This window comes from Phocoena sinus, chromosome 19 (genome assembly GCF_008692025.1).
Source record: "Phocoena sinus isolate mPhoSin1 chromosome 19, mPhoSin1.pri, whole genome shotgun sequence".
Taxonomy (NCBI): Eukaryota; Metazoa; Chordata; class Mammalia; order Artiodactyla; family Phocoenidae; genus Phocoena; species Phocoena sinus.
In genome coordinates, this window is record NC_045781.1 from 46616901 (window position 1) to 46737302 (window position 120402).

The 120402-nt window shown below is 43.4% G+C and overlaps 1 protein-coding gene and 1 non-coding gene across 9 annotated transcripts; one reads left to right on the plus strand and one right to left on the minus strand.

Annotated features, from left to right (window-relative positions):
• Positions 1–6817: 6817 nt before the first annotated feature.
• WDR59 (WD repeat domain 59) lies at positions 6818–115318 on the minus strand. Of its 8 annotated transcripts, XR_004346778.1 has the most exons (27): positions 115138–115287; positions 106002–106051; positions 101506–101641; positions 97364–97449; positions 96183–96263; positions 93968–94005; positions 90116–90204; positions 86049–86165; positions 81511–81588; positions 79200–79356; positions 74158–74237; positions 72998–73130; positions 72743–72867; positions 68774–68938; positions 66158–66253; positions 65846–66002; positions 65273–65342; positions 61157–61310; positions 51920–52053; positions 50608–50689; positions 47425–47537; positions 45726–45876; positions 45559–45631; positions 43893–44019; positions 43591–43733; positions 33203–33346; positions 32898–33032 (listed from the first exon to the last, which is right to left on the minus strand). XR_004346778.1 is itself a non-coding variant. In XM_032611871.1 (26 exons), exons 1-26 carry the CDS (start codon positions 115189–115191, stop codon positions 7630–7632), a joined length of 2718 nt encoding a protein of 905 aa, XP_032467762.1. In that variant the 5' UTR covers positions 115192–115287; the 3' UTR covers positions 6818–7629. The 8 variants fall into 8 exon arrangements, 5 of the variants coding, with proteins under 5 accessions (XP_032467762.1, XP_032467763.1, XP_032467760.1 ...); XM_032611871.1 differs by lacking the exons at positions 32898–33032; positions 33203–33346 and adding an exon at positions 6818–7658; XM_032611872.1 differs by having other exon boundaries at positions 32263–33346; positions 115138–115318.
• Positions 48224–48296, plus strand: TRNAR-CCU. Its single transcript has one exon. It is a non-coding gene; the product is annotated as a tRNA-Arg (tRNA).
• Positions 115319–120402: the final 5084 nt, after the last annotated feature.

Sequence of the window (120402 nt, forward strand, 5' to 3'; positions counted from 1 at the left end):
CTCCGCAATGGGAGAGGCCGCAACAGTGAGAGGCCCGCGTACCGCAAAAAATAAATAAATAAAGGTTCTGAGACACCTTGCCATAAAGAAACCTGCTTAATCCTGTTAGCACTTGCTTTAGCACACCTAAGCCAGTCAGGTTCAGAATAAGTAGGTTGGGGGTGGGAAAGGGATATCGGGAAGAATCACTGATGGAGAATATTCTAAGACTAAGTCTATTCTGAGGCTGGCTTTGGGGTATGGATTCAGTTTGGTTGGAGATTAGAGAGAGGATTTGTTCTGTGTAACTGTGGGGAAGTTCCCAGACCAGTAGTCACCCAAGTCCAAGCTTGGACACAAATGACAAGGCTAGAACCAGCTCAAACCCCAGGGTCTGGGTGTGGAAGCATCATCCCTCTTGCCCTTCTTGCTAGACTGCTGACCCCTAGTCACAGCTCCTCTGTTGCTCGCTCTAAACAAGGACCACGTGGGATGACCACCTCTCTCCTGCTTTCACTGCCAACTGGGAAGAGTATTGTTTGACTACAGAAAACATTTGGCTTTTTTCCTAACTGAAGATGTTCCAAAGTCAAACTCCGTCTAGGAGAGCAGTTTGCCATAGTCCATCTTCTTTTTTCTTTCTCTAAGAGGGTGTGAGGAAAATTATTCTCTATTAACAACGTGGGTTGGCAGGTCCACAGTGATGGGGAAAACATGATATCAACATGAACTTGGCAGAGCTGGAAGATCAGAGTGTGAGAAAAGGAGCAGGGCAGGGGCAAGATGGAACCAGTCTCCTCTTTGACTTTCCCTATCCCTGCCTCAGGGTGACGCTGAAAAGTCCTGGAGCCAGTGCCCGATCCGTGAGGGTCTTCATAATCCTCATTCTAGGGGGCTTGGTGCCTGCTCCTTTCCTGCCACTTCCATCTGATTGGAGGAAGTGTGCTGCTTGGAGAGTGTTGGGTCCAAATGGATGAGTGGTGACCCCAAGGCCCTACTTTTGGGGAGCTCAAGGCTTTCCAGAGCATCTGAGGGAGGCAGCTGGCTTTCCCACCCAACCTCTAAAGCTACCTTGAAACTTCTAACCATTGAACCTCCAAACTGCAAATAAGAAGCCAAGGCACACTCGGTACTTCCCTGGCGATCCAGTGGTTGGGACTCTGTGTTCCCAATGCAGGGAGCGTGGGTTCAATCCCCGATCAGGGAACTAAGATCCCACATGCAGCGAGGCCAAAAAAAAAAAATTAATTAATTAAAAAAAAAAAAAGCCAAGGCGCACTGAAAAGAGGAGTTTGAAATGCCCAATTATTTGATTATACAATGCCACTTAAGATGATAATATCACATATGAAACCTGCTTGAACAAGCCAGTTTAAACTTAACCAATAGTTGAATTGTTTCCAGACATGAAAAAGCCACAGAAGCCAGCAGTTTAGATGTAGGTCTAGAAAGAAATAAAATAAAAACAAACTTGATCAGAATACCAGCCTGTGGCGACTGGTGTACTAGCACAATGAATTTGAGTCATCCTGAGTTTTATAAATATTATGTGATTAATTGCTTAGGGAAGTCCTTGCAAAAGCCTGAGACCAAGAAGCTGGGAGCATGGGAGGAAATTTGTGGTGTGTTCGTGGAAGGCTGTGTGCTTCCAAGGGGACTCATGGTGTGGACACAGGTGTATCCAAGACGTGTGCATGTGAGCGGAAGCTGGGTGCCCGTGAGGAGCCCTGTGGTACAGAGGCAAACGGCTGTGTCTGAGAAGGCCTGTGTGGAGGAAAAGGGCTGTGTGTGGGGAGAGGAGCTGTGATGTGGATGTACACACTTGAGAGAGCTTACTGTGTGGACATGAAAGGCTTTGCGTTCTTGAGGGGACTTGTGGTATGGACGTGTGTACCTGCCCAAGGGGATCAGTAGTAGGGACACAGAATGCTGTGTGTTCCTGAGGAAACCTGTGGTGTGTTTCCAGAAGGCTGTATAGACACGAGGAGATGTGTGGTGTGGATATGGATGTGTACCCAGAGAGCTGGTAGTGTGGACACAGAAGGCTTGTGTACCCAGGGGAACAGCGGTGTAGACATTGGTGGTGAAAGGACCGGAGGGCTCTTGTGTTGTGGACAGAGATGGTTGTGTGTGCCAGATGTGGCTTGGGTCTGGACACAGAAAACAGTGTGTGTTCTGAGAGGACTTAGCATGTGGACAGGGAGGTCTGTGTGTCTCTGAGGGAATTCTGTGGAGGGGGGGAGTGGAAGGCTGTGTAGATGTGATGCAACTTGTGGGGTGGACACAGGAAACGGTGTGTCCCTGAGGGGACTTGTGGTGTGGATAGAGGACACAGAAGGCTGCGTAAACCCAAGGGCACAGAGACTCAGTAGTTAAAAAAAAAAGCCTGTGTGAACTCGAAGGGATGTCTGCTGCGGACCCGAGTCTGTGTGGGTGTCAGAGGAAACTCGTGATGTGGACAAAGAAAGCTGTGTGTCCCCGAGAGGATGCATGCTGTGCATATGAGGGTGTGTGCGCTCAAGACAACATGTGGAGTGGAAGCAGAAAGGGTTTGTTCCAGGGACCTCCCTGGTGGTCCAGTGGTTAAGACTCCGTGCTTCCACTGCAGGGGGCATGGGTTTGACCCCTGGTTGGGGAACTAAGATCCCACATGCTGTGTGGTACAGCAAAAGAAATACAAAGAAAGCTGTCTGTTTCCAAGATGACATGTGGTGGTGTGGAGGTAGACGTGTCGACATGTGCCCCCGTGTGATGTGGGCACAAAAGGCGGTGTGCCCCTGAGGAGACTTTCTGTGTGGATAGAAGGCTGTGAGCACCTAGGGGACTTGTGGTGTGTGTCCCTGAGGAAAATCGTGGTATAGACGAAAAAAGACTGTGCGTACCTGAGGGGACTTGTGATGCGGACATAGGTGGCTCTTTGTACGCCGGGGAACACACAAGGTGGTTGTACCCAGTTGAAATTGTGGTGTAGATACAGGAGGCTCTGAGTACCTGAAGAGACCTGTGGTGTGGTCACAGAAAACTGTCTGTAACCAGGAGACTTTCGGTTTGGGCAAAGAAGGCTGTGTGTAACCCAGGGGATGTGTGATGGAGACACAGAAGACTTGTGTACCTGAGTAGAATTGTGTGAACACAGCTAGCTGTGTGTACCTGAAGCAACTTCTGTGTTGGACATGAAGGCTCTGTGTTTGGAAGGCAAATGCTAGCAGGGAGGTAGAGATTCTAGTACCTGAGGTGACCCATGAGGTCAACGTAGAAGGCTCTGGATACCTGAGACCGTGGTCTCCATGCTGTGGACACAGTAAACTGTGTTAGCCCAGGGGACTTACATGGACATGGAAGGCCATGTGTGCCCAAAGGGACACATGGTGAGGAAGCCGAAGCCGTGAGGGGGCTTGTGGTGTCAACATAGAAGGCTGTGTATGGCCAAGGGGACTTGTGGTGTGGATACAGGTCTAATCAAAAAAATACAGATAGGGCTTCCCTGGTGGCACAGTGGTTAAGAATCCACCTGCCAATGCAGGGCACATGGGTACGAGCCCTGGTCCGGGAAGATCTCACCTGCCACAGAGCAACAAAGCCTGTGTGCCACAACTACTGAGCTTGCGCTCTAGAGACTGCGAGCCACAACTACTGAGCCCACGTCCCACAACTACTGAAGCCCACGCACATAGAGCCCGTGCTCTGCAACAAGAGAAGCCACCGCCATGAGAAGCCCATGCACCGCAACGAAGGGTAGCCTTCCCTCGCTGCAACTAAAGAAAGCCTGTGTGCAACAACGAAAACCCAGTGCAGCCAAAAATAAAATAAATAAAATAAATTTATTTAAAAAAAAAGACAAGGATGCCTGCTTTAAAAAAAATACAGATAATAACAAATGTTGGTGAGAAGGTGGAGAAGTTGGAATTGCTGGTGGGAAAGTAAAATTGTGTATTTGCTTTGGAAAACAGTCTGACAGTCCAGTCCTCCCAACGTTAAACACAGAGTCACCATATGACTCCATATGAAACTTAGGAGAAACAAAAACATATGTCCACGGAAAAACTTCCACATAAATGTTCACAGCAGCATCATTCATAATAAACAAAAAGCAGAAACCCAAATGTCCATCAACTGATGAATGGATGAACAAAATGTGGTATATCCATAAAATGGAATATTATTCAGCCATAAAAAGAAATGAGATTCAGATACATCTCACAACATGGATAAACCTTGAAAACGTCATGTTAAATGAAAGAAGCCAATCACAAAAGACTACATGACATGTATATGAAATGTCAATAATTGGCTAATCTCTAAAGACAGAAAATAAACTGGTGGTTACCAGAAGCCAGGGGAAGAGGGGGAGGTTGAAGTCTATTCGTTTCCCGGGGCTGCCATAATTATTGCCACCTAGCAGCTTAAAACAACAGAAATGTATTCTCTCTCAGTTCAGGAGGCCAGAAGTCCAAAACCAAGGTGTTGGCAGGGTTGGTTCCCTCTGGAGGGTCTGAGGGAGAATCCCTTCCGTGTCTCTCTCCTGGCTTCTGGTGCTGGCTGGTGATCCACTGATGCCCCTGGCTTGGGCTTTGTAACTCCAGCCTCTGCCTGCATCTTCACACTGCCTTCTCTCTGTGTCTCTGTATGTTCTCCTTTTTCTGTCTCTTATAAAGACACTCATCATTGGTTTAAAAAACCCTAATCCAGAATGATCTCATCTCATGATCCTTACTTTAATTACATCTGCAAAGACACTTGTTCCAAAAAACGTCCCATTTTGAGATTCCAAATGGAATCTCATACCTTTGGGGGCCACAATTCAACCCACTCAGGGGGTGCTGGCAATGGGGTACAGGGTTCCATTTTGGGGATGATACAAACGTTCTAAAATTGATTGTGGTGATGGTTGCATGACTTTATGAATATACTGTAAGGCATTAAACTGTGTACTTTAAAAATTATTTTATTTTATTTTAATTTATTTATTTTTGGCTGCACTGGGTCTTCCTTGCTGCATGCGGGCTTTCTCTAGTTGTGTCGAGTGGGGGCTACTCTTTGTTGCCATGCGCGGGCTTCTCTTGTTGCGGAGCATGGGCTCTAGGCACGCGGGCTTCAGTAGTTGTGGCTCGTGGGCTCTAGAGCGCAGGCTTAGTAGTCGTGGCAGACGGGCTTAGTTGCTCCGCGGCATGTGGGATCTTCCCGGACCAGGGATCGAACCTGTGTCCCCTGCATTGGCAGGCAGATTCTTAAATCACTGCACCACCAGGGAATTCCCTCAAGCACTCTTCTGAACACTAAGCATTTTGCTTATACTAGGAAAATCTGAAGGTAATATCTTTTTCTTCCACGTTATTGACTACGTACCTCATTCATTGCGGGACAAACCCTGGGGTTTTTGTTTATTAATTTTTGATGGGCTTTTTGTTTATTGGCTGGTTGGCTAGATGGTTGGTTGGTTTGCTAGAAGACAGCATAGTGTCTGTTGAAGCACTGGGTTTGGGGGGTTTGTTTTTTCCATTTTATTGAGATATAATTGACATACAGCTCTACGGGAGTTTAAGAGGTGTCTGAGGATCTCAATTCTATGTGGAATGTAAAACAAAACAAAACAAAAATCACAGAAAATAGATAGTAGATCATATTTGTGCTTACCAGTGGTGAAGCACTGGTTTTTGAGTCTGAAGCCCTGAATCTACTGGAGGTCCTAACATTGATCCTGGTGACTTTAGCCAGCTTCTTATGCTAGTGAACACTGGTTTCTTTTGTCTTTTTTTTTTTTTTGCGGTACATGGGCCTCTCACTGTTGTGGCCTCTCCCGTTGCAGAGCACAGGCTCCGGACGCACAGGCTCAGTGGCCATGGCTCATGGGCCCAGTCGCTCTGCGGCACGCGGGATCCTCCCAGACTGGGGCACGAACCCGTGTCCCCTGCATCGGCAGGCGGACTCTCAACCACTGCGCCACCAGGGAAGCACCTTCTTTTGCCTTTTTAAAAAAATTCTCACACAGATGAGAGCCATTCATCCTGACTGCATAGTCTTGCAACTGCAAGATGAAATTTCCCCTTCGTCTGGTAAGGTATCTCCACCTTAGAGGTGATGACAGTCCAGAACAGGAATGGCCAGGCGAGTAATAGCAGGTGCTCCAAAGACTAGCCTGATTCTTGTGCAGCCGCAGGAGACACCATAGGCAGGACTGAGGCTTGCCATGGTTTTTCCCAAAGTGTGACTGTGACAGAACTGTTGGTGTCCCGTCCAGATGCCCTCACTGGGGCATGCACCTGTCCTCCAGCTCCAGGGTGTTGGCTGCTAACTGCTCACCCCTACACCCTCCTCCTGCCCTTGGCTGGCCACCACGGCTTTGTCTGGAGATGCCTGGAAGGTTCTGCACCATCCTTGGAGGGAAGCCTGTGGCCAGTGACTAATCTATGTGGGAGTACAACAGCCCTGCTCCCTTGCCTCTGGCTGTGTGTGGAAGGACAACCTCAGTGATACATGTCACATCCGAGAGCTCCCCTGGGATCAGGCTGAAGCTACACTTAATCCAAAGAGCAAATTGGCTGGTTAGCAATGTCATTTCAAAGTCCCCTAGAACTCAAAGATTATCACAGTAGCAGCTGAGGATGACTTCCCAAACCCAACTGAATATTAAATCAGTAGTAAATTTGTAAACAAACAGAAAAAAACAGTATGCTTTACTTGGCACTATATTTTAGAAATCATTATTTAGATGTCCTTGAAAGGCAAACAACTTTTCCAGCAATGTTTGTCTACTGCTCACTTCATGATATAAATACTAAGCGTATGGGGCCAGATACTGAGATTAAGGTTCAGATATCAGAATATCCCTTACCTTGATTCGACCCTTTGCTGGAAAGCCAGGACACGTGTCGCTGTCAGGTTTTCATAGGGTAGAGGTGTACGGTGCTGTCTTCCATGCTCTTAAAATGCCGAAGGGAGCAAAGCCCACAGCGAGACCACACCCTTGAACGTCTTGCTGATTTCTGGAGAGTGAGTACCAGGGCAGATGCCACCTCCTCCTTGAAGGCCTCCCTAATGCTGTGGGCACGGCTCTCTTCCCTGTGTACTCCAGTGGTACTTGACACATTCCTCTCTGCATGGCCCAGTTCAGGGTAGATATTCAATAAATTGGTTAAGTGTAAACCTAATAAAGTTTTACGGGAAATTATGTGGAAGCCACCAATGGAAACTGAAATTGCCTAGTAGGCACATTAAAAAGATAAGAAGAACCAGGTGAAATTAATTTCAATAATATATTTTATGTAACTCAATATACCCAAAATATTATCAAGACAATATGCCATCACTATAGAAAACTTTAATGAGGTTTTTTGTTTTTTTTTCTTTTGTCCATGGTGCGAGGCACGCGAGATCTTAATTCTCCCACCAGGGAGAAATGTGTTTGAAAAGCAGTTGTTGAAGAGACTCACAGTGGAATTTATAGGAAGCTTCAGAGGAGGCTGAAGACCTGCACCTCAGATTTAAGCAGAGGGATTTTCTTTTCTAACTGTATTTTAAAGAATTTTTTAAAGAATTTTTAAATTAAAAAGTTTTAATTTTCTTAAAAAATTTTTGGAATGACAATTTTTTAAAAAACTTTTCTAAAAATTTAATTTTTAAGAATGACAGTTGTCCCATGTCTTGTCTTTGTCAGAGCTTCCACATTACAGCAAGCACATCTGGCAAGTTAAAAGGAGAAGAATTTAAGCAGAAAACTATTCCTCCCTACCTCACTTTCTTATAACATACTTATATTCTTATAGCATATTCATATTATATTCTTATAGCCTATTTCCCCCTTTTAGTCCACCCTTCTATAAGACATGTTGACAGCTTAAGAGATTTCATTCATTCACTCAACAAACAGTTACTAAAGCATTACCCTCATCCTTTGGTTATACAAAGCTGACCGTGTTAGTAATGATTCTTGGTTGCAAGCAGCAGAAACCAACGCTACACACACAAAAAGAATATTTGGAAGAAATAGATGGGAGGGAGGAGAACTAACTGGGTTTGGGAAATGGACAGGAAATAAGGCAGCAGTGGAGGGTCAGCAAGCAGAAAGACAGACACCATTTTTTAGCAGAAACCATTTGGTCAGGATGCTACCACCATCACCGTGAACAAGGCCTAACCGTATCATCCTCTTTGTGTTGCTAGTTCAAGATTCTGTGTCCCAGGTGGGAGAAGTGATCGGCCAAGCCAGGTCCTATGTCCATACCCTAAGGGCCTGCGACAGGGAAAGAGTGCTTCTTATCCTTTGATGCTGTCACAGGGGAGGTAAACTCTACAAAGCCAGTGGTGGTGGCGGGGAGAGCTCAAAAATAGGAATGGCTGTGGTCGCCAAAATCAACTACACACTTGAGTAAGTAAGGCACTGACTTTCTGCTTAAGAAGCTCTCAGTCTTGGGCTTCCCTGGTGGCGCAGTGGTTAAGAATCCGCCTGCTAAAAAAAAAAAAAAAAAAAAAAAAAAAAAATGAATCCACCTGCCAATGCAGGTACACGGGTTCGAGCCCTGGTCTGGGAAGATCCCACATGCCGCGGAGCAACTAAACCTGTGTGCCACAACTACTGAGCTGTGCTCTAGAGCCCGCGAGCCACAACTACTGAACCCGTGTGCCACAACTACTGAAGCCCGCATGCCTAGATCCCGTGCTTCACAACAGGAGAAGCCACAGCAATGAGAAGCCCGCGCACCACAATGAAGAGCAGCCCCTGCTCGCCGCAACTAGAGAAAGCCCGTGTGCAGCAACGAAGACCCAACGCAGCCAAAAATAAATAAATTAATAAATTAAAAAAAAAAAGAAGCTCTCAGTCTTGAAGGAGAGACACATAACAGATAGATGAAACCCAACACAGAATAATAAACACAATACCAGGGACATGATCAAGAAAAAGTACAGTGCCAGGCTCTGAGCACAAACTCTGCAGGCAGATGGATAAATCTTGGCTCTGCTAGGTGGAAGCTGCGTGACCTTGAAAAGGTGTTTAACCTCTGGTTGCCTCCTCACTTGCAAAGAAAAGTTAACATTAGTAATCTCTTCAGAGGACTGCTATTAAATAAAGTATGCAAAGCAATTAGCATAGTGCCTGGTACACAGTAACACTTCAATAAATGTTAGCAATGATTATTACTAGAAAGGGCCATAGGAGCTCTACCAGAATTGGCAAAAAGCCCATCGTTCACTCACACAAAACTCCAACTTATGGGCTCTATCTACTCACATCTTCCCAGAAAATAGATTCATTTTCATTTTGTCTTTGGAAGCAGATAAGTGACTCTGCCTAAAACAGGAACATAAATTACAAACATATCTTCCAATCTTTTCCCCAGTCCCTCATTTCATATACAGAAAAATGGGCTGGGTTGGGTGGAGACAGGGAATAATAGTTGCATCAGATTCTCAGAAGGTTTAGCAACTTCAGAAACAATGTTGGGGCCTCCACACTAGAAGAAAGCTGTGCAGAAGGAGATTTTTAATAATCATTGTGTTGGCAGAGGAATTGGAATTGCATATACATACCTGAATATGGATGTCCGAGGAGGCTGGCTGAAGTTTCAAAAACATTACCACCCTTCCCTGACCCTCCATCCATCATCCTGCCATTATCTAATACTCTGGGGTTGTTTAAGAGAAGAGTGTTTCTCTTGATGGTTCCACAGACTTATCTTTGATCTCTGTCAAGTCAGAGAGTTTTTTCCATTCTTGGTTTCATCCTCCAAAGCAGTGCTGTCCACTAGAGCTTTCTGTAAGGATGGAAATGTTCTGTATCTGTCCAATATGTGGCCACTAGTTAGTGATCAGTTGAACTATGGTTAGTGTGAATGAGACACTGAATTTTAAATTTTAATTAATTTAAATGGAAATAGTCACATGTGGCTAATAGTTACCATGCAGGATGGTTAATTCCATGTGCCAACTTGACTTGGCTAAGGGATGCCCAGAGAGCTGGTAAAATATTATTTCTGGGTGTGTCTTGTAAGAGTGCTTCTATAAGAGATTAGCATTTGAAACAACACATCGCTCAATCAAAAGATTAATCAGGGTAATCAAAAGATCACCCTGGGCTTCCCTGGTGGCGCAGTGGTTGAGAATCTGCCTGCTAATGCAGGGGACACGGGTTCGAGCCCTGGTCTGGGAGGATCCCACATGCCACAGAGCAACTAGGCCTGTGAGCCACAACTACTGAGCCTGCGCTCCGCAACGAGAGGCCACGATAGTGAGAGGCCCGTGCACCACGATGAAGAGTGGCCCCTGCTTGCCACAACCAGAGAAAGCCCTTGCACAGAAAAGAAGACCCAACACAGTAAAAATTAATTAATAAACTCCTACCCCCAACATCTTCTTTTAAAAAAAAAAAAAAGATCACCCTTACCAGTATGATTAGCAAATAGAACAAAAAGGCAGAGAAAGGGTGAATCACAGCATTGCCTTTAGGGCAAGACCCTGCCATCATCCACACATAACTACTCTCCTTTAGAAAAACAGCTCCTGGCTGCTGCTGGGCCTTACTAGAGACTGAACACTTGATGGGGGCCACCAAGTTACCACGTGACCTGAGCTGCCCATCATGAACTGGGTGTTATCTGACCCACCAAACCATAATGTTGGGTGTGCATCATCAAATGGAACTGGTATATACACGATCTGGCCCAAGCAGGCCCTGAAAGCACAAGTAAGTTACACGATGAAGTGGCCCAATGCCTGTGGTCCCACCCCTGCTACTCTGTCTTGCCTCTCCCAGGCTGTGCTTATGGCTTCATGGGCAGTTCCCTATCATCAACTGACAAAGGAAGTAATGACTCAGATCTGGCTTACAGACAGTTCTGTAGATACGTAGGTACCACCCACAAGTGGACGGCTGCAGGACTAGAGCCCCTCTCTGGGACATCCCTAAAAGATGATGGTGAAGGAGAATCCTCCCAGGGGTCAGAACTTCTAGCAGTGTACCTGGTTGTACGCTTAGCTTGGAAGGAGAAATGGCCATATGTGGGATTCTATACCAATTCATGGGCTGTAGCCAATGGTTTGGCTGGATGGTCAGGGACTTGGAAGGGACATGATTGGAAAATTGGGGACAAAGAAATTTTGGGAAAGAGGTATATGGAGAGGCCTCTCCAAATGGGCAAAAAATGTGAAGAAGATATTTTTGCCTCCTGTGAATTCTCACCAAAGAGTGAACTCAGCAAAAGAGGATTTTAATAATCAAGTGGATGGGATGACCTTTTCATGGTTACCAATCAGCCTCTTTCCCCAGCCACTCCTGTCATCACCCAATGGGCTCATGAACAAAGTGGCCATAGTGGCGGGGATGGAATTTTACGCATGGGCTCAGAAATATGGACTTGCATTCACTGAGGATGACCTGGCTATGACCACCAACTGTCCAATTGGTCAGAAGCAGAGAACAACACCGAGCCCTTGATACGGAACCATTCTCTGGGGTGCTCAGCCATCCACCTGATGGCAGCTTGACTGCATTGGACTGTTTCCATCATGGAAGGGGCAGCATTTTGTCTTTATTGCAATACTGGCAGACCTCGGAGATACTGCAGGTTTGGTTCCAGACCACCAAAATAAAGTGAATATCACAATAAAGTGAGTCACATGAACTTTCTGGTTTCCCAGTGCAAATAAAAGTTACGTTCATACTATATTGTAGTCTTTTAAGTGTGCAATAGCATTACATTTTTTAAAAAAGTACATATCTTAATTTAAAAATACTTTATTGCAAAAAAACCCCCACTAACCGTAATCTGACGACACGGGGCTGCCACAAGCTTCGATTTGTCAAAACACTGTATTTGCAAACCACAACAAAGTGAAGTGCAATAAAACGAGGTGTGCCTGTAGACACTTCCTCTGGATACAGATTTCCCTTCCCTGTACACAATGCTTCTGCCAAAACTACCATCCATGGACTTACAGAATGTTTTCTCCATCATCATGGTACTCTACACAGCACTGCTTCTGATTAAGAACCTCACTTCACGGTAAAAGAAGTACAGCAATGGGCCCATGCGCACGGAATTTACTGGTCTTATCATGTCCCCACCATCCTGAAGCAACTGGTTTGACAGAATGGTGGCATGGCCTTTTGAAGACTCAGTGACAGCACGAGCTAGGTAGCTAGGTAGCTGGAGAACCTTGTAGCACTGGGGCAAGGTTCTCCAAGAGGCTATGTACTTGTTAAAGCACTTACCACATGCCTGGGATTGTGCCTGGCCTGAGATGTGGAGGCAGGCAAAAATGGCCCTTGTCCTGGGGGAGCTTATGTTCTAGGGACAGAGCCAGCTGCAATATGGGTGGGGCTACAACGGGAGGGGCAGAAAGCACAGGGAGAGGTGGGTGGGAGGCACCGATCCTGGGGTGGGGGGATACACACATCCACCAGGGTCTCTCCCTTTTGACTTCAGAAAGCCAGTTTTCCCTGGTGGCCCAGTGGTTAAGACTCTGAGCTGCCAATGCAGGGGGCACAGGTTCGATCCCCTGGTCGGGGAACTAAGATGCCACATGCCGTGGAGTGCAGCCAAAAGATAAACAACAACAACAAATATATATAAGGAACAAATATGAAAGAAATATTTGTAACATATATAATAAAATTTTTTTTAAAAAGTCAGTTTTGAGTGAAGTAAGTCAGACAAAGACAAATATCATATGATACTGCTTATATGTGGAATCTTTAAAAAAAAGGGTACAAATGAACTTATCTATAAAACAGAAATAGAGTCACAGATGTAGAAAACAAACTTATGGTTACCAGGGGGTAAGGTGGGGGAGGATAAATTGGGAGGTTGGGATTGACATGCACACACGATTATATATGAAATAGATAACTAATAAGGATCTACTGGAGAGCACAGGGAACTCAACTCAATACTCTGTAATGACCTATATGGGAAAAGAATCTAAAAAAAAAAAAAAAGAGTAGATATATGTATACATATAACTGATTCACTTTGCTGTACACCTGAACCTAATACAACATTGTAAATCAACTATACTCCAATTTTTTAAAAAAGCCAGTTGTTCCCCTGGAAACTCTTCATTTAAGAGCTCAGATGGGGCTTCCCTGGTGGCGCAATGGTTAAGAATCCGTCTGCCAATGCAAGGGACACGGGTGCAAGCTCCGGTCCAGGAAGATCCCGCATGCCGTGGAGCAACTAAGCCCGTGCGCCACAACTACTGAGCCTGCGCTCTAGAGCCCGCGAGCCACAACTACTGAGTCTGCGAGCCACAACTACCAAAGCCCGCACGCCTAGAGCCTGTGCTCCACAACAAGAGAAGCCACTTTAATGAGGAGCCCGCACAACGCAACGAAGAGTAGCCCCCATTCGCCACAACTAGAGAAAGCCCGTGCGCAGCAACGAAGACCCAATGCAGCCAAAAATAAATAAATAAATTTATTTTTTTAAAAAAAAGAGCTCAGAAAATCCCCTCCAGGGCCCAGTTCCATTCTTATGGTCACCACACATAACCTTACATATTCTATTAAAATGAAAATGGAAAGACTATACATTATCATTAGATTACTCTTTAAAAATACATTTGGACACCTCTTCCCATTTCGCCCATGCCCCCCAAAGTTTAACTTTTTGAAGGTGGTTAAAAAGTACAAACTCCCAAAAGTTTTTACCTTTTGAAGATGGTCAAAAGGTACAAACTTCCAGTTACAAGATAAATAAGTCCTGGGAATGTAATGGATAGCATGGTGAATATAGTTAACAACGCTGTATTGTGCATTTGAAAGTTGCTATGAGAGTAGATCTAGAAGTTCTCATCACAAGAAAAAAAATGGTAACTATGTGAGGTGATGGATGTTAACTAAACTTATTGTAGCAATCATTTCACAATTTAAACATATATCAAATCATTATGTTGTACATCCAAAACCAATATAACGTTATATGTCAATTATATCTCAATTTTAGAATTTGAAAAAAAAGAAAAATAGATCACTAATGTTTACTCTTCCATTAAACAAGATTGAACATCACTTACAAAATTTGGTGATAAAGTCATGCCATGAGTATAAAGCAACCAAATATTTACCCCTTAGAATAAATCAGAGAAAAGGAGACATATAGTTAAGGACAAATTTCCTACTAGTAAAAATGTTTACATTATTAATAATATATTAATAATTACCTTGTTAATTACCTATTATTAGTTATTACATTATTAATAATATTAAAAGGACTTCCCTGGTGGAGAAGTGGTTAAGAATCCGCCTGCCAATGCAGGGGACACAGGTTCAAGCCCTGGTTCGGGAAGATTCCACATGCCGTGGAGCAGCTAAGCCGTGTGCCATAACTACTGAGCCTATGCTCTAGAGCCCTTGAGCCACAACTACTGAGCCCACATGCCACAACTACTGGAGCCCGTGCACCTAGAGCCTGTGCTCTGCAACAAGAGAAGCCACCGCAATGAGAAGCCTGCTAACTGCAAAGAAGAGTAGTCCCCGCTTGCCACAACTAGAGAAAGCCCGCACGCAGCAATGAAGACCCAACATAGCCATAAATAAGTAAATAAATTTATTTATCTACTAAAAAAATAATATTAACAATCTTGTTAATCATCAACAATAAATGCTCAATAAATGTACCCACTTAGAACCTGGATATTTATTAGCTACCCAAACATTGATCAACCTGGCCTTGTTTCCTGAGATCCTGACAATCTGTGTAGTTTAAAAGAAGAAAGTATTTTTCTACAGAGCCAAGACTATTTTTTTTTTTTTAATTATTCTTTTTGGAAGGATTTCTAGCTAGAACTAGCAGAATCTAACAGGATTGACCCATATTACTCCTTACAGGAGTGTTTTGCTTCCATGTGGGGAACTAATAGTTCAGGATTTGTCCTTAATTGCATTCAATAATTATCATTTCATTTATTTTATGGCTTCTCATGATAGATTTATTTAAACCTTCTTGCATTTAGGTAAAGTATTGATTTTAAAAGTACTGGAAAGTTAGGGCTTCCCTGGTGGCACAGTGGTTGAGAGTCCGCCTGCTGATGCAGGGGACATGGGCTCGTGCCCCGGTCCAGGAAGATCCCACGTGCCGCAGAACAGCTGGGCCTGGGAGCCATGGCTGCTGAGTCTGCGCGTCCGGAACCTGTGCTCCGCAATGGGAGAGGCCACAACAGTGAGAGGCCCGCGTACCGCAAAAAAAAAAAAAAAAAGTACTGTTAAGTTAAAAAGAGTTAAAAAGACTTAGAGAAAGAATTATGAAGGCTTATCCTATCCAAGAAAGTAAACCTTGAATAACTGTCATCATTTTCCGAAGGTGGCAAGAGTCACTTTCACCGTATCAATACCAACTGCTTATCTGCACAACTAGCGATCCTGGCTACAGTTCTAGCTATTGAAAGCTTTTCCTTGTTTCACACGTCCTTGGTCATTAATTTCTCCTTCTAAGAGCTGGTCAGGCTACAGTCAAACAGGTCATTTACCTTCTGTGGAGTTCAGGGCTGTTTTGCTCTCTTGTCCCTGCTTCAGTGACCTCACCTTGTATTTTCTGGGTCAGGGGAAAAACTTGCAGCAGTGCTTGTAATTTTACTTATTTTTTTGAAAATATATTTGCCTTAATGTAAAACAAATTAATTATCTTACCGTTCTGGATGTCAGAAGTCTAAGAATGGGTCTTGGGGGCTAAAAATCAATGTTTAGGCAGAGCCGTATTTATTCTGCAGACTCTAGGGGAGAATCTGTTTCCTTGCCTTCTCCATCTTCTAGACGCTGCCCACGTTTCTTGGCTTGTGGCCCCTTCCTCCATCTGCAAAGCACATCACTTCAACATCTGATTCCCTCTTCACATCTCTTCTCTGTTCTGACCCTCCTGCCTCCCTAAGGACTCTTATGCTTACACTGGGCCCAACTGGTTAATCCAGGATAATCTCTCTATCTCAAGATCTTCGATTTAATAACATCTGCAAAGTCTCTTTTACCATGTACTGTAGACTGAATGTCCATGTCCCCCCAAAATTCATAGGCTGAAACCTAATCCCCAGTGGGATGGTACTAGGAGATGGGAGTTTGCAAGGTGATTAGGTGATAAAGGTGGAGCCCTCATGAATGGGATTAGTGCCCTTATAAAAGAGATTCCAGAGAGCTCCCTAACCCCTTCTGCCCTGTGAGGACACAGCAAGAAGACTGTCACCTGTGAATCAGGAAGTGAGTTCTCACCAGACACTGAATCTGCCAGTGAGAAATAAATGTCTGTTGTTTATTGGCTACTCAAGTCTATGGAATTTTGTTACAGTGGCCCAAACAGACTAAGATACCATGTAATATAACAAATTCACAAGTTCCTGGGATTAGAATGTGTATATCTTTGGGGAGGGGGCCATAATTCAGACTAACACAGTGAGATTTTACACCATAAGCTGCCTACAATAATGCTTTTACAAATGAATAGAAAACAGAATTTTAGTTCTGGTCTAGATTTTATTAGTTTGCTCTTGTTGCCCAACTTGGCATTCAAGTAGCCAGAGCTAACCAGCCATGGGAACCTCTGAGAGTTTTCAAAATCTCTCCAGGGTCGAGATGCATAACTATCACTTGATAAGGCTAAGAGACATCAGGTGTTTATGACCTCTCCGCTCTATGAGCTAGCCAAGACATGGCTGCTTTAATCCTTTGGGATATTTCCAACTATACTCTCAACATCACACAATGCTCCTAATGACAAAGTCTTAAAATAAGAACAGGGTCCATGAGGAAAAGGAAGCTATTACAATCAGCAAGATAAACAAAAGCACTGGACTTCCTTGGTGGCTCAGTGGTTAAGAATCCACCTGCCAATGCAGGGGACATGGGTACAAGCCCTGGTCCGGGAAGATTCCACATGCCGTGGAGGAACTAAGCCTGTGCACCACAACTACTGAGCCTGCATGCCACAACTACTGAAGCCTGTTCACCTAGAGACCGTGCTCTGCAACAAGGCAAGCCACCAGCATGAGAAGCCCACACACTGCAAGGAAAAGTAGCCCCTGCTTGCCGCAACTAGAGAAAGCCCGTGTGCAGCAACGAAGACCCAACGTAGCCAAAAATAAATTAAAAAAAATTTTAAAGCCCTTTTTTACAGTCACCCCTATTAAAATGATAAATGCCCCAAACTAGAATGTATAATGTAGATTCTATCTTCCATTCTGCTTTTAAAGAAATATATCGAATTTTTAAAGCTAATATAGAATTAGGCAAGTGCATAAAATTTTTTTTTACACTTAGGAGTTTCCAGAGTAGATTATTGTTTCAAATGCAACAGAAACTGCAAATGACTCTGTAAAACAAGGACAAATCAACAACAGAAATGGGCTAGGTGAGCTGAGAGACAGTAGTAATCTCCATCTTTAGATTGGAAATTTATTGCTTAATAGTAAAAGGAATAATACAGTTTACTTTAAACAATATCTTTACCTGAAAGCCTCAAAGCCCACTCCAACAAGTCAGTGGATGTCAGCATTTTATATAACTGAGTGAATAATGACTAAAAAGAGATTTTTGTGTTCAAGATATGCAGATATCACAATCAATTCGTTGTTGCACCATGGTATCTTTATAAACGAGCTCATTTGTTTTCACTGATCTCTTACCCTTAGATATGAAGAAAAGGAAGAATTAAAGGTCAGATGGGAGGTAGATAGGACATCTGCCTGAGACAATTAAGACGAACACCCAACGACAGCATCCAGGTCACACAGTGCCTACTTCTGACTAGTAATGATGGGAAAGTACTCCTGAATTATAGCCCTGGCTCCTTAGCTGAAAACTTGTCATGAGAAACACCTGCTTAATTTCTCAGTGGCTATTTCTTTACCTGAAAAATATCAATAAGAATAAGAAACTTGACAGGGACAGTTCCACATTTCATCTGGAGTTCTAAGGTTGATTTGTCAGCAAACAACTGTGCAATGGGGGCTGATGGGTAGATACAGAAGCAAAACAGAGAGTGCAGAATCCAGTGAGCTCTTAACAGGCAGCGGGAAGATTGGCTACAACTCATGTTGGGAGGACGAGAAGAGGTGCCGAATTCCATCTACCTACATCAAAAGTAAAGATTGGTAAGGATGAAGGTGGAAAGACAGCCAGAATGTATGATGCTCTGAATTGAAAAATTTATAATTAACTCCAGTTCAAAGATGTGGACTTGAGAGCCAGACATGGGAAGTCCTGGGCTTGTCCATATGGGGTTTGGTGGATCCAAGTTCCCACGTTCTGTCTGCCCTTTCTGGCATCTTGCCTTGAAACACTCTCAGGTGTGGTAGGAAACTAGCGATGCTTACTCAGCTCCCCTAAGTGGATGAGTTTGCAATCCTAAAAAGGCATAAATAATAAACATATAGATGGTGAGGAAATAAAGTTTTGATATATACTGTGTAAAACCAGGTGTGAAAAGTTGTATAATCATTGTGCCTCTTTTTATAGGCTTTATTCAGTTTTCAGTGGTTTGAAACATTTCAGATAATCTGATATACTAGAGAATTTAACATCTAATTTTAATTGTAATCCTTAGGAAGATTTAACTAATTCATTGTGCTGTCAACATTTCAATGCTGAAGAATTCTGGTTTTCTAAATGTATGTTTGATTTTTAACATATAGAAATGTTTTTAAAATTTAACCTTACTGGGCTTCCCTGGTGGCACAGTGGTTGAGGGTCCGCCTGCCGATGCAGGGGACACGGGTTCGTGTCCCGGTCCAGGAAGATCCCATATGCCGCAGAGAGGCTGGGCCCGTGAGCCATGGCCGCTGAGCCTGCGCATCCGGAGCCTGTGCTCCGCAACGGGAGAGGCCACAACGGTGAGAGGCCCGCGTACCGCAAAAAAAAAAAAAAAATTTAACCCTTACTGAATGTATATTTTGATTTACTGGATTTGTAAGAGTTATCTAAATCCATAGCAAGATTTCACTGTTAGATTTGTAAGGCTCTCTCTTAGGTGCTTGCAAAATTCTGACTTAAGGAAAGAGCTTAACTTTCCTATCAATACATAAACTGTACAAAAGTTCTTTATAGAGAATACTAGCTAATGAACGCAGAAGGAATGATACACCTGGAATAGCATCATTCTGCAAGCTCTAATAAAGCAATGATTCTGGGCAATGATCATCACCTGCCAAAATCATCAGGTAAGAAGCTGAAGGGTTGTATTAACAACGGATGCATCCAGCTGACAAAACGTGAACGCTTGCATTATTTTTCACATCACAAGAAGAGAAACAACCAGACCTTACGTGTCTCCTGATAGAAGTACACAACACTAAATTGAATGTATTCTTGCCCAAAACCCAGGCCTGAATGTGATAACTCTCTAGATTACGGTTGTCAAATTTAGCAAATAAAAATACAAGATGACCAAATATTGCACTACTGAGCACTCTTACACTAAAAAATATTCATTGTTTAGTCAAAATTCAGATTTAATTGGGTGTCCTGTATTTTATCTGGAAACCCTACTCTAATCTAACTACCAGTTCACAGGAAATAGAATGAATACAATCAACAAATCTAGAATGCAGAAAACTCTCCAGGACACATGTCCTTCTACAAATAATTTGCACAGAAACAATAGTTTATTTGCTAACTGGAAGAAAAAAACATTTTATTCTTTGACCGAAAAATTGCAAGGATGAAAAGCGAGGCAACCTACAGATCCTTTGGATTAAAAGAGACTTGATAGACATGGCAATAAATTTAAAGTGTGGACTTTGGATCCGGATTGGAATAAACATTTGAGACGCAATTTAGGAAATATGAAAACTAACTGAATATTTTAGGAATCAGTGTTAAAAGTTTTAAGTAGCATGGTTGGATTTCACAAGAGAATTTTTATCTTTTAAAGATACATATTGAAGTGTTATTGATGAAATGATATGATGTCTGAGACTGGCTACAAAACAATCCCGTGGCAAGTTGGGAGGGGTAGGGTGTCAGGAATAGAGATAAAAGTGGGATAGGCAGGTATTGACAATTGTGAAAGCTGGTGAGACATACGTGAGAGTTCATTATACTATTTTACCTTTGTAAATATTTGAAATTTTTTTAAAGTTTTTAAAAAATATTTATTTATTTATTTTTGGTTGCATTGTGTCTTCATTGCTGTGCATGGGTTTTCTCTAGTTGCGGTGCACGGGCTTCTCATTGAGGTGGCTTGTCTTTGTTGCGGAGCACAGGCTCCAGGCACCCGGGCTTCAGCAGTTGTGGCTCGTGGGCTCTAGAGTGCAGGCTCAGTAGTTGTGGTACACGGGCTTAGTTGCTCTGTGTCATGTGGGATCTTCCTGGACCAGGGCTTGAACCCATGTCCCCTGCATTGGCAGGCGGACTCCCAACCACTGCGCCATCAGGGAAGTCCCTAAAAACTTTTTTTAAAGGGAGTTGTTTAAGAAAAACTGAGGGGTAAACATGTAACTTAAATAGAATATTAATTATTACCCAAAACAAATTTGCATGCCTTCATACTAATTGAAAGGAATGATAAATTTAAGTTATGTTTTAGGGAAAATAAATGTGCTATTTTTTTCCCCTTGGGGGTTCCCAGGAATGGAACTGAAATGTACACAGAAAGGACCAGTTTAAAGATGGGGAACTACATAAAAAGGAACGAAATTGGGTCGTTTGTAGAGACATGGATGGACCTAGAGACTGTCATACAGAGTGAAGTAAGTCAGAAAGAGAAAAACAAATATCGTATATTAACGCACATATGCAGAATCTAGAAAAATGGTACAGATGAACTGGCTTGCAAGGCAGAAATAGATACACAGATGTAGAGAACAAACGTATGGACACCAAGGGGGAAAAATGGGGTTGGGGGTGGTAGGATGAATTGGGAGATTGGGATTGATATATATACACTAATACGTATAAAATAGATAACTAATAAGAAACTGCTATATAAAAAAATAAAATAAAATTCAAAAAAATATGTGAACTAGAAAAAAAATAAAGATGGGGAACTAAGTGGAAGAAGCATCATGGAAACAGAAAAATGTATGTCCCACATTCTTTCATTTCACAATGGCTAGAAAATACGACTGAAGTCAGAAGCCTCCACATAAAATTAGAATTTAGTGAGAAACCTTGAAAATAATAAGAGCACTATTGGTGCAACATCGTACCTGGTTAAAGACCATTAGAAAAAAGACCAATTTAGCAAATATTTACAAACCACTTCCCACAATATTTAAGTTATGACACCGTAACTTATGTATGATACCATAATGACAGATACAAGTTATTACACATTTGTCCAAACCCACAGAATGTACAGCACCAAGAGTGAACCCTAAGGTAAACCATGGACTTTGGGTGATGATGATGCATCAGTGTAGGTTCATCATTTGTAATAAATGTAACACTCTGCGCGCGGTGGGGGGGGGATGTTGGTAACATAGGAGACTACGTATGTGTGGGGAAGTGGGTAGATGGGAACTTTCTGTACTTCCCACTCAACTTTGCTGTGAACCTAAAACTAAAATAACAGTCTCTTTTTTAAAAACGTTAGGTTCCTTTTATCATCACTGCCAATCTTGGTCTCCCTGCTGCTCCAAGGTAATCATAGCTATCGGTTTTAACGTGTGTTCTTCCAGAATGTTCTCCATGCATTTACAGGCATATACAGGTACCACAGAAAATGCGTAGCTTCATAGTGTGTTTTTGTTTGTCCTGAGTTCTTTTCTTGCTGTCATCTGACTGATAAAAGGACCCTTGATTAAAGGTTAAGGGATCATTAAGATACTGACGGATAACACTTTGACCTGTGGCCCTTTTATACACCATTTGTTAAAAAAAAAAATGACTCGAGAATAAGAAAAGCTACCAAGTTGCTAAGGATTTGGTTGAGTAGATAAACTTGGTTTGTTACTTTGAAAGTGGTATTAGTCTGACAAAATTTATTTGTAATTGGTGGGTGCACCAGAGGAAAGCTGTTCCTTACGGCCAAAGGTTGGTCTGAATCCCCCGAGAGAGGTCTTGCTGTTCTCCTGGTGAACAGACAATGTCATATCAACATTGGACAGGGCCACTCTGAGACCATGTGGAGCAAGACGAGAACAAGACCACCTGAGAACCGTGTCTGAACACAAATAAAAGCTGAACGCTATCCAAGCCCTAAAATACCAGCCATCCCCTCTCTCAGCCAATATGAGTGATGGCTGCTTCTTTTACCAACTACAGCTGTAGCCTCACTCTGGTCTCCCCCTCTCTCATTACGTTTTATTAATGTATCTAATTCACAGAATTATCCTTGCTTCCGACAGGAACATAACATCCAACCCGGAGGCACAACCTCCACTTCCATGAACTCACATCAAATCACCTAACACAAGTGCAACCCTGTAAGAAGGTCATTAGAGCAGCAATGCCCAGGGTCCAGGGCGAGTGGTCTCCCTCTCTGCAACAGGCAAAAATCTCACCTTGTTCACACCAGAAGTGTGATTCTGATGATCTTCAGCTGGGTGGTATTGACAGAGGTTTGCTTTAAACTTTAAAACCAGTTATAAGGACTTCCCTGGTGATCCAGTGGGGTAAAGGACTACGTGACTCCCAATGCGGGGGGCCCCAGGCTCGATCCCTGGTCAGGGAACCAGATCCACGGGCATGGCCACAACTAAGAAGTCCACATGCCGTAACTAAGATCCCATGTGCTACAACTAAGACCTGGCACAGCTAAATAAATAAATATTTTTAAAATATTATTAAAAAATAAAATAAAATAAAAACCAGTTATAAGATAAATAAGTACCAGGGATGTAATACACAATGATAAATATAATTAACACTGCTGTATGAAAGTGAAGAGAGTAAATCCTAAGAGTTTCTCATCACAAGAAAAAATATTTTTTCCAATTCTTGATTTGTATCTAAATGAGATGAAGGATGTTCACTAAACTTACTGTGATAATAACACTTAGTGATTTAGTAAGTCAAATCCTTATTCTGTACACCTTAAACATATACAGTGCTATATGTCTATTATATCTCCATAAAATAGAAAAAAGACCTTAAAAACAATGGATCCTGCCCCAAATACGTACTCATAGGTCAACCTTCAATGATTCTGCTTCCCACAGTGAGTAGATTTAGTGGTCGCCTTTCCAAACTCTATTTCCCGTTGCTCTCGGTAACCACCGCTAATCTCATTTTTTCAGGTAACTGCCGCAACTCAGCTTACCTGTTCAAACTCCTTGGCTTCCGGGGGCCACAGGGACTCAGGTCCTCTCTATGAGGCTAGTGTAGACCTCCTCCTCTCACGGGGCCCAGGGAGCCTCCAGGGTCACCGCAGGGTGCTCCAAGTTTGCTGCCAAGCACTTACCCCACAACTGGGGGCGCTCAAGGTCCTCACTACACCGGGAAGCCCAGAGGCAGAAGGACTGGAGTTGGAAATGGGATTATTATTCCACGATTTTTAAATGTGCATACGTGCATTTTTTGGTTTGTTTTACCACAATTAGAATACTAACATAAATATACGTTCTTCTATCATGTCTTTTTCACTTAATATATTACCATTACTGGCTCCACATTGCTCCAACTTTTTTAATTAAAAAAAAATTTTTATTTTATTTATTTATTTTTGGCTGTGTTGGGTCTTTGTTGCTGCACTGCGGGCTTTCTCTAGTTTGTGGCGAGCGGGGGCTACTCTGTTTAGGTGCGCGGGCTTCTCATTGCAGTGGCTTCTCTCGTTGCGGAGCGCGGGCTCTAGGAGCGCGGGCTTCGGTAGCTGTGCCTCGCCGGCTCAATAGTTGTGGCCCACGGGCTTAGTTGCTCCGCGGCATGCGGGATCTTCCCAGACCAGGATCAAACCCATGTCCCCTGCGTTGGCAAGCAGATTCTTAACCACTGCGCCACCAGGGAAGCCCCACTCCAACTTTCTGAATTCAAATTTCTTGGAACAGACTTCAGCTAAGCCTGTTTGAGATAGAATACCCTCTTTCCTTTTACTCTTTATAATTGTCTTTTGAGACTATTGTTTGAAGAAGAGTCAAGTTTTCTTGGCAGCATAATCATTCCAAGGATTGTAATCAACATCATGCCAAAACTCTTTAGGGAAAGACTTTTAAAAGCTGATTTTTAGTTGTCATTACCTATTAACTAAGCTATCAATATTAACCTTCAAGTAATTACTTCAGGCCAATACCTCAGACCAAACTGGCATCACGTCTGAAATGTGAAACACACCCATAAATTTACCTGAGTGATAAACCTGCTCAACAAAGTCTCACAATACAAGCACCTATTCTTTGGGTGTGTGCCTTTCTGACCCATGTAAACATTTTGCCCGAGATACAGCTATCCTGTTTTAAAACAAAATTGATGAACTGGAGTGGTTTGCTCCCAGCTGTCTTGAATACACAAAATTCTTCTCAGTCAAGCACTTGAGCTGCCAATAAAAACTTTTTATATTTAAAAAGGTTGCTCGTTGTTTTTGACAAGGAAACCTTACAATATGTTACTGTTTTTGTTACATTAAAAAGTCAAAGTAAACATATTAAAAAATACAAATAGTACAAAAAATTAAAAATACAAAGTAAAATTATTTTCCATCCCAAACTCCTCCAGCCCTATTCTCCGGAGAACATTACGTTTTAATAGTGTATCCTTTGAGAAATTTTCTATGCCTTTATAAATGTATATGTATATATCACTTAAAAAAACAGAAACAGGACCATACTCGATACAGTTTGTCAGTATGCTCTTTCACTTAATAATATATACAGCAGCACAAACACCCTGCATCCATGTTTTTCCAATGGTGACATAATATTCCATTGTATGAACACATCACAATTTATTTAATCAGTCCCCGATTGATGAGCATTTAGGTTGTCTCATTTTTTCCACTATAATAAACAATGTGAAAATAAACATGCTCATACAAGCGTTTTCGTGCATTTGTGTAACTGCCTCTGTGGAATAAATTCCTAAAAAGGAAACTGAGTCTAAGGGTTGGGTAGTGAACAGTTTGAGAGCTATTGACAAATTGTTTTCTAAGAAGGCTGCACCAATTACCACTCCCACCTGCAGTATACAATGCTGCATGCTTCCCCACACACTAGCCAACGTTTGTGCTTCAACTTTTTTATCTTCGCCAGTCTGATGGGTGGAAAAATGACATTTCCTGTGCGTGTTTTTGTGTGTGTGCCAGTCCACCATGAGTGCAAGGTTACTGCCATTTCTGAACATGGTGACTCAATTAAATAAATCAAGGTAGTAACAGGGATGGTTGATATTTCAAAAGTTTATCCTTATGTCTAAGAGTGATTAATTGGCTTTGCAGCCTAAATTGGAAAGATTAATTATATACTGAGCAGTGCTTGGGAGTCACTTTCTGATTACTCTTTTTTTCAAAATTTGTCTATTTTTTATTTTATTTTTTGGCCACACCACATGGCTTGCAGGACCTTAGTTCCCCGACCAGGGACTGAACTCACGCTCTCAGCAGTGAAAGCACAGAGTCTTAACCACTGGACAGCCAGGGAATTCCCTTCTGATTACTCTTTGATCTTAAAATGTCAAGCTAAGAATTGAGGGAACTAACAAGGGGACATCAGGAATGATTACAATTTTGATTCAGTTATTTAGAAATATCAGCACATGTCATTTAAAATCATGATAATGACAATGAATATTGTATGTGCATGTGAAACAGGCAGTCCTAAGAATATGTTAATAGAAAAGGGAGTACAGTACATCTTCAAACTTTGCCTTACCTCTTCTGAATAGCTTTGGAAGCAAGTTATTACTGTCACTAAGAGGAATTTAAAATTCCTTACTGAAATTCATTTAAATAACCTTTTTATTTTAGAAGAGATTTAGACTTACAGAAAAATTGCAAAGATACTACAGACAGTTCCCAGACACCCCACACCCAGTTTCCCTATTTATTAACTCTGTATGTTAATATGGTACATTTGTCACAATGAATAAACCAATATTGATTGGTACATTATTATTAACTAAAGTTCATCCTTTACTCAGATCTCCTTAGTTTTTCCCTAATGTGCTTTTTCTGTTCCAGGGTCCCATCCAGAATGCCACGTTACATTTAGTTGTCACGCCTCCTTTGGCTCCTCTGGGCTGTGACAGTTTTTCAGTTTCCTTGTTTGATGACCTTGATAGTTTTGAGGAGTCCTGGCCAGGTATTTTGTAGAATGTCCCTCAGTTGGGATTAGTCTGATGTTTTTCTCATGATTAGACTGGGCTTATGGATTTGGGAGAGGATGACCATAGAGGCAAAATGCCCTATTCGTCACATTATCGTATCACACTGTCAACATGACTAATCACTGTCACTGTTGACCTTGATCATCTGGCCGAGTGACATACATTTATTAACTTTCTCTGTTGACATAAGCAAGGTTACAGGACATGACGAATTGAGTCCTGAGGGTTTCCAAAGTAAATTGTGGTGGCGAGGCTGATTATTAGGCAGTTAGGAGACCCCTCATTCTCTAGGAGACCCTGCCAAGGGAGCAGAAAGAACTCTATGCCAGAGCATAATGAACTCTGAAGCAATCCTGGAAGTTCAGAAATATATTGTTCAAAATGACCCCACTGGGGTAAGTACTGTTACTCATACTTTACAGAAGAGGAAAGTGAGGCACAGTGCCAAGGATACAGGCAAGCTGAGATGCAATCCACACATTCAGGCCACAGGGTCCAGGCTCTTACCACTGTACGTACTGCCTCACCAATGCTATCTTTCATCTTAACTTGCATTTCCCAGATTACCCGTGAGATGCGGCATCTTTCCTTTGTTGTATTGGCTATTGGACTTCCTTTCAAGACCTCATTTTGGACAGGTGATACAAAGAAGGAGCCATGAGGAACAGATTCAGGGTGAGACCTCAGAGTCAGAGCTGGCAGAGACCTGGAGGGGTGGCATCCCATGCCCAAAGTGGGGGCCCTGCTGGAGCCAGCAGCTGGAATCATCTCAGGGTATAATTTAAGCACGACCCTTGGTGAGGATCGCCAGATTTAGCAAATAAAAATACAAGATCTGGGACTCCCCTGGTGGCTCAGTGGTTAAGGATCCACCTGACAGTGCAGGGAACATGGGTTCAAGCCCTGGTCCGGGAAGATCCCACGTGTCGTGGAGCAACGAAGCCCATGCGCCACAATACTGAGCCTGCGCTCTACAGCCCGCGAGCCACAACTACTGAGCCCATGTACCACATCTACTGAAGCCTGCGCGCCCAAGAGCCCACGCTCCGCAACAAGAGAAGCCACTGCAACGAGAAGACCGCGCACCGCAAAGAAGAGTAGCCCCCGCTCACCGCAACTAGAGAAAGCCCGCGCAGCAACGAAGACCCAACGCAGCCAAACAACAACAAAAAATACAAGATCTCCACTCAATTTGAACCTCAGATGAACAACTTGTATGTTCCAAGTGAAATTCAAATCGACCGGGGCATCCTGTATTTTAACACTCCTCTTGGCTGCATGACCCCCAAGCCTGATTTCCAGCCCTCCTAGATCCTGTGAGCTACTGCTCTTTCACTGATTATTCCCAGCTGTGGTAGAGTCGGCTGTGGCTGAACTAAAACGCTTTACACTGTGACTCTACCAACACGGGAAGACAGATGGAAGATCTAGAAGGCTGAGGGTTTCAAGAAAAAAAATGGGAGAGAAGACAAATTCTTTGTGTAAGAGAAAACAGTCCAATGTGCTTCATATGCAAAATGTCTTTCTAAAGAATTCCACTTAAAGTGTCTTTATAACACAAATCATAACATCCACTTGCTTCCTGTATTTCTGGTACGCGCCTGATCCCCATAAGCTTTGGAATTTGCAACACCTGAAATAGTTCTGCCCCTTTTCCTAATAGGTGAGTAATTAGAGATTTACAGAAGCTCTGTGCCTGCACTACAGTCACACAGCAAAGCTGGGGTGGGAACACAGGTCTTGAGATTCACAGCCCCTATTTCCACCACTCCAAATTTCTAACCCAGAAGACCTTCGTTATAAGCATAGCGCATACTAAAATGCAAGGTCATGAAACAGAAGGAATCATGTCTAATGAACAAGCATGTTTCTACAAAGGGTAGCACAGTGCCTGAAACCGAACGGATACTTGTTAAGTGGATGGGTGGAAAAGCAGAATCTGTCCTTTAAAAAAAAATTCGTTATTTAAGTATTAATGTATTGAGACGTATTAAATGTTTGCCAACCCAAAGTTGATCTTTGAATGAAAGGACATAATGAGGTAGGTAGAGGGAACGCCATGATGTGTGAGAAATTTTCATACGAGAGGAGGTGATGGGCAGGACTTCAACTAGCTTTCCTTTTCCGATGGCATATATCTGTTCAATCACCGGACCGATGAACCTAGATGAATCGAGCAGATCTTTCCTTTCACAACTGGAGAACCAGGTATAGACTAGTCTGGTTTAATCTTTATCGGCAACCTCATTTCAGTCTTAGGAATCTATCAGATTCACCAAGTCTAGATCTCTGCTGCCACCTAGTGTTAACAGTTTCTCAGATTTAAAAAGGTAGAAAGTCAGAAAGCTCTAGGCTCTGAAAAAATTTCACCTGGAATTCCTTCGACCATTTCTATTTCAGGATTTCCAACTCTATAAAAGCTTTTTGTGGCTAAAACAAGAAAGAGTATATCTTCTATTTGTACTGCACAGCTATTTTACCTCTGTTGCGTCTGTGTCCAAAATGTTTATGGAAGGAAAAATGTTTGATTAAGAAACAGGTTGGCCCAAGCCTCTTAAAAGCCAGCAAGGTTTGCTGGGAAAAGTGGGACATTTTCCTGACAGGAAAGCAAATCCACCTATTTTGGATACCAGTGTTGATCTTTTCTCCCTTTCTTCCATTTCTGATCTCCATTAGAAAAAGAAGAAAAAACACAGAGACGGTTTTGGAGGTGTTCTTCATCCACGATTCTCTCTAAATCAAGATAGTGGCAGAAGACAGTTAATGTCTGGCCTGGCCCCAGGCCTTTAAACCAGAGTTACTCCCAGTTTGGACACAGAGGCATCTAGCAGGGAGGGCCAGGTTATGGAGGCCATACTTTCTATCTTCTGAAAGCACAGAGAGTGAGAGAGAGTGCTTTCCTGCGTGGCAATCCAGAGCCGTGACAGCAAAGCTTATCTCAGTGAGAAAAGGGACATCATTTCTATCTAATCGCTTCGCATCCTTTATACTGTATCTTGGCTGAACGTAGCCAAATAAAGATAGTACTAAGAGATTGTTATGAGAGTTATGTTACTATAAGAGGAATATTTTTATGATAGAAGGAAAAGCCGGATACTCCTGTCTGTGCTTTTCCTACCTTTTTTTCTGTTAGTCCAAATTAAACGATTTATCCATGGGCCTTCCCATACAGGACTTCCCAAACGCTAACAGGCATCCCCCTTGGTGGCAAAGCTGGGGATTTCTGCTACTTGGTTCGGGAGGTAATAACCAGTCTCCCAGGATTAGCTGCATATTTTCAAAGTAATGGCCGAGTTCACATCCATTTATCTATTCCTGAAAGTTTTGACCGCTTTTCAATCACAAGTCTTACTGGAAAATAATGATAACTGCCATAAGGGAACAGAGTCAAAGGACATGAGCTCAAGCACTGGGGGAACAGGAAAAGATTGTTCTCTGCAAATGGTGTGACTTCATTGAGGAACGTGACAGATCCTCAGTACAGTAAGTCCCCTACGTACAAACCTTCAAGTTGCAAACTTTCAGAGATGAGGACGTGCCTGTCCAATCAAGTAAGTTAGTTCACGTGTCCGGCGTACACTGTCACGTGCGTGCATCCTCTACAAGTGGTTGTGCTTTTGTGGACTTTACTGTAGAGTGCTGTTGCTGGGTAACACGAGGAGCTGACTAATGAAGACCTGATGGAATTGGAGGCCCAGAGAAAGGACGAAGAGAGACAAGAGGAAGAAGTAACTGAAGAACCGAAGAGATTCACAACGGAGGAAATGGCAATGGGATTTTCTTTATTTGAGGAGGCACTGGACCCGAACACAGAACGGTACAAGAAGGCTGCAGCAGCCATTCAGAATGCAATCCAGTGCTTCCGTGTCATCTATGATGAGAAAAAAGAGCTACTACCCGTTTTTTCAAGAGAGTAGATAGAATTCAGTCCAGCAAGGAACCAGAACCTTTGCCATCAACGTCAGGCGTGAGTGAAACTGCAGCTTGCCCTCTATCTCCTGTTGCTGGCGATCCTTCAGCTCTACCGTCTCGCACCTCCTCTCCCTCCTGCAGTCAGTAACTCTTCTTGCCTGTTTCCTCGATACCAGCCCCTGTATGCCAGCTGTTGTACTGGACTACTGTACTTTTCAAGGTACTGTACTGTAAGATTAGAAATGTTGTCTTTATTTTTTGTGTTTGTTTTTTATTATTATTTGTGCGAAAAGTATTATAAACCTGTTACAGTACGGTACTATATAGCCAATTGTGTTAGTTGGGTACCTAGGCTAACTTTGTCGGACTTACAAATTGGACTTACGAACGCGCTCTCGGAATGGAACTTGTTCGTACATACGGGACTTACTGTAAAAACTTCTCGACTTATCCCGTGGTGCCATTACAGCAGTGTCAATATAAACAAGTGAACAAGAGTGAACAAATTCCGATGTCTTTGGCCGCCTCCTTTATCCACCTCCCATGTACCTACTACACCTAGTTATTCAGCCCACTCTGCAAAGACGCTGGCATCTTACCTCGGATCATAGCCCAAGGCTAAACCTCTGCTCTCACTGCACAGGACCCAGGCCTTTCTTATGTCATGGTGTTTTGTGCCCAGTAACACAGGGATGATGTTCATATAAGCATCATCCAAAACAGTGCTTTGAAAACGTTTTGACCACAACTCTCAGGAAGCAAGGAATTTACACTGTGATCTGTTATACGCATATGTAGGTGTGTGCGTATACACTGGTAAACAAGTTACAGAAAACAATGTTTACCCTATGTCTGGTAAGTTCTGATACGTCTCTTCTACTCTGTTTCATTTTTTAAAATTCTGGTTTTTATCCACTACATTGATTTCACAATCTATTAATGGGTCCTGACCTGTAGTTTAAAACACAGCGATGCAGACTTCCCCAGTGGCGCAGCGGTTAAGAATCTGCCTGCCAATGCAGGGGATGCAGGTCCGAGCCCTGGTCCGGGAAGATCCCACATGCTTCAGAGCAACTAATCCCGTGCACCACAACTACTGAGTCTGTGCTCTAGAGCCCGTGAATCACAACTACTGAGCCCACATGCCACAACTACTGAAGCCCACACACCTAGAGCCTGTGCTCCACAAGAGAAGCCACCACAATGAGAAGCCCGCGCACCACAACGAAGAGTAGCCCTCGCTCGCCACAACTAGAGAAAGCCCTTGCGCAGCAACAAAGACCCAGTGCAGCCAAAAAATAAATAAATGAATGAAAATTCAAGAACAAAACAAAAACAAACAAGAAAACCCACAGTGATGTACAACACTTTCACATTCTGAGACGTGGAGTTATATTTCTTAAGCTAATCAATTTGGAATTGTAAAATTCTAAGAAATAAATATAGGGACTTCCCTGGTGGTCCAACGGTAAAGAATCTGCCTTCTAATGCAGGGGACGTGGGTTCAATCCCTGGTCAGGTAGCTGAGATCCCACATGCTGCGGGGCAACTAAGCCTGCGCACCACAACTACTGAGGATGTGTGCCTCAACTAGAGAGCCCACATGCCACAACTACAGAGCCCACATGCTCTGGAGCCCGCGCGCCACACCTAGAGACAGAAAGCCCGCATGCCACAACTAGAGAGAAACCCACGCTGCAACAAAAGACCCCTTCGTGCCGCAACTAAGACCCAATGCAGCCAAAAAAATAAAAATTAAAAATAAATAAATATAAATTTCAGTAGCAATATTGAAAAGATGTCTCTTTCCTGGCACATACAAAATGGGAAGCATTGAGAATCATTCTGGAGAATTGGTGGATGCAGATAAACATGGGTCAAAGCGTATGAAGGAGCCCAAGGGAAGAGTGAAGGCACTTACGGGAACCCAGCCAACCTACACAGTGGCAACGGGAGACTCTCACAGCAATGCTGCCATGTAATTTCATTTTCCTTTGTTAAAAGAAATGATTAAAAAAAAAACTCTTGGGGTTGGGAAGAACCTTAAATGTCAAATTCTATTTTCTCCTGCTGGATGACAAAAGCAAATCAGCATTTCCTTTGGAAATGTGAGCGCTGACTTTGGTCCTACGCCAAAGAGTTAATTTCAATTAGAAGCAGAATAAAAGAAGATTCACTAAAATATCATTCAACCTCATCTCTTTGTTTTTCAAACGATGACTAGAATTTTATTAGCCAAGGGAGAATAGCTGGAAGAGAAAAAACAAACAGAAAAATACATCTTAAGGATCCTTAAGTACATTACATATTTATAACTTAAGTATATTTTAAAAGGCCACAGTCCATCAGGTCATAAATGCATAAACTTATGTCACAGGCCCATTTGTCCACTGTCCTTTGGCTCAGGAGACTATCCTTTGCAACCAACCTTGATCTCTCTGATGGCATCAGAAAGGATGCTGTCGTCTTAAAGGTAAACACGGCTCTGGAGGCAGGTGCTTTTCTCCAAGAAAACTTCCATCTGCCTGTGTCCTCCTCCACCAACATCCATGCCACCAACAGCCAACAAAAGAAAAGCAAAGGCTCATGAACAGCTGGCACCGTGTCAGTCTCTGAGGAGAACACATCCCTGTCTAGTTAGGGGTGGGTTCTGGAGCCTCTCTCCTGGCAGAGAGCTTGTCAACCGGCATTGACGGGTTCTCTGGGATTTCCCACAACTCCCACGGGCTGTCAGTTCAGAAAGTGCTTTCAAGCAGGCAGTGGCACCCACACCCGGTAGGACACACCTCCTGGGTCCGAAACCACTCCATCATGTGGCTGGTGTGTCCCCCATGCCCGCAGGTCAGGCAGAAGTTGGACGACCCTCGCACGGCCACGTGGCAGATGGCGCACTGGAACGTGAAGCCTTTGCAGACGGCGCACTGCGTGCCCCTGACCTCACTCCGGCAGTGGCTGCAGTACACACCGAACTCTGGAGAAGGGCGGAGATGGCCGAAAAAGAGACACGGTGAGTTCAGCTCTGCAAAGGGGAACCAGGCATTGTAATAACGAGGTACTCATTTGGGGGATTCTGTAGGATCCTATTAGACCCCTGCTGTTCAATTTTCTGTTTTTTAATGGCAGAACCCCTTCTTCTACAACCTCACTAAGGAGCTGCTGTCATCACCACAGTGGAAGGGTGCGGGCAGAGGGTGCAGCAGGCGCCTTGCTCCCCGAGGCCCTGGGTGGAAACCCCAGTGTCTGCAGCAGTCGAGGCTCCATCTCATTCCTCTTCCACCCCAACAGCTACAGATGCAGAGAAGGCAGTTAACAAACATTTGTCTGAAAGCACTGAAGGATCAGTCGACACTCAGGCAAGAGCTGATTGGTCTTACAATCTCTTCCCTACCTGCCTGCCAACGACCCAGCAGCCTAAGATGGACGGAGTCAGGCCACCACAGGGCTGCCCCAGCATGGGGGAGAGCGGTTAGGACCGCCCTGCTCCGCTGGTCCCCGCCTGCCGCGAAGTCCCTGTCCGCTTCAGCCATAGCCCTGGGGCCAGGCGGCCCACGTTAACCGCCCAGCTCCCTTGCTCAGCCCCTGCTACCTGGAGATCCTTCCTCCTCCCAGACCGCCTTCCGCTGTGCTGCATCGAGTGCAGACCTTCCCACGTGCTCTACAGGCTCTTTTGGGAACGGTCCCCTCACCACCTGGCCCTAACCAAACCCCGCTGTGTCTCGGCCTCCTCCGAAGGGAAGGCCGGCTCTGTCTTACATCCTAAAGATGGAGGGGTGGGAGGGGAGGGTGGCGCATGGCTGCCTCCAGACCGTACTCTCCTCTCGAGGCTACTGCTCCCTGGCTTCACCAGCCTTTCCCCTTTCCCTCTACTGTCATGTACTGACATTCTGGACACCCCCTGCCCCATGCTCTGAAGACTTCTGCTCTTGGTTCTCAATCTTCCCTCCACCCCAATCCTTGGCATCTTCAAAATCCACGCCACTAACCCTCTGCACACCTGGCCTCCCAGGTCACCGTCCTCTCACCTCTAATCCACCACCGTCTCTCATTCTATCCAAAGTCCACTTGCACTTCCACGCGATCAGCCCCTCTCTGGCTGTAGTTTCCCCTCTGACCAGCCTGAATTACACGGTTCCACTTCATGGTCACTTTTTTTTTTTTTTTTTTTTTTTTGCGGTATGCAGGGCTCTCACTGTTGTGGCCTCTCCCGTTGCGGAGCACAGGCTCCGGACGCGCAGGCTCAGTGGCCATGGCTCACGGGCCTAGCGGCTCCGCGGCATGTGGGATCTTCCCAGACCGGGGCGCGAACCCGTGTCCCCTGCATCGGCAGGCGGACTCTCAACCACTGCACCACAGGGAAGCCCCATAGTCACTTTTTTGCAAATATCCTGAACTCCTTGGCCCCTCTCTCCCTCATGGTACCACCTGGCAAAACCTTCACCTGGATGAGCCCCATCCCTGGCCTCCTCCGCGTCAGCCCAGGAGCGTTCCCATGGGAAGGCGCACCGTCAGGATGCTCGTCTCACTGACCGCACCTCCAGGTAGACTCCTGGCTTGTGTGCAGTGGTCAGGCTCTTCCTTCCCGACTCCCAGGTGCCCACCTCACACCTCTGCCATATTCTTAAACCCCTCCCACATGCCTCTCTCTCTCTCACCCGATGGCCTCTTCCCTCCCTTCCCTAAGAAAACAGAAGCCTTCCAATGGGGGACACTTCATCTCAACACCCCCAATTCGTCACATCTCCCTCTTCTTTCACCTCCTACTGTAGAGGAAGGGTCCTGGTTTCTTTCTTCTATCAAAGCCAGCTCCTCTGCTTCACCACAACACGTAGTTATAAAAACAGACAAATAGAGACTCTAAATACATGGTAACTAAAGAAAAAATTTTATGGTAGTTCCTAGTTAAAGTAAATCCTGAGATAAACTGGTTTGAAAATTTGGGTTAAAAATAGCTATGTCTTGGGACTTCCCTGGTGGCACAGTGGTTAAGACTCCACCTGCCCATGCAGAGGTCATGGATTCGAGCCCTGGTCCAGGAAGATCCCACATGCCATGGAGCAACTAAGCCCGTGCACCACGACTACTGAAGCCCGCGTGCTGCAACTACTGAGCCCACGTGCTGCAACTACTGAAGCCTGTGTACCTAGAGCCTGTGCTCTGCAACAAGAGAAGCCACCACAATGAGAAGCCCATGCACCGCAATGAAGAGTAGACCCCGCTCACTGCAACTAGAGAAAGCCCACACACAGCAAGGAAGACCCAACGCAGCCCCCCTGCCCCCCCCCAGAAAAAAGCTGTCTTCTTTCTCTAAGCATAACTTTTTAAAAAAAAATTTCTTGGAGTATAGTTGATTTACAATGTTGTGTTAGTTTCAAGAATACAGCAAAGTGATTCAGTTATACATATATATATATATATTCATTCATTTTCAGATTCTTTTCTCATATAGGTTATCACAGAATATTGAGTAGAGTTCCCTGTGCTCTACAGTAGGTCCTAGTTGGTTATCTATCATATACAGTAATGTGTGTCTGTTAATCCCAAGTTCTTGATTTATCCTTCCCCCGTCACGTTTCCCCTTTGGTAACCATAAAGTTGTTTTCAGTATCTGTAAGTCTGTTTCTGTTTTGTAAATAAGTTCGTTTGTATCATTTAAAAAAAATTAGATTCCACATGAGTGATATCATATGATATTTCTCTTTCTCTTTCTGGCTTACTTCACTTAGTATGATAATCTCTATGTTCATCCATGATGCTGCAAATAGCATTATTTTGTTATTTTATGGCTGAATAATATTCCATTGTATATACGTATCACATCTTCTTTATCCATTCATCTGTCAGTGGACACTTAAGTTGCTTCCATGTCTTGGCTATTGTGAATAGTGCTGCTATGAACTTAGAGATGAATGTGTCTTTTCAAAGTATGTTTTTCTCTGGATATATGTCCTGGTAGGATTGCTGGATCATATAGTTGTTAGATTTTTAGTTTGCTAAGGAACCTCTATAGTGGTTACACCAATTTACATTCCCACCAACAGTGTAGGAGGGTTCCCTTTTCTCCACACGCCCTCCAGCATTTATTGTTTGTAGACTTTTTGATGATGGCCATTCTGACTGGTGTGAGGTGATACCTCATTGTAGTTTTAATATGCATTTCTTTGATAATTAGTGATGTTGAGCACCTTTTCATGTGCTTTTTGGCCATCTGTATGTTTTCTTTGGAGAAATGTCTATTTAGGTCTTCTGCCCATTCTTTGATTGGGTTGTTTGGGGTTTTTTTTGATACAGAGCTGCATAAGCTGTTTGCATATTTTGGAGATTAATTCCTTATTGGTTGCTTCATTTGCAAACATCTTCTCCCGTTCTGTGGGTTGTCTTTTTGTTTTGTTTATGGTTTCCTTTGCTCTGCAGAAGCTTTTAAGCTTAATTAGGTCCCATTTATTTATTTTTGTTTTTATTTTTATTACTCTAGGAGACAGATCAAAAAAGATATTGCTGCGATTTATGTCAGAGTGTTCTGCCTATGTTTTCCTCTAAGAGTTTTATAGTGTCTGGCCTTACATTTAGGTCTTTGATCCATTATAAGTTTATTTTTGAGTATGATGTTAGAGAGTGTTCTAATTTCATTCTTTTACATGTAGTTGTCCAGTTTTCCCAGCACCAGTTATTGAAGAGACTGTCTTTTCTCCATTGTATATTCTTGCCTCCTCTGTCATAGATTAATTGACCATAGGTGCATGGGTTTATCTCTGGGCTTTCTATCCTGTTCCATTGATCTATAGTTCTGTTTTTGCACTAGTACCACACTGTTTTGATTACTGTAGCTTTGTAGTACAGTCTGAAGTTAGGGAGCCTGATTCCTCCAGCTCCATTTTTCTTTCTCAGGATTGCTTTGGCTATGTGGGGTCTTTTGTGTTTCCATACAAATTAAAGAATTTTTTGTTCTAGTTCTGTAAAGCATAACTGTATATATTATGTAAGACTTTGCTTTGTGTTCTCATTAAAAACTGATTAGTTAATATTTCTTAAGTTTCCTTTACTGGTTTTATTGGTTTGAAAAGATTCAACATTTAAAATTATGAAAATGTAAAAACCGTGTGTTCATGTAAACTGAATGATAATAACACATCTTTTTAAAAGGGTTGTTCTTTGGCACCTGAGATAACTGTATAGGTAAGCTATTCTCCTCTTCTATCTGGGTAAAATGATTAAAATGTCATCTTGCTGAAAAATTCAATACATCATTAGTAATCATGTTTCTTTTTAGTGTGTCACTTAAACATAATTTCTAACATCCTTATTAACTTTAAGACCTTGAACTTATATTTCATTTAACTAACAAATAATCTTTAGGGGTGTAGACAATTTCTAAATGGATTTAAATTCCCAAAGAGAAAAAATACAAAAACACTAAGTCACTGAGCATAATCTTAATATTCTCTCTTGCCACTCATTGTTGCACATAATGGCATGACCACCAGTTAACAGTTGGTAAGAGTATGCATCCACTTTGGGTGATGCTGGTAAACATGCTAACTTTTGTCACTTTAGGAGGTACAAAGGGATGTGGAATGTGTTCAAAATCGCTTAGAAATGTACAACCTCCCAAGACTGAACCAGGAAGAAAAAGAAAATATGAACAGACCAATTACCAGTAATGAAATTTAATCTGTAATTTAAAAACTCCCAACAAACAAGAGTCCAGGACCAGAAGGCTTTATGGGTGAATTCTACCAAACATTTAGAGAAGGGTTAACACCTATCCTTCTCAAACTATTCCAAAAAATCACAGAGGAAGGAACACTCATAATTTACAAGGTCAGCATCACCCTGATACCAGAACCAGACAAAGATACCAAACAAAAAAAGAAAATTACAGGCCAATATCACTGATGAACACAGATGCAAAAATTCTCAACAAAATTTTAACAAACTGAATCCAACAATACACTAAAAGGATCATACACCTTGATCAAGTGGATTCAACCCACGGATGCAAGGATTTTTCAGCAAATCAATCAGTGTGATACACCACATTAACAAATTGAAGAATAAAAACCATATGATCGTCTCAATAGATGCAGAAAAAGCTTTTGACAAAATTAAGCATCCATTTATGATAAAAACTCTCCATAAAGTGGGCATAGAGGGAACATACCTCAACATAATGAAGGTCTTATATGACAAACCCACAGCTAACATCATACTCAACAACGAAAAGCTGAAAGCATTTCCTCTAAGATCAGGAACAAGACAAGGATGACCACTCCTGCCACTTTTATTCAACATAATACTGGAAGCCCTAGCCACAGTGAACAGACAAGAAAAATAAATAAATAAAAGAAATCCAAATTGGAAAGGAAGAAGCAAAAATGTCACTGTTTGCAGATGACATGATACCATACACAGAAAATCCTAAAGACACCACCAGAAAACTACTAGAGCTCATCAATGAATTCAGTAAAGTTGCAGGATACAAAATTAATATATAGAAATCTGTTGCATTTCTATACACTAACAATGAACTATCAGGAAGATAAATTAAGGAAACAATCCCATTTACCATCACATCAAAAAGAATAAAATACCTAGGAATAAACCTACCTAAGGAGGTAGAAGACCTTTACTCGGAAAACTATAAGACACTGATGAAAACCACAAAGCTGTCAAGTGTCTTTCCCTGGAACACTGATTAACTTGGGGGATCTCAGGGAAGGAGGCACAGAATCACAGGTACAGGCTTTGCAGGTGAAACCTGGTAGAGGCGAAATGGATCATTCTTGGTTCCTAACAAACTAATAAGGACAATAAAAATACTGCTGGTACATGGAATGATCAAATTATGATTCCCAAGGCTTTACGGAACCTCCAGGTGGAAGCTAACTCCAAAGGTTTAGTGTCATACAATTCTAGTTTGTTAATCACACAGAAGAGTTATGTGTGTTAATTAACACCACATTACACAAATGTAAGTAAACCCAGCCAAGTAAATAAGACATTAAATTAATAAACCAAAACAGAAAGTTGCTGAATAAAATTCAGGTGGGCAGATAGGAACTGGGGGTGGGCTGCACCTTCTCTACCACCATTCTGACCTAGCGCCTCATACCTCAATAGAAAAAACAAAGACAAAAACCACCTTGCATATGGAGGGTTTTTTTTTCTTTCTTTTTTTTTTTTTAAAGAATACTCTGTCTAGCATTATCCCCTCAAAATAAATGAAGCCTGGAGTCCTTTCTATAAATATCTAATCCCCTAAATGAAAACAACTGCATCCCTCAAATCTTGCTGCTGATACGGAGTGACCCTTGCAGATGTGGTAAGTGTGAGAGGAAACTGCTGGTTTTCCACCAGGAGGAGACCAACTTGGCAACCTTGTCATATTCGATACCTGCTATTTCCTGTATTTGGGTAGTCTGACTCTTCCAAAGGAAAAACTTTAAGGATGAAATACTTAATGTTTTTGTCTGTGACTCTTCCACAATCCACACTCCCCCCTTCTTTCTGAAATTTTGTAGCACTGTTTGTAATGGTATTAGGACAGACTATTCATTCTCAAACATCATTTAAGTCTTCATGAGCTTCAGTTTCATCTCTCTGATTGGATTATAGACTTCTTGAATGACCCCCTCCCCAAACCACACCTTACAGTTCTTTGTCCAGCCCACAGAACCCAGCACGACCTTTATAATAGGAGATGTCAATACGTCTAACTGATTGATGGACACATCAGTTACATATCTCTGTGATTCATTTATTTCCCTGGAAACTAATTTTAAAAGACAAATTGCTCCAGGCCATCATTAATCTCTCCCTGATATACTTTCATGCATGTAGATGCTCTGAAAAATATGTACCCAAATAGCATTTTCTGTCTGCATTTCTTTACGTACGCGCACCACGATAATCCATATTTGGGGCTTCCCTGGTGGCGCAGTGGTTAAGAATCCTCCTGCCAATGCAGGGGACACGGGTTTGAGCCATGGCCCGGGAAGATCCCACATGCCGCGGAGCAACTAAGCCCGTGTGCCACAACTACAGAGCTTGCACTCTAGAGCCCGCGAGCCACAACTACTGAGCCCACGTGCCATAACTACTGAAGCCTGCACACCTAAAGCCCGTGCTCTGCAACAAGAGAAGACACGACAATGAGAAGCCTGCGCACCGCAACGAAGAGTAGTCCCTGCTCACCAAAACTAGAGAAAGCCCGTGCACAGCAACAAAGACCCAACACAACCAAAAATTAAAAAAAAAAAAAAAATTAAAAAAAAAGATAATCCATATTAAAATAATCCTTGTTATTCAATGTATGTATTAGTATGTATGTATTTATATATTAGTTTGGTTTTTTTTTTAATTGAAACTATACTCGCACGGGTCAAATTATTCTATGTATCGTGTTATGAAAAGCAGCATTCCCTTCCCCTCCCACATCCATCACCCTCTAGAGGAAATTCTTAACTATTTCTTCTGCTCCTACCTCCCTATCTCTACACAACATGTTCATAAAGCTATTTCTTAATTGTCATATTTAAGCACTGTCTCTTGACCTTCCCTGGTGGAAGCTCTTTCATTCCCCAATCTCCCCAACCAGACTCATGTACCACCTGTTCCTCATCTTCCTCATGTGGTTCTATTATCAGTTGGTTGGATCAGTACTGTTTTCACATTATTTCTCTAGGTAAATATTATTCAAGCCAAGTCACGTACCATGATGACTTCCTTTCTTTCTTGCACATTTTGTTCCTCCTAGAGTTAGTCTTGTTTTTCCTGTTTGCTTAGTTACATACTTATTGATAATTCATCTCCAAACATCTGAATCTTCTGTAAATACACTGAATACTGAAATACACTATATATACTGAAATACACAGATTTTGTTTTCTCTTCTTGGAGACAATGCTCTGAAGCTCCAACCTGGACTGGTCTGTCTTCAGGTCTGTCATGTACATCTCCCTTCACCATCATCCCAACACCCTGGCTTCCTGGCTTGAATCTATTTCTCCTCCTTGGATAGGCTGAAGGCCTACTTTTACACTTGATGGATAACCTGGGTACAGAATTCTAGGTTAGAATTCTAAGAGACTCTAAGAGGATCACTTTCTTGAGGACAGGGAAGGCACTGCTGCACTGCTGTCAGTATCTAGTTCATTGCTCCCGAAAAGTGTGATGCTATCCATATTCCTATCCTTTGTATGTGACCTGTTTTCTCTCTGGAAGCTTCTAGGATCTTCTCTATATTCCTGGGTCTTTCCTCATTCATATGCTAGCTATGTGGCGGCCCCTTTATTGGGAAATGTGTCCACCTTCTTTGGAGAATGAACTTCCGTTTTCTGCTGGGGGAGAGGAAGGGTGATAACTGCTCTGCAAACTAGGAGTGGGGATCTGGGGACCCTAGAAAGGCCATGACACAATACTCCTGTTTTTGACCTCATCTTCATGCCACTTGCAGAGGTACGTGGTACCACTAATTCCTGAGCCACCTGGGGGTTCTGCCATGTGCGTTGCTGTTTTTCTGCCGGCCAGTTCAGGGTTCAGCTTTCTCCCCGTGAGATCAGGTATCACTAACCTATCTGCCCCACCAGGTCCCAAGTTTTACTGCCAACATTACTTCTCCTTGCATGGTTGTGTCTTTACAGAAAAGCTCTATGTAGGCACTTCGGCAGGATCTGGGAGAGAAAGGAAATCAGTGTGTGTTCAGTCCACTCTTGTATCTGTCTTTCATGTTACTCTTTTTTTTTTTTTTTTTTAACCGGTACGCGGGCCTCTTACTGTTGTGGCCTCTCCCGTTGCGGAGCACAGGCTCCAGACGTGCAGGCTCAGCAGCCATGGCTCACAGGCCCAGCCGCTCCGCAGCATGTGGGATCCTCCCAGACCCGGGGCACGAACCCGTGTCCCCTGCATTGGCAGGCGGACTCTCAACCACTGCGCCACCAGGGAAGCCCCATGTCACTCTTTAGAAAACATCTCTTCTCTTAGCTTCTTTCATAGTACAGTCTTGCTTTTCCTCAAAACTCACTGATATCTCATTCTAAGTCTCTGTTTCTGGTTCTTCCTCCAAGACTCAATCCCCAAGTCCTGGATTCTCTCAAGGCCCAGAGTAAGTGGGCTTTCTTATTTGCTCCTCCCATCCTCTTCCACCCCACCCCCCAGCTCCCAGGTAAACGCACTCAACTCTCACAGCTTGAACACCACCGACATGGGGAAGATTCCCACATTCCTAGTTTTAGCCCTGAACTGTCCTTTCAGCTCCAGACTCATATCCAACTGCCTGCATGACTTCTATAGTCTGAACCTCACCAACATTTCCAACTGTCCCAAACTGAGTTTTCAATTTTCTTCCAATCTTTTCTATCGTAGAATATGGCACCACCATCTACCCAGTTGCTTGAGCTGGAAACTTGGGAATCATCTAAGCTTTGCCTCTTCTCCTCAAGCCCATACCCAACTTGTCAGTAAGTCATATTGAGTCTACCTCTAAAATACATTTTTACTCCACTCATCTCTCTCCACCTTCACTGATGTCACCCCAAGACTAGGTCGTTCATCTCTCTCTGACTACTCTAAGAATCTTCAAATGGCCTTCCTACCTCTGCTTCTACCCTTCCTCCAACCCTTTTTCCTATAACAGCCAAAGGGATCCTCTTCCAATGGAAACCAGAGCACATCACTTACTTTTTTTTTTTTTTTTTGGCCTCACCACACGGCTTGCGGGATCTTAGTTCCCTGACCAGGGATCGAACCTGGGCCCATGGCAGTGAAAGCACAGAGTCCTAAGCACTGGACCACCAGGGAAGTCATATAACTTACCTATTGACGTCCTTTGAAGTTCACCATTGGACTTAGAATATAATCCAAATTCTTTACCATGACTCTCAAGTCTGACTATCCTACAGTCTAATTTTACATCACTCTTCTCACTCATTATGCTCTAGCCACACTGGTCTTCCTCCACTTGTTTAGAAGAACAAGTTATTTCCCCCACGGACCTGCTCCCTCTGCATGGGATGCCCTTCGTGCTGCTCTCTCGCTGCATGTGTGGCTCCACCCCATCCTGCAAACCTCAGCTCCTCAGATAGCCTTCCCGATACAGCTCGACACGTCTTCTAAGATTCTCCCCCGCTGCTTCCCTGCCCCAACACCCCTTTTTTTTGCTCATAATACTGATCACAATTTGTAATTATATTTTTCTCTCCCACTGGTCTGTGAGTTCCACCACGGGAAAGAGTGAGTGTGCTAGTACTGTGACTGAGAGGAATTTGATAAACATTAGTTGAATCACTGAATAAATCTCCCTTCTTCCAATCAATATCTGAGGATTGTATGGAAAACTTCTTCCGTCACAATAAAAATGTAACCACCTCATGAAATGCCAGGGTTTTCAGAAGCTTGAAACAGACTCAAAATGCTTCAGAAATTTCTGCTTATAAATGAGAAGCTGGAACTTCATTCCAAGTATTATGTTATGGGCACATTAAATTATAGGACTTTTCAGAGAGTGACGGGAACAGAAAGAAATTCTTACTCACCGATTCCTTTGTGAGGATCAGGAGGGCAGGAAACAAACTTCAGCACTTCAGCTCGTTTCTCCCTCAGACCCCAGCGGTAGAGGATTTCTCCGTAGCATTTCTTAAAGTCATCAAATTGCTGGGTATTGGCGGGGTCCAGAAGCCTGGATCAAATTCAAAATTCCGGTCAATTCCTTTAAGAGAAACAAGCTCAAGGCCAAACAGCACTTAGTATAACAAATGACACATAATGTGCTAAGAGTCCTGATTTTGGAGAATCTAAGCGTCATGAAATTGCAGCTCCCACCCGCGAAGGTCGTTACCTTTTATTTTTATCGTGCTGGTCACGCTCTCGCTCACGAGGATCACTGTAGGTCAGACTCCCAAATCGGATTTCTTCTGGTGAGGACTCTCCCCAGGGTGAAGATATGTGCTCTGTCTCTCTTCCCACTGAAAAAAATCAAATGGGAAGAGAAGATGAAAATCAGAGAAGGCATGGGAAATACCTGAAAACTCTCATAATGCACTTGTGTCCAATTTACTCCCTGGAAGAAAGATAAGCTAAGTTGAAGATCCTGAGAAATGGAACTAAACAGAACACTTTCTTAGCCTTACCTTTTTGTCTAGGTGTTTACTATTAAGGTAACTTGATAATTAAGTACACACATAATGATTAAGCAAATTATGGTAGAGATGATGTAGACTGTTAGGCAGGCATTACTTAAAAAACTCTTTAAATGACATGAGAAAATGCTCATGACAAAATCAAAAATGGAACACAAAACCCACAAATATAGAATGACCCCCCCCACACACACAAAGATTGGAGGAAAATGTTCTGGAATGTTAACAGATGTTATTTCTAGGTGGGGGAATCAATGATTACTATTTTCTCCACTAATGCTTTTTGTTTTGTTTTTCTTCACTGGGCAAATAGTACTTTTGTAATCAACAAAACTAAGATCATTTTTAAAAAGAAATTTAAAATATCCAGAAAACACAAATACACTTCCTCGTTAAACAGACTTTTACGGCCACCTGGAACCAGGCTCAGCTTTATTTCTCTACCTTGAAGGAGGTACGTGGGGAGAGGGAGGTAACAGGAAGTGGCAGATGATCGGGAAAGGGGCTTGTGCAGGAGAAAGGATAAGGGTTAGCGTTTGCGGGGGGACACTGGGAAGTCCCACTGTCAGTTTCTTAAGGTTACAAGATGGAAAGCAACCCAGCAAGGCAGAGAGACCAGAAACCAGCCTGTTCAAACATGAAAAGCCCAGACCTTGCTGACTACAGTATCCCCATCATAATTTAAAGGGCAATGAGTGGGGGGGCTTCCCTGGTGGTGCAGTGGTTAAGAATCCGCCTGCCAATGCAGGGGACACGGGTCCAAGTCCAGGTCTGGGAAGATTCCACATGCCACCGAGCAACTAAGCCCGTGCGCCACAACTACTGAGCCTGCGCTCTAGAGCCCATGAGCCACAACTACTGAAGCCCGTGCACCTAGAGCCCATGCTCTGCAACAAGAGAAGCCACCGCAATGAGAAGCCTGCGCACCGCAACAGAGTAGCTCCCGCTTGCTGCAACTAGAGAAAGCCTGCGTGCAGCAACGAAAACCTAACGCAGCCATAAATAAATACATTAATTAATTTTTTAAAAAAAGGGCAAAGAGGGGGAATTCCCTGGCGGTCCAGTGGTTAAGACTCCAAGCTTCCACTGCAGCGGGCCCAGGTTCAATCCCTGGTCGGGGAACTAAGATGAACTAAGATCCCGCAAGCTTTGCGGCGCACTCTGTGTGTGTGTGTGGGGGGGGGGCAATGAGAAACAAGGAAAAATATGGAGAGTATTCATCAAGTAAATATTAAATCGCACACCACATTTAGAGTATAAAAACCCAGCGTGGAAACTAACAAACCACTGTAAAGCAATTATACTCCAATAAAGATGTTTAAAAAAAAACCAAAAAAACCCAGCGTGGGCTAAGGCCATACCAACCTATGTTCCAGCCACCAGTGTTGAATCCTGGGTCGGACATACTCGAGCAGGAACCAGAGGATGTAAAGCTGGGCTGCAGAGCAAACAGGAGCAGTGTGAGAGTGCCGTTCCCCGTGATGGCGACCTCTGGGAAAAGTCAAACTCACACCAGGAAACCCCCAACTTACGTATCGACTGTGGGACACCACAAGGTTAGATGAGCGGCTGGGAAAAGGCCCGAAGGGGTTTGGTATCCCCTGCGGCCGAGACTGGGCTTCAAACACACTGCAGAGCATAGCCAACGTCTGCACGTCCCGGAGCCGGCAGTAATGAGCCAGCCTGGAGAGAAAGGGGGCAGGGGGAAGGATGACTGTCACGACAGCGGCGGGTTGTCGCCATCGGGGTAGGATGTCAGAATTTTTTTTTAAATTTATATTATTGAAGTATAGTTGATTTACAGTGTTGTGTCAATTTCTACTGTACAGCCAAGTTCTTCAGTTATACATATATATACATTCTTTTTCATACTCTTTTCCATTATCATTTATATAGAATGGATAAACCACAAGGTCCTACTGTATAGCACAGGGAACTATATCCTGTGATAAACCATAAAGGAAGGGAGAATTCTTGATTCTGCCTCAAAAGCCCCCATCAGGAACGAGGGCTTTCTGCATATCCGGGGGCATGATCGACTTTGAGTTTGGCTAAATTTGTTTTGGAATAACATGTATCTGAGTATTACACATGACCTAGATATAACCAATCTGAAAGCTCCTAGCTGGCATCCAGGCCTGGGCTCAGACTTGAATGGAGCTTCTTCAAGAATTAAGGAGACTCAACTCACATCTGAGTGAGGCCATACATGCTCTCTCGGCCTCCCCAACTCCAAGGAGGCATCACACTGCTTCCTGGGGGGGGGGGGGGGGCGGGTTCTATGTCCTCCATTCATATGACCTAAGGCTACATGGAGGTGCTCAGAGAGCACGGTGCCACCACAGTATGGGGAGCAGGTCACAGACTCGGGAGGTGGCATTATGAGTCTGAGCTATTAAGTAAGAACAACAGGGGATAGTTTTACCTTTTAGGTCCTCACATCCCCTTTGCTCCTTTCAGTACAACTGTGCTAGATAGAATGTGAGGTAGAGATCCCAGGGACTTGATACTTTCCTACCAAGCAATGTCTAATAGTTTTAAGGTGTTTTCACACTATCTCGTGAGCCTCATATGAAGTGGGTAGAACAAGCACCATGAGCAACCTGAAGCGTGAGCACGTGTCCCAGGTCTGGCCTCAGCAAGCAGGTAAAGCAAACCTCCACCTGAAGGAAGGAGAGCTTTTCCGTCTCTCTGTCAGGACCTGGGCCTCCCTGTCTTGAAACCTCAAGTGGTTCTTCCCGGATGTGACTCATTCTGCACACTGTATTTCCAGTTTGCCATATTTCAGTGCAATAAATCAAACACAAACTCAAGGTTTTCATAAACTGTCTAACAGGGTGAATGCATCGTGGCCTTTGGAAAACACGAAGGCCAACGTGCAATTCTCTAACCTGCTCTCAGGGGCGAGATTCTGTAGCACCCAAGAAACTTTCTACCTCAAGAATTCAAACTCCTGTGTTCAGACTGATGTACTTCTGGGCCAAAGCATAAATCTCTCAAGGACACATGAGTCCCAAATCCTTGTTATAAATGACAAATACTGTATAATTCCTTCTGCTCTAAGAAATGAGTTCTGTACAGAAATTATGGCAGCCCTAAAAGGAAAGGTCTCACTTCCTCTTCTCATGCCTCAGGCCTTTGCACTTTTCTCTTAGACAAAAACACCGAAAGTGTTTATAGACCTAAAATCGACATCACTCATTTTCCTCACTTTTAGCTCTCAAAACCTACAGGGACTCCAGTAGCTGTCGCCCAAATGGATGTCGAGCCCAGGGTGTTTCCAAATCTGGGTCAGACTTCGGACCAAGGCAAAGATCCGTAGCTACTGTAGCCAGCGACCAAACCTGCACGGATCAAAGAGAAATACCCACACTCAGACTGGTGAGCACAGGACCGCGAACCACGAAAGAACCCCACCTCCTCCTCCACACACAGCCTAAAGCCTTGCTACTCTGGGGGCGGCCAAAGCTGGGAGCTTACTGAAACGCAGAGTCTGACACCCCACTCCAGACCTACTGAAGCAGAATTTGCATTTTAGCAAGATTCTCAGGGGACTTGTGTGCACATTTGAGAAACACTAGCCTTAAAAGCTTTTATGAAGCAGACGACAGAGGAATGACACCATGCAACAACTTCCCTGCATGGTCTATTTAACCACTGACTCAAGTGACTTTTTCTGCTGCTTCATTAGTGAACTGGCAGGGAGAAAAAAATGCATTCGGTATCACACTTAAGATTGTCCTTTGCCCAAATAATGAAAAACCTTCCATTACAAAAGTTTCAGTATACTCTCTGAAGTTACAGAAAAATAGGCCAAGAAAAAATAGACTCGGCTTTCTTTTGGTTGACATCAAATCTGAGGAATATCCCCAAACTTGAAACCTCACGGGGCTTGGAGTCCTCAAGCAGAAACTAATGTCCATGACGTGTCTATTAGATCCAAGATTTAGCACACACTAAATATAAATACATTACACCATCAACGGAGTCCCCTCCCCTCTATACCTTTAAAAATGGAATACTGGGGACTTTCCTGGTGGTCCAGCGGTTAAGACTCTGCGTTCCTAATGCAGGGGGCCCAGGTTCGATCCCTGGTCAGGGAACTAGATCCCACATGTGTGCCACAACTAAGAGCCCACATGCTGCAACTAAGCAGCCCGCATGCTGCTACTAAAAGATCCCACACGCCGCAACTAAGACCCGGCGCAGCCAAATAAATAAATATATATATATATATTTTTTAATGGAATATTATTTTTGGGAAATCTTTCTTACTAGCAATACATCACTGTATGCCCACCAACTGGAAAACACTACTAGACTCTGAGAAAAACCCGAAAGGAAGAAGATACAGACTTTGAATCAAGGAGTTTAAAATAGAAGAAAAGAAAGAATAAGCAAATAAAAATACTGAAAAACAGGTATAGAAACACATCAGATATGTTTTTAAAAAATCAATTAAATCGTGTGGCTCCAGTATACTTAAATAACCCCCACGAGTATTGGTTCAAAAGAAAAATATTCATTTCTATGATCAGTCGACCACCTGGATGGTTGCTGGAAGAAGTTCATAGGTTTCTGGGATAGGAAAGGATGTTTACTACCCTGGCCGACAACTTGGGCCCATTATTTCCTCACTTGTAATACACGTTTCCTAAGTGCCTTCAACAGAAATAGGTGACAGGCTTATTCCTGTAACTCTTATGCAGAACAGTAGACACATCATCTTCAATATGTGCAAAAAGAACAACAACAACAAATTCTCCAAGCGTTTGCACTGATGTCATTTCCGGTCCGTTAAGGAAGACCACACCACAGTGATGACTGCAATTGCAAGAAGAGCAGCAATAATTTGCCACATACTGGGTATTTACATCTACCAGATACAGGTATGGAAACTGTATGCATATTACCTTATTTAGTTCTCATAAGGACCTTAGAAGTACTGTTCCTACTTTATAGTTGAGGAAACTGAAGTTCAGAATGATTAGGTAGCTGCCTAGGATCACACAACACGAAAGGGACAGAGCCCAGATGTAAACCCAGGTATGTCTGAACCCCAGGGAAGGGTCTTTCCACTTCACTCGGACTAGCCTGAACTTCCAAATCAACCCTGCCATAAAAGTCCTAAAAACTTAAAAGAAAAAAAAAAAAACACTTTAGGAAGTAATTTTTCCTCAGATAATGTTTTTTCAGCACGTGAACCAATCTTCTCATCAACCCTATGAGGCAATTATTCTCTTGGGTCTCATTTGACCAATATACAGAGGCTGAGAGAGTCGGAAATACTTGGCCCAGTGTTACACCACTACGGAGCAGAGTCGGGCTGACGTCTCCTGTTAGAAATTCCCCACTATTTCCACTACTCTGTTTTGCCTTCTTAGTGTTTGCAGAATTTTAGGTGGCTGGGTCCTTAGAGAAACAGATTAAATCCATGACTCTAAGTTTCACTTAAAAGGGTTTGCAGCAGAGACTTGACGGTGTTTACTAGGAGACAAAAGGAAATCTTAGGGATTTTTCAATCAGATAAAAATCAAGGGGAGGCCTTAGCTCTGGGTCATTTGGAGGGTTACAAGGAAAAACTGAGCAGACAGGACAGCAGCTCATAGTTTCCATTGCTCAATCTAATCCTCACACTAAAGAATAAAAGATGCAATAGAGACAGAACATAGATTAGTGGTTGGCGAGGGCTGGATGGGGGAAGAGGGGCTTGAGTAGTGACAAGTAAGGGGTGTGGGGTGCCTTTACAGGGTAAAGGAAATGTTCCAAAATAGTTTATGGTGATGATTGCAAAATGCTGTGAATATACTAAAAGCCACTGAATGGTACATCTTAAATGTGTAAATTGCATGGTCTATGGACTATAACGCGTGGCACGGCCAAACAAACAAAAATAAATAAATAACTAAAAAACAAAAAACCTCACCAATATAGGAGCAACTTGCTTAAGCACTGATGCGTTTCTGCAAAGATGAAGGAAATTTTAATTCTTGTAATATTACAACACCTTGTTTTAAAACTGAACGTGTCTCTATCTTAAGGAATGCCTTGGTAAACCTTTTATGAAATGAAGCATTTTTAAAAGTAAAAAACAAACAAAACAGAACTGAGGGTGTAAATGGCAAAGATAAAGACGTCCACATTTACATACTAACAATCACCCTGCCCTAGAATAGAAAAGGGATGTTATAAAGACACTTAGTAAATGCTTTAGGACCTCAACTAAGCACTAATAAGAAAAACATCTAAGGGATTTAAAAAGCTGCTCTAGCCCTACAGTTTGGCAAAGAAAATGGGAAAGAAATTACAAAATAGGAGGTACACCTTGAAATGTCACTAAACCACAACAATAAAGTGAAAGGAACCTGCTCCAAGAGAAAAATCCAGATCTCCAACAAAAGGAATGGAAAATACCTGGACGAGATCCTTCCTTCCAACAAGCAAGGCAGAAGTGGCATTCTTCTGACATGTTTCTTGAATATCATTCACATTCAATCTGAAATTTAAGAAGAATTAAAAAGTTTCTTTCCAGTTGACTTCTGAATCAATTACTCCTGGTTTAACAAATAAACTAAAAACTGCCTCTTTGGTTGTCACTCAAAATGTTTTATTCGTATTGGCCTTAAGCTCCCTTTCTACGTAACATGGAGAAAAAGCTTACCTACAGCTGATGTTACACTGTGAATTCAGGCCTGGGGAAGGTGAAATTGCTTACCTCTTCCAAGTCAGGAGAGGAGGCCAGATTCAAAGAACAATTGGCCAGCTAGCTTTTCTGGGGAGTTCCCCAGGCTTAAGGGTTGAATAAAAATTGATTTAGATATGTATAATGCTGACCGTAGTTTCTAACAAGGAGTAATGTGTTGTACATAAACAACAAAATAAATATTGTTTATTATGTGTTCAAGTTCAGGAAGAAGGGGAACCACAGGTCAGCAGCTTCTGTGTGCCTGTCACCCACCTCCCAGCTCCCTTCAACCAAAGTAGCTCTGCTTTTAAACTGTTTTACGTATTAAGTACAGGAGGCAGAATCCTGAGACTGTGCCCAAGATTGCTGGCCCCTGCTGTACAGGCCTTGTATAAACCCTCCCTTTAAACGGGGTCAAGACCAGTCAATACCGATGACATATCACTCCCGTAATTGTCAAAAGGGAGATTCTCCTGGGTGGGCCTGACCTAATCAGATGAGACCTTAGAAAGACAGAGGAGCATCAGTGAGACACTCCCGCTGGTCTTGGAGAAGACGAAATTCCCTGAGTTCTCCGGCTGCAAGGAACTGAATTCTGCTAACAACCTGAATGAGTTTGGAAGAGAACCCTGAGCATTGGTTAAGACCACCATGCGGCTAACTTCATAATTTCAGCCTGGGGAGACCAGAGCAAGGACCCAGGTAAGCCATGCCCAGACTCCTGACCCAGAGAAACTTTGAGATAATAAATGTGTGTTGTTTAAACGCTAGGTCTGTGGTCATTTGCTATGCAGCAGAAGAAAGCTAATGCACTGGGCCTCTTCTAAAAAGGATTCCAGTATCTCAAAAACTAAAATAAAAAGGGAGTTCCCCAGTGGCCTAGTGATTAGGATTCCAGGCTTTCAACTGCCTGGGTTCAATCCCTCGTCAGGGAACTGAGATCCTGCAAGGCACGGCCAAAAAATATAATAAGATAAAATAAACAACTTTGATATTCATGTCTAAGTGGGAAGCATGGCATAGTTGAAATTCTGAACTTACATGTATAGTTCTCCCAATGACTTGTGAACAGGAAGAAGGCAGGCAATATCCTGAATGATCACTTTCCCAGCCGCCTTGATTGGTCGATTCCCAGAGTCCGATCCCTCACGCTTACTTTTCCATCTCCTTGATTTCTGGGGGAAATGACAAGATATAACTAATGGGGACTTCGATGAATGGAAACCTACATTTGCAGAGCACACCATAGTTGGGTCATTGGTAATTTGCAGAGACCTTGCATTACATCATGCCCACAATTATATGAATCAGCATCTGTAGAAAATAAAAGGATGACAAAGGGCATTGAGCTCATGGCCCAGAATCCTAAGAGGAAAATAAGCACCTACTGCAGTGCTATATACATTCTGCAGGTGCTCAAAAACACCTTGAAGCCAGAATTTAAAAAAGAAAGAACAGCAATAAGTTAGTAAAGACCACAAAAATGTGGGAGAAGAGCAACTTTTAAGGTTGGGTTCAGCCCTAGGTTCAAAATTCTTGCTTGAAACTAATTAAAGTTTTTTTTTTCTTTCCTTTTCAGACAATTTAAATTGGATTTGTTGAAATTTAATTCAGACGCAGCAGTGTGGGATCTGCAAACTTTCATCTATGGGAGGCAGACACAGAAACTGAGCAGCTCAAGAAAAATTACCCTGTCTTCCCTAGCAGATTTGAATTATCTCTAAAAGTGATCATTTAGAATGTCAAAAATACCTGAGCAGAGGGACCTGGGTAATGGATGTGGAAGATCATAAGCAATTATCCTATTTCCCCAGAGCCTTCCCTACAAATGGCTACAGAGGAGCCTGTATGTGGGAAATGAGAGATGTCCCAGGAAATGAGAGATGTCCCGGAAAATGAGAATTATGAGAGTGTAGCCCCATCTGGTATCTTCAAAATGACGACCAGCCAAGGGAGCAATATTCTATTTTATTTTATTGCCAGAAGTTAGAAAGGGGGTCGCCAAAGTGATTCATCTCAGGAGGGAAGTGACATATTTATTAACAAAGGAGGCAAAAGGAACCAGTGAAAGGGCCCTGTAATGTGGAGTCAGAAAACCAAGTCTTACTGGTCTTATTAACACATGCCCTGGCTCACTGCGATCCCAGGCACATTCCTTTTTCGTGGTGAATTCAGGCTCTCTTTGCTCACTGGTAACTCTGGGCTCATGATAAGCTCTGTGGTTCCAATCTCACAAGGTTAATCAGGGGACAATGAAAAGGTGAGACTGCAAAGTGTCAACTGAAAAAGTGCAATTTAAAAAGCTGTAATTATTATAAATGTCCATAAACTCTCGGGCATGTAGAGTATATTCTTATTTAGATGGTTCATAGATAAATTCGTTTTCCACCAGTGATTTTGATACAATCACTCTTCCATAAATCAGTCATGGTCTATATCCAGGCATTTCTGACCGTTCACATCCCATCTAACCCCCAAAGTTGTCCAACGCACGTAACTTCCCATAGGATTAGTAAGCGGCATGGAACCTGCTAAACCCAGGACACCCGGACTCAGTGCATGGCAGGTAAATGTAGATGTTTAGCTAAAGTATTTGAATTGTTCATCATCGTTTGTAAATACATATGCTATCGATTTGGAACCTTAACCTATTTGGTCTTAGAAGCAGTTCAGTTACTATGCATCCATACACAAGTCATTATTCTGCAACACAAGAGGAAACTGCATCTATTCTTGGGGGCTAGTAGCCCTTCAATTCTCTGCTGGCCTTGGTTATTTTCTAAAGAACTGCGATGTGGGTGCAAGTAAGGGGCGAGCGTGCTAACAAGAAAAACGGCCTGTCAGCATGGGCTGGAGCCAGGCAGCGTTTACCGACATTAGACTGTGCTGTCACACGTGCCCTGAGCGCTAGGACCGGTTTCACAGAGAGTAACTCCGCATACACCGACCCCGCAGTGATGGGACAGCACAACATGGTTAACTAGAACATGGAGGGCATCAGTCCATAAATTCACTTCACTGTGACTTTCATCCAGACTTCTGGAAGTTTAAGAATCCCGGGAAATGACATACCCACAAGGCCCCACATAATTTGTCATCTCCAATGAGATTTAGGGTACTGGATTTTTTTTTTAAAGGCAGAAGGAAAAGATCTACATTCAAAAGATTCCATCTGGAATCAAATAGGATCCATCTAATTGGGTCTTCCAGGTTTGTTGAAAGGCTTCTAAAACAGTTCCAGGCACTGACTCTGGCTCCTTATTACAAAGAGAAAATAAGAAGCCCTTCAACAATGAGCAATTCACGACAGATCCGTTTAACTGAATAGTGGAAACCAATGGACACCTCGTGAGGGGTGGGGTCTACAGCTTTCAGACCACACTGGAAACATCCACAATCGCCTGACTTTTTAAGCAAACCCAATGAAAGCATAATATTAAGGCCCATGTGCCCAAAGTGGTTCATTTGCAAATAGACTAGCTCACGTCAGAATGTTTTTCCTAGCAGACTTGAAATATTTCTAAAAAGGATCATTTTCAGAATGTCAAAAATACTTGAGCAGAGGGACCTGGGTAATGGATGTAGAAGAAGATCACAAGCAATTATCTTATTTCCCCAGAGCCTTCCCTACAATGGCCAGAGAGGAGCCTGTATTTGGGAAATGAGAGAGGCCTGGACTTCACCAGTAAGGATGTGAGCTTACTCAAGGCCACACTCCTAAGAGCTGAGCTTTGAACACAGGTTCTCAGGCTGCTAAGTCCATACTTGTTAACCTGCTTTCAAGGGTATGATTTTAGATTAAAAAGGGGGGAAACTTAAGTCCTGACTAAGCTACCTGTTAATATGTAAATAGTTTGGTCCACATAAAAACAGATCCATTTCTGCATATACGGAGATCATCTGATTCCAGTGAGGGCTGTCCAACACACCACTGTCTACAATTACTCACTTCTAAAGTCACTCCTCTGCCAAGCACTGCTGAGCCAGAGCAACGTGCAGAGGCAAGCAGCTCCTGTGGCTACAGGGCTTAACACGCCAGGCTCAGGCCAAGGTGCTGTGTTTCAGGCCGGGCTCATGAGCCTGAACCTCGCGCCGTTTAATTTCCTTTTTGGATTTGTTAGGATTCGACACATTCAGAGAAAAGAAAATTCAGGGTCCAAAGAGACGTCTCAGGGCTCTTCTCCCATTTGCAGTCTTGGGTGACAGAGACTGGCAGAAACGGGCCTGTGTGAGTCATCAATAAGTCCTTGATGAAAATGTGAAGATAGTGGTCTGGGCAGCTTTCTGCAACTACCCTTCACAGAATTACAGAAATCACTGTCTGTATTTCCTGGGACTTCCTTGTCAGCTTCTTGAGACACCAGGCTTCCAGGTGCTTCTCTGTTTGATCTGTACTGATGCACAGGTGGTGCTTTATGGACCTTGATAAGCTGCCTTTGAGCCTACAGTAGAAGGAGATTCCCTAACACAGGATCACCCTAATGATAGCTGCCACCAAGAATCAAAGTGTGAAAGCAATTAAGGGACAGCTGTTTTTGTTCATTTAATCCAGCAAGGAATAACTATAAAACATTATAAAAAATCTTTAAGGGGGGGGTCACAAAACATTTTTTCTTCAAACTTGGAGGTTGATGGCTTTTAAATATGAACTATCTCCCCTTCAGGCTGTGGAGGTCACTCAGTAAACCTGTCTCATGGCAAATTATTCTGGGGATTCAAATCCAACAAGGCTGCCTAAACAAAGATGTGGTAGATCTCAAATCAGGTGTCAGGGCCTAGGACCCAGGTGCTCCCTAAGAAGCATGCAGTGTTTCCTCTAGTGTTTTGGCAACAAAAATGGTTCATACCTCATCCACACCTTCCCAAGATTTCTTTGCCTTAGTATCTTGCTGGAGATTTTAGAATAACCTCTCTAGTCTGAGCACCTGTCAGGTGACGACAACAATGACACACCGGGATGAGGTGTGGCTGACCTTTCCAGGTAAGAAAAGGGCACAGGGGCCCCCAAAGCCCCCTAAAACCTCCTGCATTGCTCCAGTCCCACTCTGACGGGCTTAAATATGGATACGTTTCTGTGCAGTAAAATCGGTACCTCTGGGAGGTGAAGGACTCTGCACTTCTCTTAGGTCATCTCAATGCCCCATCGATAGAAAACACCCCTTCCCCACAGATTCCATGAGCAGGGATCGAGGGAGGAGAGACAAAGCAAGACAGACGAGTTATCACACGATGAGACTGGGATGCTCCTCTGAACAGACCAAGAAGGTGTTCATGGAATTACGGGAAACAGGACAGGGAGGATCGGGGTGGGGAGGGAGGGGCGGGGGGAGCGGGGAGGCACTGGTGCAGAGAGCACTGAATGACAACCAATAATAGCCAGCTTGCGACTGAACCACCAGTGTTACTGCTACAATCGGAGGCAACATCGATGGCAATAAATGGGTTAAATGTAAAAACAGCCCAAGAATAAGCCACCAACTGCTTCGCAGCAACCCCGTCGACAATGCATAATCATCATCAGAGTGGGCAGTGAGTCAAAATGAGTTCCTCTTTAAATAGCAGCAGGAGCAGGGACTTCTGGGAAAAATCCGTGGAAACGCAGCAGTTGGGTTGGTAGGACAGGCTTTCTGAGGAAAGATGGCCACGGAGGCAGCTCCACCCCCAGGTTGTTGGGCAGCAGTGGAACTTGCTAATCAAGGTTCCTGATTTCAACCGGTTTTTATATGAAAAGGCTATAGGACTATGCCCCTAATTTTTTTTTTTTTTTTTTTTTACACCAAATGAAACTTACACAAAAGCCTCAAAGCTGCCTTGCACAGCCTGAGGTCACCATGGCACGACTGAAACACAAAGGGGGTGGGAGAGGAAGACAGAAGAGGAGAGAGTAAGCAAGAGAAAAGGAAGAGAAGATGTCCATTGCAGAGGTTTTATTGTCAATGCAAAATACTGATGGCAAGGAAAAAATTTGTTCCAGGAAATTCCCAAAGGATTAAAATCTAGCTTCGGTGTCATGCCAATGAAGCAGGTGGGCACCTCCCTCTTTGAACTCGAGCAAGACGATAAAAACGGAGACAAAATGGTAGAAGCCTCTTATATCTTCCTCTGCTGCCCCGCCATGCCAAAGGTAGGCTTTTGAAAGCTCTATGAAATTATACAAATACTCCAAGTGAAATCAGGTGAGCTAAAGGCTTATCACTGGGGTTCTTTCCAAGAAATCCAGCATTCAGCGTCATTTTCAAAGAAGTCCATTCACAATCCTTAACGATATCAGTATTCACCCATTTGAAACTGATAGAACCAGGAGGCAGTCCTTGGTGCCTGACTCCCAAGAGTGAGAAATTGATTATGCTGGTCCTGAAAACCAGCCAGCCTGTCATTTCAGGTTCCTCAAAGCCAGGCAGGTGGCATTTTATTCTTGGGCCTTTGGGCAGAGACAGGATTAGTTAAGGAGAGCATTTGCACAGCGCACAGTACCGGGAAGTCGTTAATTGCTTGTATGGACCAACGTCGCCGGGCAGAGCGAGGAGACATCTGTGCGTGAAAACGTTACACCCACGAGGAGGGAAGAAAAACACCAAGAAAATTAAAAGGGAAAAAATATAGAATAAAATGAAAGCTTCCCATACATCTGATGGATTCAAAGGTACCATAATATACTGGAAAATTGGGATGGGAATGACTGAAAAATCTGAAACTCAGCACAGCAGTATTTAGATTCCCTCACCCCCCTCCCAACCCATCACACTCCATACACAGCTTCAATGCCGTTGTCCTTTAGTCCGAAACACATTTCAAGGTATCAGGAGGCTGACATCCACACAGCTCTGACAGAGGAACTACGACGGAGATTTGTGGTTCTCTTACAAGAATTAAGATCGTAAGAAACAGGTGGAGGGACTTCCCTGGCGGTCCAGAGGTTAAGACTCCATGCTTCCAATGCAGGGGATGTGGGTTCCATCCCTGGTCGGGAACAAGGATCCCACATGCTGCGCTAAGACCCACACAGGCCAGCGCAGCCAAAAAAAAGGAAACAGGTGGAGAACTCTGCTTCCTCTTCAAAAGCATACGTATGTGCGAGAAGCTTCTCATTCCTAAAAAGGAAGAAGTTCCTCAAGAGATTCAACACCGAATTGTTTTTGGTGTGTGGCTGGGGGGGCGCCAGGGAAACTGAAGTCTTGACCTTGGGACTGCAGGACCATCCTCAGAGTGGTGCCAGGAGGAAGTGAGAGCCTGAGAGAATTGAAGGGTGATGCTCCGCAGGGCTCTCGCTAACCACGGGAGCATCAGTGTGAAACTGGGAGCATACAACACTGTTTCGCGAAATCAGAAATTACTCTATTAACTTCAAGGCCTCCTCAGTTATTCACATTAAAGCTATTTTAGTGATGTCAACTGAAGTGAATGTGGGAAGCTGCAAAATTTTTTAAATGTTTACAGGGCAATGCCTGATATTTATCTTAAGTCCTGGGCCTTCTGATTTACCCTAAGAATAAACAATATTTCATCAGCTATTAATAGAAGGTCCAGTTACCAAATGAATGTTAGCATCTCTCTGTGCTTTCTAACTTCTTATATGAAATTTAATGGTTTTATTAATTTATTTTTATATCTCTCACATTTAAAAAAATTTTAAGAGCAAACACTGGAATTCCATCTGGAGAACCTCTGGGTGATAAAACAAGATGACCTAAGTAGGGCAGGGTAAAAACACAAAAACAAGAAAAATGAGTATTAGTCCCCAACGGCTCTAGAAAGATATTTCTGCAATCTCCAAAATACTCTATAATTCTTTCATTGTTATACTTTAATGCAGTTGTATTCTTTTCCTTTCTTCTTAAAGCTCTCAGGGGTAGAGATCTAAACAAGAATAAAAGTACGCAGGAGATAAAATTTGGGCTGAAAATGAAGACTTAAGCACAGAGAAATTTAGTACACTGGAATCGTTTCCAGGACAAAAGTAATAGAAGTGATATTATTTGACATTTGAAACTAGACACCCAAGAATCAGAAAATACTTCTCGAGGGATAAAACTGTTATCGTCCTCTGTGAGGAAAATAAGATGGCCATATTTCATTCCTGTAATTCCTTCCCCATGCCGTATGTAAATGGGATGGACACGAACAAGCTTCAAGGAGAGTTTACAAGTTTATTTTAGATTCATCACAAAATAACTGACTGACCAGTTATTGATAACTGATTTTAACTTCTTACTAGGCTGAACCATGTGAAACTTTTTCTTAAGGTCAAAAATGCTCAAACATCAGCAGTTTCATATGATTTAACCTAATAATTACTATGTGTCATACATTAAAATGTGCCTCCCTCCCCCACGGCTTCTAGGGTTCTTGGAATAGTCTATGTCTTGGAACAGTCTATTTCCTGTGATTGCTAATTGACTGAATTATAGACCTATGATTTGTGAACTTTTCTGCACATAGGCTATACATCAATACAAAAGTTTCATATGAAATTATAATAAAACTACCTCCCCCCACTTTATTCGCTCACTGTCTGAAATACAATTCAGAGACCACTTACTATGTCATTCTAGGGGACTACAATGGCCTGTTTTCTGGGGAGAAGCAGCACGCTGGGAATCACCCCAAAGTGAAATATCACAATCCTTCCTCCACACCCCAGCATATCCTGTCTGATAAGAGCTAATTATCTATGTGCCTTTGTTCCCTCTTCACGATTACAGTGTGTTTGTCGTAAAAGAGAGTCCAGACCATCAAAAATATAAATGTAGGCCTTACAAATGCTTCTGTATTAGGAGAGCCTCCTTCTTGGAACTGGAGTTATTTTGATGAAACACGACCTTTACACACTATCACAGGGTCAAAAGTGCAAGTCCCAGCTATGCTGCCCAATCTGAACCCAAGCACGAGAAGCACGGGGCATGATGCAAAGGGGAATTCAGAACTGCCTCTTTGACTAACAGGTCTCCTCAACCTGGCCCTGGTGCTAAAGAAAATTCCTACATTTATTCAACCTTGAGTTTGTTTAGCTACTACATCAATAATAAAATGCCTTAGTTCCAACCAGTTTATCAAAGCTTCTCACCAGTTACCCACTAGCTTGCAGAAAAAGAAAAAAAAATTTTTTTTTGAATGTAAAGGACTTGGGAAGATAAAAGTGTTCTAATAAGTTCTGTGACAGGTGCAGGACAGGGCGGGGTGGGGGGAGGCAGCGGTGGGGTGGAGAACTCCGTCAGAGATGCAAAGAAAGGGACTATGGAGCTGGCCAGAAAGGCAACCAAAAAATCATTTTCCCTATTTGACTGAACGTTTTGCCCAAGACTGGTCATGCCTCAAGCATCAGTTCCTGCCACTCATTTGTCACATACAACCCTAAGACCTGACAAAGTCAGCGACAGCCAACATCATGCAAACCAGGAAGGTTAGACACTACACTGCAATCAAAGTGAAGACACCTCCAACACCTGCTGGAAATTGGGGTTTTATTTTAAATAACTCAATTTTTAACAAAAAACCAAATTTTAATTATAGGCAATCCATCATTTCTCAATTAGTGGGAGAGAGCAACAAAGAATTCCTAAGGGCTGAGTTTGTGCGTAGCTCAGTGGTAACCAGTTAATACATCACGTCAGTTAAAAGACAGTTTAAGCCAGACTCAACCTGATAATACAGAAAGTTCTCAGAATCATTCCCACGCTCTGCCGATATTCTCTACACTGTCGTCACCAAAGGCTTCTGACAGCTTAATAGCTACTGTAGGGACGATGAGTTCCTTAAGAACCCAGGAACAGAAGGACAGTTTCAGGTGATTTTTGTATAAACCAGTCCATTCAAATGGGTACTTCGGTGCAGACTTTGTAAAAGTATAAAACCTCTTAGAGGTCAACTTGAAAACTTCCCACAACTATGAAGTTCCAAATATATCAGGATCCCAAGCCTTCTGAAGCATCCCTTAATTTGGTGACAAACATCAGAATAACCAGGAAGACCTGAAGCTACATGATTCTATCTCAGAGGATGGGAATCGACTTCATGTATGGGGATCACAGGACAGGGTTAAAGGGGAGGGAAGAGTACGGATTATAATAACCAACCACCCCTCCCCCTCCTATATAATTTACAGTAGTTAAAAACCAACCAAAAGGAACAAAGCAACGGTCTTTCTCTAACACACTAAGTATGAAAGGGAAAGACCACAGGGGGATCACTAATTTGGCTGCTGTGCATGGCAGGCAGGGAGGCCAAGGACAAGAATCTGGGGAAGGGATAAGAATCAAAGGCCGTGGATCAGCCGCTTACCCGCTCCTTGTAGTAGAAGGAGCTGATGGAGACCTGCTCCTTCTCACTGCGCGTGGGGCTCCCGCTGTACAAACGGAGGTTCCCAGGGGCCTCTGTGCGGATCTTCATGGGCGCAATCAAGCCAGTATGATAGGCAGACAAAGCTGACAGAGATCTGTGGTTGAAAAGGCACAATTAACCATACTGGCTTGGATCTTTCCATAGTTCTAAGTGATGCCACTCTTAGCGCTTGATGAAATCAGGAGAAAAAGATGGATAAAATGGGGAAAAAATGGAAACTCCAAAAAGGAATCAAAGGTCACTTTCAGAACTGAAAAATGCTTTATCTGCAGAAGCGGAGAATGTTTCTATGACTATATACAAAGAAAATTCAAAGGAGTCTATAAATTACTTAAACTAATAAGTGAATTTAGATACAAGGTCAATCTACAATAATCTACTGTATTTCTATATATTAAAAACAAACATTTGGAAAATAATAGAATTGCATTTACGATAGCATCAAAACACATGCAATACCGGGCTTCCCTGGTGGCGCAGTGGTTGAGAGTCTGCCTGCCGATGCAGGGGACACGGGTTCGTTCCCCGGTCTGGGAAGATCCCACATGCCGCGGAGCGGCTGGGCCCGTGAGCCATGGCCGCTGAGCCTGCGAGTCCGGAGCCTGTGTTCCGCAACGGGAGAGGCCACAACAGTGACAGGCCCGCGTACCGCAAAAAAAAAAAAAGAAAAAAAAAAAAAAACACATGCAATACCTAGGAACACATTAAAAAAAAAAAGTGTATGGAAAATACAAAATATTGCTGAGAGAAATTAAAGACTCAAAACAATAGAGAAATACACCGTGTTAATAGACTAGAAGATTCCAGATTGTTAAGGTGTCAATTTTCTCCAAGTTGATCTATAGAATCAACACAACTCCATTCAAAATATGAGCAGGCTATTTTCTGTAGGAACCAGTAAGCTGATTTCTATCTTTTCAGAAATGCAAAAGATCTAGAGTAGCCAACACAATCCTGAATGAGAATAATAAAGTTACAGGACTTAACATTACCAGATTTGAAGACTTACTATATAAACCTACATTAACAGTGTAGTGTTGGCATAAGGAGAGACCAATAAACCAAAGAAAAAAATAGAGGCCAGAAATAGATCCAAAACATACGGTCAATTGATTTTCAACAAAGGTATCAATGCAAATTCAACAAGAGCAAAATCTTTTCCATAAATGGTGCTATATATATAACAACTATATATCTCTACTGAAAAAAAAAAAACCTCACAAAAATTACTTTGAGATTAATTACAGACCTTAGATAAGGAATTTACATCTATAAATTTTTAAGAGAAAACACAGAATATTTTCATGACAGAAATTTTTTTTAGACAGGACACAGAAGCACTAACCCTAACACTTAAAAAGTGATAAACTGAACTGCATCAAAATTAAAAACTGCTGAAAATTGAAAATCATTAAAGAGGGACAAAGATAAGCCATAGATTAGGAGAAAATCAATACATACACCCAGCAAAGGGTTTGCAATAAGAATTGATAAAGAACTACCACAAATAGATGATAAGAAACACAGTCTAAAAAAAAACTGGACAAAATACTAGAACAGGCAAATCACCAAAGAAGATATCCAAGTGGTCAATTAGCACACAAAAGCTGTTCACCATCATTAGTCATCACCATGGAAGCACAAATTAAAGCACAATGAGATAACACTACACACCTACCACAACGGCTAAAGCTGAAAAGACTAAAAACACCAAGTTTTGGAGAGGATGTGGAGCAGCGAGAACTCTGAAACGTTGCTGGAAGAGTATAACACGGCATAACCACAGGGACAGACTTTTTGGCAATTCTAATAAAATTAAACACGCACGTATCCTATGACCCAGGGATTCTACTCCTTGGGTAGAGAAATTAATACACATGTCCATAAAAAGACTTGTATGAAATTAAAAAAAAAAAGACTTGTATGTGTAGGTCTACATATAATAAAATAAAAACTGGAAATAATCCAAATGTCCATCAACAGGAGTATGAATAAGCAAATTATATTATTTTCATACCATGGAACTACTGATCCATGCAACCACGTGGATCAATTTCAAAAACGTTAAGTTGAGCAAAATAAGCCAGACATAAAATAGTACATGCTGGATGGCTCTATTTAGATGAAGTTCAAGCACAGGCAAACTAAACTTCAATGATGGAAGCAGAAGAATCATTTCCTCTGGGTAAAGGGACCAGGGAACTTTTGGGAGCGAGGACAAGGCTCTGTATCCTGATCTGGGTGCTGGTCATCAAGGTACAGACTTCACATTTGTGTACCCTAAATTATACCTCAATACAAGACTGTTAGTGTGAAAAATGTTCTAACAGGAACATTTTCCCACTGACCCAAAGTCCAGATACAGATATCTGTTGTTTCCTTTTAAGAGTAGGGGATTGGGGGCTTCCCTGTTGGCACAATGGTTAAGAATCTGCCTGCCAATGCAGGGGACACAGGTTCGAGCCCTGCTCCGGGAAGATCCCACATGCCGCGGAGCAACTAAGTCCGTGCGCCACAACTACTGAGCCTGTATTCTGGAGCCCACAAGCCACAACTACTGAGCCCGTGTGCCACAACTACTGAGCCCGTGTGCCACAACTACTGAAGCCTGCGCACCTAGAGCCCGTGCTCCACAACAAGAGAAGCCACCACAGTGAGAAGCCCATGCACCGCAATGAAGAGTAGCCCCCGCTCGCCGCAACTAGAGAAAGCCTGCATACAGCAACAAAGACCCAACTCAGCCAAAAACATAAAATTTAAAAAATTTTAAAAAAAGAGTAGGTGATTGTTTTCTAGTCCAACCTTTCAAATAAGGAATCTAGTGTAATGTAGGGCATTCTCTGGCATTTAACTCCCACTTCTTGTAGGGCCAAGTTCTCATCTGCTTGGGTTACTGCAGAAACTGGCAAACTCCCAGGACAGCCGTAGCACCTGCTCATGAACTTGGTGCAATGTCCTTTCTTTCTTGTTAGCTTAGCTATTCATTATTAAGTATGCTAATTATATCATATACAGTATAACCAGGTGTTTGTAGCAGGAGGGTTTCCAAGTTATCCTGGTCATCACACTGCAGAACCAGAAGTCTACAGCATAATATTTAAGTTTAAAAAACCACTAATATGGGGAAGGTTGTAAAGGTGTGGGGACAGGGGTATATGTACTCTGCACTCAATTTTGCTATGAACCTAAACTTGCTCTAAAAGATAAAGTGTATTAATTAAGAAAAAAATTTACAATATGATCCAGTCATTCAGTTCCTAGGTATATATCCAAGAAAAATGAAAAAATATATATCCACACAAAATTTGCACAGAATGTTCATAGCAGCATTATTCATAATGGCCAAAAAGTGGAAACAGTCCCAATGTCCAATGACTGATGTATGAATAAATAAAACATGGTATATACATGTAATGGAATATTATTTGGCAATAAGAAGAAATGAAGTACTGATACATGCTACAACATGTATGATCCTTGAAAATATACTAAGTGAAAGACGGCAGTTACAAAAGAACACACATACAATTCCATTTATATGAACTGTCCAGAACAGGCAAATTTATAGACAGAAAGCAGACCAGTGTTTGCCCAGGGCTGGAGGAATGGGGGACTTAGGGACTGGGGTGACCCTTAAGGGATTCAAAGTTTCTTTTTGGGATAATGAAAAGGTTCTAGAATTGACTCTAGTGATGGCTGCACATACATTACATGTGTGTGGTAATGTTAGAAGTGGCCTATTAGTGTTACGGGACTATAGATTATCTCTTGCTATTATTCTAGTTTTATTTAATATTCAGATAATACTTTAGTGATGGGGAAGAGCACATTAAAAAAGAATTTGCCTTGTTTTGACAACAGTTTTTATCAAGCAACTCCTAGTAGTAACTTTAAAGTAGAAATCTCAGCTTGGGTGAAATTCAATGAACCATGATCTTTTGGGAGTAAATCTTATAATGAGTGATAACTAACACAAATTGTCCAAAGACAAATTCCCAGATGTCTGCCTATTTCTGTCCCATGAATGTAGCTTATACCTGCATCTCCCAGACTCACCTCGGAGTAGGCTCAGTCGGAGACACTGCTCGGTGCATCGTCATGGGCCTTGTGAAATACACCAGGTACCCTGTCAAAGGAGACATCACACGTGCACATCAAGGTCAATGAGCTGGTGATGGGAAATCCTAAGAAAGCACTGGTCAATCTTTTGTCTACCTCAATATACCTGAAGGATAAGACATAGTATCCTAAGCTACACAGGCTCACAATGGCAGCCGTACTTAATAAAAACAAAGATAAGAATCTCCAGGATTCAGGAGAGATGGGATATATGTGGTTTGGAAAAAGTCTTCACAGGTACTTTATATTTCCTATGTGTATTTTCAATAGGTTGAGTCAAGACTCAAATTCACACTCATCAGAATGAAACAAGTCAAGTCTGTAAATCTGGTGAACGTTCTTAGGGTGTGTCCCCAGATGCCAATGCGGCTTCAGATAACACCATGACAGAAATCTTTTGAGTTCTCAGGAAATAAAAACAAAGAAACATTTTCTGATGGAAATTTTTATACAGACATTCTTAGCTTCTCTCTCTCGAAATCTATAATCAGAGAACCTAAAGAGACCAACCTGCCCCGCAGAATCTGGCCCCTGAGGTCCTGGGAAAGGGAATATTGGCATCCTGGTAGGACCCGTAGGCGGTGGTCACCCGGGCAAATGTCGGTAGGGGTGGCGTGACAGAGTTCGGGAGCGCGAAGGGATTGCTGGAAGCGCTGTCTTCTTGGTTCTGAAATTTTAAAATCAAGAGACTAAAACCCACAATCTGTCTTCAAGCCAAATTACAAAACAGGACACATTATTCCAAGATCAGGGAGCCCAGGATTTTAGGGAGGAGGAAAGGAAACGAAACCACAAAGCATAGGTTGGTAACAAGGATCCCACCACAAAAGACTCAAGGCAGGAGACGAGCTGGCGCAGGCAGGGCTCCAAACAGCTCTGGTTGCGTTTCACTTTTTGCAGGGAAGTGTCTTTCAGGATCTAGAAAAGGCACAAAACGCAGTCAAGAAGAGCAACATTCTTTCTCCTGATTCTTTTTTATTGTGTGAAGCATCGGAAGCAGCAACGATGCTGGGGCACCGAAGCGTGGCTGTGTCTGAGGCTGCCAACACACCACACCACCTTCCCCCTCCCCGAGAGGCTCAGAGAGAAGATTCATTTGTGAATCCTCTTCCAGAAGCCCTTTCCTTTGCCATGGCAGGCACATGCACTGGCTCTGAGAGAGCACGATTAGAACCACCATTCTTCCTTTATAGTGAATTCTACTCCTTTGCTCTCCCCCGACCCGACCCTCCTCCATGAGAAATCTCAGCATCACTTAGAGTAATATCCTCCAGTCTGGACTGAAAACTGTTCCATGTGATACATACATGCCAGGGGGAACAGATTTCACTTTAGTGAAAATTAAAATGTACCTTTTTTGGGGGGGTCCTTTAAAAATATAAAGCCTAATATACCTGGACAAAACTATAATTCAAAAAGATACATGCACCCCTATGTTCATAGCAGCACTATTCACAATAGCCAAAACATGGAAACAACCTAAATGTCCATTGACAAATAAATTGATAAAGAAGACGTGGTACATATATACAATGGAACACTAACTACTCAGTCATTAAAAAAAGAACAAAATAATGCCATTTGCAGCAACATGGATGCAACTAGAAATTATCATACTAATTGAAGTAAGTCAGAAAGAGAAAGACAAATACCATATGATATCACTTATATGTGGAATCTAAAATATGGCACAAATGAACCTATCTACAAAACAGGAACAGACTCACAGACACAGAGAACAGACTTGGGGTTGCCAAGGATGAGGGGGAAGGGAGACAGATGGCCTGGGAACTTGGGGTTGGTAGATGTAAACTATTTCATTTAGAATGGATAAACAACAAGGTCCTACTGTATAGCACAGGGAACTATATCCAATCTCCTGGGATAAACCATAATGGAAAAGAATATTAAAAAAAGAATGTACATATGTATATGTATGTATGTACAGCAGAGATTGGGGCACAACGTTGTAAATCAACTATACTTTAATAACATATATATATTTTATATACACATATATATGGAGCTTAACATTTTAAAGCACATGCTATCGGTATAACCTGACATACACATACTGAAGGTAGGCCTGTAAATTGGACCTGGGCTGTCTAACATGGAAGTCATTACCGGACTATAAAGCACATGAAGTGTGGCTAGTCTGGACTGCGATGTACTGTAAGCACAAAATTCACACCAAAAGTTGAAGACTTAGTACCAAAAAGAAAAAAAAGAAAGAATGTAAGCTATCGCAATAATTTTTATACCGCTTACATGTTGATATGACAATACTTTGGACATACTGGATTAAATTAAAATATTATTGAAATTAATTTACCTTTTTTTATTAGTATGGCTACTAGAAAATTGAAAATTACATGTAGTCTGCATCACATTTCTATTGGACAGCACATTTCTATTGGACAGCACAAATTAGACCTTTAAAACACTTGCTTATCCTATCATTTTGATACCAATAGAAAAATTTATCTTTTTTGTATGTCCAAACAAGGCAACGAAATGTTCAGACTCCAAGGAAAAAACGTCAAGTACCACAAAATCTGAGTTATTAGCATTTCACAGACCCTTACAAAGCTGGAACAATTTCTTGGTTACCTATCATACCCCAAGAAGACAGAACAATCAAGTGTATATAACACAAACTAGGGAAAAAATGAATAGCATTCAGGTCAACTTGGTGCTGCCAGGATATTTCTGCTATTTCACATGTGATGCTGCTCAGACCGAAAAAGACGTATCTCAGCTCACGGGGCTTTTTTATGAAGATTCCACCTGATTAGCTCTGCATGAACCGACAAATCAAGTTTCTGAATCTGTAAGGGTAAAGACGAGATGCCAGGCTGCACCCCTCCATTCAGGTACCGCCGTCCTATCACACCTCACCTGTCCAGCCAGCCAGCCTCACTCTAAGTAACAACATCTCCTTTTACGGAACAGATTTTTTTAATGACCTTACATACTTTTTTTCTGATTAGAAAGTATCTTTTAGCTTCAGAATACGTTTTGCCTACAGTTTCCAAATAAATGAGATTGTATTGTATTAACCTGGGATTAACACATAGCTTTAATGAGATCTGTGAGCAGATTATATGCAATTACATAACTGCCTATGATTTATATGCAATATTTCTGAAGTTATATGCAATATCTGCGCAAATTTTTCTGTGGAAGGGTGTGTGGTTTTCATTAGACTTTAGAAGGGGGCGGTCCCTGACCCAAAGAGATTAAGAATCAGCGCTCAATGTTTTCTACACAAAAAGAATACAGCTGTTAACCCTGCTAGGTGGAAGGACACATGATGTCCAAATCTTATCAACTCGTTTTTTCACTCAACTTCACTGCTGGACTCAGACACTGATGCAAATGAGCAGTGCTCTCCACTTCTGACATCAAGGAGAACTTGTGAACACAGATGCCCACCTTGAGCAGCTTCGCTTTCATAGTGGATGTGATGGTGGTGGGGTTAATGAACTGGAAGGAAGGGGCCGCGTGGTTCGGGTACTGTGCAGGGAACTTCACCAGCATCTTGACGCGGTGGTTGCTGCAGTGCACAGACACTGTGCAGCTCCTGTCTGCTGCGTCCATCTGCAGGGGACAAATCAATAGCTGCTTTGGAGAGGAACTGCAAAGGGTCTTCAGATGCAAACAGGTTTAAATAAGATAACTGAATGCTCTAGGTTCCTGGTAACGGAGTGAGAGAGAGTCTCCAAAGATGAATTTGGAAGATGTGGACAACTCATTTTCAAAACGGATTTTTAATTTTAGCACCGATTTAATAAATTCAAAGTGTTTTTGCTTAAAAAAGCTTCATCCCAAAGCTGTGAGATAGGCTGAAACTTGTTATATTTATTTTGAGATGGGAAAATAAAGCAGGAAGATGTTAAAAACCTGACTCAAGTTAAAAGTACTCCTGGAACCTAGGAATAAACCTACCTAAGGAGACAAAAGACCTGTATGCAGAAAACTAAGACACTGATGAAAGAAATTAAAGATGATACAAACAGATGGAGAGATATATCATGTTCTTGGATTGGAAGAATCAACATTGTGAAAATGACTATACTGCCCAGAGCCATCTACAGATTCAAAGCAATCCCTATCAAACTACCAATGGTATTTTTCACAGAACTAGATCAAAAAATTGCACAATTTGTATGGAAACCCAAAAGACCCCGAATAGCCAAAGCAATCTTGAGAAAGAAAAACGGAGCTGGAGGAATCAGGCTCCCTGACTTCAGACTATACTATGAAGCTACAGTAATCAAGACAGTATGGTACTGGCACAAAAACAGAAATATAGATCAATGAACAGGACAGAAATCCCAGAGATAAACCCACACACATATGGTCACCTTATCTTTGATAAAGGAGGCAAGAATATACAGTGGAGAAAAGACAGCCTCTTCAATAAATGGTGTTGGGAAAACTGGACAGCTACATGTAAAAGAATGAAATTAGAACACTCCCTAACACCATACTCAAAAATAAACTCAAAATGGATTAAAGATCTAAATGTAAGGCCAGACACTATAAGACTCTTAGAGGAAAACATAGGCAGAACACTCTATGACATAAATCACAGCAAGATCCTTTTTGACCCACCTCCTAGAGAAATGGAAATAAAAACAAAAATAAACAAATGGGACCTAATGAAACTTAACAGCTTTTGCACAGCAAAGGAAACCAATAACAGGACTAAAAGACAAACCTCAGAATGGGAGAAAATATTTGCAAACGAAGCAACTGACAAAGGATTAATCTCTGAAATATACACGCAACTCATGCAGCTCAATATCAAAAAAACAAACAACCCAATCCAAAAATGGGCAGAAGACCTAAATAGACATTTCTCCAAAGAAGATATACAGACTGCCAAGAAACATGTGAAAGGATGCTCAACATCACTAATCATTAGAGAAATGCAAATCAAAACTATAATGAGGTATCACCTCACACCGGTCAGAATGGCCATCATCAAAAAATCTACAAACAATAAATGCTGGCGAGGGTGTGGAGAAAAGGGAACCCTCTTGCACTGTTGGTGGGAATGTTAAATTGATACAGCCACTATGGAGAACAGTATGGAGGTTCCTTAAAAAACTAAAAATAGAACTACCATATGACCCAGCAATTTCACTACTGGGCATGTACCTTAAGAAAACCATAATTCAAAAAGTGACACGTACCACAATGTTCACTGCAGCACTATTTACAATAGCCAGGACATGGAAGCAACCTACGTGTCCATCCACAGATGAATGGATAAAGAAGATGTGGAACATATATACAATGGAATATTACTGAGCCATAAAAAGAAATGAAACTGAGTTATTTGTAGTGAGGTGGATGGACCTAGAGTCTGTCATACAGAGTGAAGTAAGTCAGAAAGAGAAATGTATGCTAACATGTGTTAGCTACTGTATGCTAACACATATATATAGAATCTAAAAAAAAAATGGTTATGAATAATCTAGGGGCAGGATAGGAATAAAGACACAGACGTAGAGAATGGACTTGAGGACATGGGGAGGGGGAAGGGTAAGCTGGGACTAAGTGAGAGAGTGGCAATGAAATATATACACTACCAAATGTAAAATAGCTAGCTAGTGGGAAGCAGCCACATGGCACAGGGAGATCAGCTCAGTGCTTTGTGACCACCTAGAGGGGTGGGATGGGGGGGTGGGAGGGAGATGCAAGAGAGAGAGGATATGGGGATATATGTATACGTATAGCTGATTCACTTTGTTATACAGCAGCAACTAACACAACAATGTAAAGCAGTTATACTCCAATAAAGATGTCAAAACAAAAAAAAAGTACTCCTGGGAAAATCCTTCTCTCTAAAGGAGATGGGGGCTGCTAGGGGCTGGTGAGAGAGGAAATGGGAAGAGGCTGCTAGGGGATGTAAGGTTTCTTTGGGGATGATGAAAATGCTCTGGAAGTAGCACTGGTGATGGCTGCATGGCTTTGTGAATGTACTAAGAACCACTAAATTGTGCACTTTATTTTTTTTTAAGATTTTTTTTTTTGATGTGGACCATTTTTAAAGTCTTTATTGAATTTGTTACAATATTGCTTCTGTTTTATGTTTTGGTTTTTTGGCCTCAAGGCATGTGGCATCTTAGCTCCCCAACCAAGGATCAAACCCATACCCCCTGCATTGGAAGGCGAAGTCTCAACCACTGGACCACCAGGGAAGTCCCTGTAAACTTTAAAAGGGTGAATTTTGTGGTATGTGAATTATAGCTCAGTAATTTTTATTTTATTTTATTTTATTTTTTTATTTGGCCATGCCATGCAGCATATGGGATCTTACTTCTCCAACCAGGGATCGAATCCACGCCCCCTGCAGTGGAAGTGCAGAGTCTTAACCACTGGATCACCAGGGAAGTCCCTCTCAGTAATTTTTAAAAAGCAGTCCTGGGAAAGGAATCAAGATCTCCTTCTTAGATTAGATCACTGGATATCCACACTGTTCTCAACTGGGACAAAGGGAATATAAACTGAGTTGATATAGATAACCAATTAATCAAGGAATCCTTTATCTCTTTTGATTTCTTGTGCTGCCAACTAGAGATGGCAGCTGGAGGATGGGAGCCACACATATGGGAAATCTGGAGACTCGGATTCAAATAGCTGCTGACCTCGGACAAGTTATTTCATTTCGTAGTGTCTCTGTTTCCTCATCTGTAGAGTGGGGATAAAACCACTTATTGCAGAGCTGTTTTAAAGGCCAAATGAGACAATTATGTAAGTGCACAGATCCAGGCCTACTGTTAATTGAATCTGGGCAAGAGAAAAATTAATCAAGTTTTAAAACTCCTTCACAGAAAAACTCAATTCCCTGAAGCACAGAATTTCAATACCTGCCCAAAAGGAAAAGAGTAAATCTCTCTGTGTGTTAAATGAACAAAGAGGCTTGGTCACCTTCTTAACATGCATCTAAATCTCTGAGGAAATGACCAGCTTACAAGGCAAGATCGTACAGCAAAGTACTAAGAGTCTTGGAGAGTCAGGAGGCTGGCTTCCAAACTCAGCCCTGCCATTAACTTTGCCAGTAACCCCCACCAAAACACTAAACTTTCCAGGAGCTGAGCATCTTCACATAGAGTAAATGAGGTGTTAGAGCATCTAAGGAGATTTTAAGACATTTGAGCACCAGTTTATCCCTTGGTTCATCTTATGAGAATATAATAGGGTAAGGGAAAATAATCTGCGTTTGTAAAATATCTATGTCCTTAGATAACATAGAAAACAAAAAAGCAAGCACAGAACACTTCCCTGTTACAGCAGCAAAGCTATATTGCTAGCCTAAATCATGGCTGAAATAGTCCCCTCACCCACCAACCGCCAACCGCAAGCGAGAGACAGTTCGCTAAGCCCGAGCACCTCCACGTTCACATTGCGGATCTGCACGTTGATCAGGGAGAACTCCTGCTGCAGAGTCTGAGGCAGGCCCAGCTGCTCTGACTTCTTCTCTTCCAGGAGACTGCTTGGGGGGTCTTCCTTTAAGACTAGCAGGAGAGAGAGGGTAACTTGTTGGAAAAGATTTCTGAAATGGATTCAGAGAGCAGTTCTGGGGTATTTGCCACAACTTGGAGATGCAGAGAGGGGCACCACACCTAAAACAGTGTGACCAATTACCTTCTTCCTCCCCGTGGCTGGAGTTGTGCTGGTGATCTGTATCCTGAGTGTGAAGGGTCTTCTCTGGTTCCGGCAGAAGAGCAATGCTCTCAATGAACTCATCAACACCATCTAAGATGTCATTTGCACAAAGCTGCAACAGAGGGGAGGAGATAGATCTAGGTCTAGAGAAGTCAGTGGAAAGGACTGTCGTGTTTGATTGAGTTCTGACTTAAAAATGGGAATCACAAAGGAGAGAGATGTCAGCCCCAAACAGATACAATCAAAATCAGTTTGCCCATCACCAATTCTCCCTGGTTAAATACACAGGGTAACAGACTCTATTAGTCTACCCTGGAAAATGTTTTATCCTGTTCATAGGTTACGCAAATCTCAGAAAACCTTTTAAACTCCAGCCTTGATGGAGTTATTCAGCCAACCCAAGAGCAAAAATATCATAACCTCAAAGCATTTGGAGCAAATGGTACTTTTTGGAGAAAACAGATTTAAAAGGCAATAAGGTGATGGTATTTGACCAAAATTGCTCATGAATGACTTGGTACTAAGCAGTGTAGCAAATCTGACCCGGCATTTTCTATCCACTCTGTACAGAGTGCTGTATGGGATGCAATACAAGTGAGACAGCGATCCCACCTTCAAGGAATTTAGCCACCAGATGAGAAGACAGAACCCCGTGATGGGGCAGAGCAAAGCAAGGGCCACGAAAGCAGTTCACACAGGGACCACTGTGCTTCATATAAGAACAGATACAATTTATGGGGCCAAAACTGGAAAGGGCTTCACTTAACAGGTGCTGTTGATGAACGTGGAGAACTCCGAACACTGCCTAGTGCCAGGGCAGATTTTCTAGCCCATTTATAAGAGAATGAAATGAAGCCCCCAAGCCACTTGCTCAGTATGCTAACCCACACTACCTTAGACCAGGACAAGAGGAAAAGAAGACATTCAGGGGCTTTAAAGCCTTCAAGGGCTGAATACTGAAGTGGGCTCTTGAATACCTCAAAGCCTCAGTGTAGCATACACAAGCCACTCGGCCAACCAGCAAGTATGTATTAAAATGTCCATTACGTATCCTCTAACTTCTTCAACTACCAAATCTTCTATCTTAAGTTTCTGGTGTATCCAGACAACATTCCTCCACAGCATCACTGAATACATACCCTCTGCATCTGGGAATCCACCCGCCACATTCTCAAGGTCTGATCCCGTGACCACGTAACCAGTTGGTAGTCCTTGGACCCTAGAAATCACCAGATAGGAATCATGGAGGTTTTTCTGGATTCAACATCAAGTTTCTTACAGGTTGCGATGGGGTGAGATTCATTCATCCATTCATCCATTTAACAAATATTTATGAAACATCTCCTATATGCCAGGTACTGTTCTAGGCACTAGGGCTATAACGTGAATACAAGAATCTCTGTCTTGGGCTTCCCTGGTGGCGCAGTGGTTGAGAGTCCGCCTGCCGATTCAGGGGACACGGGTTCGTGCCCCGGTCCGGGAAGATCCCACATGCCACTGAGGGGTTGGGCCCGTGATCCATGGCTGCTGAGCCTGTGCATCCGGAGCCTGTGCTCCGCAACGAGAGAGGCCACAACAGTGAGAGGCCCGCGTACCGCAAAAAAAAAAAAAAAAAAAGAATCTCTGTCTTTACAGATCTCACATTCCAATGGTGGAAACAGACAAACATACAATAACATGTCCGGTAGTGACAATGTTATGAAAAAATAACATGGAATAAGAGGATAGAGACTGACAGGGGAACTATTTTTAGACAGGACTTCCCTGAGGAAGTCACCTTTGAGCAGAACCTTATTTTTATTTATTTATTTATTTTTGCGGTACGCGGGCCTCTCTCGTTGCGGAGCACAGGCTCCGGACGCGCAGGCTCAGCGGCCATGGCTCACGGGCCCAGCCGCTCCGCGGCATGTGGGATCTTCCCGGACCGGGGCACAAACCTGTGTCCCCTGCATCGGCAGGCGGACTCTCAACCACTGTGCCACCAGGGAAGCCCTTACTTCTTTTTTTTTTTTTTTTTTGCGGTACGCGGGCCTCTCACTGCCGTGGCCTCTCCCGCTGCGGAGCAACAGGCTCCGGACGCGCAGGCTCAGCGGCCATGGCCCACGGGCCCAGCCGCTCCGCGGCACGTGGGATCCTCCCACACCGGGGCACGAACCCGTGTCCCCTGCATCGGCAGGCGGACTCCCAACCACTGCGCCACCAGGGAAGCCCCCTTACTTCTTTTTTAATAAATTTATTTATTTATCTTTGGCTGCATTGGGTCTTCGTGGCTACACACGGTCTTCTAATTGTGGTGGCTTCTCTTGTTGTGGAGCACGGGCTCTAGGCATGCGGGCTTCAGTAGTTGTGGCACGCGGGCTCAGTAGTTGTGGCTCGCAGGCTGTAGAGCGCAGGCTCAGTAGTTGTGGTGCACGGGCTTAGCTGCTCCACAGCATGTGGGATCTTCCCGGATCAGGACTCGAACCCATGTCCCATGCACTGGCAGGCAGATTCTTAACCACTGCGCCAGCAGGGAAGTCCTGAGCAGAAACTTAAGTGAAGTGAAAAAATTAGCAAGCGAAGGGTGATGCTGGGATTTAACGTCTCACTGAACTTTCACCTCCACAAATGTTCTTCCTTTTACGTGCTCCAGAGGAGCTGGGGATGAATAGGTTGCTTGTAAAATGAATTGTTTCAAATGCATCGTGACATCTTACTGTTTAAAATAATTTTTTGGTAAGGAAATGCATCTCTTTATAAAAGGAATAATCAATCTTTAATGTTCTTAACTGACTGAATTGTATTTTCACACGATAGGTCTGGTCAAAGGGAAATTATCCTATCAATAAAAAGGTCCAAGGTGCTTTCTGAAAGAGCTTTATGAAAGATCAGAACATTTCAGGGTAATTCTGCAGTATCTAGAATCTTCTTTATGGCCATCTTTAGAGAGCAAAGAATCTAGAAATAATTTCATCCATTCCCTCATATTATGGATGGGGAAACTGAGGCAACAAAGAACAGAGTGAGTGAGGGCCAAAGTTCCTTCTCTGTGTCACTGCCTTCAACCAGGCATTCATTCCTCCATGTTTTAATACATCCCTGTGTACAACTATCAAGACAGCAACTATTCTGAGCTACTACCTGTCATGAGAACCACCATCTAGCCCATGTTCGTAACAACAATTTTCTTTTCTTTTTTTCTTTTTTGGCATCGCTGCATGGCTTGCAGGATCTTAGTTTCCCAACCAGGGATTGAACCCGGGCCCTCGGCAGTGAAAGCACAGAGTCCTAACCACTGGACCACCAAGGAAGTCCCAGCAACAATTTTCTGACTCCACATCCAGCCTCTTTTCATGTCCCTGACTTTGAAGAAAAGTTATGCCTAATTCCTTTCTAAACCCAAATCCTCTACTTGGGTCTTCGGCCCTATTCCCTATTTTCAAAGGGCCTTTGCTTTTACACCTACTCCCTTTCTTGCCTCTTCTCCTTGCCTTCAAACAGAGAGGGCAGCAGCTTCCTCCAAGGAATTTAGTCTACTCCTTGCCTCTGAAGGCAACCTCACTCACAAAACCAGTTCGTGCTGCCTCTGCTTCCGCTGTCTTACAATCAGGCTTCCCTCCTCAATCAGCTTTTGGAACTGGTCTCTTAATGATCGTGTGGCTTCCTATTTATACCTATTTATATAATTAAGTGCTTCTCTCTTACTTTGCATGGAGATCCTTCAGCAAAACCCAAAACCAATGACCTCCGATTCCTTCACGAAGCATCCTTTTCCTTGGACCACAACATCCTGATTCTCTTCCTACCTCTGAGAGCTCCTTCACCACAGTGAAAAACCAACATCAAAGCCTGACGTGGTCCAGTAAAAACTGACTAAGAAGACATGGCAGTAAAAAGAAAATGGAACACCATTAGGTTGAGAAAGAAGTAAAATATAAGAATACATGCAGGATGGGGACTTCCCTGGTGGCCCAGTGGGTGAGACTCTGGGCTCCTAATGCAGGGGGCCCAGGTTCGATCCCTAGTCGGGGAACTAGATCCCGCGTGCATGCTGCAACTAAGAGTCCGCATGCTGCAACTAAATAAATAATTTTTTTTTAAAAAAGGAATACATGCAGGATGACTACATTTATAAAAGGTTCAAAAACAAACAAACCTAAACTATTTTTAGGGATGCAGAAATGGGTGGTAAACTGTAAAAATAAAAACAGAAATCACTATTGTAAATGTTAGGATAGTGTTTACCTCTAGGAAAGGGAAAGGATTGTGATCGGGAAGCTTCCGGGTTCTAGCAATGCTTTCTTTCTTGTAGTCACACAGATTTTCACATTATAAACTCTACATGTTTTATGCAATTTTGTAGATATATCTCACAATAAAAAGGAATTTTAAACACCTATAACCTGTACTCAAAATTTCACTACTGGCTAGACAGCCCCAATTTATACAATTCACCCTGCCAGCTTTCACCCTGCCAGCTTACAGGTGACATAGACAACTGAAAATGGGTTGCTAAAAACTTTTTATTTCAGTCCGAAACTACAGGCCAACCTCTTGCTGCCAGACCATGGGGAAACTCTATCATCTCTTTTCAATGGCAAAATGCAGGACAAAGAGTTGAAAGATGAAGTCAAGCATGGAAATTGATGGGATAGAGACCAAGCAGCCTCGTGTTTCTAGAAGCAAGTCAGATGATGGAAATGAAGATGGGAAAATTAAGAGCATGATCAAAAGATTCCTTTCAAAAACAGTCCTAGGGACTTCCCTGGTGGTCCAGTGGTTAAGAATTCGCCTTTCAATGCAGGGGACGTGGGTTCAATCCCTGGTCGGGGAACTAAGATCCCACATGCCGTGGGGCAACTAAACCCATGCGCTCTAGAGTCCCTGAGCCACAACTAGAGAGCAGCCCGCGTGCTGCAACGAAGACCCCACGTGCCACAGTGAAAGATCCTGCATGCCACAACAAACATCCTGCGTGCCGCAACTAAGACCCAATGCAGCCAAATAAATGAATAAATATTTTTAAATAAATAAAAATTAAAAAAAACAAAAAAAACTATCCTAGAAGAGGCTTGTGAAGGTCACAAACGAGCTGGGATAAGATGACTGCTCTAATCCCAGGTCCACCAGAGACCTCTCCTGGACTCTGGACAAGTCACACCACTCCACTGCCCGGTTTTCCTTTTGTGATATGAAAAGACCATGAAATATACTTCTGGTCTGGAAAACATTTAGAGAGTGTGGCAATAAGATCTCAAGACAAGGGAGGTTGAAATTAAGTTTGCATGGTGCTTTGGTGGAAAAAGTGAGGCTGAGGGCTTCCTAACCCCCCTTATACTTATGATGCATGAATGAGGGCTAGCTAGATTAAGCTGCAATAACAAACAGCCCCAAATCTCAGGGGCTTAATGCAAGGCTCTCCTGCTCTCTCTACACATTCACCTCACCCCCACCCTGGTGGGAGCAGCGCCACATGGAGTTTCTCCAGGTACCTCGGAAGAAGCAGAGAGGGTAAATAATTGCACACTGGCTGTTACCACTTCAACCCAAAAGAGACTGCATCACTTTCGTTCATGTTTCAAGATCCAAGCAGGTCACGTGGCCAAACCTATCTTCAAGGGGTTGGGAGGTGAAATACCACTGTGTGCTTGTGAAGAGAACTGGGAATACGTGGTAGGTGGTACTGACGATGACCTTGCATCTCCCTCATCAATAAAGGGGGAAGGGAGAATTCCTTGGCAATCCAGTGGTTAGGACTCCACGCTCTCACTGCCAAGGGCCTGGGTTTGATCCCTGATGGGGGAACTAAAATACCACAAGCCGCACGTTGCACCCAAAACAAAACAAAACAAACAAACAAAAACGGGGGGGAAGGAGCAAGTGCCAGGGATTTCTGAGCGTGCGATGACCCCTGAGTTTTTCAGCTCTAGAAATGATCCAACAGCAAGGCTACCAACCTCTCCAGATCCCTTCTACAGAGGAGAGACACTACACAGAACACAAGAGGATGGACCTGGGGGGAAGAAGCACAGCCACACACGCTATCACCCACCTACGATTAAAGGGGGAGGTTCCCTGACTCCCGCTCCTAAGCCAGCCCTGTTCCTGCATCCTCCCCTCTGATCATGGGGCCCACCCCGACGGGAGCTGTTGGTGAGCAGGGCTCAGGAGGAAATCAGTTGGCGGTCTCCCTCCCACCCACCTTCCTTCTGTTTCCTCCACTGGAATTCCAGCACCACATCATCATGACCTACGAAGGTATGGACTGGCGTGTTCAAGTCAAAGACATTCCACAGGAGCAGGCTGTTCTCCCTCCGCAGCTGGGGAACCATCACGGTCACCAATCCATTGCTGAAAGGCTGTGGCAAAAGAGGGAAAAGCAGGCATTGTTCCAGGGAGAATCCGCTGAGTCTTGAGTTACCCACGTTGGAATTCTCGCCTAATTAAAATAAACTGGATGATGGGAGGCCCCAACCCACCTGGGGAACATTTTTCCAAATACCGTCAGTTGACCATCACATCTACCTTTCATTTGCTTTCCTTTTTTTTTTTCTTTGCTGATGGAAGGGACCACAGCAAGTAAAAAATAAAGCTAAGCCAAATACCTGGAGAAGAACATTTCTTAATGTAAAATAAGCAAATGGCTCTAGGGGTTGCACACGGGAACACCCCGGCTCCTCTCCACGAGTTCCCTCTGAGAGTTATCGAGTACATCCCCAGAATGAGTGTGCAAAGCACACTGAGGGTAACCCCAGACAGCAAACAAACCCCGCCATGTAGAAATGCACCAGAAGCACACCATCCACGTGGAGCAGCACCTTCCCACTGCCCCCAAGACCACAGCTCTGCAGAGGAAAACCTTCCAATTTCAGGACTGACACTTTCCACTTACAAACACCCAATCTGCGAGGTAGCTAAGGGGCTCGTTTGGTTGACAGGCAGACTCTGTTCTTTAAGGAATTAAGCCAAGTCCACCTAAGAGCACATTTATTTTCTCCTGCCCTCTTGGCAGCACTCCTGAGCTTTCCTGTTTGTTTTTTAAAGCAAACATATTAATCCAGAGAAGTATTTCAATTCACAAGAGCAAAGCCTGACTTCCTCCCAAGTGCTCCCAGATGCGAAGGCCAAGTAATACCCCAATTCTCTTCTTCACGCCATGATGCAGCAGGTGGCAGCCTAATGCATAAAGATCCCTCCATTCATCCCTGTGCTCCCTTTCAAGTTGACACTGAAGGAAATATATTATCTCTGATCAATTATCCATCTGGCAACAAAGTTGGAATGTCGGTAACAGCCTATCCACTATACTTGTAGCATTTTGTGGTTTATACAGCATTTTCATAGATGATTTTTTCCAAAGGGAAAACATATTGTACAGGTACTAAATGCCACCGAATTGGACACTTAAAAATAAGGAATTTTATCACAATTTTAAAAAAGAGCAAGGCATATTAAACACTATCATTCATGTTTGACATAGGAGGAAACTATTACTCAAAAAACACAGGTGGCTTGCCCAAGGCCACACAAGTATTAAATGGCTCATTACAGCATTATTCACAATAGCCAAGATACAGAAACAACCTACATGTCCGTTAATGGATGAATAAATAAAGAAGATGTGGTACATATACAATGGAATATTATTCAGCGACAAGGAAACCCTGCCATTTGTCACAATACGGATGGACCTTGAGGGCATTGTGGCAAGTGAAATAAGTCAGACAAAGATAAATACTGTATGATATCATTATACGTGGAATCTAAAAAGCTGAACTCATAGAAACAGAGTAGAACGGTGGTTACCGGGGGTTGGGGGTGGGAGAAACAGGGAGATGCTGGTCAAAGGGTACAAACTTCTGGTTATAAGATGAATAAGCTCTGGAGATCTACTGTACAGCGTGTGATTATGGTTAATAGCACCATATGATATACTTGAGAGTTAAAAGAGAGTAGATCTTAAATGTTCTCATTGCAGAAAAGAGATAGTAATTATGTGACGATGGAAGTGTTAACAAATGCTACAGTGGTAACTGTTTGGCAATATGTAAGTGTAACATATCAACATGTTGTATACCTTGAACTTATGCCATGTTATGTGTCAATTACATCTCAGTAAAGCTGGAGAAAAAAATTAAATGTCATTGCCAAGCCCTAAACCAAGGTCTTCTGAATCTAAAGCCAGAGTTCTTTCCACCACGATCCACTGACCTCCAGCCTCTCAACCCTCCAGCTTACCCTCTTCCCCTCCCTTACTGACCACCTTCACACTGCCCAGCTCCCCAGCCCAGCTAGTCTAACACTTCTAGTATAGAGTCTCACCCAACGACCCAAGGGCAAATTTTTAAATAGATAACAGCTTTTATGCCGTCATTACCACCTTTGTCCCACTTCTAAACCAAGACAGAAGGAGAAAATTGTCTCACAAAAAAATAAGAGGAAATGTCCCTGGCCCCTTCTGTCCAAAACACCTAGATAATGTTTCCGAGCAAGAGGTAGGGCATCTCACTCACAGTGTATCTGGCCTTCCAGACAGGCACCTGGCAAGGGAGAATATTGAGGTATTTCCGAGGCTGGCGGTAATCCCAGAACTGGAAGAAAGAAAGCAGGATAATTTGTGAAATAAATGCCATTAAAAAAACCCAAAAAAACTCAACTATCAAAATAAGCATAGCCGGGACTTCCCTGGTGGTCCAGTGGTTAAGAATCCTCCTTCCAATGCAGGGGATGCAGGTTCAATCCCTGGTCAGAGAACTAAGATTCCACATGCTGCGGGGCAACCAAGCCTGTGTGCCACAACTAGAGAGCCCGCACACCACAACTACTGAGCCCAAGTGCCACAACTAGACAGAAGCCCATGCACCACAATGAAAGATCCCCATGACTCAACAAAGATCCCGCGTGCCACAACTAAGACCCAATGCAGCCAAATAAATAAACAAATATTTTTTTTAAAAAACAGAAAAGAAATAAGCATAGCCTTCAAACTCCATGCTTTCTGTCCTCTAAGCGCATTTGAGTCAGCCCCCATGGCCATGCTCCCGTAACAGAGACACACAGGAAACGCCCCTTTCACACTTAGAAACATTATAGGAGAAACAAAGACTTCTGTGAACACATGAGGATCACTCCTTGAGGCAGATCACTGCCAGCCTGCCTATTAAACTACCTTCACAGTTGAAAGGTAGAAGTGACAACTTTTCATCCTGTATCACTTCACACCACATAGAGTAATTTAACTACTAAATTAACTACCGCTATTGCTAGTAGTTAAAAATGTACTGACCGCTGACTGCATTTCAGACAGATGCTTAGAGCTTTAAGAGTTTCATCCCATCTAATCCTTACAACAATCATACAGTGGGTGTTATGAATCTCTTTTTCAAGGATGGAAGCTAAATTACTAAACAATGTAACTTGTCAAGGCTACGCAGCAAAAAGGTGACTGCGACTATTTGGGGCCCAACCACTCACGTCCACTCTTCCACCCACTCCAACACGGAAGGTGCAGGGAACACACAGGTGAGCCAGACAAAAACTGAGCCTTAGACACGTCTATGCTTTTAACAGAAAAACAAACACACTTAGAGCTCAAGCATTTGCCATGAAAGAAGGAAATGGCAGAGCACCAAAGGCAGGAGGGCCAAGACTGAAACTCTGAACTATCAGGTATTAAGGAACTATTGTCAAAAACAGGTGTCAGGGGCTTCCCTGGTGAGGCAGTGGTTGAGAGTCCGCCTGCCAATGCAGGGGACACAGGTTCGTGCCCCGGTCCGGGAAGATCCCACATGCCGCGGAGCGGCTGGGCCCGTGAGCCATGGCCGCTGAGCCTGCGCGTCCGGAGCTTGTGCTCCGTAACGGGAGAGGCCACAACAGTGAGAGGCCCGCGTACCACAAAAAAACAAAACAAAACAAAACAGGTGACAGGAGGGGACTCCCCTGGCAGTCCACTGGAGGGGGCACGGGTTCATTCCCTGGTTGGGGAACTAAGATCCTGCATGCCACACAGCACGGACCAAAAAAAAAAAAAAAAAAAACACGTGAGAGGAACCCACCATGTGACCCAGCAATCCCATTCTTATATGTTGGCCCTAGAAAACTGAAAAGTTCTGTTCACAGAAAAAAATCAATACACGAATGTGTACAGCAGCTCTATTCACAATTACCAAAAACTGGAAACAGCCCAAATGTCCTTCCACAGGTCAAGAGATAATAAATTGTAGTATATCCATATAGTGGATTACTAACTCAGCAATAAAAAGTATATGAACTACTGACTCTTAAAACGACTTGGGGGACTCTTAAAGGCATTATGCTGAGTGAAAGAAGCCAACCTCAAAAGTTACATTCTGCACGATTCCATGTAAATGACATTCTCATAAAGACAAAACCACGGTGATGGAGAACAGATCAGTGGTTGCCAGAAGTTAGGGGCTGGGGAGGGTGGAACTATATAGGTATAGCATGAGGCAATTCTTGTTTCTTCTGACAATTCTTTTTTGCTGAATTCAAGTCCCATATTCAACATAATAAAATTGTTAAGATGCCATTTCCATCTAAACTGCTTTTGGGTTTCCCAGACGGCCACGGGGTAAACTATGACTTGCTCCCTCAACTTATAAAAGAAGGAAAACTAGAAATAATTAGGTATGCTTGGCATTCTCCATATTTTCAATTAGCCCAACACTTTGTAAATGCTTTCCTGTTACCAGGTCCACCCTATGCGAAAAACTAGCAAATAAAAGAGAAGTTCAACCTCCCTGGGTTGATTATATACAAGTAAAATATTATTACTCTGAATGTACTTCAGCAATAGTTTACTTTTCAGGTTGGACAAAAGTATATTCATGTTCATTTACAAAGACCGGCATGATAACTACTAATAAAATTAATCCTTTAAAAAAAAGATTTTGCTTCTAGATTTAAATATGCTCATCAACTGGTGACAGTTATGTCAGATAATTTATGGGATAAATAGAGGACCCTGGAAAAAGTCCTTACTGTTCATAAAAAGCTCTTATTCTCAAGGCCATCACTGATGGGGTCTTATGAAATGATTACGTTATAGTTGAATGGAGGACTTCGGTCTATTTCAATGTGATAAAGTTGGTTATTATGATAAGTTAACCAGAGCCATGCTGCCTCCTATCCATAGGTAACTTCTGCTTTCCTCTTACTATTGCCAAAGGCCTCTGCTCCAAGCTAGGGATCAAAAAGAAATTTTTCTGAAGAAATGTCAGAAGACCCTCGGTCAAGAACCAGGTTCCTGACTGACATCACAGGGAACAGCCTCTGGGTACAGGTTTCTCAATATGGCTCCCCTTATACCATGAACATGTCAGAATGGACAAGGGGACTGGGTCTGGATTTCCAGGACTCAGTCTGGAAGATGGCAATTTTGTAAAATAGCCTGCTTACCCCAAGATAAGGAAAAAAACAACTGGTTATCCAAACTGACATGAACTAATTTCATTACAGTTCATGTTCTATTTTTAATGGCCATAGAAGAAAAATCCTTTTCTTTCTTGATCTAGCTCTAACCCTCAATACAACAGTTTTACAGTTTACAATCTACAATGTGAAGCGAAACTCATTCAACGGTATCTTGTTCCAGCAGACCCCTTAGAATTCACAAAAGACAAATAGAATAAAAATTATTGTTACAAATTATAAGCTAATAAATTGTCAGATAAACTAAAGAAAATGATTATGTAGGAAAAAATGGCATGCATTGAGCCTTATCAACCAATTACTAAAAACAATGGTTGACTATTATAAGTGCCTCTAAACTGCTTCATTTTTTACAATTATGTTATTTGTATATGTTCAATAAAAACTGTCTTCCTACCAGGGTATAGTGGAATAAATCAAATACCATGCCAAAAATCTCATTTAATTCATAAGCTAAGCCCACTAGTAAGGAATAAGGACTGTGTTTCACATGTGGAAACTGGCCTGTTATCTGCTTTATTACCTATGGAATTGGAGCCTTAAGGGTAGTAAAGTTGTCAGTGAATATTGACAAACTTGGGGACCTCAAAGAAAGAGAAGGAGGTGAATCGGATGATTTCTGGTTCCTGAAGTTGGGAAACAAGCTGAGGGGTATGGGGACAAACACTTAAATTCCAAACAAACAGAAAAACCACTGTTGGCACATAAGAATAAATTACAACCCCAGGGGATTTACAAACCTCCAGAGAGAAGTTAGATTTTAAGCCTGAGTGTACGATTCTAGCTCTGCTAACCATACCAAAAAGACGTACATGCCTGTGTAAATAAAACAAAGCATTAAATTGCTGAAGCTGAATCCTAAAGTTGCTAAGCAAATTTCTGTGGTCAAATCTCTGTCCTTCCAGGCAGAGACCTGATCATATGCAGGAACCGTGGGGCATGGCTAACTCTGTGCCCTGCATCCTTTTGAACAAGGGTGCATATCACATCCCACAGTCAGAGAGGATAAACAAACAAGAAACCAAAAATAATAGGGTCACTGACATACATAAATCCTTGAGCATCTCCTGTAAGTCAGAGAATCTCTAATAAAACAACTCCATCTCTACTTGCGAAATGCTGATGATCGAAGACGTCCTAACTTGTGCAGATGTGATAATCACGTGAGAAAATTGCTTTTTCCACCCCAGACTAAAGGTAAACTTGGTAACTTTAATGACCATGTGGGCTTTTCTCCTTTATTTGTTTATCTGTTGTGTTTTTATTTTGATGAGCCAGTCCTGAAATGGGACTTCCTGACAACTTCTTGGCAAGTAAACTTCTTTTCCTTTCTAGATGTTTTTGTCTCTGACTTCCTTTCACAAAGGGAAAGAAGAAAAGCCTCTGAACAAATGCCAGGAGCCATATCAGATACGTGCTACTACATCACTCCCGCTGGACCACATAACCAGGTGTACTTGCCCAGCTCCCCAAAAAGCACATGCACCCCTGAAACACGTGCCATGCTAACCTACTGCAAATTTTCTCCTGAAGAAAGTGCTGACACACCCCTGATGCCTCCCAAACACGCTCCCCCAACTGCCCTGGGGATGCCGCTCACCTTGACAGAGTTGTCTTGACTGGAGGTAGCAAGAATGTGCTCGCTGTCTGGGTGCCAGTCCAGGCCGTGGATTTTGGAGAGGTGGGCTGCGAGATACTCCACTGCTGTGCTGGGTTTCTGCAACAGGATCAGCAACGAGAGTTGTCACTTCAGAAGGAACTCATAGTGTCCACCATATAACAGTCTGCTGGGTGCCGAGTGGGAATACAAAAATACTCCCAGAGGAATTCCCTGGCGGTCCAGTGGTTAGGGCTCCGCGCTTCCACTGGAGGGGGGCGCAGGTTTGATCCCTGGTCGGGACACTAAGATCCTGCATGCTGCACAGCGCAGCCAAAACAACAAAAAAAAAACTCCCAGAGACCATCTCTACTCTTAAGAAACTCCGCTTTGTTGCTTTTCTTTTTTGCGGTACGCGGGCCTCTCACTGTTGTGGCCTCTCCTGTTGTGGAGCACAGGCTCAGGACGCGCAGGCTCAGCGGCCATGGCTCACGGGCCCAGCCGCTCCGTGGCATGTGGGATCTTCCCAGACCGGGGCACGAACCCGTGTCCCCTGAATCGGCAGGCGGACTCTCAACCACTGCGCCACCAGGGAAGCCCTCCATTTGTTTTGTTGAAAACAAATGACAGAAGACTTCTCCAGCTCTCCTTCATGCATTCTCTGCATACGGGCCTGTGAGCCTAATCTACTTCCGCTCTGGCTCCAGGTACGGCCTTAATGAAGGACACAAGGTAGTGGATGCTTTTCTCCTTTGGTACCATGGTCGGCAATTCCTGCTCTCCTTCCTCACAATCACCCACAAAGAGGGGCTGTGACATCTAAACAGACCCAACCCCAATCCTGGGGGTAAAACCACTAATCTTTTTTTTTCTAATTGAAGTATAGTTGATGTACAATATTATATGTTACAGGTGTACAATATAGTGATTCACAATTTTTAAAGGTTATACTCCATTTATAGTTATTATAACATATTGACTTTATTTCCCGTGTTGTACAATGTAACACAACATTGTTGCTTATTTTGTACATAATAGTTTGTCCCGCATAATCCCCTACCCCTATAGTGCCCCTCCCCGCTTCCCTCTCCCACTGGTAACCACTAGTTTGTTCTCTATATCGGAAAACCACCAAGCTGAAAATGATCAAGCCCTAAGACCTCAAAAAGAGAATGAACACACATCACAAAAGAAAACAATACATGATTAATAAGCATATATAAAACAAATTCAGAAGGAAACCTCAGAAATATATTCATACATTAAAACATTAAAAGATTGTTTTTAGCAATCAAGTTAGAAGATACTTGGAAATAACATTCAATGCAGTGAGGCTGCATTTGTCACTGGTGGTATACATATAAAATAGTATAACCTGTTTGGGGAAAAAACTGGACAATTTTTATCAACAGACTTAAAATTCTTCCTTTCTTAAGGGAATATCCTAAATTCACAAAAAGCTTTAGGTACCAAAGATGTTCATCTTGGTGTTATTTGGAACACCTAGAAACCAGAAACAACATGAATAATAAGTGGGGAATAAGTAAATGTTAGAACCAATTATTGTACACCTATCTGATACAATATGATGTAGCCATTAAAAGTTATCCTTAGGGCTTCCCTGGTGGCGCAGTGGTTGAGAGTCCGCCTGCCGATGCAGGGGACGCGGGTTCGTGCCCCGGTCCGGGAAGATCCCACATGCCGCGGAGCGGCTGGACCCGTGAGCCATGGCCGCTGAGCCTGCGCGTCCGGAGCCTGTGCTCCGCAACGGGAGAGGCCACAACAGTGAGAGGCCCGCGTACCGCAAAAAAAAAAAAAAAAAAAAAAAAAAAGTTATACTTAGAAAGAGCTTATAACACAGGGGAAATGCATTTGTTGTAATGTTAAATGAAAAAAGTATGCATAACTATGCATATGATATGATAAACCATGTTTTTAAAAAAAGCATAAGAAAAGAAAACACCAAAATATTAGCATTTGTCTCTGGGGCAGGACTATGAATGACTTTTATTTTCTCTTTTATATTTTCAACAAAGAGCATGTATTACTTTCTGTAATCAGCACTGGTCTATTAGGTTAACAGTGCAATCTCCAGAACCAGCCTCCCTGAATTTAAATCCTGGCAACAAACTGTGCCTCAGTTTACTCAGCTGTAGAATGGGGTAATAATATTTAACTAACCTACTTTAAAGGTTAGTTATAAAGAGAAATGAATCAATACACATAAAGTTCTTAGAACAATGCCTGTGCATAATAAACACTTAGAAATATTAGTATTACTAGTCATTCACGAATTTGAGTGAAAATCCAACATTACCACTGATACTATACTTTTTTAAGCCTGTGATGCTTGCTGCCAATAGTCCTGCTTTGATACTAGAAAGTGCCAGAGAAGTGAAATTACAACCAACAAGCTTTACAATCCATATGAACAGAAGTCCTAAGTATTAACAGCCAAGAAAAAGTTAAAGCTCTTTAAACAAAATAGATAAAACGCTCGCTACGGGAAGTCAGGGTTATGAGTAGACCAATCAGAAGGCTAGAAAGAAACAGTTCAGCAGTATATTTCTACAAGATAAGGAACACAGCTACTGTTTTGGAAAACATGTCCTGACCAAGTTCATGGCTAAATACCCAATTGTTTATTTTGCCTATGGCTCTGAAAACAGTCTAAAGCAAATACACAAGTACTACAAATTAACCAAACATTTTAGTTAAACCATTTACTATATTTAAATGCTATACCAGTGACAAGTATGAATAAAACCAATTGCCAATTGAAGAAATAAAGATGGATGAAGAATGACTATTACCAGACTGGACTAAAGGGACAGAGATAAAACTAACATATAGAAGATGTACCATCCATCCTTTCCTTATAAAATCACCTTGTCACCTAAGAGCCACCTAAAGCGAGGGCTTCGGCCGGCACACCCCTTTCCCAGCAGGTCTTGGCACCCAATCCAGCAGCCTCCCAATCTCTGCTTCACTTCCCTCTCCTCTCCAACTGTATGACTTTATTCCCTGCTGGAAGGGGAAGGGAGCAGGGCAGCCGGAAGCAAGGCTGAGACTTTACAGTCAGCATCCCAGTTGGGACAGTTCCTGAACAAGTTCCAGGAAAACTAACAGTAGGTCCTCCCCACGAAAGCAGGTTTCACAGAGCAGGAAGCAGAATTTACACCCTAGATCTTACAGAAGTCGACCACTCTCTGCATTCTTACCCAATCGTCTGGCAGTTAGTCATGGAAGAGGCCCTTTCCCTGCATCACTGTTCTCACTGATGCCAACATATCAAACTTCCAGACTTGCCATTACAGTAGCAGCCCAGAACCCTGCAACTCTTTCATGCCTCTCAGGTCCATGAGCTAATGCAGGGAGAACGTAGGCTCTGCAGGCTCATTTGAGGCTGACGGCACAGCTAGACTTCCAAGGGAAGATTTGAGCATACCAAGTATCCTGCCTCTGTGATTTAATTCTAGATGGTATATGTCCTAGAACAATGAGTTTTCACTTTGCAATCTGGGGCAGGAATATGAAGCCTGCTGACCATTCTAGAATAGTGTCTGATCCCCCAGGCTTGACCCCCTCAGGGACACACACACTATTATCATCTTTATTCTGAAGAAAAGGAAACTGAGGCTTGGAAAAGTTTGTGGCTGACCTGATATCATAATCAGGAGGCAGCAAAATGGGACGCTAGCTTAGGTCAGGCCAAGTTCATTTTCTTTTTTTTTTTTTTTTTTTTTTTTTTGGGCCGCAGCACGCAGCTTGCGGGATCTTAGTTCCCTGACCGGGGATTGAACCTGTGTCCCCTACAGTGCAAGCTCAGAGTCCTAACTGCTGGACCGCCAGGGAATTCCCCAAGCTCATTTTCTTAACCACTGATCATAATGTCTCACTCCCTTATCTTCCATCAACACCAGTTTGATCGGGAAGCAAATGTCATCTGGTACTAGGATCTTAACATGGCAATTAACCAGGCTGCACAGGGTACCCTGGTCTCTCAAAACAAGTCCTGCTATTCACAGCATCCTCTTCAGATCCTCTCAGAGGGGAAAAAGATTACTTACCCGCTTGTCCCATATCCGTACATCCCCGTCATGACTGGTGGCAAGGCAATTAGCGTTTTTTTTATTCCATTTGACCTGTGAGGCACCCGCTGCAAAGAAAAATCAGGGGAGGAAAGCTGTTGCCCTCAACGCCTTCAGTACCAAAGTGGAGCTTATCCAGGGGAGCTGGATAATGAGCTCCGGATGAGTAAGAACAGAACTCTTCAGGCTTCTATGACTGCATCAGCTCCATCATTAAGGAGAAAATGAAGCCAAAGAATAAATGAATTAACACATGGGAACAGGATCAGAGTCACCTAATTGAGGAAATAATCTCACTAAGGAGAAAAAAAAAAAACTTCAGGTTACCTCCGAGCAGAATCAGCAGGGAAACACAGTTTCTTACAGAGCGGCAGTTCAGCCCGGCTCTGCTGGCTGGTAACTGACACATCACACAACCTGGCCCTTCATCCTCTCGGACACCAAGCTTGCACTCCCAATCAGAAGAGCCTCAGCTCAAAGCCTGCTCCTTCCCACACTGGTTTTTTTGGTTTCGTTTCTGGGGGAGGGAGTGTCTTGGAAAAACACAGCCTCCAGATGAGGCTCAGCTGAAGAATAAGCCCCAGTGTGGCCCAATTCTGCCCTCAGAAAATTATGTGCACCCCACCCCCACTCTCATCTCCCCATCAGCGAGCGGTTACACGTGGCCCTGCGTGGAGACAGGGAAAGGGAACACTCCTGGCACCGTGTGAACTCAGTCCTCTGCCAGAACACAGAGGTAACAACAATGGGGACAAAAGAGCTACATAAGAGAGGAGGCATACTGGAAGATGCCAGAAGGGGCTGAGACGGGTGGAAAATTGGGACACAGCAGCACTTCCAGCTGACTCAAAATAATCACGATGATTATGTTAAACCAGAACCACATGATGACTCTCCTTCCACCTCTTCTTGTTCTTTGCTCAGACAACACATGACATTTCTGCTTTGACACCCTCTCCCTTTGGGTGGGTGTTTATTACTTGGGGATACTGCAGTGGATCCAGGGCTTTGGAGAGCAACCTGAGGCAAGAATCCGCAGAGTATGAGACAGAAAGCAAGGACTTAGAACCTAACAGGAAATAGAGTAAGGCCTAGACTTTATCCTTGCTTGGTTTGGGTGAGGGTATTTGTTTGCTTATTTGTTTTTTTGTTGTGTTTTTTTTTTCCTTGAGACATAGGGCACCTTAAGTCACCTAAGAACGAATGATGGAGACCCTGAAGTTGGAGGATGGTCTCCTATTACTTAGGAGACCCAGTTTCTTTGCAAGAAATGATATCAGCTAGAGGAGGAAGTGTGTAAAAAAAGACTGCTCCAGGGTCCCTGGTGGCGCAATGGTTAAGAATCTGCCTGCCAATGCAGGGGACACAGGTTCAAGGCCCAGTCCGGAAAGATCCCACGTGCCATGGAGCACCTGGGCCCGTGTGCCACAACTACTGAGCCTGCACTCTAGGGCTCGCGAGCCACAACTACTGAAGCCCGCACGCCTGGAGCCCGTACTCTGCAACAAAGAAAAGCCACCGCAATGAGAAGCCTGCACACAGCAACGAAGAGTAGCCCCCACTCACTGCAACTAGAGAAAGCCTGTGCACAGCAACAAAGACCAAACGCAGCCAAAAATAAATAAATAAATTTATTAAAAAAAAAAATACTGCTCCATCTCCACGTGACAGAGTTACCAAAGAATTCAACACCACAGGAAAAAAAATTTTCTCTATGTCTTTAATGTTGTGTCTAAATGAGATGATGGATGTTCACTCAATTTACTGTGGTCATCATGTACGTAAGTCAAATCATTATGCTGTACACAAACTTATACAGTGCTGTGTGTCAATTATATCTCAATAAAACCAGAAGAAAAGGAAAAAGAAAAGAAAAACAAGTTCCAAGAAAATACGCCTTTCCCAGTAGGTGGTCCATCAGAACACGAAGCCTCCCAGAGGATTCTGGGAACCCCCTAATTCAATGTGTTTTACTAGGATTGTGACACCAGGGTCAAACGGAGACCTCCCAGACCATAAGAGCGCTCAGAAACAGAACGCTCTGGAGCACACACGGACATGCTCTTACTGACCCCCTACCCCAAGGTATAAACAATGTGCTCACAGAGAGATGAGGACCACAGGCTCTGGGGAGCCACAGCACCCAGGCTGCACCTCTCAGGGAATGAGAGCTCTGCCACCACTGAGACCTCACTGAGGTGCAAAAAAGAAAGAAGTCTCCTACCTCTGTTTTTTCAGAAAGACTCCCAAAAGAAAGCAATTAGAATAATCTTTCTTTTTAGAGGTCCTCTATAAGCCATCTAACTTAGAAGCCTGCAAGTAGAAACAACAAAGTCAGGGATGGATGACTGTGGCATTCACAGACCATTAGTAGTTTCTTTCAGCTCAGTGTCCTCTGCAACCACGTCTGTGGGCCATTCTATGCCTCAGGTCATAAGTGCCTACAAGTGTGTGCGCACAGGTTGTGAGGGAGGCACCAGCACAAATGTTAAGCACTCAGCACAAGCGACACAGGTGCCTGAATTCCACATCCATAGAACAAACACTCCCAGAGCATCTCCACAGGACAGGCGCTTAGGCTGACCCTGGTCTGCAGCCCTGAACAAGGCAGATGTGGTCCCTAACCTCACAGAACAAACCAACCAACTGCTTAATACAGTCATGATGTTTAATGCCTTCAAATGATAAGGTGTTGGGGTGCAGGGGGATAAAAGGAAGAATCATGTGATCATTTTGGAGCAAACACCAAATGTGAATTCAAATGACGCAAGAAGATACAAAAAAGCAGGATTTAAGAGACAGATAATATGATCTGTTTTGACCAAGGATGCCAAAATAGAATACTGATGGTTGGGCTTCATCATGGTGGGCAAGGTACACCGGTTCTATGCCCAAGTTCAACTCTCAGGAAGTGGTGAGAATACTCTGTAACAGGCCCAATGCAGAATTGCAAAAACAGTCAAATTCCAACAGAGTGATGAAAACAGGTAGCTCAGAAAGTGATTTCAAAGTTTCAGTATGCCCATAAATGACACCACGGGGACACAATCAGTATAATCTAGACTGTGCGGAAACCGCAGTTTCTTCAGTAAAGAAACTGCAGGGAAGGAAAAACAAACAAACAAACCAAAAAAGGGAAGGGAGGAGAAACCTACCAACTGAAAGAGATGAGAAATATATCAACCACTTATAAATACGGACTTTATTTGGACTGATTCAAATAATTTGTAAAAAGAGAACAAAAAACAAAACTACTGAGACTACTGGGGAAATCTGAATACTGCTTAAATATTTGATGACATTAAAGAGCTACTGTTAATATTTTTAGGTATGCTAATAGTATTGTGGTTATGTTTTTTTTAAAAGGATTCTTCTCTTATTAAAAATACTTACTGAAATATTTGTTGATGAAATGATATGACACCTGGGATTTGCTTCAAAATAATCCCAAAGGGGATAGGGGTAGGGGTGGGTGGGCTAGCGGGTGAAAGAGGAAATAAGATTGTCTGTTTGTCGACAACGTTCAAGCTGGATGACGAACACAAGGCAATTCATCCTCTTCTAGTTTTATACACTTTTGAAAGTTTCCACAAGAAAAAGTTTAAAAACAAACCAATGTGGCTCCCGCCCTTCAATTTTGAAATAAGTTCCTGACCACATTCTACAGTCCTGACTCTAACTTCTGAGAGGAGCAGAAGGGCCCTGTGACGTGGACCTTATAGGTCCACGCGACCGTGGACAGAGCCCGGGGCATGGGGGACGGGGAGTCAGTGGGAGCGAAGCAGTGGAAGGAAGGGAATGCAGGCCGCCGGTGGGGGGGCGTCCACTCACCTACAGCAGACAGCGCAACGGTCGGCTTCCGTGTATCTCTGAAACATAAGAGTCAGAAGTCAAAAGCCCGTTCACCTGCCCCCATCCACCTGGTGCCTTTCTCCCGCTGCTCGCATTTCTTCACTTTCCTTCCAGTGGGTTCTTAGACTTCAGTGAGAATGTGAGGACCTTAAAAAGTAGTGTAAAGAGAAGCCTGTCTCCCTCCAGGGAGATGAACTTTCTCAGCCTCTTCAGCTGAGGCTAAGTCTGAATTTCCAATTATACAGTTGTATCCACAGAGAACAAATTACATGACCTGGCGTGGCCTGGGTGACTCTGATGCGGGGGTGGAGGGAGCCAAGGGAACCCCTTCCTGGTGTCATTTCTCCTGTGGAACAACGGGACAGTCGTGGAGGTGTAATTCTGCAAGAACCAACAGCACTGCCAAGGTGGACTGGAAAACTACTCTGGGTGTTCCCAACAGCCAAGAGGTAGAAGCAACCTAAGTGTCCACGACTGATGAACGGATAAATACACTACTGTCCCTACATACAATGGATTGTTATTAGACCTTAAAAAGGAAAGCAATACTGCCACGAGCTACAACATGGATGCACCCTGAGGATATTATACTAAGTGACTTAAGTCAGTCACAAAAGGACAAACACTGTATGATTCCACTTACATGTGGTACCTAGAGTCGTCAAATTCACAGAGACAGAAAGTAGAGTGGTGGCTGCCAGGGACTGAAAGGAGGGGGAAACGGGGAGTTGGTTAATGGGTACAGATTTTCAGTTCTGCACGATGAAAAAGTTCTGGAGCTTTGTTGCACAACGATGTGAATATACTTAACGCTACTGAACCGCACTCTTAAAAATGATTAAGATGGTAAATTTTGCTTTATGGCTTTTATCACGATTTTATTTTTTTTTAAAACTACTCCTGGATACAATGGGAGACTCAACCGTTCACCACGAATGGTCAAAATGACAGAACTGGGCAGCCCCCTAGAGCTAGGAGGGCCAGACAAGGCAAATCTGCAGCCCTGGCTTACTGTTCAGAAGACCTGAGAAGGGAAGTCAGTTCAAGTGTCTTTCAGTCTTTAAATTATGAAAACAACTGTTTCATGTAAATGAGGGATGCTTGCCCCAGAGCTCCCAGGGGGCAGTTTGCTCGTTAAGAGCCCCTTTCTTCCACTTCCCCTGGATTTTCTGCTCCTTCTCCCTCCTCTGGCGCTGCCCTTAGACCTGTCACCTTGGAAGCGCTAACCTGCATGGGATGCAGGTGAAGTCAGCTGTGTGCATCCTTACTCCCTGAGGATCCCTTTCCCTGGTCTGTCTGGTCAGTCAAACCTCAATATCTGGCTTGTCCTCTGCCTACAGTTTACCTTTCAGTGTAAAGCATCACAAAGTCACCGCCATTTGGGAGCAGAGTGGCCTGGCTGGGGAGAGGGTGTCCTTTCTGGGGACTCCACAGGCCACAGGCCCTCTAGTTAATGGTTACGGGGAAAGGAATCTGCTTTACAAAGAGAAACGGGAATGGATGTTTATTAAGAACTTAGGACGCGCCAGGCCCTGGGCTGGGCGCTCCTCCACTCTGCTCCACGGAGAGTTGCTCTACGAGGTGGCTCTCAGCCCCCTTTCCAGAGGGGAAGTGAAGCGTCACCAAGAGCAAAGCAGCTGTCCTGGAGCACTGCTCGCCGCAGCACGTGTGTGTCTGTACCCATCAGAACGCCCCCACCGTCACCTGCCACTTCAGGAAACTCCAGCCTGACTTCCAAATGCCAGAACCTGTGGTTCTCTGACAACGGGATTTCCCTGGCTGCTGAAGCCCGTTTTGCAAACCTCTGTGACGGGCCTGAAGTGCCAGGGAGCTGAGGCCCCCAGGGAGAACCTTCAACCAATGACTGACAGTGGATGGCGCCCCCGCTTCCTCAGCCCTCGGAGGGGAACACCTCTGAGGAGGGAGTGGTACACCAGCCCCTAGTGTTCCCAGTAAGACCAAGCTCCACCTGTTCACCCAAGTAGATGATGTGCCCTCTCTGTGTGGCCTTCCCGATCCTGTCTCTCTTCCCACCCCCAATAGCAGTTCTGTCCCCTCCTAAACAACGTATCTGCAATGTCTCCTCGTCTCAGGGTCTGCATCTAGGGAAAACCAAATTAAGATACCCGATCTCTAAAACAAAGGTCCCAGATCATCCCACAGCCAAGTGGTTATGCCTCTTAACGGTTCTTACTTGATATCCCAAATGTAGATGTAGGTGTCCACAGAGCTGGTGACCAGGAGATCTGGCTCAAACACTGCCCAGTCCAAGTCACTGGAAACACAAGGAATAAACAGGACAACAACGAAGAGAAAAAATTCAGAGTCCATTTCCAAAGCATTCGCAGATTTCATTTCTAGTGGCTTCAGAAAGTCACTGTTAATGGGCCCCTGAACATGGTTTAGGCTGGGAATCTCCAAAGTTCTTTGGGAAAGAAGACTTAACCAAGCTCTGAAGGAAACTTTCAGGTCCTTCCCTGGTTACCACCTGCTCCCCCAAACCAAAAGAAACGGAGCATTTCAACTTAAAAGACACACACACACAAAAGCGCACATATGTGCATGTACGCAAACTAAGACAAAACAAAGAAAAAAACCCACGTAATTGTTGACATCGTTTTTTAAATCAGACTCAACCACAGGTACCTTGAGTAAACCCAACATCTTTAAAGCACTGGCAAACTGCCGTGTTGCCTCACAGCTTTCAAGGAGGGCAAGCAGGGCTCTGGTCCTCCCCACCCACGTCCTCACTCCTTGAAAGGCACTTGCTACACAAACAGTTAACACAGGCCGGGGGTTCTGGCCTTTCCCATCACCTCCCACGTCAGCTTCACCACTCCCACACTTCCTGCTGCTACTTCTCACAAGAAGTTTTCCCCACCCACAGAAGGATGGATCCAGGAACATTCCAGAAGCCAGCTGGAAGGCCACGAGTGGGAAGCAACTGGGCATCTGGGTAACGGACTATGATGCAGGAGCTCCACGTGGTGCCCCACTGTGGCTGGACAGAGAGCAAAGGGCTGGCCCCCAAGGTCTCTGTGCTCCGGGGCACCGCCGACCATGAGCTGGGGGATTCTGTGGGCGTAAGTTCATCTCCCTCCTACAGCAAACAGCTCTAACCCTTTATCCTGGACCAGGCTGTACCTAAGTGTCTCCTGGGATCGGGGTTAACAGCTACAGGGATGCTGGCTCCTAAACACTGGTTGTTCCTCGCTGCAAAGACCATCACTTCAGGACTGCTAAGGATGCAGCAGCCACCTGGGGCCAATGCAACACAGAGGGTCAAGCCTGGAGGGGGACGGTGTCTTTGTTTCACTTCCCGAGGGACTGTGACAAAGTGAGACAGGCCAGGGAGCAGTGGAGGGCTGTGCCTACCTGATGACACGAGTGTGGCCTTGTAAGGTCGTGCTGACTTCCCCACTGCCGTCTTTCCACTTATAAAGGTCGACACGTTGGTTGCTCTGAAAAGAGACAAGGGGAAACCCATCTTGAACAGTTATGGCTGAACTAAGGCTACAGACACACTCGTAAGCACGTGAGCTATGGGTTATGGAGCCGCCCCCAACCATCAGAGGAATATCCTCCCTGCCCTAACGGTCACACACCCATCTCCCCAGCTGCTGTCACACTCCATGTTCTCAGCTCACCCTTCCCACCATCAAATGCCCGGAGTCCACCTACCACACTTTGAAAAAACACATGCATGAGAAAGAAAACAGAATCACCACTAAAAGGGTGTCCTAGAAGGCAAAATTATAGAAGACTCCTTGAAATATGAACTTCTTTAAGGGTTAAGCAGAAAGACACGGAAAATGGGCCAGAAGAAACCACAATTACAATAAGGAAAAGGAAGAAAAACAAAGCTTCAATCAAACTACATTTCTCTTAAAGAAACAAGCCAGCAAATGCTCCCTAAATATCATGAGTTCATGAAACACACTGAAAATGGATAAAGATTACTAATAGACTAAATACTATTAGTAGGCTATTTAATAATTTCTGAACTGATATATATATATATATGTATATGATGGATTTTCATTTTAGCTCAGAGACAGATAGTTGTATACAGCTCTGAGATTTTTATGCAGAAATGCCAGTTTCCAATTCTAAATAGGTAAGGTTCCTGTCAAAAGGTAAGGATTCAAAATAGCTTCCAATGGGAATAGGAGTGTAAAGAAAAGCACCCCCTCATCTTTTTTTTTGCGGTACGCGGGCCTCTCACCGTTGTAGCCTCTCCCGTTGCGGAGCACAGGCTCCAGACGCGCAGGTTCAGCAGCCATGGCTCACGGGCCCAGCTGCTCCGCGGCATGTGGGATCTTCCCGGACCAGGGCACGAACCCACGTCCCCTGCATCGGCAGGCGGACTCTCAACCACTGTGCCACCAGGGAAGCCCCCCCCATCTTATAATAACATTCCTAGCCATTTCCAGGGTCTGCTAGTGTCAGTTTATGCACTAGGAACCTTAAGAAACCTGCCCTCTGCTCTTTCCCATCACACTGCACACTGGGTGGCATCACCCACATCACAGGTGAGGCAACTGAGGCTCCAAAAGTTGGATGGGCGCTCAAGATAAAACAGTGAGTGTTGAAACTGGGACTTGACCTCAGATTTGCCTAACTCCAAAGCTCTTTCTACTGAAAATGCTTGCCTTCCAACCAAGAGCAATGAAGGGAAAAAAAAAATCAGTAAATTGAACTTCATCAAAATTAAAACTTTCATGTATCAAAAGACATTATCAAGAAAGTAAAAAGACAATCTACAGAATTGGAGAAAATATTTGCAAATCATGTCCCTGATATGAGTCTAGTAATCAGGAATACATAAAGAACTCTTATAACTCAACAGCAAAAAGACAAACAACCCAATTCAAAAATCGGCAAAGGACTTGAATAAACATATCTCCAAAAAATGATATACAAATGGCCAGCCAGCACGTGAAGGGATGTTCAACATCATTAGTCACTAGGGAAATGCAAATCAAAACCACAGTGAGATACCACTTTATACCCACTAAGATGGCTAGAATTTTTAAATTACAAAAACAAAAACAGGAAATAAATTTTGGTGAGGCTGGATTGTGCATTGCTATGCAATGCTGATGCATTGCTGATGGGACTGCAAAACGGTCTTGTGCATTGTAGAAAACAGTTTGATGGTTCCTCAAAAAGTAAAACACAGACTTCACATAGCCTTTCAATCACTCCTAGGAATATACCCAAAAGAAGTGAAAATGAGTACCCAAAAAAGTACATGTACAGGGCTTCCCTGGTGGCGCAGTGGTTAAGAATCTGCCTGCCAATTCAGGCGACACAGGTGCGAGCCCTGGCCCGGGAAGATCCCACATGCCGTGGAGCAACTAAACCCGTGTACCACAACTCCTGAGCCTGTGCTCTACAGCTCGCGAGCCACAACTACTGAAGCCTGCGCACCTAGAGCCGGTGCTCCGCAACGAGAGAAGCCACTGCAACGAGAAGCCCGCACACTGCAACAAAGAGTAGCCCCCGCTTGCTGCAACTGGAGAAAGCCCGCGCGCAGCAACGAAGACCCAACACAGCCAAAATAAATTAAATAAATAGATAAATTTATTTTTAAAAAAAAAGTACATGCACGTACATGTTCTTCTCGGCACTATTTATAACAGCCAGCCCAAATGTCCATCAGTGGATGAACAGACAAAATGTGATGTATCCCTATGATGGAATATTATTCAGCCATAAAAAGGAGTAAAGTACTGATACATGCTCTGACGTGGATAAAGAAGCCAGACACAAAAGGTCATGTATAGTACGACCGCATTTATATGAAATATCCAGAATGGCTAAATCCAGAGATGGAACACAGACTGCAGGTGGCCAGGGGCTGGGGGTGGGGGAATTACTGCTTAATGGTAAGGGGGTTTCCTTTGGAGTGATGGAAATGTTTGGGAACTAGATAAAGGTGGCAGTTACATAACACTGTGAATGTAGTAAATGATACTGAATTGTTCACTTTAAATGATTGTCTGAAAAAAATAAATAAATAAGGCTCTTTCTTGCCACTCTCAAACACATGCAGTATTAATACACTTGGGCCTAGTACTGAAGGGTCAGCCTAAATCTGTGCTTCCCAATCAGGGGAGATTTTGCTTCCCAGGGGACACCTGACAATGCCTAGAGACATTTTTGGCTGTCACGATGGGGGTGGGGGAGGATGCTACTGGCATCTAGTGGGCGAGGGGCCAGGGATGCTGCCAATTTCCTACAAAGCACAGGACAGCGCCCACCACGAAGAATGATCTGGCCTGACCTGTCAACAGTCCCAGGGATCAGGTCCACTTTAGTCATTGTCCCTGGTTCAAGGCAGACAGTCAGATTCTATTTTGGAAATGACGGGGAACAGCAGCTTTTTGTTCCTTCTAAAGCTGACAGCATTGCTCTTCTTTCTTTTGTGAGATGCTTTCCTCTCACAGACTGTCATTCCGACAAGAACAGACCCAGACAGCACTGCGAATGGTCATATTCCCTGGAGGATGAGAAGGGCTCCTTCAAATACTGCCCTCCCGGCCCAGTGCAAAAGGAGCCAGAGGTTTAGGTCTCTAATTGTCCTAGGAGAACAGAACACTGATAAAGAATCAGGCAAGGGATACCAGAGATGATCTAAGCCCAGATATTTTTTCAATTGTGAACCCCTTGGAAAACCTAATGAAACATATGCATCTTTTCCCTGGAAGAATTCACATATAAACAGGATTCAATCAAAAAAGAATCCCTTCCTTTGAGTGGAAGGGTGTATGGAATCTTCTGATCCCTCTGAAAGCAATGACAGTCGCCCCCCCAGACCAGCTCACCAGGTCCTTCCTTAGAACCTCTTTCAGTCACTGGCTAGTTACATTCATGCAGAAAACGGGTTCTTATCACACACAGACATAGAGGTATCCACCTGTTTCCCTTTCCAAATCTGGATTCAATTCTTAGAATTACCGATGGTACCCCCAATTCTTTTCATATACATTTAAATCTGTAATTGCCTCCATCTTCCTTTTAGAACCATGCAACCCCTCTTTGCCGCCTGAGAAATGACGATTATGTCCTCTTCTCTACATAGAACACAGACCTACCAGCCTAGATCACATTTAAAAGACTTTTCCAGGCTTCCCTGGTGGCGCAGTGGTTAAGAATCTGCCTGCCAATGCAGGGGACATGGGTTCGAGCCCTGGTCCAGCAAGATCCCATATGCCGCGGAGCAACTAAGCCCGTGCACCACAACTACTGAGCCTGCGCTCTAGAGCTTGTAAGCCACAACTGCTGAGCCCATGCGCCACAACTACTGAAGCCCATGCAGCTAAAGCCCATGCTCCGCAACAAGTTACCACAATGAGAAGCCCGCGCACCGCAACAAAGAGTGGCTCCCACTCGCCACAACTAGAGAAAGCCCGCATGCAGCAATGAAGACCCAACACAGCCATAAATAAATAAATAAATTTATAAAAATAAAAAAATAAAAGCCTTTTCCTGTATTCCTTGAATGAGCTCACCGAGGCTGCAAAATAGTGCGCAAAGCTGTCATGAGGATTCCACTGTACGGCTCCAATGTCCCACTTGCTCTGGCGTGAGATTTTTCGGTGACCTTCGAAGGGGGCATCTAGACTGACGATGTATAGGAATCGGCGGCTAGGAAAACAACATCAACATTATGAAAACAGAACAGCATTAGCACTAAGATAGAAAAGCACATTTGGAATGACATACGGTTCGCAAGCAGTGCTCAAAAAATCCCCAGATGTACATGACGTTTATCGACTCCGAAAGGCATACAAGTGACAAGAGTAACTCGTGGCTGCTGGGCAAGCGGGAGCCATACTCCCTGTGAGATCTGTCTCTAGAGATGGTCCTCCCTCCCATATCCATGGAAGTCTGACCTCCTTCACCAGATTCAGCTCCAGCCCAGCCCTCTCCCAGGCTTTTCCAATCCCCCAGTTAGGATCATAGCTGCTTCCACACGACTCCCATGACACACTCTGCATTTGGACTACAGCACAGCACTTATCTCTGTAGCAGAACTGCTAACGTAAAGGTTCCTGTCCCAAACCAACTGAGTGTTTGGGGTATGGAGCATGTCTTGAATATCTTTGTATGTCCCTCATCACTAGGCACAGTGCTTTGCGTGCAATAAACGTGTGTAAAATTAAACACCTCGCTTATCACTTAGCTAAATAATTTGAGAAGATCTCAAATTCCCGTGCAAGTTGACTACTTGGTGATGGGAACTAAATTAACACTATCAGAAGGGGAAACAATAACCAAAAAATAATAATAATGAAAATAATAATAAGTGCCAATAATGTTCAAGATGCCAATCAATATAAAGGATCTGAAAACGGTGATGTCCTTTGTTCACCTATTTTCCTTCTGTTTTAAGAAAAAAATCCTCGGTATGTGTATTAACCTCTTCAGCAGCCATCAGCGGTTCTTTGTTGGGGAGCGCTCCAAGCCCCCAGGAGTCGGCAAGGACAGGTGGGCTCGATAATGAAGAAAAAGATTAATTGTCCCCGCTCAGAACAGACAGGGAGTAGAAAGTTAAAATGGCATGTAGAACTCTAGCAGAAACCCTAGGAGGGATGGATTAAGAGAGAAAGGAATCACAGGTAAGACACAAATTAAGAGAATTTCTGGGTCTTCTGAGAAAGTTGGTATAGTACAAAGACCTAGAAACTCTGACCTCTTCCTAAGGAATCATCTGATCCTATGGCAGGCAGGCCGGCATTTCCCATTAGAATGAAAACAGGGCAAAGGCCAAGCACTATATATATGGTGTGTTTTTCAGCAGGGGAAATCAGAGACAGTACAGGGCAAATGCAGAACAGCAGAAGGTGGGCACTTCAGGATAAACATGCCTGATTGGACATAACATGTTTGTCTTCATCCCCCACTGAAGACCCACTAGAATAAGAGTGAAAACATAAAAGACGGAAACCCACAAAGAAAATGAGAGAGGAAACGGAAAGCCGACAGAAAAATGGTAACTGATCTAGAGGAAAAACAACCAGCACCCAAGTGCCTGCAGAGCGAGCTGGTTCACACTGTGGAATCCAGGCCCGCAGGAGCTGGAGAGGAAGAGAAACTACCTCAGAGGAGCCCTGGGCCTGGGACAAGAGGCACAGCAGGGGGTGAGCGAGAGTTGCTGTGCTCAAAACAGGGCAGGAAGTGGAGGGTGAGATGCTCAGGCCTCTTCCCCTACTCAGAACTCACAACGCATGGCTTTTAGTCTTCAGATGGTGACTAATGACAAGCGGATTCTTCTCAGGAGGAAGTGTGCAGCCCAAGAAAGAACGAAAGTGAACAAAACAAAAACAACAATAAAGCCCTGGAGATGATGACATCTGGGCACCCTCCAACAAAAGGGCCTAGTTCCCCCCTGATCTCCCTACAGAGGATCCCACCATTGCACACGTAAACAGAGATTCCACTCACTCTTTAATATTAACAGAGAGTCCATGAGCATCAGTCACAGCAGGAAACTTGAAAGACAGAGACCAACACAGCCAAAAGGAAAAAAAGGAAATGGGCGGCACAGAGGAAAGAAGAAAACCTAGAATTAATATTCTCAGAGACATGAAAGAAGACAATTTAAAGAACAGAGAACAAGAGCTCTTGGAAACAAAATTATAGTTGAAATTTTAAAACCTGACAGAAGGGTTGGAAGTTAAAGTTGAAGAAAACTCCCGGAATGCAAAACAGAAAGACAAAAAGACCAAAAGTTCAGAAGAGAATCCATACAGGATATCCAACATGCATTAAGAGAAGCTCCACAAAGAATGAGGAAAATTATCAAAGACATAATGCAGGAAAATTTCTCCAAACTAAAAGACACAGATTTCCAGACTGAAAGGGCCGTCCCAGGTGCTAAAAATTACTTGTTATTTTAATCTGAATGGTGACCATATGGGTGTATATATTTGTAAATTTATTTGAGCTGTTCACTTAAGCATACACCTTACTACACATATTTTAAAGTTCAATATAAGAAAATGAAATGGTGAACTTCAAGATCGTGTTGAAAAATAACATGGACGTATGCATGTCTAAGAACACATCAGAACAAGAACACTTGCATGATTTCCAGTTATATAATCCCGTGTTCTCCTAGAATGCTACAAATGACAATATCCACATCAGTCAATACTGAGAAATCTAACGTTTGAGATACAGTTATTCCAGGGCACCTGAAAGTATTTTATGGGTCGTTAATATGGCTACATAATGCCAAGTATATGTTATTTTTCTAATTTGTTTAGATAAAACAGGTAATAATGTCAAAAATGGGAGGAGGGTCCCTCTAAGTGCCCAGCACAATGAATGAAAAAAGACACATACCAAAGCGGTAACAGTGAAAATTTCACACACACAAGAGGTAAAGATAACACTAAGGATAAAGATAGGATTTCTCCAAAGAGAAAAAATAGGTCACATACAGAGTCCAGAATCAGAATGGCATAGGACCTCTTGACAATAACTCTGAGAAAAAGAACCCCAAATACTGATTTAACCCAACAATTGTTACATGACTACATTGGAAGGAGGGGGAAGGCCAGGTATATATATATAAGGGAACTCACAACCGAAGTAAAAGTGCTAAATATTCATCACCTACTGTAAGAAGTCAATTTGACTGTGATGGATAAATCAAGATACAGCAGTGTATGTAGTATACCACTTGGAAAAATAGAAGCAATCCAAAATAAATAGCTAAAGAGTCTTAACTGGTTGCCTCTGGTGAGTGAGATCAGGGTGGGGAAAAAGGTGAGGTGGGGGGCTTCCCTGGTGGTGCAGTGGTTAAGAATCCACCTGCCAATGCAGGGGACACGGGTTCGATCGCTGGCCCGTTAAGACCCATATGCTGTGAAGCAACTAAGCCCGTGGGCCACAACTACTGAGCCTGCGCTCTAGAACCCATGCTGTGCAACAAGTGAAGCCATGACAATGAGAAGCCTGCGCACCCCAAGGAAGAGTAGCCCCTGCTTGCCTCACCTAGGGAAAGCCCACGCACAGCAATGAAGACCCAATGCAGCCAAAAATAAGTAAAATAAATAATTTTTTTTAAAGGGTGAATTGCATGGTATGTGAATTATATCTCGATAAAGCTATTTTTTAAAAAAGTGAGTTTGGCTGGGGCAGAAAAGAGACATACCAATTTTTCCTATCTATGCATTCAGGGTGACACAAGAAAATGGTATCAATAACTGTCTCTGGGGAGTGGAGTCAGAGGTAGGAGGGAAACTTATTTTCCATGGTATATCCTTCTGAATTAATGTTTGCTATGGTTTTATTTAAAAGTAATTTAAAACATGATTTCAAAATAAAATAATGAATAGAAAACACTTCATTTTATAAATGGGTTCATAAACAACTAAGTTAATGAACATATAGCTAAATCTGAGAGGTAGTAATCTAGAGCAACATGAAAGGAAAGGGACTCTGACCATTAAATGTTATCATACTGGTACAATGTTAGGATGATTAGCAAATGCAGGGACCTTAATTGCCAGAATCTTAATTTTGAACCAGAAGACACTACAGAAATTATGTAGTTCAACTTCTTCATGATGAAATCGAATTGCTTCATGAGAAAACCAAAGTCAAGGGAGGCCAAATGAATAAATGTCCAGGGGCTCATAATCAATGGCCAAACTGTAACCCAGATCCTCTCAATCCTAGGAACTAGCTACCTGTTAGACCGTACCAGACAACATCCTTCTGAAGAGTCCATGCACTAAACAGAAAATGGCAATTTCAAGACCAAGCTACCAGTCACTAACATTTCAAAGGAATTTTACTGCTCACCTGTTAGGGCAGAGAAAAAAATAAACTGCAAATAATCCCCACAACTACCACTGAGGTCACTAGGACAGCAGAACTAAACCCTATGACTGTAATCCTTAAATAAGAAAGTATTTTCCAATTTCCCAGAAACCTCTTGATTTGCAATTTGTTCCCAGAAATAGTGGCAGACGAACGCTGTAAGCTCACTTACCCGGAAAGCACTGCATGCTGCCCCAGACAGTCCACAGACATTGCAGTTGCCTGTGAGAGAGAACACAGATTCAGTTCTGCCAGCAAAGCCAGCTCAGGTTAGAGAAGACAGGCAGGTAGACACCTGTGGGTCTTCCTCTTCCCATGGCCCAGGCAGTCCCCGGCTGGCAGTTCTCTACAGTGGATACCTTAACCCCCTTCTAATTCTCATTCAAATCTCACATTCACCTTCCACAATAGGGCAGCAGTTGTCTGTTCCCCCTGAGACCAGGGCTACACACAATCTAACCTGGGACATCTTTCTCTCTCTCTCTCTCTCTCTCTCTCTCACACACACACACACACGCACACACACACATACACACACATATACACACATACACACACTATCCATGCCTTCCCAAAGGGCATGGACTCCTCCTCCAAGCCGAATGGCAATTGGTAATATTCAAACACCACCTCTGCTGAATCCACGGTCACATTCTTGTCATTGAGATGCCCAGTTCCCATTTAATCTGAGATTTCCAGCACCTTTTACTGCCTTCCATTTCCCAGGTCTCCCAGTTCCTAGGGATCACCATCTTTTCAGGATCTGATGTCCAATTTCCCAAAGACCACACCGAACCAAACAAATCTACATTCAGGCTGGAGCGTGAGGCTAATTTTAATCATGGGAGTTATAGCCCTAAATTCTCTTATTTGGACAAGTTCAAGTCCTGCTGTATTCTCAGGGCATTATCTGAAACAGTTTGTGCCATTGTTCGGTTATTAAATGCTCTAAGTTCTTTCCAAGAGTCTATCAAGAGAGAATGCATTTTGTACATTCTGCTACACTCACACATCACAAATGGTAAACGGAAATTCTCTTCCTCACTCTCGCTGGTCTTATTAATGGGTTTCTCACTTGTACACCCTCAAGAAACACGTCACAGGTAACATTAGGGACAAGAAGCCAGAGTGCTTTCACTGGAGGCTGAAAAGGGATTATTATGCATCCTTCATTCCACTAGAGTCATGAGCAGAGAATAGCCCAGCTGGAAAAGCAGGCAGTGAAATGAGATGCCATTTCCAGAACTCTTCTGTGTAATGTATACATTAAGGGTATGAAAGAGGGCAAGATGGTACCTCCAACCAGGGACGGTACCATCTTTCTAGAGTGTGTGTGGTAGCAAGAATCCTAAGGTGGCCCCAAGATTCTGGCCCTTGGTGTACATACACATTCTCACTAATCTAGGTGACTGCGTTGCATCAAAAGGAAGAAAGTTTCTACATGGCATTTCTGCAGACATAAAACACAGTTCATCTGGTGCAGCAGAAAGGATGTGCATGGGCTTTATGTCAGACTGGATTCAGAACCCTCTTCTACCATCTCTCTGGTGGACAACAATAAAAAATGGTCCAGCACAGGTTGTCACTGGTCTCCTACACTGTTGGCTGTTTACTGGCTGTTTTACTTGATCCTGTGGCAGCATCAGAACTCATGATCACTCCCTCCTTAAAACCACTGGCTTCGTGACATGACTGCCTCCTGGACTCTTCCTAGCTTTGGACACTTGAAGGAACAGCTAGGAAAGTCTGTTCCTAATCCATCCATTTCTTCCTGTCTCTGCCTCAGCTCAGGCCTTTGTCGGTCCTCCCGCCTGTCACCAGCCTTGCTCCCTCCACCCTCAGGGCTGTTGCAGGACATACCTCTGGCCATGCTGCTTGCTTGCTCACACTCCCTTAGTGGTTCCCCACAGCCTGAGCATGACATTAAAGATCACTTCAGACCTCTCTTCCTGGGCTTCCTTGGTGGCGCAGTGGTTAAGAATCTGCCTGCCAGTGTAGGGGACACGGGTTTGAGCCCCCGTCCAAGAAGATCCCACATGCCGCGGAGCAATTAAGCCCGTGCGCCACAACTACTGAGCCTGAGCTCTAGAGCCCGCAAGCCACAATTACTAAGCCCACGTGCCACAACTACTGAAACCCGCGCACCTAGAGCCTGTGCTCCGCAACAAGAGAAGCCACAGAAATGAGAAGCCCGCGCACTGCAATGAAGAGTAGTCCCCACTCGCCCCAACTAGAGAAAGCCTGTGCGCAGCAATGAAGACCCAACGCAGCCAAAATAAATAAACAATTTTTTTTTTTTTAAAGAAGGAAAGTGTAGTGGTTTTTTTTTAAAAAAAAAAAAAGGGCTTCCCTGGTGGCGCAGTGGTTGAGAGTCCGCCTGCCGATGCAGGGGACATGGGTTCGTGCCCCGGTCCGGGAGGATCCCACATGCCGTGGAGCGGCTAGGCCCGTGAGCCATGGCGGCTGAGCCTGCGCGTCCGGAGCCTGTGCTCCGCAACGGGAGAGGCCACAGCAGTGAGAGGCCCGCATACTGCAAAAAAAAAAAAAAAAAATCTGGGACTTCCCTGGTGGTCCAGTGGTTAGACTCCATGCTCTCAATGCAAGGGGCAGAGGAGACATCTGTCTGAGGAGACATGACAACTAAATATAATGTATCCTGGATGGAATCCCAGAACAGAAAAAAGACATTAGGTAAAAAGTAAGGATATCTGAGTTAAATATGCATTTTGGTTAATATATCAATATTGATTCATTAACTGTAGAAAATGTACCATACTAGTGTAAAATGTTATTAACAGGGGAAACCTATCAATAATTACTTCAAATGTAAAAGGACTAAATTCTCCAATCAAAACACAAAGAGTGACTGAATGGATAAAAAAAGCAGGATCCATCTATATGCTGCCTACAGGATACTCGCTCTAGATGGAAGGACATACAGACTGAAAGTGAAGGAATGGAAAAAGATATTCTATGCAAATGGAAACCAGAAGAAAGCTGGAGTAGCTATACTTCTATCAGACAGAATAGACGTTAAAACAAAGACTGTTAGCAGAGACAAAGACAGGTGTTACACTACCAAATGTAAAATAGATGGCTAGTGGGAAGCAACTGCATGGCACAGGGAGGTCAGCTCGGGGCTTTGTGACCACCTAGAGGGGTGGGTTAGGGAGGGTGGGAGGAAGATGCAAGAGGGAGGGGATATGGGGATATATGTATACATATAGCTGATTCACTTGGTTATACAGCAGAAACTAACACAACACTGTAAAGCAATTATACTCCAATAAAGATGTTAAAATAAATAAACAAATAAGTAAATAAATACAAAAAAAAGATAGGTGTTACATAATGATAAAGGGGTTAATCCAACAAGAGGATATAATGTTTATAAACATTTATGCACTAAATATAGGAGCCCCTAAATATATAAAGCACGTATTAGCAGGCCTAAGAGAAGAAACAGACAACAATATAATATTAGAGAATTTTAATGCCCAACTTGCCTCAATGGATGGATCATCCAGATAGAAAGTCAATAAGGAAACATCAGCCTTAAACAACACATTTGGTCAGATAGACATAACAGTTATATCTAAAATATTCCATCCAAAAGCAACAGAACAGGGACTTCCCTGGTGGTCCAGTGGTTAAGAATCCGCCTTCCAATGCAGGAGACGCAGGTTTGATCCCTAGTCAGGGAACTAAGATCCTACAGGCCACAGGGCAACTAAGCCTCTGCACCACAACTAGAGAGAAGCCCATGTGCTGCAATTAGAGAAGAAGACCGTGCACCACAACAAAAGATCCTGCATGCCACACCTAAGACCAGACACAGCCAAACATAAAATTAAAAAAAAAAAAGCAACAGAATACACATTCTTCTGAAGTGTGCATGAAAAATTTTCCAGGATAGATCATATGTTAGGCCACAAAACAAGTCTTAATAAATTTAAGAGGACTGAAATCATATCAAGCGTCTTTTCTAACCACAATGGTATAAAATGAGAAATTAATTACTCAAACAAAACTGGCAGAAAATTCACAAATATGTAGAAATTAAACAACATGCTACTGAACAACAAATGGGTCAAAGAAGAAATAAAAAGAAATTTTAAAAATACCTTGAGACAAAGAAAAATGGAAATACAACAAACAAAAAATTGTGGGATGCAGCAAAAGCAGTTCTAAGAGGGAAGTTCATAGCAATAAATGTCTATCTCAAAAAACAAGAAAAGTCTCAAATAAACAATCTAACTTTACACCTCAAGGAACTAGAAAAAGAACAAAAGAAGCCCAAAGTTAGTAGAATGAAAGAAAATAACAGGGACTTCCCTGGCGGTCCAGTGGTTAAGACTCCACACTCTCAATGCAGGGGGCATGGGTTCGATCTCTGGTCAGGGAAGTTCCGCATGCCACATGGAGCAGCCAAAAAAAAAAAAAAGACAATAGAGAAGATCAATGAAACTAAGAGCTGGTTCCTTGAAAAGATAAACAAAATTGACAAGCTTATGGCTAGCCTCACCAAGAAAAATCGGGAGAGGGCTGAAATAAAATCAGCAATGAAAGAGGACATATTACAACTGATACCACAGAAATACAAAGCATCATAAGAGACTACTATGAACTATTATATACCAACAAACTGGACAACCTAAAAGCAACGGGTAAATTCCTAGAAACTTACAATCTACTAAGATTGAATCATGATGAAACAGAAAAGCTGAACAGACTGATTACTATTAAAAAGACTGAATCAGGGCTTCCCTGGTGGCGCAGTGGCTGGGAGTCCACCTGCTGATGCAGGGGACACGAGTTTGTGCCCCGGTCCAGGAAGATCCCACATGCCGCAAAGTGGCTGGGCCCGTAAGCCATGGCCGCTGAGCCTGCACGTCCGGAGCCTGTGCTCCGCAACGGGAGAGGCCACAGCAGTGAGAGGCCCACGTACTGCAAAAAAAAAAAAAAAAAGACTGAATCAGTAATCAAAAACCTGCTAACAAACTAAAGTCCAGGACCAGAGAGCTTCACTGGTGAATTCTACAAAACATCCAAAGAAGACTTAATACCAAACCTTCTCAAACTTTTCCAAAAACCGTAAGAGCAGGGAACTCTTCCAAACTCATTTTATGAAGTCAGTATTACCCTGATACCAAAACCAGATAAGGACATCACAAGAAAAGAAAATTACAGGCCAATATCCCTGATGAACACAGATGCAAAAATCCTCAACAAAATATTAGCAAACTGAATTCAACAAGACATTAAAAGGATCATAGTGTGACTTATTCCTTGGATGCAAGGATGATTCAATAACCACAAATCAGTCAATGTGATACACCACGTTAACAAAATGAAGAATAAAAATCATGTGAACATCTCAATAGATGCAGAAAAAGCATTTGACAAAATTCAACGTCCATTTATGATAAACACTCTCAACAAAGTAAATATAGAGGGAACGTACCTCAACATAATAAAGTCCATATATGACAAGCCCACAGCTAACATCATACTCAACAGTGAAAAACTGAAAGCCTTTCTTCTAAGATCAGGAACAAGACAAGGATGCCCACTCTTGTCACATCTATTCAACACAGTATTGGAAGTCCTAGCCAGAGCAAATTAGGCAAGAAAAAGAAATAAAAGGTATCAAAATTTGAATGGAAGAAGTAAAACTGTCACCATTTGCAGAAGACACGACATTAAATACAGAAAACTCTAAAGACTCCATCAAAAACCTGTTAGAACTAATAAACTAATTAAATAAAGTTGTGGGATACAAAATTAATACACAAAAATCTGTAGCATTTCTATACACTAATATACACTAATACATCATCAGGACAAGATATAAAGAAAACAATCCCATTTACAATTGCATCAAACAATCCCATTTACAACCTAGAAATAAATTTAACCAAGGAGGTGAAAGACATGTATACTGAAAACTATAAAACATTAACGAAAGAAATTGAAAAGGACACATACAAATGTTAAGATATCTTGTGCTGGGACTTCCCAGGTGGTCCAGTGGTAGAGAATCTACCCTCCAACGCAGGGGACATGCGTTCGATCCTTGGTCAGGGAGCGAAGATCTCACATGCCGCGGGGCAACTAAGCCTGCGTGCCACAACTACTGAGCCTGGGAGCCTCAACTAGAGAGACCACGTGCTGCAAACTACAGAGCCCATGCGCTCTGGAGCCTGCGCACCACAACTAAAGAGAAAACACACACGCCACAACTAGAAAGGAGCCTGCGCGCCACAACTAGAGAGGAGCCTGCATGCCACAACTAGAGAGGAGCCCGCACACCACAATGAAGAGCCCACGCACGGCAACAAAAGATCCCGCCTGCTTCAACAAAGATCCCACGTCCCTGGTGGCGCAGTGGTTAAGAATCCACCTGCCAATGCAGGGGACACGGGTTCCAGCCCTGGTCCAGGAAGATCCCACATGCCCCTGAGCAACTAAGCCCGTGCACCACAACTACTGAGCCTGCGCTCTAGAGCCAGCAAGCCACAAGTACTGAACCCGCATGCCACAACTACTGAAGCCTGCACACCTAAAGCCCATGCTCTGCAACAAAGAGAAGCCACCACAATGAGAAGCCTGAGCACCGCAACGAAGAGTAGCCCCCGCTCGCCACTAGAGAAAGCCCGTGTGCAGCAACGAAGACCCAACGCAACCAAAAATAAATAAATACAATAAATTTATTTTTTAATTAATTAAAATACACTGTCTTAGGCTTCCCTGGTGGCGCAGTGGTTGAGAGTCCGCCTGCCGATACAGGGGACACGGGTTCGTGCCCCGGTCCGGGAAGATCCCACATGCCACAGAGCGGCTGGGCCCGTGAGCCATGGCCGCTAAGCCTGCGCGTCTGGAGCCTGTGCTCCGCAACGGGAGAGGCCACAACAGTGAGAGGCCCACGTACCAGAAAAAAAAAACAAAACAAAACACTGTTTCAGTCACACTACCCCATTTCAAGTGTTGAAGAGCCACATTTCCATCATCTCAGAAAGTTCTAGTGGATGGTGTTGCTCTAGAAAACTATCGCTAAGCTTTCTTAGCGTTCACACTCATCGATTCCAGGGACCACTTCAGAGTAGATGCCAAGCAGCACAGCTTCCTCACTATTAATCGGTGAAAGTAACATCTGTTTTATAAAGTAAATGACACATATAAAATGTAAAAAAGTTTCACCTTTCAGACTGGGGTTTTTCTCTGAAAAACCTAAAAGCTTTAAATTTTTTAAATGATTTTTAAAAGTGGTGGGGTCACACCAACGAAGACCCAATGCAGCCAAAAAAAAAAAAAAAGGTGGTGGGCTGTTTGGAAAAGTTTATTGTTCTGCCTTTTCAGAAAGGCGGTGTGAAGAGTTTTAACTTTTTCTTTCTACATTAATGAAATAGTTAATAAAATGAGTCCCCACCCCTCCCAGTGATCACCAAAATCAACTACAAAACCATGCTAATTCACACTAAGACTCACCCTTCCAAATGAATAGAAAAATCAGAAAGAAAAACAGAAACTCCCACAAGGCAGTTAAATTACCCAATTTAGTTTGTTCTCTTACTATGACAACTGCTGTTTCGGTTTAATTATTTGATACGACTTCATAGCATCCTAATATATGTGTCAACACCCTCTCTGCAGGTCTTTTCAATTACATCTGTGTAGAGAAGTAGGGGTGAGACTACCTGGGTTTCTGTGAAAATTAAAGGGTTTGCAGATTAGTAGCTTCCAAATTAGCAAGCTCAGAGGTAGGACACATGATTCTCTTCTTAGTCCCCAGTGAAAGCAATTAACAAAAAGGGTAACAGGAATATGGTTCTTTTCCCCTGGGAGTCTGGCATATTTCTTCCTCCCAGAGACACCATGCTGACAGTGCAAAGTGCTTTAGGATCCTTTCACCCAAATGCGGTTGCTCAAATTCTCCATGGGCACTATGTATCAAGGGCAGCCATAGAGCAAATTGGTGTGAAGTTCTCCCCTCATGCATCTTTACGGCAAAAGAAGGGATAGGTTTTAGAAAGAAGAAACCACATCACCCCCTTATCGTAAATCCAGATTCCCCTTCAGTATAAATCACCCGCGCACCAACACGGTGCCTGGTACAGTGTGCACCTGTCAAAAGCTCAATAAACCGTTACTGAAAAAATGACTGAATGGAAGTCTGGCACACTGAAGGTATTCAATAAATTATGTGTTCGATACATGAAGAGAATCACCAACACAGTGTCCTAGGTGCTGGGGAAAGGGGGGCATGATATTTATTGTAAAACGACTGTACGACAGGCTCATACAGTCTGAAGCAGAGCAGTGTAATGAGCACAACAAGGCCCTGGGGCCAGATGCCTGGGTTCAAATCCCAATGCGACCCCATAATGGGAGGCCTTGGCCAAGTCACTTGGGATCAGCCAAATGGGGATCAGCTTCCCTGCTGGGAAAAAAAAAAAAAATCTACTTATCTTGCATGGTTCTTTCATGAATTAGAAAAAGGAAATGTAGATCACTTAGCACAAGGCCCGGCATATGGAAGGAACGAAATAGAAAAATGGTAAAAATTCCTAGTAAATACTAGCGTTCTTTTGGGCTTACTATGTGTCCAGCACTGTGCCACACATTCTAAATGTATGACCTCATAAAATTCTCACAGCAACCCTATGAGGTAGGTACGATTTGCACCTCTTACAGGTGAGAAAACATGCGCAGAGGGTGATGACAGGCTAAGAGCTGAGGCGGGATTCGAACGCAGGCAATACATGCAGTGCATACTCCTATTCACCTACGGTATTTTCCACTATCCTAGCATCAGTAACCACTTAAAAGCTTAGGCGCGAAACAGGCACTTTGCATGCAGTTTTTTTTTTATCGAATCCACTCCAAAGACCTGTGAGGCAGGGTTAAGTCCATGCATCTGAGAGGCTCAAATAAGTTCTGCGACTTGCCCAAAGTCACTAGGCGCAGGGGTACCTAAACCCCCTCGCTCACCACCGTGGTCATGGGAAGCCTCCCCTCAGCGCTCACTAGCGCGCAATCTCTGCAATTCGATGTCCCCAGGGAGACCCCACTCCCGGTATCCACGAGGGGAACCCCGAAACCCCGCCCATGCCAGCCCCAAACACCCGCAACGGTCATCAAGGATCCCCTCACCCGCTTGGGTCTGACAGGTCCGGGTCACTCCCTTGCCCATCTCTCCAGCCCGGACTGGGGGTCGCCCCGCCGCCCTCAAGAATGACCCGGCAGCGTGGGGGAGGGGAACCAGGAAGGGCGCATGCTTAAAAGGCTCCATTAGGCCCCGAGCTCACCTGGGAGTCGCGGAACTCCACCACCACGTTCTCGCTGCTCCATCGCGCCGCCATCTCCCGCGCCCAGACTCGGCGGTCCCAGGACTACGCGTTCCCACCAACGACACCCGCGTTCCCGGGTTCGGTGAGCCCCACGCAGCCCCGAGCCAGTCCAGCCACGCCCCATCCCCCCCTTCCGTCTGACTGCAAACCATTGGCTGACCCAAACACTGGCTCCGCCCCCTCTTCCCGGATTACCCAATTGTGGCACCGCGCCTGCCCCAAAACAGACACGCCCCCTTACTTCGTCACTCGGCTAGAGTCACCCACGCTCCTCGCGCCTGTGAATACACGCCCCCTGCCGCGAGCTCTGCCGGGAATTGTAGGCCAAGGTCTAGCCACTTGTGGGCAATCCGCGAAGAGCTTGCAGGTTAAGGTTTGGACGAAGGGAGGCACCTCTCTGTCTCCTCGCTGGTGTCCTTCGCAAGGCCCAGGCCGTATATAACCACAGCCCGACATTAGTGCAAACCAGTGGTTACCTCTTCCCCTGAGGCCTGCCACAAAGGCATTGGAAAGAGTGAATTGTTTTATACAGTACAGCGGTGCCTGCCAAAGTATCCAAGGACTCAGGGGGTCTCCGAAGGCAAAACAATTTTCATAGTCATACAAAGAAGTTATTTGCCTTTTTCATTTTCTTTCACCAGTGTACAGTGGAGTTTTCCAGAGGCTACATGATACATATTTGTAACAGATTGAACGTGGAAGCAGATGTGAAAATCCAGGGGGTTTCTGTTAAGCCAGACATTAAAGGGATTTGCCACTCTTCTCACAAAACCATTATTTTGGAAAATAGTTATTTTTTACTTACAAAATATGTTATTGATGTGAATGCACATTGATGTTTAAATAAAATATATATTTTTTAAGTTCTCAGTTTTAATTTCTGATGTACTAGACATCTCCCACACAAAAGTTTTGGGGGGTTATTAATGATTTTTAGGAGTGTAAAGAGAACCTGAGATCAAAAAGTTGGAGGACTGCTGTGCTAGTACGGGGAGTGGTGATTAAGAGGTTCTCTTTTTCAGCCCCAGCCTCTCAAATCCTGGGCTTAACTGGCTTAGCCTCAGTTTCTCTATAGAAGGAAGAAGTTTGTTTGCTTGTTGCAAGGAGTTAAGCAAGCATAGGGCCTGGAATATAGTCAACACTCAAGTGTAAGCTATTATTATTGTTGTTAATATTAACTCTATTTCTACATGCAAGTTGTTGCATGAATAGAGATAAGAAGGCTTCCTTTCCCTCCTGGAGTGTTGGATATAGTGGGGAAGACAGACTTGTCAACAGGTTAGGGTGACCAACTCATGCCAGGAAGCTGCTCAATGTGGGCAAACAGAGACAGTTGGTCACTGTACAACAGGTATACACTCAGCAGAGTTGTGTTTTATAAAAGCAACGTGCCAGGAGAGAACAGCTTAAATGGGAGACATGACATAGCATCCTGAAGACCGTGACATTTGAGCTTTTCAGTATATTATTAGGATTTTTGATAGAGTCCACTATCAGAAAAAGTACTTCAGCATCAAAAAGTGTGAAGAGCAGGATGATGTGTTCCGAAGACATAAAGCAGTTCCCCAGTTAACACTCACGACACTGTGCTTCTTTCTTTCCTTCAAAATACACATCACAATATGTAACTCAATATTTGTTTATTGAATATTTTCAAGTTTTAAGAGGAGAGGGACCAGGTCTGTTTTGTTCAGCCCTGCATGGCGACCGCACATACATGGCACTCCATGAATATTGGTCCAATGATTAAATGCGAAAAGCATATATCATGCCTGCACAGTGCTGTCTACATCCAAAGGATGCTCTCTGTGAAACCAAAAGCAATTGCTAAAACTATTCATGGTCTTTACTTGTAGTTCTTTACACCCAGAAAGAAATACAGAATCACCAATAGTTCTCCGTAAAATCCCTTGCTTTCTTTCTCATTCACCTATCAGTTATTATACTCACAGAACACAGCCCTTAAAAATTTCCTCCAGCCCTGGCCTCCACACTCCTGCACTGGCTTTTCTTCCTGCCTTCCAGTTTCTTCCCAATTCTCCATCAAAAATGCCAAAGACTGCTCTAGAGAGAAGGGCCTCAGCTCAGAGGGCCAGGAAGGGGAAAAACTGCAAGCCACGTTCAAGGGCACAGAGACGGAAAGATAAAGAATAGTTTCTACGTATGCTTATGCCATCACATAGGAATAAATTCATTTAACACATCATATTCTTATTTATTTGCCTGTTGCTTAGGATGTAGTAGGTGCTCAATAAATATCCACTGAATAAGTGGTTAGCAAATAGTCAGGTACAACTGTAACTTAGGGTAGGTGACAGGATGTAACAAAAAGTACAGCTAGAAAAGTTGAAAAGGGCTATTTAGGAAGGGTCCTGCTTAGGCTTTGAAGTTTTATTTTGGATAGAGATAGAGGTAGGGAGAGAGATTTCAAAGCTCTCTGTCTATATATAGCTCAGTAATTCCTTTCCCACTAAAACCAGTAGGACTGCCCCTGCCCGAGCATTTCTGCAACCCTCCCCCACTCCCACCTCTTTAGTTCATTTTTGTCTAGTTCTCAAAATCTGCTTGTCATGGTTATTAGGTACAGAAAGTACTTTGAGTTTCAAATCCTTGGTTCTCTCTGTTCTCCCAGTGTCTTGTTTCTTGAATGTGAAAAAGGCAAGGTAGAATTTTTGAGGGAGGGACCATGAGACCCTTTCTAACTGCCTCCTCAGCCCTTCTTTCCATCTCCCACCCACGCTGTCACCACGAAAGAGTAAGGATTCCAGAGCTAAGTCTAGAGCTCTCTGCTTGCTTCTTCACTAGTGTGCTCCCCTGAGATCCGCATATGAATGTCCTGAGTAAGAGACTGGAGACCATTGAGGTGTCCCTTGTCAAGCAGACCTCAACTTGCTGACCAGGCCACAGGGCCCTTATCACCAAACAATGTCTTTTCAGAAGGTCACTTGCTAGCCACGCCACAGGAAGGAAGGGTATGTGGCCAACCCAGAAATCCAGGGCTCTGGCTGGCTCTTATCAGCAGCTAGCCTTGCAAGTCTGAGCAGGATCCTTTATCTTTCTGGTCCGCTGTTTCCTCTTCTGTAGAATGTGGAGTTAGCTGACCCCTCAGTCTCTCTACATCTGGGAATCTTGGAACCCTGCCCTGAGCTCTACCAGTAATTTCCCTCTTTTCATCAATCAACAAATATTTGTGGATGTGCCCACATGCTCTGGCTCCTTGCTATATGCGTTTGGTTGATCATTACCCTGATTTTCTCTATTTACGTTTTCTCTTTTCAAGCAAAACGATTAAAAACCTAAAGAGCCATGAGAGGCCTGGGAGAAAATTTCTTACTTGGAGATACTCGTCCATGCCATCCCCACCCTGGCTATTTCCCAGGAGTAGGCCCTAACAAGCCATTTCGCCCATTCTCTGAACACTTCAAGTCCCAGACTTACATATTTTTAAAAAATTTATTTATTGGGGCTTCCCTGGTGGTGCAGTGGTTGACAGTCCGTCTGCCAATGCAGGGGACACGGGTTCGTGCCCCGATCCGGGAAGATCCCACATGCCGCGGAGCGGCTGGGCCTGTGAGCCATGGCCGCTGAGCCTGTGCGTCCGGAGCCTGTGCTCCGCAACAGGAGAGGCCACAACAGTGAGAGGCCCGTGTACCACAAAAAAAAAAAAAAAAAAATGTATTTATTTTTGGCTGTGTTGGGTCTTTGTTGCTGCGCGCGGGCTTTCTCTAGTTGCGGCGAGCGGGGGCTACTCTTCGTTGCTGTGAGAGCCTGATCAGCTGAGAGCCTGATCTACAGAGGTGAAGCCCCTGCTCTCTGCAATGTGATGACACTAAATTAAGGTGGCCTGTGGGACCTCGAGTGGCAGCCTTTCTCAGGCAATGCCCTTGTTATCTCCTTGTGCAGTTATTCATATGACAAATTTCCCCCTGAAATGAAAATATTAAGATACAGAGCAGGGAAAGTTCAATCATTCAGTAGCTTGATTCTGTCCTTTACATCTTAGAAAGAGGGACTCATGGCATAACAACAGGCATCCACTGAGACTTGAAGCCTCAGATTTGTTTCATTTCATCGTTTGTTTCATCAAGAGTCCTGTACGTATTTTGTTCCAAGTTTCTCCTGTGGGTTCTTGGTTTAAAGTTAACAGGTCTGGAGAGAGTAGCAAGTCATTCTGGATACTCTTTTTTTTTAATGTATTTATTTTTTCTACTTTTTGGCCACACCACGCAGCATGTGGGATCTTGGTTCCCCAACCAGGGATCGAACCTGTGCCCCCTGCAGTGGAAGTCAGAGTTTTAACTGCCGGACCACCAGGGAAGTCCGCATTCTGGACTCTCTTGATGCAAGGATATCAGATGCAAGAATGGCCCCAGCTAGACTTGGGACCTCTGTTTTATTTTTTATCTTCATGCTCTCACTTACCCTGGGCGAACTGCTTCGTGGCTCTCCTTCAGCTGTGAAACAGGGTTAATAAATCACTAACCCACCTACCAGAATAATCAGGAGAAAGAGCTGATAAAATCAGCATTGACTGTAGCCAATATTTTATAATAACTATAAATGGAGTATAACCTTTAAAAATTGCAAATTACTATGGTATACACCTGACATATAATATTGTAAATCAACTATACCTCAATTTTAAAATAGCTTTATTTATTTATTTTGGCCATGCTGCATGGCATGCGGGATCCCAGTTTCCTGACCAGGGATAGAACACCGGGCCCCCTGTGGTGGAAGCACAGAGTCCTAACCACTGGACCACCAGGGAAGTCCCTATACCTCAATTTAAAAACAAATCAGCATTGCCAAAGCCATTTGCCTTTGCAATGTCAGTGCATAACAATGGTGCAAAACCCTGGTTTTGAACATCACGTTGAAGAATGTAAGTCTGGGGGACTTACATGGTGCCAGATGTGAGAGAGACTAGCTTATGATAGTAGATTGGAATATACAACTTAAGGGCAAATTATTAATATACAAAAAGAAATAGAGCTGTTAAGCAGATCTAATTTTCTTCACCCCGTTGGAAAGCATAGAGAGAAAATGAAATTGTCAGGCAAAGATTCCTTGATGGGCATGTTCACTGTAAAGCTTAGAAGTCCAGCTTTGCTCCTTCCAGCTGTATGACTTTTCAGTGTCCATGTGGTATATCCTTTTTTTTAAGATTTTTTTTGATGTGGACCATTTTTAAAGTCTTTATTGAATTTGTTACAATATTGC

Excerpts from the sequence above, each read along its gene's own strand:
- WDR59 (XM_032611869.1), bottom strand. The coding sequence starts at position 115,191 with ATGGCGGCGCGATGGAGCAGCGAGAACGTGGTGGTGGAGTTCCGCGAC. Across the intron at positions 50,690-51,919 it reads TCATTGGGAGAACTATACAT|ATTGAATGTGAATGATATTC; the intron begins GTAAGTTCAGAA and ends CTTAAATTTCAG. Across the intron at positions 45,877-47,424 it reads CGACAGCTACTGGAGTCCCT|GCTGGCTCATTACTGCCGGC; the intron begins GTAGGTTTTGAG and ends CTTTCTCTCCAG.